Source organism: Aulonocara stuartgranti (assembly GCF_965226115.1).
Source record: "Aulonocara stuartgranti genome assembly, chromosome: 1".
In the NCBI taxonomy this organism is placed as follows: Eukaryota; Metazoa; Chordata; class Actinopteri; order Cichliformes; family Cichlidae; genus Aulonocara; species Aulonocara stuartgranti.
Window position 1 is genome coordinate 10,326,608 of NC_138939.1, and position 113,913 is coordinate 10,440,520.

Below are 113,913 nucleotides of genomic sequence, written 5' to 3' on the forward strand. Positions count from 1 at the left end.
TCTGGTTTCTTTCAGCTGTTTCTTCTCCCTTTTAGCTCACTGGTGGTGACTAAAGTTACTCTGTTAAACAGGATGTTGTTGCTGGGCCCTGCTGCATCTGTCACCCATGGAACTGCAGTGACCTCTAGAGACAGTTCCCACCACATACAGTGTGACGGCAACCTGAAGTGTTTTGGCAAAAATTAAGTGAGGTAGGAATGTGTTTCTGTGTACGTAGATGGGTGCAGGGGTATATGACAGAGCGAGAGAGCGAGATCACAGACCAGATGCAGACTGCTCGAGGGCCAAGTCTAGATGCGCTGTTAAATACACGTGCACAGGTTAAGACTAACATGCGTACACATTAAAAGTTCATTCGAGCACACACAGTTAAACAAACAGAAAATGACAAGAGCCTGGGCCACCCTGCAGATCATCCTGATCAGTGTGGGAGCCACGTCTTCTCTGATCTAATATGTTTAGCAAACATCCATTTATTCTCCCCAATCAATAACACAGAGCACCATGTGTTTATGACTCTGCTTTAACTCACTCAGTTCATCTGCAGTTCATCCAAGCTTAAACACTGCTCTGCTCTCTTGCCTGCTTCAGTCAATGATCAGTTTATCACTTTTCTTTCTCTCGCAGATTTTGGGGTATGCTGCTATGTTTTCAGAAGAAATGTGTCCGTATACATCTGTGAGTTAAAATCTTTGACACCACCACTGCGGTAGGAGAAAAGCAAAACTGCATTTTACGCTTCCTTTTAGCAAATAGAAAATGTTTTGATAAGGAAGCAGATGAAGACATACACATTTCCAAGCTCATTTTGATGTGCAAAAGCGCCACGCCAAGAGACAGAGTGTAACCTTCAGTTGCACTATGAAAGTAGAAGGACTCTAGCTTTAAAAAACAATTTTACGGCATCTTCAGACACGCTGAACGATTCGCTACGGAGACTTTACACCCCCCAAATTCCCAAGGTATAAAATTATCCTGAATAAAATGTTCCAAAACATGGATGTGAATCAATATCAGATGCAGGCTGACTTTCATTTGAGGAAAACCAGCGCTTACTTTAACTCTAGGCTGGTCAACATAGAGTATCTAGTACAGAATAGAACACATTCACACCACCAAGTGCAGTAAACATATTTTATATGGGTAGTTATTATTGTTATTATAATTATCATTCTGTGTGTACCATAAAACCGGATGATGGAGAATATATGGATGGTTGAGGCTGCAAATAACAGTTGTGGTGGAGGGCTGTAAAGCTGTCCCTTCTCTTCTGTGGTAGAATAAATAACATGCATGTGCTGCATGTGCATTTGCATTTATCAAAAATCTTCTTTCTTCTGTGAGGTCAATAGGTACGATGACACTAAGATATTTATTTGTCTTTACTGCAGCTTAAGAGTAATCAAGTCTCAATTTTTATATCAAAGAAAATCCTTATGTGACAGATGGAATATAAATTAACATAGTAGAAAGCTAGACAATATATATATCCCAGGTGTGATTGTGTTCAGTACTGTTCTTGTGTGTGTATTAACGGTGCAGTATGTGTTTCCCATTAGCAATGTACAGTATAGCAAGGGGCCGATGCACAGATGCCCTGAGTGGTGCCATACGGCCAATGGCTCATTAGAGCTCAGATGGAAGACATGAATCAAAGGAGGAGAGGAGAGGAAACAATCAATCTGCCTAATGGGAATCCCCTGTGAGGAGGCTGGACCAGCAGTCCCAGTGCAGCTGTAGCCGATTTTATATGTGACCTCCCAACTTAAACGACCCACCAAAATGTCCCCACTGCTGTCGTTGCCACCACCACTGAAGAGCACGGGACACACACCAAAAGGCACAAGGCCCCACAACAAGCTATTAGCAAAAGGGCCTCCCACAGAGTATGTGTGCGGTGATGTGGTTTTCCTAGACTTGATGTTTTCATTCATCTCCAATAGCCTCCTGCATGTGTTGTCCATATCCTTTCTAGCAGCGTATGACACCCAGCTTGATGTGGGGGAAGGAGTAATCAAAGAAGCAACAGGGACTGGATTTATAGCAAGGAGGTTGCTTGTGTCCTAGGAGATACACAAATAGAATGTTTACTGTCAACGTGTGAGGTTGTGGCCAAGATTAAGACATCATTGTTGTGGTACAATATAACTAGCACTTCATGGGGTCAAGGTTAGGTTTGGTGCCGTAGTTTACCTGAACTTCCCCCATTTGCTCTTAAGTCTTCAGGCAGCTTTCAGAAGCTTTGATCTGCCACACCACATGCTCTCTGCCTGCAGAAGACTACTTATCTATTCAGTGTAGAGTTGCCAGAAGCCCTTTAAGAATCGAGTTATGCTAAATAGAGGTTGATTTAAACCAGAGGTTGACCTCTGACCTTAGCTTAGAGGATAATGTCCCAGGCAAGGAGAGCAAAGTCCTGTTACCGTCCATGAATCAGGCCCCCACCGACATTATTTCAAAATTGCTTAGTTGCATGGAACTCCCTTTAGTGCTGAACGGACTTTCATAAAATTGATTTTCTGAGTACACCCTTTTAGCAGCTATAAGCTTGAAATATGAACCCTTCATTGCTGAAAGCATTTCATTTTTTTTGCCCCTGTGACTAATGATCCAGGGAAGAAGTGTGTTTGAAATTCTCCTCAGCAGCCATTTCCATAATTAAACACTGCTAATTATAGAGCTTTGGCAGACTTTAAACAAACAGGCCCAGTTGCCGAGCATGCTTTCACATCTTCCATTTGGAAATTTATGCAAATTGTAGCCATATCATGTGTTTTCCTAGAAGAAACTGACAACATAAAGACACATTGCTCACGCTCGCAAAGATCAGACAGAGAGTAATGGTGAGAAGGAACTGACAAGCAAGCCAGCAGCGGATTGAAGGAAATACCCTGCACAGGTATGATGTTCTGCACAATGAGGATCAAAGCTTCCAAAGTATCAGATGACTGAATATATTCGCATACATGTGTGCATACATGAATATGCATTCATTCATTACTATGACCACCCTATGGTAGTAAAACGCCCCTGTCTTGGGCAACAAACATTTCTGCATTGTTGATTCTAGTGCTATGATACTGCTTGTCAATTTATCAGCCTTTGACAGCAAGCCACTAGAAGCCATTATATCAAACAAATGAAAATTATATATGAAGATTAACATCAAGTCATTTGTTAGGGAGAAAATAATACCGCTGGAAATAAACAGGGCACAGAATTGAGAGCTATGCTGCCAGTAATTCACACATCAACAGCATTTAAATTATTAAAAAGATTGGAAATCATAATTGGCCATATATTTTTCGCATTCTTCTCCACACAAATGACTCGCCTGGGGTACTTGACATTCAACGGTGGTTTGTAATGTAAATGACAGAATGTATTTTCTCCATATCTTAACAGCGGATGGAATGATTGACTACTGAGTATAAGCAAGCTACAGGTGTGGGTCAATTATCATTTGAATAATCGAGCACCAGTGGCTGCCTGGTTTGACTGTGAAGTGTGACACATTTTTATCTCTATGCATTTCAATGAAGTCAGACTGGTACATAAAAGGTTATCACCTAGGAAACATATTTGCCTAGGCGCAAGTTAAACAGGCAAGTGAGATCAGCATAGATATTCAATTTAACCAGTCAACCCTGACCTATAAATATTTCAACAAAACCCAATGAGGACCCCTCCCTCCTCCCAACCCCCTACTTTCCTTCTTTGATCCAATTCCATTTCAGCAGCGGGAGATACGAGGGGAGAGAAAGAGGAAGGACGTGGGGGAAAGAGGAGAGAAATGAGAAAAGAAAGTCAAACATATTGTAGCTTATCTATTAAGTGAATTGTTTAATGCATCTGCCATCTTCTCACCCTAGGGAAGAGTGCAGAGTGAGAGGGGAGAGAGGGGACAGATTTACACTACAGGGCACTAGTGGCTCTAAAGCTGAGGAGGAGGCATAGACAAATCTATGGTTGTGAGCTGACAAATCTGGCCTGACACAGTGCTCTGTAGCGGGTAGACTCAGGAGATGGGCATTAATCACAGCGTGTGCTCTGCTGAGAGCACAGGCACACTGGGGACACCTCAAAGTGAGCTGGAGGTTATACAGGCGAGGGGATTAATCAATACAGCCCGAGCACTTAAAGCCCCAATGGTACCAAGGTACAACACAGTCACCCTGGCCGGCTTGTTCATACACTCGCTCACAGATACATGGAAGCAGAAGCACTCACGCACACCTGTATATTTCCCATCCAATAATGTGTAAAATGCATTCAAAGTTAGAGCTCTAAGCAGCTTCATGTGCATTCAAGAACATTTAGGCAACTCAACGCCATTTCTGACCACTTGTCAGGAAGTGTGCGATATATGTCCATATAGAGAACAAAAGTTAACGTAACTGACTTAACTATTACATACACCGCCTTAACATCTTTTCTGTAACTAAACTAAAACTGTTTGAGCGATAAGAAAATGGTTAATAGACTGGTTCTTATATAGTGATTTTCCACTCTCCCTGAGCACTCTATAAAACTTGCCTCATTCACACGTGCACTTTTATTTATGCTTTTTCTGCGTAAGTGTTTTCTATCTCACATTCTCACACATTCATTCTCCGATGGATGCATTGGAGAGCAACTTGGGGTTAGTATCTTGCCCAAGGACATTTGGCATGCAAAGTGGAGCAGCTAGAGAGCAAACCACCAATCTTCCAATTAGTCGATGACCTGCTCTACCTCCTGAGCTACAGCCACCCCTAAATGAAAACCTAACTGAAAATTCTTCATTGGAGCAGAAGCTACTTCACATACAGAATTTCATTTCATAACCTTACCTCATCTTAGGGGTGGGCACAAGACCTAGAATGCCACACTGTGCTGTAATTACACCATTTCCTTGCCACACCAAGCTGGAATAGTGGGGCAGGTTGCTAGATAACTGCAGTTACCAATGTGCAACGAACCCCTAAAACCGTCTCAAATGATGTGTCGATGGCTAGTGCCACCCCAATCCTCACTCTTTGTAGGAGTCTGCCACCCAAAGAGAACTTGATCAGCAGCTTTGGCCTGACAGCAGATCTGTTAGACCCCCCCTCCCCACTTCATACAGCTAGTAAGCAGACAGTGTAGCAGGAGGTGAAAACTCTAGCTATTTGTCAACGTGGCGCCTGTGTCAAAATGTCAGGCCCGGGGACATTCCCTGTGCAGCTGGGCTGTTAGCTAAGGAGACAGGCCGTATGGTCGGATCAGGAGCATGCTGTCAACGACCAGTCAAACTGCCTGAGACCAGCAATCAAGAAGCGTTTTCCCTTTCTCACTCCCCCTCTTTATCTATCTATCACAACTCTCCTCCATGTGCTCAGTGTGACTCTTATCTATCCGCATTTTTTTTCTGGCTCTCCCTCTGTCTTTTGTTGACTCTCAGCCATCATCCTCAGCCTCTCCATTTTTCAAATTTGAATATTTTGGTCCTCCACATTTTCATAACAACCCATTTCTCTATAAAAAGATACATAAAGGCGATAAAGCCAACCTTTTCTAGCTGTTGGTAGAATGCATTGATGTCAGTCATTTCATCTGTCTGTCAGTGGTACACCCTTTGCAGGGACTTGGTCTTTTTAGTTCGTTAACCTGTTCCTCATCACCGACTATCTTTGTCTGCTTCAGGCACTCTTGGAGCAGCTCATCTCAAGTGGAATCTTCCTGATGTATTCATGGATGTTCTGTATTTCTTCCTGACTCACTAATTCTTGCCCTGCGTCTTTCAGTTGCTTCAGGGTGTTGGACTTTGGGTGGAGACCTCCATGAACTGTGAGGAGTTTTCGTGTCTTGACAACAATGGGATCTATCACCTCCTGTGGCCAGCTGGGTATCCGATGACTAGTAGAATGTATGTATTGATAGCTCAGATTTTATTCCTAATGCTGAAATCTTCTCATCAGCTGGCTTACCTTTTCGAGGTATTTTCCTTGGCTGTCCAAGGGCCTTCCATCATCATCATGGTTTACATTTTCCTCTTGGAATCTCAGATACTAGGACACCAGACACTACTAGCTATCCTGTATGCCAGCTATCTTGCTTCTGACCTTCCTTCCTTTGTAACCATTTGTCTACACTTATTTGTCTACATCACAAATTCTGTTGATGTGGATCAGTAACACATTATCTTGCTTACTTCTGGCATACTGCTTGATGTTATCCATGTGCAGGAGAAGAATGATGGTCAATACACTCCTGAAATAAATACGCATCAGCTCTTAGTGATAGCTGGCTTGTGGCTTGAGGTCTATGCAGAACAGCATAGACTGTAATTGATTGTGACATGGAGTTGGCCCCTAGTGTTGTCCATCATAGTCTCACTGAGTTCCTGATGAATGTTATTCATATATTATTAGCTTTGTATAGTGCCAAATACTCAAGTATCCATTTATGGGGGACTGAGTTGCAGGCTTACTTATAGTCAATTCAGGTGGTGCCCAGGTTTATCTGACTGGTCTCAGAGTTTCGGTATACTGCTCTGTCAACCAAAAGCTGGTGCTTCCACTATCTGCCATTATTTTCAGTTGCAATTTGAACAGCTGTCATTTGTTTACACATGTGCCTAATCAGGCTGGTTGGTAGGTTATTATGTTTGCTAAGACAAGTTTCTGTATTTCTGAGAGGAAGATAATTGGCCAGTAGTAAGATGATGCCATAACCTTGTGGAGATCCCTCATGATCAGAATTATTTTGTCCTGTGTTAGCCAGTTAGCAGGTACGGTTAGCTTCTTTAGCCAGTAAGCATGGATTATATCAGGTGCTAGTGCTGTCCAGCTCTTCATTCTTGCGACTTATGTTATTATGATGTCTGCCTTTGTGATGTTAACGGGTTCTTGTTCTAGGAGGTTTCTGTAATCTACTTTTGGGTCCACCAGGCACTTGGTGTTGTGCAACACCTCTTTCTCCCAGATGTTTTCCGAGTATTGCCCAGTCTCACCTTTATGTGGGTCTGCTCTCATACTATTGTTCCCTAGCATCTGAGAGTACACTATGTATGGGCCATCGGAGAACAGGCCATTAGTTCTCTTCGCCTCCACTTCTCTGGTATATCACTTAAGCCTAATACTGTGAGCCTTTGTTTTGTAGTTTCTAGAGCCTCAATTATGAACATTATGTTGTACTTCTTATCCAACCAGGACTCGTCTCTCTCTCTGACATCGTTTTGTACCTGTTAGCCAAAAGTTTGTTTTTTTTATATGTGTATCTAAGATTACAGTGGCAGTGTCATTTATGGGCTCGTTGGTTTCAGTGATACTGAGGATTTTAGTGGTAGTGGTCTGATTATCAGCGAACTCCAGTTGTGTGACTATCTTGAGTCTGGCTGCAATCTTTATCCTCAGCTGAGTAGAGGGACCTGTTGTTGCAGGTGGTTGGGCATCATGTAGTTCAGTTACACTGCTCACGTCTAATACGGTCAGCTCATTATGTCAGTATTGCACACTATTGTCTTGATGCATGCTCAGTCATCCGGGTAAGGAAATCCCCAAAAGTTGATGCTGTTCATCTGAACAGCTTCAACTTTTTTGGGCTTGCTCACTATTGGTCTGGATCTCCCTGGATCCCCAGCTATTGAGATCGCTCATCTACGTAATGTTTTGTTTTTGTTTTTTTAATGAAATGGAGGTTTAGTAAATTGTTGAGTAGCTTTTCATTCAAGTTTCAAAATATTATTCATAGATAGTGAATTCTGTTTTGTCTTTTGGACGTTCATATGTTTTCGAAAACAACTAGAAGGGTTAAAATCTCACATAGCAAAATAGTAAACATATTTGTATTTGCTCAAAGAGACAAGTCTAGGGGTGATTTCATTGTCTATCAGCCTGGATGAGATGCACTCTCCCTGGAGAGTACCAATCTCAAAAGATTAAGTGCTGAAATAACAACAACAGAAAATCAAATCAAGTAACATATGAAACGTGAAAAAACAACATTAACTGTATTCATGAGCGACAAATTCATTACTCTATCTTTTCTTAAGCTTCTTTGACTTGGCTTTTACAAGGAGAGGGTGGAGGATTTACTGTGGCAAAATGCAAACAGGGTATTTATGGGTCAAACACAGCCTAGCTGGCTTTATGGCAGATTATACCCTTTTTTTCCCTAAAGGGAGCACAAATTCGGTTCGATAGTTGTTTGATAACACTTTACCGCATTTAATTCGTAATTATTTTAGGTCATATGGTCCAAATGCTTCAGGAGTCAGAATGGTGCAAGTCTGGGGGAGGTTGGGGATGACAATAATGACATGGTAGTAATTGTTTGTGTGTGGGTGTGAATGTGTGTTGTTTCTCTTACTCAGGCTTGCCTACCTCTCCCCTTTTCTGTCCATTTTGTTTTTCTTATCTTAACACCCCTCCCACAGTCCATCTGGTACCTTTTGCTCCCCCTAAGAACATGGGCCGGTGGAATTCCCTGGCCTAATTAATGAGCAGACACTCACAGACGGCCAAAGGCTCACATGTCTGTCTCTGTGCACCTCCTTGCCTCAGGAGGCCCTTTATTGAAAAGGGAAATAAATTAGATCAACTGGACAGAATGTACCAGCCAGCAGCATGAAATGTCACACACAGTTTTTGAAAGGCAATTATGCCCTTTTATACTGAAGTTGCTGACTGTCAATGGTTTGTGATTGTCTTTCAAACCTGAACAGATGAAGTGTTTCTTTGTTTACTCTAGAATTGCTTTCAATATCTGTAACACTGTAAAGATTTTTTTCTATATGCTTTGAAAGGCTAGAGTCTAGATCCTGGACAGAACATGTTTCTACCAAAGACTGATGGATAATTATATAAATTCTAATTTTGAAATGCTACAGTAGCTATGAGGCCACCCACACAGTCACACTGGGATCTAAAATTATGTCAATAATTTCATCACCCTCTCCCTTCCCCAGTGCCAAACAAGTAATCGAGAGCTCTCAAGAAAAGAAAGAGTTGCAGAAGAGTGACGGGCAGAGGGCTCTCTTGCAGTTTGTCTGGCAGAGTGAAAATGTACAAGAAAGTGTGTTTGAAAATATTTGCCTTTTTCTTGTCTCCTTTTGAGTTGTGACATTATTAGTCATGTGGTACATCAATCATGCAGTGAGTTAATGACACATCCAGCCCATGAATCTTTCAGCTCCTTTCCCCAACTTCAACAAGGCATGCTGGGGCTGTTCCTGCTCAGCAGCTGCTGGAGTGAGGCTGTGCCGGAGCCCGGGTGTATTTGCCAGCAACAACACTTTGATCTCAGCTTGTGGAACAGATAGCTGTGAGGCTGGGCCTGAATCTGGCTAGGCTGGAGTCTGGATGGTTTGCTGCACAGTGCATACACAGGAGGCCCTTTCCCATGAGCCCTCTTCCTTCCTTACTTACTACAACATGCACTCCATTTGACCAAAAACTGACCAAAAAAGTACAAATTAAAATACACAATATTTTCTTCAGTGTGGCACTTGTGATATCACATTTTCATATCTGTGCAAAAAGCTTGTGCTGGTGATTTTTATAACCTACACCGTAAGGTTGCTGCAATAATTAACCAATTGTAGAATCTGATATGTCCATGATTTTTGCAATGAACCCTCAGGCCCTACTTCCTATCAGTTTTCTGAAGAAGCCAGAATCTGGGAACAGCCGGCTCCATTCACACTCTCTGGGCAGTTCCACTGACATACTTTCCCTGCTAATGGGGCCACCTGCAGGTCTGCACAGGGCCCAGTCCGGACAGTGTCAGAGGGGAATGCAGACAGAGCAGGCGGTGACGTGGGCGGGTGGTGGTGCAGGGCATCTGTGACTGGCACCAGCATAAGAGCTCTTTCATTTCCCCCTGTTCTGATGAGTGCCATGGGCACACACACAAAGCCAGGCGCTGCTACAGGCCAGGGCACCAACACATGTCAGGAAATACTTTCTCTGTGATCTGAGTGAGCAGGGCCCAAGTTAATGCTCCCCTGACGTTTGGACAGCAGAGTAAAAGCTGCAGAAAATGTAAAAAAAAAAAGCAAAGGACCATGCAGAAAACACAATGGAAGGCCAATAATTTTACTCTTTTAAAACACTAACATCCATTGTAAATAAGTTGATTTTGAGTGCTAGATTCACTCAAGCATCAATTATTTGAATTAGTTGATTTGCACTTTATCTAAATCCAAGTTCCCTTTTCTGACATTAAAACACATTTTGAACTGCGTTTTAAGAAGCAAAATTAATTTTTTCCACTGTGTTTTTTCCATTATTCCCATTATGTCGATGTATATAATATGATTTGATGTGATACCGACAACCATGTTCTATACCCATACATGCACTATATCTATCATCATACAACACATGGTTAGGTTGACAACTACTTTGGACAGATGCAATTCAATTTTGCTGTTTACCCAAAATCATTTCATTTTTACGTTTTTTTTAACATAGTGATTCGCCAGAACCCTTTATTCCACTGTATCCCACCACCCTAACATCACCACCTGTCTACACATCCTCCTTTTATCCCTCACAATCACTGATGCTTTGTTACTGCATCATAAACATATCTTGCTGTTATTCTTCTTGGGAGATTTTGATGCTGTATCATTCATTATGATACAAAGAGAAGATATTGTGGTGTGCAGTAAATTAGTAAAACTACCAGCAGACATACTCTGATGATGCAATACATAATACAAAAGGAAATGGTATAACAAAATATCAATATCCAGTCAAATCTTGTCATCTAAATGTCTCCACATATTCTTTGCACTATAGTGACAGATCAGTGGATATTTGAGTAGTAGCGACATGAACATTATACTCAGGTTCTGTGGCACCAAGGTGTGAATGTTTGAACCTAATCTAAGTTAAACTCTACTGAATCTAAGAGCTATAATTTAAAACACTGGGTTGATACTATTTATTTCAGTCTGCTTGATTACAGACTGCTGTTACAATAATTTAGTGCTAAGTTGAATATTTAAAGCAATAATTACTAAAATAAAGTTCACAGTAGAAATCTTGCACATGGCAGCAATGAGGGGCTCTCAATTAACAAAGCCTGGGAACGCCTGCTGCCTGGGGTGTAATTTCCCTAAACACCATCTTTAGGAGTTAAAGAGGGATTGTAGGGAGAAGACCCTGCCCTGAAGCAGCCGGGAAAATTTATAGGTTTACTTTCCCCATTACATCAGAAAATAATTAGGTTTTGAAAGTAACCTTGTAATTTTATTGGCTGATGAAGTCCATATATCTGTTTTCACCCTTTTGTCATTTTGAACATTGCAAATTTTAGAAAAGTAAACCTCTCTGATTGTATATGTCCAATTAGATATTTACCTATGCAGATGGTGAGTGATGTTACAGCATATAAGGTCAGAAGGTCGGTGGTTCGATCCCAGGCTGCATCCTGGCTGCATGCCAAATATCCTTGGGCAAGATACTAACCCCGTGTTTGCCTACTGGTGGTGGTCAGAGGGCCCGGTGGCGCCTGTGTCCGGCAGCCTCGCCTCTGTCAGTGCGCCCCAGGGCAGCTGTGGCTACAATGTAGCTTGCTATCGCCAGTGTGTGAATGTGTGTGTGAATGGGTGGATGACTGAATGTAGTGTAAAGCGCTTTGGGGTCCTATGGACTAGAAAAGCGCTATACAAATGCAGGCCATTTACCATATAAGAGTTATAATAGAATAATCATTTTATTCTGTGTATTAGGAATATGAATATGGATGCAGTCTTTTAACTTAACTAAAAATAGAAGGCAGGTTTTTTGCATGTGATGCGTGCCTATGTTTTATCTTGCTGTCTGACATTTAGTCCCCCGTCACGTTCATAACCAACTTGAAAGAATATCATCTTTACAGTAACAATTTAAAATGATTAAATCTCTGAACTATAATTCTTGTTGACAGAGTACTAAGCACATATATGGCGATACACGGTTCACAAAACAGTGCATCAGAGTGGAAACCTGACTCTCCATTCAGAACAAAGTGGAAAAACACAGGCAGAGTTAAAAGGGATTCGAAAGGAGAACGATTTAGAAATTCAAGGGGATCAAATGTTAGCTTTATTAGGAGCTCGAGCAGCAGGGCTGGGCGTCATGAAAGCCTGGTCTGTGTTGGGCCCAACTGGCCAGGTCAGGCAAGACACGCACTGAGAGAGAGCACTCAGGCCTGGAGGAGCCTTCACACCATCGACCGAATCCTCAGGGATCATCCCACCCTCCTCAGCCTCAGTATACAGCTGAAGTAATGTCTTTTTCAACAGGTACAGTGAGTGGGAGGCAGCCAGGTAACTCAATGCTGATGGGATCGCTCAGCCTCTCTGCAGGCAGGGCGGTCATTTTTTGTGATCATCGTGTTAGCACGGTCACTTATGAGATGGCAGGCTTTTAAGTAAATGGGCTAAATGAACGGGAAAAGCATTGCTCTGAGCAGCAAATGCAGGTAACGACAATTCAGGTCAAAGATTATTTTGCATCATGCAGGTGTGTGGGGACCAAATTCAATTTTGACAGCAAGGACAGAGAGTAAACCAGGCCAAAGAGGATATCATTTATTATTACAAGGCTTAGCCAAAGCAAATGCTCCCCCACAGAGAACCGCAACAATGGCCTTAATTACATTTTTTCCTCCAACCCCACCTCAAAGTAAAAACATGGATGACAAATTTGGCATTGGGATTCTGGCTCATGGCTACTCTATGTGCCAATTTCACTTTTTTGCTTGTTGCCAAGACAAATCATATTAACACATTACTAAAGAATACTAAAACCTTTTGGCAAGCCACCAGCCTACCGATGCCAGTAAACTTAATTAAAGCGAAAAATGCTTTTAGGAAACATTTTCTCAGTTGCAATTATAAATAAGTTCCTTGAAGGAGCTCCCGTCATGGGTGGGCTAGCAGCCCAGGGGCCATTGGCTTCCAGACAACTGATCACTAGTCTGAATAGAAAGCAAGCCCAGAGAGCCAGCTCAAGTAACTGCTTTGTTACTGAATAAATGTTGCTAATATCAAAGTTCACAAAGGACCATTTGTCAACATGTTTCTGCAATAAAACTCTATAACTATGGTGATGACAGGCTAAAAGACTTTAAAAGAAAGTCAGCCCATTGGGGAGAGGAAGATAGTTGGCGTGACACTAAACAACCTTGGTGGAGACCGGTTGTGCTTGGATCGAGCAGCACAAAAGACTACTTGAGTGCTTAATTCAGTACCAATTTGTAAGGTAATATGGCTATTTGGGGGTTTTTGAGTAAAACAATCCATGTGAATCTCACATATTCCTATGAAAGTCGGACATGTCTACCTGACACCAAAAGCAATGAAAAAGACAATGTCCCAGAGTAGCTTTCTCTAATTAAATCTAACTAAAACACACTGAATATTCATTTAGGTGTCTGGCAATGCTTGTTTTTTTTTCCATTGTTGCCTCCTTATACACCCAAGGGGCATGGGCAGGCACAAAATAATACATTAATTTAGCTTTAAACGGCATTATTTATTTTTTCATTTATTTGCCAAAGGAGCACTCCCAAACCTGGAAAACTTTCACATTTTACCTCCTAATAAGCACTCTCCTGAGAACAGGATTTAAAAAAGAAAAAAGAAATAAGCTTGCAAATAAGTAAATTTGACAAGATTACAGTGGCCTACATAAGATGCATTATTACACTCCTAAATAAGGTAATAGTTTATGTTTCTAGTGTGACCTATCAGGAAGTTTAGAGTGTATACATCATGGATGTATATACCTTCAAATGTAAGAAAAAAGTATTTTCTTAATATTTTTCAGATTTTTCAAAACTAGCTTTGTTAAAAAAAAATGTTTTCTTCAATTAAAAAAGAACTTTTTTTCATATTCTCATTTGACAAAGAGAGCTACTGAGTGTTGAGACCCACAGATCCATCTACCAAGCTTTTTTCATCTGCAGCTGGCCTCTTGAGATGGCTATGAATGAGGGAGCTGTTGAAAGAGGCCAGCCAACGGGAGGTTGCCATTCTTGCCACTCCATCACGATGTGACCCCTGCATTGGACACACCAAACCAATCGGTGGAGCGCCCTTAAAAAAAATCACTCTACCTGTCCCAAACAATCAATCACCTGTCAGTTAGCAGTCTTCCCCCTGATAGGCAGGACTGAAGCAACTGGAAGAAGGCCTTCATTTAAGAGAGGCCATTAATCTTTCTTCCCTTCTCTTTTTGACACCTGAACCAGATCTACCCAGCAGCCAGCCACTTCACAACAGTCTCTGATCAGAGCCATGTGGCAAGCTGCCTACAGAAAACCAGCACCGTTATGCTACCTCCAAACACACACACACACACACACACCAAGTAATACCATATATACATGCACATATTTTTTTTTCAGCTCACCTACAGTAAACCCTGTGTGACTGACACTGACAGCAAGCTGATCCCCTCAGCTTGTATACACACAAAAACATCTTTACAAACTGAGACGAGTTGCAGAGGTTTTAGGAATGACTTTGGATGCTCACTGCAATCGAGGCACCTTAAAATGCCTTTGAGGATAGGGTTTTACCTAAAAGCACATTTGTTTGAACACACACAGTTGCAGTAAAACCCAAATGTTATTCGTCTGTGACTGACACGAAAATGATGTTTCTCTCTAAAAACCCTGATACCGACGCTTCCTCACGAACAGGGTGGATGATGCGATGACAGGCAGTTCAGAGGATGCTGATGATGTGCAATGATACGACAGCTTACAGCTGTGATACCTGTTTAGACAAACCCTCTGACAACAAGATGTGTCACTAAGTAAGGCTTTAGCACAGCCTATTCCCATATGCTTGCTTTAGAAGTATAGGGACTGTTCTCGAAGCCTCTCTTATGATGGTTAGCACTAAGCCGTAGTGTTTACACAGCCCCGGTGGGCTATTTCACTTTCCAGAACCAAAATAGCAGTAATCGCGCAAATCTTCTCGTGAGGAGAGAAAGTCTCATGGATGAGCCCAGGAGGGGAAAGGGACAAGACAAGCTTGGGGATTATTGCCCTAAACTCCTTCACAGCATACTCCACCGTCTGGTACTGTGCATTGAGCTGTCTTGACAGGAGGGAGCCTTATGGCAATTGAAGAGGTTAGACAGGGTCATGCAGCGTTGCTCAGCGGGGATTAGGAGGCGTGTGGCCCCCTTCACTTTTAATCAAACCCTTCCAATCAGGTCAGATTACAATAGGATAAGCAGGTTCAGCACATTGTGTGGTTAATACTGCTCTCTTGAAGGGTCTCCTTGCAACAAGAGAAGGTCTGCATCATGTAAAGAGAATGCATATTGTTTTTATAATTACTTTTTACAAAGTAGGTTAACCACGATGAAGCAACATCTAGAAATTCTGTTTTGGGGACTATGATTTATGTGTAGAACTGCCTTAAATCCTTTTTTGTGTTACATCTTTTTTTCAAAGGGCATACAGGAGCTTTCTCCAGTCTCTTTACACCCTTGCTCTTTTTTTTTTTTTACACTACTGTCCCTCAGGGCAAATACTCTGCCCTTTTATGCTGGTCTTGTGCAGCATGTTTGATTCAATTTGAAGTAACTTTATATCATTCAGGTTAGTCATGGCTAATTCTTATTTACTGCTTATAAATAACATCTGGCTATCAGGCAGGATCCGTTCCTTACAGGCTTTATTAATAAAGAGGAGAAAATTGGTGAACTTCTTAGTTGTGCACAGCTGATGGTTTGATTCGCTTGCACCTCTTTAAATCCTTGTCAAGCAGATCACAAAAGAGTTTTGTCACAACTGATTGTTTTACTAGTTGTTTCAACTTTGCACAGCTTTTCTGAAGAGTTAGGTAAACAGTGTTAACAAGGTAGAGGGTTTCATGGTCTGACTGAACAAAAGCCTGAGACGAGGCACTTTGCCTGTGCTACCATCCAGCACGATCATTATCCTTAATCTGGGAGTCAGGCTGCATACCTTCTGATTTCTCTGTTAGAACATGGATAGAAGAGCGGTCCACCAAACTTCAAAGGGGCAGGGGGAGGCACATGGCTGCTAATTTTTCAGACTGGGCATATGTGGCGGTGAGCGTGGATTTGAGGCTCTCCTCTCACTTCAAAGCCAGGCGCCTTAAAAGGTCTGGCTGTGTTTTGACGTGGATCTGCAGAGGTGAATGAGAATCAAGCACCCGCTGCAGACCCTTCAGAAGTCAGGCTCACTCTGTTTAACCCCCCTCCCCATTTCTCCCTGTGCACACATTCTCTCCTCCCTGCCTTGACAAAGAGAAGAAGAAAAACAAGAAAATTCAATAATGCCTTTGAGAGGCAGGATTACCTGAGGAGACGCCTGCGCTGCTATGCCGCGAGTGAAATCTCATGTGCCCTCCTCTCCTTCTGCTCTCACCACATCCCTTCCTCTTTTCCCTCCTCTCTCACTTCTACTCCCTAGCTTGGCTAAAGACAGGCCTCAAAAAGCACATCAAAACTCTCCTTTGATGCCATGGCAGGCAATTAACCCCTGGAGTCCAAAATTACAGATTGCTTGGGATGTGACACATTTTGGTTGGTTGGGGTGGCAAGTGTGCATGTGCCTAATTTTAGGGGCTGGGGCGGGCGGGTGTATTGTTTGTTTGTTTTAAATCAGGCTACTTCTTTAATGAAGTGATGCCATGGCAGATTTGAGACAACCCATTTCTGTCAGTTTGAAAAGTAAAGTAGGGTAAACCTCTAGAGAAAGGGCTAGCTTCACCGGAGGAAGTGTTTGCACTCGATTATTTGTACTCCTGCTCACTCCTGATGAACAATGCTGCAATACAGAGGGAACAAAGGAGCCAGGCTCCTTGCGAATTTTAATTAAGTCGTGGGCGCAGCCAAACAATGATGAGGTCTATCCCAATTTCAACTGTGTTTTTGTGTCACTCACTCCTCTTGTGTAGCTTTGCATATAAAATAATTAGGCTGGTTTGGAGCAGCAGTGTTAGATTGAGCTTGCAGATAAAGCCCAGCATTCCCTCGAATGATGTACTTGATGAAGTACATTATACGTCACTGGGTATTAACTCAGTATGAACGCCATGTTTGGTTTTGGCACAGCAAAACGGTTTACAAAATGACTCTATTTTGGAAGCTTGTCAGTTGCAGGGCAGGTGTGTAACAAGTTCTTCTTGCCAAGTAGTGCAATGGCACTGTAGCAGAAGTGTGACAAACACTACACGATGTGACAAAAATGTCCCAGTGAAAGACCAGTCATCCTGTGTGACTTGCTTGATGACCCCTGGCAACAGGGGCTGTCTGTCTGATAGAGTGCTATGGCTGTTACTCTCCTCACACCTGACGTTAGAAACACCAAAACACCTGAAATCATCAGTAAAGCATTCTTCCCCAAACGCCTGTACTCGAGCGATAACGTGTGACACAGACAAAGTAACACCCTTAAAGCAGGAAAAGGGTTCTGACGGAGATGTAGACACTAACACAGCAAAAAAGCAAGAACCTACCATTGCTTTTTCTCATGGTAAATATGATTTGTGGCATGCACCAGCTAGCACAAGATTTACTTGTGCTGTCAGTCTAAGTGGTTGCTGGAGTACTTTTCTATGCTGTGGTGTGCTGGGGGAGCAGCACAGCAAAGAAGGACTCATCCAGGCTGGAGAAACTGATCAGGAAGGCTAGCTCTGTGGTCGGCATGAAGCTGGACACTCTGGTGACAGTGGCAGAGAAAAGGACATTAAAGAAACTGCTGCTGCTGGACATTATGAACAATGCTGGGCATCCTCTGCACACGGCCATAAACAATCAGAAGAGTCTGTTCAGTGACAGGTTGCTTCTCCCCAAGACAAGAACTAACAGACTTAAAAACTCCTTTGTCCCACACGCCATCAGACTGTTTAACTCCTCTCTGGAGGGGAGAGGGAGGGGAAACAGGAGGACAAAGGAGGGGTAACTGTAACTTCGGTCGTTGCTGTGCTTTTTGGAAGTCGAATTTCCCAGAGGAACCCACCCGAGGGATTAATAAAGTTCTATCTTATCTTATCTTATCTTAAGTGGTCATCTTTATGTCTGTTCCATGCATGAGGTGGGAGATCCTTTCTTTGCATTGCCAAGAACACTCAGTTGCAGGTGCACAAACGTTTACAGTGTTGCATAAATTTAAGACACCATGCAGAAGTGTGATCTAAACATTTAGAAAAGTGTATAGCAAAGTGGTTTTGCCATAAAGCGACAGTTTTTCTCAGCTAAGGACAAGTGAGTCATCTTTTCTCCTTCACTGCAAACCCCTTGCCTCCACTGCCAGATACAAAAAAAGGCTTCTGATCTCCTCAAGATATTGTTTTATGGCAGGATTTTGCGCCGCCCTCCCTTGGCAGACAGTGAGATTACACAGTGATTATAAGCAGCTCAATATTGTATGACAGCCTCTTCTACGTGAGGGACTTACAATCATGTTTCATTAATTCAGCTTGAATGAAGCCTCATTTCAAGCACAGAGAAGCTTAAGATTTATGTGAAATTAATAACATAACAGATGTCTTCAGAATATCATATCCCTTGTAAAATAAAAATAAATAAATAATAACAATAATAATGATAATAATAATAATAATAATAATAATAATAATAATAATTAGGGAACATTATTTTTTTAGTCTTTTGCTATTAAATAAATAAATACAAACTTTAGATGTGGATACAGGCAGGATTACAAGGGTGGAATCTAAGTACTCAAGGACCCTTTACTTGAATCATGCATTGTAAGGTACCAGAGGGGGTGTCAACTGACAGATTTATATCAAATGGCCTTATTCAATGCTGCCTTTTGGCTTTAATGCTTGCAAGCCAAAACGAGCATCGTGTTGTTTTTTTTCCATGAGAGTGTAATCACCTTGGGAGCTTGCTGTAACACGGTATGTATCAGAGCTCTCCTTTTTTTAATTTTCATGACTTGCCATTACTTCTCATCTATTCTTTTCTTCTGTAACAAAATGCATCTGTGTTTCGAAAATGTCTCACGCACTTTGTTCGCGCTCAGGGAGCCCAACACAAGATAGCCTCAGGCCAAAACTGCTGTACTCCCTTTCCCTTTTGGATGTACTTTCTGTGCATAGACTAAATATGGGGACAAGAGCTTCACAGACTACTGTCTTGCATAGTGCTGCCCTCCCCAGGTACTCCACCAGCGCAACTCAAACAGAGGCAGTGGGGAGACAGCATTTCTCTGCTTCAAAGAGGGGGAAAAGATAAATCATTCAGGTTGGGCTTTTGTTCCAATATGCCACGGAGCTGCGATCACAATCCCTTTTTCCACTCTCTTTGTTTCCCAAACTAAAGTGTCTGGATGTGACAGTGAATCTAACTTCCTCTGCAGGTTGTTTATGCAGCTCAATCACTATAATTCTTCATATTCGAAATGACACAATTGACATGTTTGCTTTGAGAAAAGTGGAGCTGTGAGATCTTCATGTGCAAAGATTACCCACTTGTCATTTCAAAAAAAAACAAAAAACAACAAGCATGCATACATACAGTGTGTATTGCAAAATACTTTTACATATATTTAAACTCTCTATTTTTCACAATGCAGAAAAAAGGCAATACGGAGTGACAGCTCTGAGATGGAATGGTATTAAATATGATTAACAGAAAGTAAACTGACTATAATCTTCAGAATTGTTGAATCCATTTGCGCCAAGACAGATAGTGATCATCTCTGTAATTAATTTAATCACATTTATTCTGTTCTTCTAAGTCAGCTTAACCATGAATTCAACTTTTTGTTACCCTCACTGAAGAGAGCCAGCATTTATTAATGCTCTCAGTCAATGCTGTGAACTATGTGTATGTCTTTGGTAGGCAAAGCTGCACAGCTCCTGTCTGAGCCAGCCCGTCATCCAGTCTGGTTAAGTCACTTAAAGGAATACAATGCAAACAGAAAAAACAATAAAAGGAAATCAGAGTTATTAAATTGGATATCACAGTAATGCATAATCTAACTTCATCTCAATGGATCCGGTGGAAATTCTTTGTTTAGCCAGCGAGATGAGGCACTCCAATCACTGAAAAACTAATTCAAATTTATATGAGAGCCGGGTCTATGCAAAAATGGGCTAATGGAAGAATGAGGTGTAGAGGTGCATTAATCTTTATAACGTTATTATTTTTTCTTCATTTCTAGAATAACAATTGTCTGCAGTATAATAGGATCAAAGTGAATTTGCTAATAATGTCTGAAGACGCAGGGGCTTACTGTATGTCAGTCAAACACTTTCTAATGGTGTCTAATTCAGTGTGAACTCAACAACCCTTTGCACTGCTCATTCTGCTTTACACATCAATGGGCACAGTGCCCCTCCAGCTCCTGCCGAGAGCACAGTGGGGCAGAATAAAACACAGCATTGTGCTAAACTGTCTTTAATCAATTCACTATTAGGGCTCGGCTTATGTTCGCTGTGTCCGTTTTATAATTACATCCAGACAACAACTAGTACAACTCCTAACATTCATTGTACATTCTTGCTACATTGCACCATCGCTCCACGAAATCTATAGAAAGAAATCTCTTAAAATAAGCCTTTATGCATGTTTGAATGCATTCAGATTTTAATTTGACTGACATCCAGATACTTCAGGTCAAGAAGGTGAGGTTGGATATTTGAGACATGTGGTGGTAAGTATGAAGGTGTCAGTGTGACATGGTGTTCATTTACTAATAAATAGAGAAAGGAAGGGTGGCAGAAGGACGAGAAGAAGGAAATTCCTGATTATTGCCCCTGGGGTGATGAGTGGAGGGACATAGAGCCCAGAAGCTTTGGCCACTTGCCAATGTTAACTGTACTTGTCCTGCTCCTCCCTACTGAGGGAACATCCATCTCCCTCCTCAGCCTGACACTCCGTTTATTCCCACATTCATTTGTCATGTCCCCAATCAGCTGGATGAATAGAAATGCTGTGACCATGATAGATGGCGAGTCTCATTAAGCACCCTTCACCCCATCCCAAAAAAGAGAAGTCTGCCTCAGCTTAAAATGCTTCTTTCTTCTTTTTTGAACTATAATTCACAAAGTTTGTTTTTGGTTGCTTTTTTCCTTTATGGTTGGTCATCTGGAAACAGAGAGAGAGAGATAAGGAGATAGGAAGAGAGAGAGAGGTGGGATGGCGAATGGGAGGGCAGTTGAAGTAACTCTGGAGCCAGGACGCTTTTGTTTGTTTGTTTGCTTTGTTTAAAACAAAGAGCGCATGGCATTGAGAATTCCATCTGAGGGAACTCCCCTCAGAGATTAGTTATTCAAAGACATGCAAATGACATTGCCATGTGCTGATTTACAAGGGGGTTGTGTTCATTTTGGATGTGCTTAATTGCTTCATTTCTAAAATAACTTTTCTGTTGTTTACCAACGCACTACAGATACAGGCTGTGTATAGCGGGGCTGTACCACATTTGATGTGTCTTTTTTTTTTTGTTGGTATATTATTATGTGTATATTATTCCGATATTTGGTCTGCAATGGGTTTATCTAAAAATCACAGACCACATCTGAATAGAGTGTAATGTGGATTAGGGTATACTGGCAGAACCACTGGAAACAAAAATAAACACACATAAATTATTGCACATTAAAACATATTTGGAACCTTTTTTTCAAGTATTTCATGATTGCTATAGCAAAAGATTATATGTTATTTCTGCTTTGTTATACATTTGAAACACTCTGTTTGTTTTATGCAGTCCACAGATTTTGTATGCATTTTGTAACTGCCTGTCCATATGTAAAATTGAATTGAATCAAGACAAGCCAAAGTATAAAATCACGTGAAACTAAAATAAACGATATTATCTTGAAAATTTTTCAGTTTTATATACAGACAAGAGTTACATAGATATAACAGTGAAGTGAGTGCAGTCAGTGTGTCTGGAGCTTCATACAGAGTCAGAATGCAGTCATTCTTTATCTCCAGTTATTTTTTTATTCATAATTTTTTTATCAAATATTTATTTTTAATATTTAAAATATATTACAAATGACTTTTCTAACTGTAGGACAAACAAACAAAACCAAAACCAAAAAAAAAACCTTTCATATTTCAAAAGGTGAGAACGAGTATGTAGGTGGAGAAAGGCTGGATTGAATTGCAAGAAAGCAGCATATCTGTGGAAGGAAGTCATGCGTGACATGCCTGCACCCCTTTTAAACATGCAATGCCAGTAGGCACCACAGAATTTTAAAATCACTGAAAAGAATCAATTACCGAAAATGCAACATGGGCAGTCAGGCATGTAACACTTGACATATCTTTGGGGAGCCAGAAATAGCATTTGGACTATCTATTGTGAAATTCTGTAGGGGAGCCAACATTATTCTAAACTAATATCCATAATACATGGTACATACACCCCCTCAGCTATGTTGGATACTTCAAATACGCATTTTGAGAAAGACTAATACCCACTAACCAAAGGTTGTTTCACATTTGTTATATCAGATATGATGATGTGTTCAGCTGTTGTTAAATCATAGCGGGTTTTACTGAAATTCCAGATATCCTAAAATCATATTTATAAAGGCTAGCAGTTTATTTTCTTTGCATTTTTTATATATTGTAAGCAACAGTGATTATTTTCATTCTCCACCCTTGAATGCCAGACTGTTCGGAGTATGTCCACATCAAAGCTCCCAGTGAAAAGTAATGTGATTTCAGTGGCTTTTGGATTGCTGTTAGCAACTAAGCATTTCAAAATAACCCCAATATTGCCCAAATATTCTTGTTATGTACATCACATAACCTTCTTTGCTTCCAATCAGCGTTGAATCCTTCCTTCAGCTTTATTTCAGCAGTTACATGTCTAATCCCATGTTAAACGCGATGACACATAATAAACGGGAAAAAAAACATCAATCCATGGTCAAGCCCTAAATCTCTTTTCCATGTCCGTCCTGAGTGAACAAGCAATGTTATTTAGTGTGAAACAAGGCAGGGACAAGGATCAGAGCTCTTCTTTGAGCACCCATCTGAAGACTGAACCACTGTTTTCGCATCATATCCGAGTGTATACAAGCTGTAAACCCACGTTGCAATGGCCTAGGCCCTTTGTTAACACTTGTATATTGGTCCTTCTCTTGATCAGACATACAAATATTGATCGCTACAAATTTCTGACAATGTCCTCATTGCCAGAACAGCAACCTTGAAAAAAATAAGAGCTAATGTGGAAGAGCATTGCCTATCTAGCTCTGTTTGTGTTGTGGAATGACACCCCTCAACCCCCCTTTTTTTTGCTTAGTGCCTGTGGATACTTATAGTGGCTGTTCTTGTTTGAGGGGCATAGCTTGATCATTCATTATTAGCTCATGTCTGTCACACCAAACAATGAATAGACTGCTCAAAATTGATGACTATATAGAAGTGCATATGAGCAAAAAAGACTTTCATTTAGTGCCCTACTCTCCATGTACGATGTGACAGCAGTGATGGATATGACACTATACACCAGATTTATCTTGGAAATGGAATAATTATGCACTTAATGCATGGCTGGTGGTCTGCATTTATACTGATAGTTAACAGGGCAGGCAGCACTATAAGCAGGGTGGAAGGGGGGGTTGGACTGTAAAATCCCAGAGGCCTTATAGCCTCAGACCTCATTGGAAATCTTTAAATACTAGAAAATACATTTTCTTTGGTCAAGGTTAAGATACGAGTCTGCATTTGCCAGGTAACACCCTGACAGTGTCACCTCCACAGGGATAGCCAGCCCATCGCAAGGTGACCTTAGAACAGTTTATGGCGACTAATTATCCTGTAGAGGGAAGCTGAGGGTCATAACACCCAACAACACTGACAGGAGAACGATACAGAAACACAGCTAACACTGATCAATATGCTGCATTACAAAGTCCTCCATCTTTGTTTTCTCTTCTCTACAGGACAGCCATCAAGATACCTAATGTAGAAATAATGTAGATTTCCATCCAATCTCCTGTAAAGGCAGTGCATAAACACCTGGCATGCAAAGGCTCAGTGTTTCAAGAGAATGACTTTCCATTACAAGTTTTCAGTTTGACTGTTCTGCTCAGGGAACTGAGCAAACAGTTTTACATGCAGCGCTGCCTTTACAATTGAATGTGCATTTCGCAGACATCAAAAAGATCTCAATGGCGTGGTGGAAGGCTTTCTCTTCATTTTAACTCATTCTAGCTTCAGACAGTTTCTTGTCTTATACTGTAGGGGGAGGATGGAATCCTCAGTAGTGTCACTGAGTGTTTTGTAGAACTCTAGACAAATAATCCTCCCTTCTCCGAGGCGTGAATGTATTTTACAGGTATCCGTCATCCAAGTGTCAATCTTGCCTGCAGATTTCACACGCCACTGGCACCACCGCACCTCTGCCTGCTTGCTTCTTGATTGCATAAATACTCCCGGTGACACAGTGGGCTGCATCCAATTCCACACCTGCTCAGACTTCACAGGGAGAGTTTAAAGAGAAGCATTCGCTAATCAACACAAAGTGCACTATGAAGCTTTCGTATGCAAGACTGGCTTCTCAACTCCTGTGTGCTTCTTAAAAATATATCATCATGTGATGATGCACATCATCAGCATAGAAATGAGGGAAGCAAATTAATCATTTGGGAAAAGGGTCATCAGAGTGCCTAATAGCTCATACTAGCTAAATATTATCTGTATGCACACCTCAAAGACAGCAACTCTGTAATTAAAGTAATTGTCGTCATTAGCCTTGCATTTTTTTTAAATAATAAATTCCCTCAGGCTTAGTATGATTGCATTGTTGTGCTGAGGCAATTTGAAAAGCCACAAATCCACCCTGGTGCTAAGCTATGTACAACAAATGTTACAATGCCAAATTCCAGGTACAGGATGATGAACAGCAGCTGAATGGGAAAGTGGTTCAAATCCATCTGGCAGCTTCCTATTCATTTCTGTTCCTGTGGTTTTAGAAGTGTGCGGTGGCGGTGCATTGCCTTTGATCAGCTGATGGAAACAATGAACTCTCCTCAGCTCTGTGGCACGGGGGTTTACCTGCCGCTAAGCGAGGTATCACACCCAGGGACCCAGCACCTTAAAGAGGCTTTAACCCTGCTCTGGATCAGGCTGACATGATTCATGTAGGTTGGGTGTGGATTTGAGTCCCTGCTGTGGCACAGCGTCTTTCATGTCAGGCTGTTTATGAGAATATGGAGATGGGTTTTGCGTGCTCGTGGGTGTTCCTTAAAGCAGCGATACGACCTCAGGCTGGGCTTGATCCCTGACGAGTCAGAATCTACCTCTCGATGAATCTCTTGTAGCACACTTAATACCCGTAAGAACATGGTGCATGAGGCCCCTCATCTTGGTAACAGAAAGGAATTTGAGAGAAGATTAATATTATGAACAGTAATATTCCCCTGGCGGCATCTGCATGCGCCAGGGATTACAGGGCTCCAGGGTGATTACCGGCAGGGGAAGTGGGGTTACAAGTCCAAAAAAAGTTTTCATCTTTACCCAGGGCACAAGAGCACACACGCAGAAAGACATCTAAATATATAATAATATAGCCTGTGTACATGTGTGGTTAAATCTGTGCCTTGAGATGCCCTGTTATGTGCATTGTGGTATGGCTTTTTTCAAGTGTTAATGTGATCAGCATACATAATGGGGAAAAAATAATCTTAACACTAAGGTGAACGGCTGAAAACTGGACTGTCAGTGCAACTACTACTGTAAACCAGAAGGTCAGTCAGTAACACGTAAACCATACTAATCTACATCTGACCTATTGTGCATTCTTTCCACTAACTTTGCACTACATGGACACTTTGGTAACATTGGTTACTTATCATAACAGAGAAGGTTACTGCATTGGTTTTACACGACAATTAAGTGCCAAACCACTATACAATTTTATTTATTTTACTCAAAAAGGTGATATTTCAGTAAACATATCTATTATTTTATAAAATCTTAAACAACATTGGAAACAGTGACTAAAAAGTTTTGTCCTGTTTCTACTTTTTTAGCTTCTATTTCAAGGTGAAAGCCAAAACTCTGCATTCCTGTAAGTGTGAATTACCCCGCCACATGTAATCTTTACAGTAGCCAGTGTCTCAGAGTGTAATCTTGTTTTTTTTCTTCTCTCTCTCTCTGTGAGAATATTATTAGTTTAGTGAATTAAGAAAGGAAGCCTACAAGGCAAAGCTAATCTCCCATAGGATGGCATCAGAGATCCCTTGGGGTTACATTTCTGGCCCAATGTAGATATCGGTTTTCTGTTCGGCATGTGGACCTGCTAGGCTTAAGATCCTGCTCTATCTAAGCCCCATTATTCCCCACGCCACCGGTCTGACGCCAAGCCACGCGTACAAAGCAAGCCAAGGAAATCACCTTTAGGACCTGTCTCGTGACGGAAGACTCAGCAATTTCCTCAGCACCTCTTGCATGTGGATAACACACAGTCCACTTTGACCATGTGCAACCAATAAGGTGGCCTAATGAAGGCCAGGCTGCACAGGCAAAAGGGGCAAAACAGAGGGCTGAAATGGGCCTCTCATGTCTGAAATTATCCAGAGGAAAGTGGTCTGACATGCTGTTTTGCTGCTAGATGGTGGCGTGAAAGAAAAGAAACAACACTGTTTCCATTTAGTGTTAAGACTGAATCACAGTGTGCCAGAGATTGCGCACATTTGTGAGGAAAAACAGCAGGATATTTCCTTTCGTTAGATTCCAGTGTTGACTTTGTGTATTCCACAAGGTCTTAGAGATTGGATAGAGGAAGGAAGGTGAGGGGCGCTGTGCTACGCTGCCTTGCCGAGTCTAAGTTTGTCAGCATCTCTCAAGCTTGAAGTTCAAAGAGCAATTTGATAGAAAATCTGTCTTGGCAGTGGTTTCCTCTTGTGTATTTTCCAGCACACTATTTCCGTCAGACTGTACCCAGTGGTCATCAATTAGAAAACTGAAGGGTGCCATCCACACACTATAGTACAGCCACTGTTTGAGTGTTAGTAGAGTAGATAACTGTTCTGAAAATTCCAGGCCTCTAGTCACACAGGTCCAATAAAGAACAATATTCCATAATACCTTGTGCTGCATTATTCTCTTCTGTTTTGTTTGAAACCTCTGATAAAATAAATTCGTTCTCTTTTAAAGAGAATTAATCTAATTTCCCCACCAGCAGTAAAGAGGATGAAATAAACCTGACTTTAAGACATATACACATGTGCAACCTAAACTTTTCTATTGTTTGCAAGTTTTAGTTTTGTTTACACACATCTGTCATTTTTTAAATTAGTATTTAGTTGGAAAACTTTTGAAGAAGTTCCTAATAGCGATCAATTGTTACCCAACCCCATAACTGCTAAAGTGATTTAAGTTATTTGGCTGTTTTGGTTTTCTGGCAAGTTAAAATATTTTCGATTTATTGTCTTTGCAGTACTTTCAGCCACAGCAGGGCTCTATCTATCGGGTGATTTGTGACTTGGTGGCCAAAAAGCTATACACATGATTATAAATGAACTGCAGTGTTGCTGCATATCTGCTTGAGAGGCAAGCAAGCGTCCTTCTGCAAACAACTTTACCATATCAGACTAATGATAGTGATACTTATGGTAATATTCATGGGGTTTTTTGTTGGTTTTAGAAGGATTTAATATTTTTCCATATCTTATTAGAAAATTTTAAACAAGTTTTTAAAAGATTGTAAATTGCAATATGTAAACAAAAAACTCAAAGACCACATAAAAAACACAGCTGTTTAAGTTCACCATGTTTTATAAGAATGGCAGCTGCCAAGTCTACACTATACCTCTCTATGCCATGCAAAGCAAAGACTGAATTTCAAGTATACAACAACAGCATGTGGTAAATTTTAAAAGGGAAAATTATCCTTTGGTCTTTTACCTAAATATCATTCAAAGTCTAGTATGAGGAAACATCCCAATTCATAATTCTTGATATATATCATTAGTGGTATAATGTGTTGGATGAATTACTTTGCAAACACAAAGCGCCTGGAGCGTGACCTGTGAAAATTCCATACAATGCCTCTCCAGAGCTGAAGGAATTCATTTTCATTTCCCACCGGCTGTCCTAATCACCATGTCTCACTGTGACAGAGAGTTTACACAGGCTGATCACATATCAAGAATAAGACCTTAAATTGGTTTCAGTGCTGTCAAGCAGTAGTAACAGTAAAATGTAACCAAATTAAATTTTCTTGACCAAAACTGCATCATTAGCATTATTTGACTGTAATTGCATATTCTTTCTTTCTTTCTTTTTCATGATAAATTAGATATGTCAATGGATATTGTGATGGGACTGGCATATAGGACACATCATAGAAAAACCATCTGCTACAGCTCTGCATCCTCTTTAATCCCCTGATCTTCAATTGACATCTTTCAAATCTGCAATGAGATATACAGATTTAAAAGAAAAAAAAATCTGATTACGCACAAATGTTATATATTATAGAGATTGTTAGCTCATCATTCTTCCAGAATTAAAACGCAAAAAAAAAAGCAAATATCATCACATGCATTTAAAAAAAAAAAACATTAGGATAACAAACTGCCTTCAATAATAACAAGAAATCAGAAACATGGAAAAGTCCATCTTTGGTGTTCCAGGTCGTTTTAATGACAGCAGTCCAGGGATTAGAGATGTGAATGGAAACTGAGTAGCAGTAAAAGGAGTGATATAAGCATGAGAATAGGGATGCTGTAGAAATCAATATAGCATTGCATTTGCATTGCTTTGATCATGTACAGCAGGACCGCAAGATTAAGTAATACAGATTCTCCCTGACAGGCCGATCATTAACACTAGTTTGCAATCTGTGTGTGTATCCGCTCGTCCTGTCTAACGCCTTGGGAAAGACAAGTGTTCTACATAAGTGAATTTAGGAGGGCACATGTAAGACAGTGGCTGTAACAAGCTGAATGGTGAGCTAGGTGTAAATCATTGCCTGACTTCAAGCTAGTTTGGTCAAAAGCATATGAGTTGAAAAAAGAGGGTAAGTGAAATTAGCATCTTTGCCTATAAATCTAGAAGTTGCCTTAAACTTCCATCTTTCTGCTTTAAGTCATTACACTTAACTAATTTACAGTTTTTCTCAGTTGCTTTGATGCAGTTCTCACATCAGGAGCATCGTTCTCACCACTCTTAATGTAGTTAAGAGCACATTTCCCCATCCACATTAGCTCTTTTCAATTACCTTAATGCTGTCCAACACTGCATATGTGTTTTCAGTTAAATCATTTAAAACTGTTATCAAGTAGGTATGAAATAGTAAGGTCAGTCACACATGCTCCGTGGCAGTAGTGAAATGGCCACTTATTTGAAAGCAAATAGAAAAGTTCAGATGAAAGAAATAGAAACACATACTCCCAGCCTTGTATCGCACGTACATGTCATGGCACTGCTAATTACACATAATCATATATTGTACCGTGTTGTAAGTGTGCTGTACTATACAGGAGTCTAGGCTATGCTCTGAGGTTATATATATTTTTTGTTCTCTGTTTTTTGATACTACAAGGGTCATTTGCAATACAAGGATAACAGGAAGAGTGAAAGTAGTGAGACCTGCTGTAATTTATGCTTTGGAGACAGTGGCATTCACAAAAAGACAAAAGACCAAGCTGGAGAAGACAGAACTAAAGCTGCTTAGATTTTCACCAAGAGTGACCAGGAGGGATAGCATCAGAAATGAGAAAAACATTAGAAATCATATCAAAGTGACAGCTCAAGTTGAGCAGTTTGAAGACAAAGTTAGCGAGACAAGGCTGAGATGGTTTGGATATGTGCAGAGGAGGGATGTTGTACAAAGGCTGTTGAAGATGGAGCTGCCAGGGGGAAAAGAGCAAGACTACAGAAAAAGTTCACAGACGTAGTGATGGAAGACATGAAGAGTGTTGGTGTGACAGAAGAGTTAGGGATAGGGTGAGATGGAGGCTGACGCGCTGTAGCGACACCTAAAGGGAGCAGCTGAAAGAAAAAGGAGATAGTATCACATAGTTACACATGTATCATTTTGCTTTTCTGTATGAATTGTGGCCTCAGTTTCCTGTTCTTAGCTGACAGGAGCGATCCCCAGCAGGGTGGCTTTGTCTATTTTGTGCAGCAGTTTCACATGTATCATTGGCCTTTTCTGGATTCCAGCAATTTTGTATTGTTTCAAATAATCTTCCATTTCTGCGTCTGTACATGTTTTACCCTAAATTAGGCCTACATTTTTCAGTTCTCTTTCCAAATCAGAAAGGTTTTGATAAAACCTTATAACCACTTGGTGTCAAAGTCTTAAAACTGTGGTTAAAAGGTTTTTATTCATTGGTTCAGAGTTCAAGTGATTGACTGACTTTGAGTGTTTTGACATATGTGAATAAAGACTTTTGCACAAAGTCTTTTTTAGGAGCTTTTGTTAGGAAAAATATCTTAACTGTTTTGAGTATTCTGACTACTGAGTGATTAGAATGACATTAATGTGAGAATTGCATCAAAGGAATCAAGGAAAACTAAGTATACTGATCCAGGAACAGAAAGTACTAATTCATATTGCACTGATATTGACATATCAACTTTCTGGTCACAGTCTATCCATTTTTGCGTAGTCTCAATGCTCATATTCACATAAACAAATGAAATACAGAGAAGTGAAATAAGGTCTCACTATGCCCAGATGTGAACATTACTGTCTCTAAGAAATTGCAAATATCAGAAATATAATGTGTAATATATAATGTTGTGGATTATGTTTTTTATATATATATATATATCAGCTCTTACTTACTATTGTGCATTAGGGAAAAAAGAAGAAAGAAAAAAACCCACCTGCCCTCTATCACACTAGGATCAGCAGATTAATCTCGGTAAGATGTAACACACACAGATGGTCAGAAAGAAAAAATTAGAAAAATATGCCATATGAATACATTTGTCTTGTGTAATATCAAATAAGATTAATCTATATGGCTTGATGCATTGGTATACTTAGCATAGAGACAAAGTTAATTTCTTTATAGGCCAAATAATCCTACCAAGATTTCCTGTAATAAAAATCTTTTATGTGGGAGTATTATATAAATTGATTGCAAGCCATCTTTCTGGTTTGCATGATTAATTTGTACTTACATTTCATTGCTGCAAACACAATGCACTCAGGATATACTGAGGAATTACTGGATTTCTGCTGCTAATTTGTTGTTGTTGTTGTGAAAAAATAAATAAATAAATTGCCTGTGGAGATTTTAGTTATTACACTACTGAGTTTGTTGTTTAAGAGGATATAGACAGAAATATGATATGCCAGTTTAGAGAACCACGGTCACAGATCCCCAATGGTCAGTGGGGCTCCACTTCCTGTCAAAGGTCTTTTTCAATATCCTACAAACATGGTGCTTTGCATGCTATCCTGTAGTTAAAACACAGGGGGGCTGTGGGTTGCAGACGCAGTCCTAAAAGTGACTCAGATCACAGGTAGCAGCAATAGAAGGAGGCATGACTTCCACGGGTGGAACACTGACTCATACATCCACCCAAGTCTACAGCTACATCTCAGAACAAAGCTGTTTTCATGCAATACATGCTACACTCTGGCCTTATGGTAAAACAAGCCATCCCTGTTGATAGATATGGAATCTAATGTCAGGATAGAAAAGGCCTTTTGCAATACTCATAATAAATCCAAATTATGTCAAGGATAACATCAGAAACTGACTCACCTTATAACAGAAAACGCTCAGGCTTTCAACATCTTTTGCCTTTTAAAAATGAACGTATTGACCATCTATATCTACAGATATCTGTCAAAAGTGCACACACCTAAAACCATACATTTAAAAAAAGCTGTGTTTGTTAAACTGTGTTCATACAGGATACTCAGCATTTTTTGTACTTGCCAGAGGGGAAAAGAGTACTTCAACCTTTTCTTCCTAACAAGGTGAGAGAGGTCAAACTGGAAAAGCACAAAAAAACCTTAATCAAATCACGCACCCCCCTGACTTCAGAGGTGACATTGGGTTTGTTATTGACACAGAAAAGGAAATTCAGTTTTGTCTGGAATTTGCGATGGTACAGCCAAACAATAATAATGTATGACCCATTGAGCTTTAAAGGAATTACGCTTATCTTCCAGGAAGCAGGTTTGGTGAGTTAACTGTTCGGATTTATTTCGGCTTTACATGTGACTGATGACTGAATTTGGAGAAACAAAAAGCAAAAAAAAAAAAAAAAAGTTAAATTAAGTCCAGTTGTTGAAGCATGCTGCAAGATACACATCAAATTAAATTCACACACTCTGTTTTTGTGTGTGCCATCTAATTAGATTAAAGCTGCTTACCAGAGCATACTGCACTTTCTTGAAATAAAGGCCTGTCAACTTTCCTGTCAAATTTCCCCAGTAAAACAAAATATTAAACCGAATCTGTTCTTGTTTGGCAATTAATGATACAGTGTGACAATTCAATACACTAAAAAGATGCTCAGAAACCAGGAAAGATGTTGCCAGGCCTCGTGGCATTCTTTCTTTAATGAGTTAAAGGAAGTAATTGATTTCCCAAAGGGGCGATGTTGTTTTGGAAACACTATTTTCATTTTGTTCTAATGGACAATTACTTAACATAGGATTGTTTTTTTCTATTCCTAATTATACTCCAAGGGAAAGAAAAAAATCACCATTTGCATAAAAAGTGGTGTTCATCTATCAACTCGAATTATAGGCAGAAATATTCACAGGTAAATGGTTTCTGGAGGCTGGAATCCTGTAGTAAAGTTATAATTGTCTAAAGCGTTTACTAATTTATATGTTAAGAGAGGCAGAAGCTTCCAAAGCTGACATTTGCAAACTACATAATAGCTAATGTGCCGCACAGCTCTCAGAACTGTCAAGAGCACCAGACAGATGGCAGCATTTCAACACTCCTTTCAGTTACTTGCATCATGCACTATTTCATTTTCATCCAACAATCCAGGTAGCAATGTTCCTGACTTTTCAAGGCTATCCATTTACTGTGACGGCCAAATCAGATCCTTACTGAAAAATTCATCCCCAAATGTCAGCCTGTGCGCAACAAGCAATCGGCACGGCGCTCCAAAATACCACGGTGAATATTTTAGAATAACTAAAAGCAATCCAAGGTAGACATTTATATTTCATATGCATGTCCTTGTACCTCACGATATCTTTGAGAGTAATTTGTCTTTGATGTAGGCGAGGCATCAATATTTGAATTTCTTAAAAAATCACACTGGATCAAGGTCAAGCCCAAGAAACAAGTTTTTTAGTTGGTCTAAGGTTTGTTATTTGAACCTAAACTTTTATATATACTATAGATAGACATAATTTATATGTACTTGTTAACATATAGATATTAAGCTACAGAGATAGCTTTTCTGCTGCAAAAGAGAGAACAAATTGTGAAATGCTGTGGCACGGTCAGCCATCTCTTCACTTGCTTGTTTCCATCTGCTGTTGCCAGTTTCTGCCACAGAGTGGTGCAGACGCTGCTGTCTTGGAGTGAGGCAGGGCCAGCCCCGTGTCCCATAAACACACACAAATCATTTACATGCTGTACTCATCAAAGGCAACTCTTCCTCATCTCCGCAGAGATTTGCTGCTGATCTGAGTTTCCAATATTGCATCTCAGAGCGTTGCGGCTAACCTTTGCAACTGCCAAGAATGTGATTAATTTTTTAAATACAGCTGTTGACCTATTATTGAGATGGAGAAGAGCCACGCGAGACACTCATCTCCTCTCCGCTGTATAATGGAATGCATTATTGCATCAGTGTTTACAAGGCGTGCTAAAAGAGAGACAGAATGAGGGAGAAAGCATTAAATAAAGCAATTCAGCTAATGTCGCTTTGGGCCTTGTGCACACACAAAATGCCAATCAAAAGTCGCAATTCTTTGATTCATTGCAGTTTGCGCTGGCAGTTGCATCTGAGAGAAGAGCGGTGACACAATGTGGAACAATAATTACCCCGCAGTGTTAAAGTCCTCCAGTGTCTTGGTGCTTTCATAAATAAAATATGTTCAAGATAATGGATTTATGCTCAATAATTCATCATCAGAATGTTTCAAACCAAGTGATATGTGTCGCAGTATTCTGTAACACAGCGCTTAGCCAAATTAAGTTATCTTGAAACAGATTTATTGACAGGGCTACTGCTGTTTTCATTTACTCAGCAACCATTTCTTAATTACCCCTGCAAAACACATAAAACAAACAATGCCAATGGACTGATTCTAAACCACTCAGTGTCATTATTAACTACACACTGTGCATTCGAGTCCGGACCAAAAAGTACCAAACATTACAACTCGCTCAAACACTTTGAGTGGCTCTGAGTTAGAGTGAGAGGAGAGCAGTGGGACTGTGATATTTGTCATTCATGACCTTGGTGCTAGCCAGCCATACAGGCAGTTTGGTTTGATGACCCATCAGAGAATCTGTCTGGGTCCTTGCAAGAGCCAGAGGACCAGGGTGACATCCAGGTCTGCGGTCTGTTCAGCTGGACGGGGGTCAATCAGTGGGGCTGAAGATCCAAAGCCAGCTGGAGAGCCATGATTTGACTGGCCTTCATGTCCAGAGTGTCCCATTCCCAGAAGCAAGAGGAGGCCTCACTGGCACGTTGGAGAAGGCTGCTCATACTCATAATTAATTGCATGAGTTTGTATGGTGTAGGACCAGCACAAGCATATTGCGGTTTTGCATTAGATTGCTAGAAAGACAGAAAACACATGCATATATATAAACAATGAAGTACAAATCATCTGTGTTAGTGTAAAGCAAGCCCTACCAATGTGATTATGGTTAAATCAGTTGTCTCAGCCACAAACAAATACAAATGGGACAGATGCACTTGCAATCAACTGCAACAAGATACCCACTTTAAATAAAAACAACTCCATTTCATCAAAACACACATATGCGGTGCTTAAATCTAGAAAAGGCTTAAGCATCCAGCAGAGAATGAGGGAGAGAGAAAAACAATTTACATGCAAATCAAACCTTATCATCTCCATCTCTTTATGCCACTTTTGCTGACAAAATTGCATTCATATGCACAAAGGCATTCAATTACTGTAGCTGTGGCTCAACTTTTCACATACCAGCATTTTCTATTTGGAGAGGCAGGCCCATGTACATTTAATAGGTAGCCATTCTGTTCCCCGGCTCTGCGAGAGATCACTGCCAGTGTGTCAGTTAGAGGAGATGGCAGCATGTATCAGTGCATGAAATAAAGCTCATGCTCCAAAGTGACAGGTCCTGGATATTGTTGGCAAATGGATGTTAAATTCACTCTGCAACCACCAACAGCAGCCCTGGCTATGAAAAATTAACTGTACTCTGGCTAAAGGGAAGGGAAATTGCTTTGCTAGATATACCACAAAATCCTGTTTGTGAGCTATCCATCTGTCAGATCTCTTTGCAAAAAAAGTCCTTCAGCTCTCTCTATTAAAGAGTCTGCTCTCATATGCTGTTCAGAGTAATCCAGTATGAGAGCGGAAACAAAGAGATGTCAAAGAGAGTTAGAGTAAATCCTAAATCTGTGCTGTAGATTACAAATCAGGAAAGAACACTGGCTCCAAGGGCCACAAAACAGACCAGGTACTTGTTATATGTGAACCACTAGAGGGCACCAATCACCACTGTTACTATTCAATAGTTAAAGTAGGTTAGTTCACTTAGTGTACATTATAGTCTATAACTGTTGGCTTTGGGAAGCAAAGTGTTATACACCAAACTACATAAGAAACATTGTAAAGGATACATTTTCCACTGCACAAGAAATATTTTGTAAACCTTTATTTATCCAGGCGCGTGATTTCCAGGGGGTTTAGGGAGGTTATGACCCCCCCAATAATTAGACCCAACCAATATAATCCTCCCAATAAAATTTCAGGTATTACCAGCAAAACAGTATAATGTTTAATCATCTGGGAATTTACCCAGATTTATTTCAGCACAAAGTTACACTGATGTATATATACACAAGGCCTGGTATTATATACATGTTTTATCTGCAGATTGCTGTCGTTAAGTAAAATGTCTCATGAGGTTTGAAGTCCACTCATGGTAAGCAGCAGTGTATTTATTTATTGTTTTGTTTTTGTTTTTTTTGTTTGTTTTTTTACCGTGTATTTATTTTCTATAACATGTATACTGGGATAAGTCAGCATTAGCAAATCTCCCCCCGGCACACACACACACTCTCACCCTTATTAGTTTTCATGGGTACAATACATATGGTTCACTTGGCTCTTTCTAGCTTCCAAATATTGAGACCAGTTTCGCATCCTACCAGTAGATGTCAATCTACCACTTTGAATAACTTCTGGCCTTTCTGCAACTGGGTGTCGCTGTTTTTCTCTCCTGGCAAGGTAATATATTGTGTGGTGACGCTCAGCAGCTTTGCGTCAATGAATTCCAAATTAATCCAGTATAATGATTTCCTCCCTCTCCCCCTACCCACCGCATCGCGAATGATTATTTAGAAATTCATGAATAGGGATAGAAAATCGGTCGCTGGAAGTCAGAAAGTTAGAAGGGAGGTGTGGTGATGCTCTCAGACAGCAGTGAACAGTGCAAAAAAAGTACCAAAAAAGTCGCCCACTTCTACCAGTTATAAGGTTATTGGCTGAATTGGTTGGCAGAACTTACTTTAGTAAACAAATAGGTGATTTTAAGTCTGGAAAGAAAAATCATGAAGATCATTCCCAAACAAACAAAAAAGTCAAACAACATGCTGAAACCTCTTGGCATGCAGGTTATAGTTTATCTTGGAATCTGCACATATTAATTTAAGAAATGCACACTTAAAAAGCAGGTCTTCATTGGTTTAATTGGTCAGCTTGGCCCAAAATTGGTTAATTTCGCCTCTAGATGATTATCCTACTCTTTAAAAAAAAAAAGATAAAAGAAACAATTAAAAAAAAGAACATTTTTATTTGTTTGTAGACGTTTTCTGGTAAAAGCGAGTGACTAAGAACTGTAGTCGGTGAATCATTCAGCATTTGATTTGCTGGTTCGTCCCCATTTCTTTCCCAACCTGGAGACTGCGCAGAAGGCGTCGGGGGAAAAGTGCATGTGCAAGCAGAACTAAGAAAGTTCGCAGACCCGAGGTGCAGGATGTCCCGTTAAGGAGAAAAAAAAATCCTGCTGAGGAGCAGAAGCAACACAAGCTGACGGGCTGCAAGGACTGCGAACGGCACTTACCGCACAAGATATACTGTTAACCAGAGAAAATGGGCTTTCCGACGATATTCAGTTGTCGTCGGAGTCTTCTCAAATTGTTTTTGCTTCAGTTCATCGTGTTCCAAACAGTAAATGCTCGTCCTTCTCCTATTATCAGGTTTCCTGGAGACGATACCCCCAGAACAGACAAAGAAGTTGCTTTGGTAAGTTTCTGTCTTTTTTTTTTCTTCCTTCCTCAGGATATGTCTAAGTAGGTCAGGCAGCAATGAACTGTTTTTACCCCTGGAGTACCAGAAATGAACAGGAGTAGTTTTCACATTATTTATTTCTTATTGCTCTAATTTTATATAAAGATACCATAAGAACGCTAACCTATTATTTTATGTTTTTATCCAAACTTTAGCATTATCTAAACAAGTTTTATGGATGCCCACAAGACAGATGTAATCTTATGGTGCTCAAGGATACCCTGAAGAAAATGCAAAAGTTTTTTTCTCTGCAAGAAACTGGAGAGATTGATGCCAAAACTGTAGAGATCATGAAAAAACCCCGCTGCGGTGTCCCAGATGTGGCCAATTATAACTTCTTCCACAGAAAACCCAAATGGCAGAACAAGGACGTCACCTACAGGTCAGAGAATTAACAATAACACACATGATTAGAGAGGCTATGGATTATGCTATAATGGGAGTGAGTGCCAATCCACTGTGACTCCAAATTAGTTCTCAAACAATTGCGGAGGTTTTAATCAGCTTTGCCTGCAAAATGGTTATGGCATTACCACTGGGTGTGATCTAATAGTTTTTGAGTTACTTGGCATGCTGCACTTTAGGAAACCGTTTACTGCACAGCACTATTTTAAAAATCTGTTGCTTTAACAATTGCCCATAAATCAAAGTTGTTGTACTGAGACATATTTGCCCCTGTCTAACCCTCTAAAACCGACCCCACCCTCTCCACAGCCTCCATTCCACACTACCCCCATCCACACAGTCTTGAAGTGCTTGCATCTTTATGTCTCGCTAACACCAGCATTCCTACACAGTATGTGTCAGGTCCTTTGTTTTCATTCTGTTTGAGGTTTACTATGATGTGGATGTAGTTTATTTATATCAGCGGTTTTGCATGTTCTGATCATTCCAGCCTCTCTGTCTGTGTGTTTATAAGAAAGACTGGAAGCCAAAGACAATAACAACTATGAGATCTTAGACTGTTTTCAGGAAAAGGACTGTGTAGACAGGCATACAAATGGGTTTGCGGCTGAACATTGTTTCAGGAGGTGCTTTTACAGATTACTCATATTGGCCTCTTTATTTTCCATGATCTTTAGTAATGAAAGGAGAATTTGCAACACTCACAGATTGTCCTGATTGGACAATTCAAGTCATGCTTGTTTTTTTTGTTCTACTCAATTTGTAGAATCCTGGGTTACACTCCCGATCTGGATGAAGAAGTCATAAATGATGCTTTCTTCAGGGCCTTCAAAGTATGGAGTGATGTCACGCCACTCACTTTTACTCGCATCATGGATGGAGAAGCTGACATCATGATTAATTTTGGCCGCAATGGTATACTATGTGTATAAACATCACACTATATAGATATTCCATTTGTTATTTGAAAACTATTGTACATCTGTACTCAGGTGGGTTTACGAGAATCACAATTAATAAAGAAATGTATCAGTTTGTTTTATAATAATACAATTGTAAGCCCTCAAAATCCTCCTTTTATTGGATCTGCCACATCTTTGTAATAGAATAAAGAGATTGTACCACAGGATAAAATTCTAAGAATGTTCCTATAATAATTAGCACAAGTCAATATTTAAACAGAAGCTCACCGAGTTCTAGACTAATGCTGAAGGAGCAAAAACATACATCTTTTTAAAGTAACATTCTTTTCAAAGTGACTCTACATCCCGCCATCCTGTATTTTAGGAATTCTTTAAAGACAGTGGGGATTATGGTATTAACCCAGTTTATTCCAAACATTCCAGCTAAAATAACCACTTGATATTTACCCGCATTCTGTCTGGTCACAGCTGACTATATTCAGAAAGAATCTAGTAATTATAGGGAAACGCAACTGAAAATCGGCCGCTGAAGAAGACATGGAATTGTTGTTTCAGAAACAGAAATCTTTGAATACATGGACAAATGTCACATCATGTCTTAAGCAGTCAGTATACATGTTTTGATTGGTTAATGATGTCATCAATAGAGCATGGAGATGGTTACCCCTTTGATGGCAAGGATGGCCTCCTGGCTCATGCCTTTGCTCCAGGCCCAGGAATTGGTGGAGACTCTCACTTTGATGATGATGAGCAGTGGACACTTGGAGAGGGGCAAGGTAATGCAAGAATGCTAGTTACAAAAAGTGCATGCAGCAAAACCACCAGTGATGATTTCTTAAATTTATTTAGTTCTTCATTTTTTTGCTTAGACTGTTATGTAAAGTTAATTTAAAACTTTGTCAGGTGAGAATTTGAAATTGTAGAAACTAATATAACTTTCAGATGCTATTTTCCAAGCATCTTTTTCTGGCACCTGACATCATATCAAACTACAGCCATCTGGAAGCTAAATTAAAAAAAAAAATCTCTATTGCACACATTTGTATTCGCATCCATTGACCCAGATAGTTTTACTCCCAAGTACTTCCCCTTTTTAACATCCTTATGTCTGGATATTTAATTTGTGTGGAAATAATCTATAAACCTATTTTCCATTTCTCTTGGTGCTAGTCTTAAACAGATGAACAGATGAGGATCTCTTGGATGAATTTTTATTTTCTCAATATGTGTTTGTTGTTCATACTGTTACATACAAATCATTTGTACCCTGCATTATACAGTTTGGTTGGACATTTTTCAAAGCCTACTTTGAAACTGCTTTCCAAATTCTAGACAACAATATTTGCTTTAACTTCCAGGAAGTTGAAGCTTGCTATGTTATGTTAGCTTGCTTGCTATTATTGTAACAAAAGTTACCTTCTAAACATGTGTGAAACTAATGCTACAAAGTTTTATAGTGAATTGAGAAACCATCATATGAAATCAAATACCATAGAGCAAATATTCATATATCTTCACTCCTTTCTATGTATGCATTCTTTGTTTTACAGTGGTGAAGGTGAAATTTGGCAATGCTGATGGCGAGTTTTGTAAATTCCCTTTCCTGTTCATGGGCACTGAGTACAACAGCTGCACAGCTCAGGGTCGTGATGACGGTTTCCTATGGTGTTCCACCACTTACAACTTTGATGAAGATGGCAAATATGGCTTCTGCCCTCATGAATGTAAGCTTACCCAGTGGGTCCCTTTTTTGTTAAAGCATATACTATATGTTTGACATGCAGCTGTGATGTCTGTTTGGACATTTTGCTTTTGAAACTTGTGATTTTTGTGGCCCCACATGACCTTAGGCGTGATGTGCCCTACTTGGATCTTATTGAACCAGACAAAACATTTAATTAGTCTTTCAGTACTGGTAAAGCAATACTTAATATCACATCATAGCTATACTCAAAGCTGTTCTGTTGTTTTTGAACATGAAGAAAGTAGGTTGGCCAGGAAAATGCTTTTTTTTTTTCTTTAAATTTGTTTTATTTGGAGTGAATTATGGAACATTTCTTCTCCAAGTTACTGCCCCACTTTACAACATGAGGCTTTGTCAAACATTTTGTTTATCTCTGTTATGTTGCTGTCCATGGTACTAACATGATCAGATGCTATTACAACTAACTGCCAAAATACACATGTTCAAAGTCATTTTATGTGATAAAAACACGAGTAAGGCCTGTTTGCACTGGAGTTTTCTATTTTGTTAAACTTTAGTTTTGAAGTAAAAAAAAACCCAAACAGTTCCAATGTACCTATTTTGTTAATTCAAGTTTATTGTGTTCCCTTGTGTTATATCACTACTTAGTGATCAAGGGTTTTGTATTACAATTGAATTTCTTATTTTAGTTAGAAGAATGTAAAAACAAATACTGTTTTTAAATTTATTAGGCCATCTGTAACTTCATTTGGTTTGTGATTTGCAGTACTTTTCACCCTGGGTGGAAATGCAGAAGGGGCTCCATGTAAATTCCCCTTCAACTTTCAGGGGGAAAAGTATGATGGATGCACCACTCAGGGCAGAGATGATGGTTACCGCTGGTGTGCCACTACTGAGGATTATGACCGCGACAAAACGTATGGCTTTTGTCCTGAAACTGGTAAGTGGTGTGTCATGTGTTGTCTCTTATTCACATAACATATAGTAAAATGAAAGATAATCACATCAAGTTGATGTCCACTTAGGTGTGCATAGTGGTCACGGCCTTCATTATGCAATAACACTTAAATAAATAAATATTTCACTAGCGGTGCTTTTTTTGATGAGCAGTGCATAGTGCCTTGCCATATGTTGGGCTACAGGAATTCTGCAGCTGCGGTTTTTGGTTATGCTCGTGGTGGGCTGAATAGCTATAAAAGTATTTTAATGTGCAGTAGCAGGGCCTATTTTCCATTCTGTCAGTGGGGCTTGTTTTAGGGTTGAGGTACTGGGGTAGGGAGAAAGGCATACAGGGAGAGGTACTACCGTTGGTGCTTTCATCTGATTTTATTTGATTAGGGATGAAGCTTTGCTGTAGAGTCCTGTGTGAGAACTTGTACCGAATAAGAAATTATACTGTTTTTTTGTTTTACTCTTTCTTTCTTTCTTTCTTTCTTTCTTTCTTTCTTTCTTTCTTTCTTTCTTTCTTTCTTTCTTTCTTTCTTTCTTTCTTTCTTTCTTTCTTTCTTTCTTTCTTCCTTTCTTTCTTTCTTCCTTTCTTTCTTTCTTTCTTTCTTCCTTTCTTTCTTTCTTTTAACACAAAACCACTCTTGCCAGACTGAAAATGATCTCTCTTTGAAAGAAAATCAATTTGGATGGGTGCATTTTGGTTGTGTGCCTAATGGATTAGTTATTGATGTCGTGTGTGTTGTGCCAGCTGCTTTCATCGTGCTATTTCTGAACATCATCTGCACTCATTTCATAATAACCCAAACTTTTCCAGAAAGAAAAAAAAATCACTTTGCATAGTGAATTTATAAGATAATTAAGCAACTGAATTCAGTGCTTATTTTGCATTTACTGTTTTGCATTTTGTTGCTGTTACCAGCAATGTCAACAGTGGGAGGCAATGCAGATGGAAGCCCCTGTGCCTTCCCTTTCACCTTCCTGGGAGACACTTATGAATCTTGCACCACCTCTGGACGCAGCGATGGCAAAATGTGGTGCGCTACCACCAAGAGTTACGATGATGACCGCAAATGGGGTTTCTGTCCTGATCAAGGTAAAAGAATTTGCCAGTGGTATTTGGGGATATTTTTCCCAAGAGCCAGTGGATTGGAAGACACTGAATCTATCTTTTTCTTTTTTTTCTTTTTTTTACTGTGGAAAGATAATAGATATTTGTTTAAACTAACTTGTTTCTAGGCTACAGCCTTTTCCTGGTAGCAGCCCATGAATTTGGTCATGCTCTTGGTTTGGAGCACTCTCAGGACCCCGGTGCACTGATGGCCCCTGTTTACACTTTTACTAAAGACTTCAGGCTCTCCAATGATGACATCAAAGGCATCCAGGAGTTGTATGGTGAGAGAAAATGCCACATAGAGTTTAATACCAATAAGTGCCTGGGAAAATGATTGTGTTGTCAGTGGATAATTTGCAGACCCCTTTAAATAATAAATACTGTGGTAAATCTGACAACAGGTGTGCCAACAGACAAGCCTTTGCCTCCAACCCAGGGTCCTGTCACTCCAATGGATATCTGTAATGAGCCAGTGATCTTTGATGCTGTAGCACAGATCAGAGGAGAAACATTCTTCTTCAAAGACAGGTAATCATCTCAGTTAGCAACTTGATGTATCTTTAAAAAAAAAAAAAGACTTCAATGTAAGAAAAGTCTGAAGCCCAGGCAAAGTGTTCTAGATATGCAAGCTGTAATGTTCCCAGTTGCTCTTTTGAGTCTTAAATGTGATGTAAAGGCTGAGTTTGTGAACACTGAAAGCACTGCCAAAGTCCTGTTAAATTTCCTGTCTGTGATCTGTGCGTCTGTGGTTTCTCTTTTTACAGTCTTGTGCCACTTGAAGATTGTGAGCATATTGTTGTTTTGTGATATGACAATTAGTAAGAGTTGAAAACAAGCTATCCCTCTACTCACGCAGTGACAACCAAAGTAGTCATCATTCATAAACAGTCTACACTCCTCTTCTCCACCGGCGCCAGTGAATCCAAAGTCATGTAGCTTTACTATGTGTCTGCTGGCTGACTCTGTAGAAAAGAAGTTGCATAAAGTCCTGTGGTTCGGTCAACAGTCTTCGTGAGTCAGGGTACTTCCCGTAGAAAGATGAACAGTTTCATTGCAACAGCTGAAGTTTGTTACAAAGAGCTTACCCCAGTGGCATGTTACAAAAAGGAACTGTTAGGACAAACAAATGATGGGTTAGCTGTTGACATTGTTGACACAAACACTATAATTTCAACGTTAAGAGCTGCATATCCTGTCACAATCATTTGGAAATCAGCTAAGAGTAGATGCATCAGCAAAATGCTCAAGAGTCAGTTAGCTTGGCTTTTTTCACTGAGTTACAATATTTTTCACCTTGCTGTGGCTCTAGCAGAGAGTGTGCAGCGAACCATGAAACTTTGGATCAGTTGTTGGTCATCAAGTCAGCTGAAATGATCTTTTTCTTCCATCTGAAACATTATATATCTTATTTAACTGTTGGGACAATTTTTTTTTAAAGTGAAAATTTTATTTTCACTTTAAGCATTGTTGAAGTCTGAAAATGCACACAGTCACATTAATGTAAAGGCAAGAACAAGTTTCCGACATACCTCGGCTCTCAGGTCACCGTTGTTTAAATGAAGCCATGGAAAAATAATATCTTAAAAAAGAAATGACATTGTGTCTAAATGATAGGATGACAGCAGTGCTAAGCATCACCTACCTGGGTGGAATGTAACAGATGATTAAACTGTCATTTTGCAGAGAGATGGTATTCAGAGCAAACTGGTTCAGTTTAAGGTGGCTAAAAGTTCCATATACATATGTTACACTGAAATTTAGCTGAGCTGTAACATATTTAGACATTTTCCTGTTTGCCAGATTTTTTAGCACCATTGTGCACTAATCTAAGCTGTTGTGTGATGTTTTCAAACACATTTAATTCAATATGACGTGAATTTTAGGTTGCTATGTGAAAATTTAATCAAGCAAAGTTTAAAAGTTATTCTGAAGATCAGGGTGGGAAAATGAGGACATAGTATTATGAAGTTACTGTAGTGAACAAACAGTATATCTCACTGAAATCTGGGATCGGTAAAGTTTTAGTACAGGCCTGTTGGTCCAACTTCATAAGTTGCCTGAAGGGCATGTCAGAGTTGTATGCTGCAGAGTTCTGGTACATGCTAAGTTTTATAGCTTTACAGAAAGAGCTGTACCCTCTGGGCTCTGGGGCTAAGCTCACTTGACTCTCCCACTGTAAAAGTGGAATCTCTCATTCTGTTAGCTCAGCATATTTATGTTGTGAGACAAATCTTAACGTGATGCAATGAGTAATACTTGCAGCACTCCCTGAGCTCAGCATATAAGTGGGTCTGTCTGTCTCAAGGCTTAAGGAGAAGGTACTTAGAAAGTCTGACTTATAGAAAATGTTTGGCCAACCTGCTGGTTAGGTCTGTTCTGAAGCGTAAAACCAGTAGAGATTGTTGTGACTGTTGTGCAGAGGCTGGTGAAAAACTGTTAAGAAAGACTGCTGTTTTATAGAAGCACTTTTGTTGAATGGTAGTAGTTAAAGATAATGACAGTATAAAAATACAATAGGCCTCACAAACACTGCCAAATACCTGTGACTGAACTTTGCTTTTGAATGTTTCATTATTTTCTGACTTTTTTGGTGCACTTTAAACATATTTAGACTCAAAAATGATAAAGATCTGTTCTCCATCTACTTTATTCTTTTTCTTCTGGTTTGTGAATGTCGAATGTTTTCCTTTTTTATGTACACCACAATCCATGTCTGAGAGGATGTAGCGTTAAACCCCACAAACCAAACTTTTTGTTTTACCATCATAACTCTCAAAGAAATACTTTGGTGTACCTTTTCCAGCTTCCCTGACAGATACTATTGTTACTCTTTCTTCAGTTGTGAAATTCTTTCTATCTTCTTTTTTGTTTTTGCTCTGTTATACAATTTTAGTGCCTTTTCCACAATGCATTTTAGGCAAACTTATAATGTGGGTCAGTACATTGAGCCATTTAAATCAATGTGTTAAAAACTTATATTTCTCACAAAGCTCAGTTGCATTGTCATAATCATCAACCTGTATTTTTACACAGTTCAAACAGGACTTTGTTAAGAACAAATCCAAGATCAATGGATTATCTACTTCAGATGTTCGGGTTATTAGTAATTACCTGTATGAAAATACAGGTAAATAAAAAAAGAATAAAACAGACTCAGAGATCTAAAACAACAGGAGTGCTTTAGAAAAATCACTTGAATATTTTCTGTACACGTATTCCCCTTACCACCCCTAGGCAGATCTTGTTTTTCCTTTTATTGAGTGCATACTGGAAGAAAAGAGAGGGAGGAAAGGATAAAATTAAAGCTCTGCTACAGACTGAAAACCCTCTGGATATTGTTAGTGCACGAACAGCAAACTGATCTGCAAGAACACAAATAAAATAATGACATTCGTAGATGGTTGGTTCAGACTGGAATATGTCTCATCTTTCATCCTGACAAATGTAACTTTGGGCAAGTGTTATGTATGCACACTTCTATTTATGCTTGTTTGTAAAGTTTTATTCTCATCTTCACTTTATCATTATGACAACTGATCTTTGTTTTTGGCAAATCTTTGTCTGTCTAAAAAATAGGTCAGTGGAAAAGAGTATGGTAAGCTGCTATTGTTGCGCAGCTGTGTATTGGAAATCCGGGCAAGATGGGTCTTGTTCCGCTGGCGTCTGCAGCCTTAGTCCTAACGAGAACCAGATGCTCATGAATCAGACCATTGTGGCTGGCTCGGCCAGCGAAGCACTTGCACTAAAACCCCGATCTCTTATACACACAGACACACATGCTTTTTCTCTCTCTTTCTCTCCCCACCTCCTCATCAGCCCCCTCTGGTCCTTTCACTCTTACTTCTTCACTCTTATTTCTTCCCTAGCCTGTCTAACTCATGATTGCTCATCCACCCACTCTCTCTGCAGGTTCCTGTTCAGGTCAGTCAACTTTAGAAGCAAACCCAATGGGCCAATGCTAGTGGCCACCTACTGGCCTGACCTGCCCGCCAAGATAGATGCTGCCTATGAAAATCCAGAGGAAAAAACAGTCTTCTTTGCAGGTATTCTGAGGAAAGCAAGAGACTTTGAAAAATGCACATTTAGATCTGTTTTAATATTGACATAACCCCGCACTTATAAGGTGATGAAGGAAACAGATGCATTACTTTTAATGAGTAATGAAGATGTGTCTTCCCCATTTTACCACTTGGATGCATTTCCCCTAATGCCATTTCTATTACCTGAAACTTTAGGAGGCACCAGAATGTAGGCCAAACACTCTTAAGTGCAGTGTGGACTCTTCCAGCATACTTATTAGTGGTTTATGAAATATTCACAGCATTTTACAAATATGACAACTTTCCTGAATACTGATGAGACTTACATGATATATCCATCAACTCTAAAGACATTAAGATGGTTTGGTAAATGTTCGACTTATTATCTCACTGCAAAATTGGTTCATAGAGTTAACCCTTGTGTTGTCCTCGGGTCAAAATTGACCCCTAGGTGAATGGCAAACAAGTATATGGGAATCCCGAGGACAACACAAGAATAAATGATTAAATGTTGATTTAAAAGTTTAGTGATTTTCATTAGAATAACATATTGTATGTATCCTAAAAGTGAGTTCTCTTTTTATCTTACTCTTCTCTCCCAGGCAATGAAATTTGGATTTATAGAGCTGATCAGTTGGAGACAGGCTACCCGAAAAGGTTGTCCAGCCTTGGCCTCCCCACTGACCTGCAGCAAATCGATGCTGCCTTCAACTTTAGGAAGAACAGGAAGACTTACTTCTTTGCTGGAGACAAATTCTGGAGGTAAGGAGAGTTAAAGTTTGTGCAAAGATTTGCATTTAATGTAATTAAAAGCCCTGTGTGACTTGACCTAGCTCTTGCAATTGAGGTCATAAACTGTTGCAGTTGTGTGCTATATCTGAACTGAGTTAGTGTTTGGTGTGACCTAAACGGTACAGTAACTCAACAGCTTGTAGTTTTTGCACATATGAAGCCGTAGTGTTTGTTTTATCTGGGAAAGTGCCATCATATGTGTTTCTGATGCACTTTATCAGATGCAAACCAACGAATGTCATTCAACAACAGAGGGTCTTTAAAAAAAAAAAGTGAAATCATGGCTATCTCACTTCTATTGTGCATATTGCACTGGTCTGCAGGCTCTTTGGCCTAAACAAACAGGTACAGCATGCTGGCCATGTCCACAGTCCCTGTCCAATTGTAAATCGACTTTTTGGTGCATTTACAGCCACAAACCTTGAGTAACTGAGAGTAAATCATAATAACAATGCAGCCAGAACAGTTTGCCCTAACTAACGTCCTATGTTATTAAATAGCAATGATATTTATCATTATCTGGCTGATGTGCACACACCCAATTTTTAACAGGCTAAAACAGAGAGCAAAGCAAAGCAGCAACTGTACTTTGATAAAAGGACTGTGCATTATAAAAAAAACATTTTTTAAATTCTTTGGGTATGGGAGCGACCTAGTTAACAGTCTGGATTGTTACTCTACTTCTTTTACTTTTATTCTCTTCTCTAAATGATGCAAGAAAGGAACAACAGTTTATGAAACTGATGGTCAGATTAGCTACTAAAGCTCTGAAGGCATCCTCTGACAAAAATGTCAATACACTACATATTTTTGGCACAGCATAGAGTTGTTCGGTGCTAAATTAATGCTATTAATGTAATACATGTCATATGTAAAACCTCAGATGTGATTTCATTGTTGTGTGTTTACAGATATGATGAGACCAGCAAGACAATGGACTCTGGCTTCCCAAAACTTATTGCGGATTCCTGGAATGGCATCCCAGATGGCATTGACTCTGCCTTCAGTCTTAATGGCATTGGTAAAATAATACTTTTAACAAGTAAATTTGACCAAAATATGGCAGGAACAGTTATTAGTATGTGAATGAATTTGTTGCACGATTCATACCATTGTGCCATTGCTGTACTCTATTTTCCAAGAAAAAGTGATTTCAAGTTTTCAAGATATGGCAGTATTTAGGGAAAAGGATAAAAAGCTACACCTGCAACTTTGTTAGTTACAGAGCATTGTAGTTCTTTCCACTGAAAACAATATATGAGTATAAGGTTTCATAGGTATATCATTTTAGAACACTGTCATATTTTAATTAGTACTAAACAAAAAGAACAGCTCAAACTAAGCAGGAGAAGTTTGATTCCGCCACATTTCATGGCAGCCCATGCCAAAGGAATGTCAAGACATTTGACTGGAAAATATGAATCAACCTCACTATGGTAGGAAAAGTCACAGGTTCCCCAAAAGGTCTTATTTTCTGGGAATTGTGAATGTTTGTACCAGATAATATAGAAAGCCTTCAATAGCTGTTGAAATATTGGAGTCCTGAGCAAATGGGGAACTTCCTGACTCTACCGCTTCTAGAGCCATGGCTCCAATATGCCAAGAATATGCCACACAACTGTTGCTATGCTCTGATAACGACACTAGTGTTTTTATGTGTGTGTGATTACTGTCTGCACAGCAGCATTCCTTCTGGTAAAATTGCAGGAAAATCCAGTCAGCTCTATCAGTGAGTCTGGCACTCTGCCTTTGTCAGTAAAACTCCTCATATACCAGAATTGAGCAAACAGTGACGCCTTCTAGGCAAAAAAAAAAAGTGTTTAGAGGAGTTGGCTACACAAAGAATGTCAGGAAGGCAAATAGACCATAAGGAGTATTTCTGAAGTCAGGGAGTGATCAGTGGTTTTATAATGACAGAATTGTTGCATTTTTTGTGAGTGAATATCACAGGTTAGTTGACACTTACTTTTACTGCTGGTGCAAAGTGCATTGCAGCCACTGTAAGAAGTAAATGGTGAATTTTTAATGTGAGACCACCAGTAAATATCTTTTGAGATTCTCACTGTCAGCCATGTATACTTGAGGTCAGAGGTGGTTAGCAAATTTTTGCCTATGGCAAGCAACCAGGGACTTTTTCATTGCTTCTCTCCTAACATACAGACAGTGCTGTAAGTGTCACATAGCCCCTTCCCCACACCGTAAACAAACATATTTATATAAAGAAGGTCTTTCACCCTCTACAGAGGCGCCTCTGTGTACCTCCTCCTTAGCATAATTCAGAGAACGCGAGGCTTGACTTTGGCTTCTGATTGGGTATTTTAATTCTTGTACGCTTGTACAGAAGCTTGTTTATTTCACTGTTATTGCGTGGTAGTTTGTTTGACTCGAGCAAATTTAATAAAGAAAATTCTCAGCTTAGTAAATGTTTTAAACACAATGTGTATTCTGCTTGTCTTTCACAGACTACAGCTACTTCTTCAAAGGCAACCACTATTTCAAACTAGAAGACAGCAGCTTGAAGATCGTGAAGTTGGGTGAAATCACAAAGGACTGGCTCGGATGTTGAACATTTCCAAAATGTCTCACAACTAACTTGTGTAATGGTGACCTCTTGAGCCTCATGAGGACATTATTGTAGTATTGAACACAACTTAAGGTCGCTGCAGTGAAAACTGTTGTAATTTTTCTATCATGGCAACTCTGCACGCTTTCCTGCAGCCTGTATAACCGGTCTCCAGATTTGTAGAACGCCACCCCTGAACCTTCTTCGTAGGCTGAACATATGCAACTGGATATTTGCTACATTTCTGTGTGACTTTGACATTTTATTTGTTATGCTGTTATGCAGATTTATTACAATATGCACCCCATCTTTTATTATTTTATAGATTTTTTTTCCCAAGTCAGACATCAGGTATGTCCACACTGCTTTAAAATGCAGTGCTATACTGTGCTGGTCAATATTGCCTTTTTATACAAATTTGATTTCTTTAACACCATAAGAGGAAATCATGTTGGCTTAGAATTATTTCAGTGTAATAAGTGCAGTTTAATAATTGTATCTGTTTAATTACGTTTTTCATTGTTGTGCGCTACATTTGAAAGAATGAATTTGCACAATGTGACCGAAAATGGTGCTTTTAGAGATCGCTTTTTGCATATAGTCATATATATACATTATATTCTGTATAACTATGTCTGATCGGACTACTTAGTATCCTCTGGATGTATAAAAGTAGTATTCCCAGACACATTATCCTTCATTTGATTAGCACTTTGTTTAGGACTATACAAGGGAGTGGCACAATAGGAAGACCAAATTATTTCCGTGTCAACTCCATGTTACATTTCCCTACACTAATGGTACAGAAAGATTAATGGCACAGGTTGCCTCTAGAGGCTGTATAGGTTTCATGCATAATGGAACCATGACAAGAGTACCGCAGTAGTATTGCTTAATTATCTTTTTTTACATGTTTTTTCCTTGTGATGGTTTGTTTATGCTTTTTGCACTGTCATCAATAAAGATGGTCAATATAATAAATCTACAAAATTGTGAATGATTAGCCATGATATGTGAGCCTTATCCGCTAGGTACCAAAAAAAAAGTGGGAGATCATATACCTTAGTGCACTGTATACATACTCTTGCAACACATTAGTGGTAAAAGTAGATCTATAATGCTTGTGTTATGAACTTACACCAGTGTTGCTTTGTCATAGAGTTCATCTTTATGATATATAGTAATGCTGGCACTTCTTTAAATTTTAAGGTTCTATAAGTAACAAGCGGGCTAACTTTAAAATAATCAGATATAAAATTCATTGAATAGAGCAAACGGACTTTATCTAAACCCCTGCAAAGACTATAATTTGTTATGAAACTGTGCCATCTTGTGGACATTTATGATAAATGTGTAGCCTTTGCATAAAATCAGTTATTTGCTCGTGACACCGCGATCGTCCTAACTTTCTTTAGCATTTACTCCCCCGGGAGTCCTAACCAGTGTTATTTTATCAAAGCACACAACCTACGAGACAATTTTAATCTTTTCCTATCTGAACCAATTTTTTTCGAGGCATCTAAATGGGATACCACTATATTTTAGATACTGTCGAAAGGGTACTGTCTAAAGTCAGTACCTTGAAAAATTTAGTGACAGTGTACAAACATTCACTTAACAGTCTTAATTCCCCACTGCACAGCGGAGGTGGAGCTTGAAGCTACCGGTTTTGCTCTCGCGTGCTTGAGTTTTGTACTCGTAACTCGCGCTTGATACCGTTTGGCTCAGCAACAAATGAGAACAGGTTCTCTGTTGAGGAAGTGAGATGGTAACATCACGGGGCTACAAATTAGAACTTCAGCCGTCATTTCGCTCACTGGACTACGATGCCACCGCAGCGAGTAGGTGCCTTGCCGAGGCAACAATCTCTGCTTTTGCCTGCGGTCGTCAACCCGTTTGTCCAAGACACCAAACTAAGCAACGCTGCTATAATTAAAGTGAGTATTTCTTCTTCTTTTTCTTTTTCTTCTTCTTCTGCTTTTTTAAGAGATTGCACAAAGGCAGGATTTTGAAGAATGCTCGTTTGGTAACAGTGTTTCATAGTGTGACATAGTGCACTCAGGCTGCTGTATCCAGGGCCTGTAATCTTCTCCAACACGGCTTTGACAATCAGCTTGTAAAGCCTCCTATGCAGCACAACAGACTGAGCCATTGGGAGCTTTCTAGAAAGCTTTCCAGCAATGTGGATTTCTAGGCTCGTGCATATTTCTGCTAGGTGGGAGGTCAGTTTTCAGCCAGGCAGCAAGTGACTTGAACACCAGGGAGGTTTGGGCCTGTAATTAATATGCATAAATGTACTCCTCTGCCTGCAGTGTGTCTTGTTGGGAATTTTCTTGGTCCCTCTTCGAGCTATCTTTATAACCCTGGTTCTGATGGTGTTATGGCCAGTGTCTGTCATTGTCACCTTCAAGCTGCCTCTGAAAGGAGCTGTGGAGCCAAGCACAGGATGGAGAAGGTAACTATGGATACCAGTAACATCCAGTCTTTCTCAGAGTTGGCCACGACTTTATCACACCTAAAGCAAAACAATAATAATATATTTAGCTTATTCTTGACATCAGTTTTGTTTACTTGCAAATGATCTTTTGCTTATTTCTTTTTTCAAAACTTGGTTGCCCAGAAAAACTGTTTGGCTAATCTGGGACATCAATAACCCATTTGCCTTTTTTACTGCAGACATTTTGTTTGCTAAGCAACTGCATTCACCTTGCACGCCATCTTATCACCATCTGTCAAAGTGAATTGAACTACTACTACTAAACGCTTTGAACATATCTATCAAACAATAAACATATTGAACTTTAAGTTTTGCAAAAGTAATGAATTGTACTGAGGTGAGAAGAAGGATAAAAAGTCAGTTTTCGCTCATATGCTTTACAGAAGCAAAACATGCCAAAAAAATAATAGTTCCTGTAATAATGAATTAGCAGCTACTTGTGTTCATGTCGACTCATGCTTTTCTAGATCATATCCTCTTCACAAGCAATACCTCACCTCAGTTTCCTTCAGAAAGGAACTAGTCGGTGGGGGGTTAAGGGGAACTGGAAATGATGTTTTAGCCACTTTGTTCACCTCTGATGTCCAAAAGTAATAACAGACATTATAATTATAATAATTTTCTATATCTGTTTATATCTTGTATGAAAAGGACTCATTCCACTGGACTTATTAAACAGTATGTCTGTACATATAGTCTGAAAATGACAATTAGTTTTGTAGTCTATATTTTACTTGGGTGTGTGTTGGCTTCTTCACACTTGTTCACAGTGTAAACAGTTCTTGTGATCTTAGACTACAACATTTTTCATACATTTTGCAGATGACTGACAGAAAAAAAAATATAAGTTTAAACTATTGAAATCTTGTAATCTTGTGTCTTGTCTTTTTTTGACAGACAGGTTAGGCTGTTACTACAAAGCTTTATATCAATGAATTTGTGTTGTATTGCAGATACCAGTGAAAATCGCCACCCTGCTTTGTCGAACCACAGGTTTTTTTAACCTTGATAGTTTGTTTGCATTAGTAAAATGATGAACCATCCTTCAGCTTAAAGGCTGTATACTATTTTCAGAGCCTGTGACAAATTGCTCAGAAGCACAGAAAGTGTGACATGATAGTTTAAAGCAGGGCATAAGCCCACACTGCATAATGAAGGAAGTGAAACTTAACCATAATAACTTGACTGATAGCATACGTTAAAACGTTTTACTGTAAGAGCCGATTGATTAATGTATCTTTAAATATTCATGTTTGTATTCTCTTTAATTTGTTTCATATTAAGTATGTGAAACTAAGTTCATAATGTCATTCATCATTTTGTATCTCTGACTCCATAGCAACACCCCTTCCTTCCTTTCTACAGTTTTTGAGGAAGCAATTGGCAACAGTAACATACTTTGCGCTTTAAGGTTAAAGAAAAGCACGAAATTGTGAAACGCATCCTGTTACCACAACACATCAGTCAATATACTGAACCGATAAACAAAGAAGGTCTAAATAGACCCATTAAAAATATTATACCAGCCCTTTTTATGTAAAGAATTTAGGATTTTCTCATGCAAAGCTTCTTGCACTGTTGTGTAGAATAGACAGTCACTTCCCATTCACATTTTTTTTCATTCACAAAAATTCAGCAATTTAAAAAAATTTTTTTTTATCTCCAGATTTTTGTGTCAAAGAGTGATGGCTGCCTTGGGGAGGGCTTACTTCTTCAGCATGGGTTTTCGAGTGGTGGTCAAGGGTAAGCAGGCCAGCAGCCATGACGCACCCATCCTGGCTGTGGCCCCCCACTCCACCTTTTTTGATGGGATTGTCTGCGTTGTAGCTGGCCTGCCCTCCACTGTCTCCCGTGTCGAGAACCTCGCCACACCCATCTTTGGCAGTAAGATACTTTTTGCATGATTGTTTCGAACAGGAAAGTAGGGACAAACTGTGTTTGTTATAGTCCATTTCCATCTGCCTTCACCTGAATGCACAGTTTCCCACTCTCTATGAAACGTGGGAGAGCTTGTAATATATATACAATGGAATGTCATTACTTGCTGCCTGTACTGGGTATCAATTAGTCCAGTACTTTGGAGTTGTCATTGACATAAATCCTTGTTATAGTAAGTAAAATTTACAAATGCACTCTATGAAGTAAACACGAGCTAAGACATTGATTAATATAAGCCTTTTCATCCATCTTTTTAAAAGTAATAACAACACATAACTCATTTCATATCTGTCACATGTGATTTGTTAAACAGTGATATCACTCTGTCTTATTTAACACTTACAAACGAATGCAAATAACTAAAGCCTGTGCACCAGATTAGTGGAAAATATGATCAAGATTACTATATTCTTTTGTATGTTCATTACCATTAATCTTTTGTTCTCTCTTTAGGGTTCCTTCGGAGTCTCCAGCCAGTGCTGGTATCTAGAACAGACCCAGACTCCCGGAAGAACACAATCAACGAGATTAACAAGAGAGCCAAGTCAGGAGGCCAGTGGCCACAGGTCTGGCACTGCAGTCATTCTCAATAAAAATGACTTTTATATGAATTTATTCGTTGTTTCCAAAGGAGCAAAACTGTATTCAGTGTTGACTCAGATTATTTTAAAAGCAATCTTTGCAATTTTGAGGGGTATTATTTTACCATTCAGCAAGGATGCTTTTTTTTTCAGGTTCTTATATTTCCAGAAGGAACATGTACAAATCGCTCATGTCTTATCACGTTCAAACAAGGTAAGATATAAAATGTACATTTTGTGTAGTGTAATCATTAGTTTAATTTCTATCAGCATGTCAAATGCAAATAAAAAAGATAACATTTTACTATACAAAACTTAGATCTACTACTGTATTATAGAACATTTAGTATTTTCTCTTAACATAAATCAAATCCATTTAATACATCGATTTCATAACAGAGAGTGCTTCTTCGTACGTTATTCCATTTAATCAATATTTGATGTGGTTTGTGTTTTAACTTTTGGTTAACTGATGCCTATAAGAGTGGTTCTGTATGTGGTGAGAGAATGGAGAAGTCAGAGTAAAATCATATAGTTTTACAGCTATGCACTTCATGTTTAACTACACGCTGTGTGGTTTTTTTTTTTAATTTTAATACCTATTGTTCCCCACGCCACTTTTAGGTGCCTTCATTCCTGGTGTTCCTGTGCAGCCTGTGCTTCTGAGGTATCCTAACAAACTGGTAAGTAGGGTTGTGACAGTAATAGATTTTCATTTTTCGTACATATACATACACAGCCAGTAATATCTGTTCAGTTATGTAGTGCAAAACTATAGGAATAGTGTATATATTGGATTCCCTGTTGGATTTGTAGATTTGCTCACAAACAAATGAACAGTCGTATTTTTTATGATAGTTTCATTTTATTGGAGAACGACTTACTTTCTAAATCTTTTACCTTTTTTTGGTTGTGGCTCGGCAGTTCAAAGCTTCAATTCCCTCCAGATTTTCGTGAGGATTGTGGGCTTGTCTCATCATTGTGTTCACTAGGAAATCTAAAAGCATGACATTCCTATATATTTGTAAATGATTTTAAAATTTATACCAGTGTTGTAGTGGATAATATAATATGACACAGTCCTATGTGCAGACTGTCTTATACCAATGTTAAAGATTCAGGAATGAATGAATAATATACTTGTGTTTTTTCTCTGTAGGATACAGTGACTTGGACATGGCAAGGATTCAAGTCGTGAGTATGCTTTATAGAGTTTTGCCTCGTCCAGTATACATCACTCGATCTATAAGTATGCATGTCTAAATATGCATATTTATAAATTGCATGCATTTGTAAACTGTCACTTTTTCCCAGAAAATAAACATAATTATTGCACAATTATATGGCTGCCTTATTTTTACAACACTGTAGTTCTAATGAATGAGAATGTATAACAGTTTTTTTGATTATGCAGGAAAACACTTCTGCTTTTGACACTGTGCCAGCTCTACACAACAGTAGAAATTGAGGTAAGAGATTTTCTGATTTCTCGTAGTGTTTGTATAATAACATTATCTCATGAAGTCGTTTAAAGAGTTTTAGTTGTTTTGGATATATGATGTACTCAAAAGGACTCTTTTAAACTAAGGCTAGCAGAAGTTTTTATTTTCCTTTTTGGTTTAAGTGTACTTTTTGTTTGACTGTTCTCATACACTTCTCATCTGTTTACATGCTTCCCAGTTCCTCCCACCTCATATCCCCACAGAGGAAGAGAAGAAAAGCCCCGCTCTGTTTGCCAGCAGAGTACGAGAAACTATGGCCAAGTAAGTGTTCATTAGTCTTAAGCGTATAATGTATTATGTAAAGCAATTTATGTTGCCTTTTCGTAAAGAGGTTCTGTGCAAAACCACATTGCACTGCATATTGCTCAAATGCAAAGTGGAACAATTTGCTATAGAAAGTAAGAGTACTGTATAAATGTTTAAATAAGTCATAAATATAGTGTTATGCACATGCAAGGCTACTAAGCTGATAAGAAAATAAACAAGTGGTCAGTATTGGAGAGTGAGTGCAATTTGTCAAACTAAATTTGCATTTTTTACTGTCTTTAGGTCTATATCCATGCACAGTGAATCTGGCTATTGCTTTGCTATAATCTTTGTGTGCCTCCTTTGACTACTATAGTGAGTTGATTAAATGTCTGCAAACCTTCTATTTTTAGGGCTTTGGGCGTTCCTGTGACAGACCACACATATGAAGATTGCCGCTTAATGATCTCAGCTGGTGAACTCACACTTCCGATGGAGGCTGGCTTGGTTGAGTTCACTAAAATTAGTCGCAAACTCAAGTAAGAACATGTAATATGAGCGTTACCAAAAATTGCAGTTAGTACTGACCAATGCAGCTTCAAAGGGTTCTTATTGTTGTTAATGTTGATTATGATATAACCTGTCACCATTATGTTTGGCTCAACTAGTCTGAAGTGGGACAATATAAGGAAGGAACTTGACGGTTTTGCAACCATGGCCAGCACCTGTAAGGGGGGACGCATAACTATTGAGGAATTTGCCAGTTTCTTAAAGCTTCCTGTCAGCCCAGTCCTCGAGGATCTGTTTAGACTGTTTGACAGGGTGAGAAACTTGTATGTTAAATATTTGTTAAACATTATATGTTGAAATCAACTGAACATTACCCTTTTCAAATATCGCCGTGGCGTGGCACCACTTCACAAGGTTTTAAAACAGCCAGTATTTGGCCTGGCCAAGCGAATGACATTTATTAGATGGACACATTTGAATGTGAATGATCAGTAAAATAGTGAAGTTCATTTTACTGATAGCTGTAGTATTTATGTAAGTTTAGGCACTTTAGAAAAACTTCGCTTGCAAACCCTTAAAAAATAAAACACCTTTTATATTTATTTTTATAAAGCTCTAATAGGGTATGTGAAATGAAGTGAAAATCCAATACATTTCTGTGTCACAGTGCTGCACCAGTTGGAGGGGGAAAGCTACTGAGTTTCATACTTTCTGTTCTCTTATCTGTGTTCATCACTTTCAACATGAGTCAGAGAGCATGTGTTTACTAAAAACTGAATGTTACCTTGTATCATGTGCATTTCATAAACTTGTTATCAAATCACTATAGTAGTAAAGACTTAATCAAATAGTATTATCACTATTACCAGACACCGAATAACAGCAGACAACAAGCGCTTGCACCATAAATGATTAAATGCTGTCGATCATAATAATCTTTACATTTAACAGCTCATCTGTTCTAATTGACCTCTCTCTCTAGAATGGAGATGGCACTATAGACTTCAGAGAATATGTTATCGGTGTGAATATCCTGTGTAGGCCATCTAACACTGAGGATGTTCTCAAAATGGCTTTCCAGGTGAGACCATACATTTCTCATACTGATGTGTTCATATTGGGGGCTGAATATTATGCAAATCTCTTGGAGTGAAGCAAGAAAAATTACAACAGCTCCTTTATTGACTCGCCCAAGGTAGCACTACTATGGTTTTTGCAAGGCAAATGACCTTCAAGGGTATTTATACATTTCTGTATAAATACCCTTCTGTACACCTAATATGTTACTTCTATTGCATCATGCATTTCCTGCTGATAGTAGTTTTATCACTCTATCATGATAAACTAGTAGCTATGAAGGATATATCTGAGATGCTTAAACTGTAATCTGTGACAATTTGTGAGAAGTATAAACAGTGCAACTGTTTATATATGAAATATATACCCCAAAATATAAAAAGCATATACACTTTGCAAAAGGAATAAGTTAAATGCAAAAAATGACCAATGTTAAGATAAAATCAACCAGCCCAGCCCTTACTGTCTGTGCACAGCAGCAGCTTTAGTATAGCAAGAACAAAGGCAGCATACAATTCACAGAAGGTTGCATAATGTCAGGCTAACAATGTGTGTCTGCTGTGAACATTTTGCTGGCCATAAAGTCAGATGCAATTTGAACTTACTAATCAAAACTTACTTTCTCCTGCTTCGTGCAACGTCCAAGATCATTTTGAAACCTTTTTCTTGAAAGTCGTTACTCATTTCTCACTTTTTATTATCTTTCATGCAGCTTTTTGACACAGATGAAGATGAGAAAGTCACCCATGACGAGTTTACTGCTCTGCTGTGCTCTGCTTTGGGTGTGTCAGATGTAGACATGACCAAACTTTTTGAAGCGATTGATGCCGACGGCTCTGGTTTCATTACCTTCAGTAAGTAGAATCTAATTGAAGAGAAAAGCCTAATGCAAAGCTCCCGTTATGTCTTGTGGCCTCTTATTTGATTCCTGGTGATATTTTGTCAAGAAAATGTTAAATAAATAAAATAATAATAACAATAATAATGGATTGCATTTATATAGCGCTTTTCGAGACCCTCAAAGCGCTTTACAATTCCACTATTCATTCACTCTCACATTCACACACTGGTGGAGGCAAGCTACAGTTGTAGCCACAGCTGCCCTGGGTCAGACTGACTAAATTGTTCAAAAAATAGTTCATTATTATTGTGTGTACAGCACTCTGTAGTTTTTCTCTGTTCTGATTCTTTAGATGAATTTCAAGAATTTGCTGCAACCCATCCTGAGTATGCCAAGCTCTTCACCACCTATCTGGAACTTCAGAGATATCAAGCTATCCAAGAAGCAAACCCAGGTGATCTGGAACTTGCTGGTCAGCCCAGTTCAGGGGAAGAACCAGAGGAGAGCACATCTGACAAAAAAGATGACTAAGACAGACCATAACTGTGACTTTTATTTGACTTCACTGAAAAGAGAAATGAATACAAGGCTGTTGCAGTCTTGTCAGCATATTCAAGTCACTGCAGCAGAAATGGTCATATATGGTGAAGCGCTTGCATTTTTATAGTTTTAGAAAGCTTTGATTTTCGATTTTAGTGCCTTATAGATAAAAAGCAACTTACCCCCAAATTTTTTCTGTCAGTGTATTTTTGTGTATGCTTTGCTATGACACGAAACACAGATGGGGTGCGTCATAGCAGGACAATATGTCTGAAAACTGGTCATTGTTTTAAATAAGGTTTACACCTATTCTTCAGTCATCACTGTGGTTTTTGCTGGGTTGTTACTGACGGAGATGAGCACAGCCTTGTGCACCTTATCCTTTGTCTTTGTAATTTTTCTTTAACAGAGTGGGAAATCTTGCCAAATCAACACAAATTTTAAATGTAAGCAAAGAGTCCTTGTGCTTCTTTATTACAGTATAATTAAAGTACTGTGAGCAACCCAGATATGTTCTGTTTTAAAATTTTGTCTACAGTGAGCATAGATGCTGTGCATTACACTTTTCCCACCCTCGGTGCTCAGGGACACAGAACTTGTAACTCAGCTGTATAATTAGCCAGAAGTTTGCTTTGCATGTGTATCTATTTGCATTTCTACTGAAGATTGTTGTTGCTGAGACAGCACCACGTCTGTGCAGCTTTAAGTTTACTAAAGCAAATCAACCACTGAAAATAGGGCAATTTGTGAGCAAAAAGGCAACGGTGCTTCTACACAACAGCATATTCCAGTGGGGTATGCTTTCAGACCCGATTAACTAGAGGCATTGTTATTTATTTAGTGGGTTGTATTGCAATTATGTTTTGCTTTTTGTTAACACTGCAAAATGTTATTTTTAAAATAAAACAAGAACACAATCCTCTTTGCCATTTTTTTTTATTCATCACAGAGGAAACTTGTAATGACTTTCATAGACTTTGTTTCTATTAAGGCATAAGTGCAATAAACAGGCTACAGCTGAACTGCTGTTTTTCCAAAATCACCACAAGGTGTCAGTAGTTACCCATTGCAGTTCTGTTGTGTGTGCCTTTTTTCTTCACCCACTTGCCAATGTGAGTTAAAATACCTTGTGTCTATTTTGACTGTACCTTACTTTGATGTTGGCGCTAGACAATGAGGTTTAAACTGGGGGAGGAATTAAAGGCAGGCATGTACTGATAAAATTGGATAAATGTTGTTGTGCATGTTTGTAAGATTTACCTCATTACTGGCCAACATGGATGATTTTTTTTAAGCTATGGATATCTATAGCATGATTCAGGGGTTTTTTCTGATTACACTTGCTATGGATTTAAATGTTAAAATTATTTGAATCAGAGAAATATTTATGCAAATAAAATAACATCCTTGCATGTCTTGAAAGAATGTGTCCACTTTTATCATTTAAGAATTTGTGGAATTTTCAATTTCTAAAAAAAAAAAGATTATAATCACCTATCATTTGGTACATATTGATCTGTCAACTGATTGGTGAAACTGTTGCTTTTACGTTTACCTTACGTTTTAGCACAACTGTGTGATCCTCCTCACCTGATCTCAGCAGAGAACAACCACTAAATGCAACTTTAGTCTTAATACAATTTTGGTTACTTTGTTCTCACATCTACAGAAACACAAAAACGCACAGTCTTGCTTTATATGCACAGACAAGGCAGAAATGAGCGATGGAGAGCGGCCTCTTCATTGAAAGCCCGCTGTTACACAAACTGTGATTACCAGCTGTGATTTCCACCTTCAATTTGTTTTAACCTTTTCAAACATACAGACGCTCATTTAATTTTAATCAAAATTGATGAGGTGGCATGGAATCAATTAAATCACATTGTCGCCGCGCTTACAACAGTGTGACTCCCTCCCTACCCCCAGCTTCTGCTCTTCTCTTTGGCCACATCTCCCTCCATCCTCACACTTTCCTCTGGATGGTTCTTGTATATTGCTGTATCCATTTGAGCCATGCCTGCAGGGCAATCCTGTCGCAGTAGATTGTGGGAGAGATGTGTTGGTAATCTGATTTGGTCTCCTCAGGACCTGAGTGAGTGATCAGCCTCTGTGGATGCGAGCTGGACACAGGCCTCATACGGATTGGGGACTCACCGTGCCAAGCTGGAAGGAAAGGTCAAACCCGACAGGCCTCACTCCTAAATTAATGTGACTCAACTTTGGGCCTCAATTTAACCGAGCTGCCTTCTCAGGCAAAATCAGAACCAGGAATCAGTCTTGGCGGAGTTCCACTCTGCAAACTGAAATCCATCTGAAATCCATTTAGTGTATTTCAAAAAGTTTAAGGATGATTTTTATGTTGCGCTGACAGGTTTGACTTTCAGTATACAAGGCAAACACTCTAGTCCAAGCAATCCCAAATATCATGTTTTAACATCTACAAATGCTCACCATATCCAAATCCACATTTTGCTCATGTAACTCCAGAAACAACAGAATAGTCTAATTCATCTGCTTTTATGTAATATTAATAAAAAAAATATGTCTGTGAAGGTTCTCAGTCATCCAGGTCATCGTAGTCAAAGGAGCTTGCAAAGAAAAGCGTCTGGACTTCTTTAAGAAGTCTTAATAAAAAAAAACAAACGAACATGAAAAGTCCCCAGCTTTGTTATTGCAAGGATGTTTTAGGAATCTTACATAAGAGGAAGAAATCAAAATAACTTCATGTTCCTATAGAATCGACTTTCCTGATTATAAAAACAGGATACCTGGGTGTGTGTATACATAGTCGTCTGACCCTCCTTCCTATGAGTGACGAACATGGACATAAGGTTTCAAAAACACAGTATTAACGTTAGCTTACAGGTCAGAGGAGTGCACAAAAGTTCTGGCAAGAAGAGGTTGGCAAGCTGAAATGCTGGAAATGTTTGGATGAAAGTACGTAAAAGGTATTAACGCTTTTACCCCACCCAAGCTTGAAATTAGGCCTTAAAAAGATAACATGTAAGAAAAATGATAAAGGCTTTGATCTCTGGTCCACTACAAATGCTTTGTTCTTCCTGGTTGTATCAATTGTAAAGTGGAGATCTTTTCCACTGATTTGGCATGACATAATGGGCTTTCACTTTGAGATGTGCTGCATAGTTTACAAAAAAAAAAAAAACAGTCTATGAATGTTTGGCAGCATTATGGCCCTCTGTAAAGATGAACCCACTGTTTAATCTGCTGTCAGTTCAGCTGTACTAAAGCCAGCTGGAAAGGCTGAACGTGATACAGGTGCTGGGTTCAACTGTAGCTCAGTGTAAATGTTTAATTTAATTCTTTTGGATGGTTTCCTCTCTAGACGCTGGTATTTTGATTTAATACATTTTTACTGCGATCGGTGCACTCATTAGTACACACCTTCACAGCTCACATGTTGGACCACCCTTGACTTTTGCTAGCTTAAGCTTAGCAGTCTTTCTCCTACAGCTCTTCAGGGAGTTCCTCCAAATTTCATTGTTACATTTCCTTATCACACCAGATGACACCTTGTTGATTTTCATTCTCCTATTATTCTCTCAGAAAAGTGATTGCGCCTCATTTCCTGTGTAGTGGTTTATAGAAACAGTGAAGGGCTCGGTGAGGGCAAGGTTCGGGGAACCTTATAAAACATCAGTTATCCAGCGCCAGTATCTGCAGTGAAAGTTTATTTTCTTGCTCAGTGTTTAGGGTGTTTTACATCTCTGTCTGATTTCCAGATGGTTCTGTGAATGAAGGGCAACAACTTTTCCTGCGTAATAGTCGAGGATGGGTCAGCATGAGGTTGAAATAAAGAAATGTGTCTTTTATTTGCCAGTGAGACTGGCCAACAAAGGTGTGAAAGTGTTTCTATTTTTCAAACAAACCCCAAATAATGCCTAGATCAGTGGTTCTTAACCCGGGTTCGATCGAACCCTAGGGGTTCAGTGAGTCAGTCTCAGGGGTTCAGCAGAGCCTCCACCGTGACATGCACGGCTCATTTTGTGCACCAATAAAAAAACATATCTATGTCTTGAATTTGAAAAAAATCATTTTTTTATTTTTCACTAAAGAGGGGTTCAGTGAATGCGCATATGAAACTGGTGGGGTTCGGTGCCTCCAACAAGGTTAAGAACCACTGGCCTAGACACTCATTTTCTTCCTCTTTTTCCTACTTGATTCCTATTGCCAACAAAACTTGATCATGCGTTACAGTGTTTACAACAGTTTCACAATATGTATTTATGGTTACATCATAGAAAAGTAGAAGTTGGAGGATGGAAATTGAAATGTGTCTCTTAGAGGAGATGTTAGTGCAGTCTGATTCTAATCTATAATTTGAAATTTTATGTAAGACTTCCTGATCAACTGTAGCCTTTTTTCAAACCATAATCATGTCAATCAGCATGCTATTAGGCTTCCCCTTTCAGGCCAATGATTACTACCCACAACTGAAGGGTTGAAAGGATGTGACCAACTGAAAGATAAAAGTCTTTTTGATATACTGATGAGGACTGATGGAGGACTTTTTAGAGACAATGGCATTCTTACAGATTTTCTTTTGTGTGTACGTGTTGGCTGAAGCTCTCTTTACTAGTCTGCAAGTTTGGATTGTCTTAGGCATATTTTAAGGATGTGCTGTGTGCTGCTCGGAACATGGCTCTCTGTCCCCAGACATCTGACTCAAACTGCTGTTTCACTCACCAAATGTATACAGCAAGAAGGAAAAAGACTTAACATTGCTGAAGTAGTTAAATCTTTGCAGATACTACTAAAGCCTAGAGGGGAAAATTTAATGACACTCCTCCCTTAGTGAGGCCTGGAGAGATTTAAAACAGAGAGCTTTAAAGGGGCAGCAGAACAAAACAAACCCACTCAGTACTAATACCATGAACTGATTGCCATGTAGTAAAGACCTGGTAAGTTAAGTCTGCGGAATGACCACGTAAGAATTGCATTTTTGTTTTTATGTGTAAGGGCAAAGGTCCTTTACGTTAAAATTGTGGCCTATGGATTTACAGAATAGCCTGAAAGTCTCATTTAAGCTGTGTCATATGTGTCTGTTTTGAACTTAATTATAAGGTAAGACAGAAAGGTATATATTTGTCATTATATTTATAATATTACCAAGACTGAAACTATTAAGTAGAATAGGTGCATATGGCATTGTATGGAAAGAAATGTTTGTGTGGTTTTAAAGGGCATTAGAAGGGAAAAGTCTTTGCTTTGCCCCTAACTAAATGTTCAGGTTAATTCTAGAGGGTCATGCTGTGGCAGCTGAGAGATTGCCTCTCCGTTTATTACAGTTTAAGCCTAAGGTCAATCAGGAAGAATCCAAATCTTAAGAGAAAAAGAAGACTGAGGAAAAAGTGGAGGATAGAAGAGGACTTAAAAACTCCATGGATACAGCATGATTAGGGTTATAGACTGATTTGCCCATTCCCAGTATTTGACCTGCATTATGCACCTGCACAGCAAAAAACTGTGAGGACTATTACCTTTAAAATAAATGTGCTATTGTATAATATTTAAGATGACTGAAAATTTGAAGGAACACACTTGTTGAAGGTACATCATAACAAAACGCAGTACATGCAATTTAGCTGATTATGGTCAATTTTATTCTTACCTAGAGATGTCATTTTCAAATGTAACTGGCACTGCAAAATAAAGTGCAAAAGAATAGAAGTAATTCAGAAGAAAAGGGCAGTAATAACACATTATCCTACCTTGTTACCTGGTCCTTTGTCTTACCATCACTGCAGTTATTCAATCTTCACAAACAAAACGCCTCCAACCAGCCCTGTTAGGGTTTTTTAAAACAAGCACTGGAGAGCAAAGAGGACATTCATTGACTTTAATGGGATGAACTGATCAACCATATCTAATAGAAATCATTGCCCCTGGCAAAAGCTGCTTTAGAATTGAATTACACATGGGACACAATGCTTTTATGGCTTCTTAGAAAACTGTAATTCAATCTGTTTAGTGCAGAGAAGAAACAGATAAAGTCCAAATGAAAACATTAAAAAAAGTTTTGGTGTATGTGAAATTTACGTGCTATAAAAACATGAAGGTAAAGCGATCATATGTCTCTTGGACAACGTTAAATCCAAACACCAAGTAGAAATGCACATAGGCCTACATGCGCTATCGTTTTACCCCATTCTTGACACGGAAAACTTAAACATCAAATAAATCAACATATTCTAACAAGTTTGTGCTGTGTACGTTTTGTGTGTTTGTTTTTCTCACATACTTGATTTATAGAAAAAGCAATGCTTCGTATAAGTTCGTACAAGTTTCGTTCCAGGTGGAACAATCTTACCACGACTGTACAGTCGGATGTAGGCGTGCAGATTTATGGAAACTTGAGCTATGACAAGCCAAAAAAAAAAAAAAAAAAAGTCGACATCAAACTGGAGAGAAAGCGTTCAATTATGAAATATCACGTGGAAGGGAGAGGGGAAAGCGATTTAAAAGCTCGCATTTTATATCGTCTCTGCTGGAGAAGGCGAGCCTTAAAGTTCCTTCAGAATGGGCAGTCTTCCCTCAGAAGCATCTGGACAACAACAGTATCGGGTCATAGAGTCGTGTCCTTAACTTTACCAAGTATGGGGGGAAGCCTTTTATTTGCAGGACTTTAAATTGCGTTAGCAACAATGGCATTCAACCATTTATCTTTTTTTAAATTATCCTTATGATTAATGTTTTAGGTAATTGTTAAGTAGATTGTTCAGCGCACAATGCGCTCAGTGCGCGCTGTGACGTAGAGAGGATTTTACTCTGAAGTATGCTTCACTTGTCGCCTCGTATTCCTCACTACATCAGATTCCACAGGCATTTTCCTTAATGGTTTACTAATAATAGTAACTCGGATTCAGTAGGTCTGTTTCCTACAGGACGAATAACGTCGCTTTTTCCATCTTCGCAGTTCTAAGAAGTTTCCCGCTGTGCGTAACTGAAACTTTACGCACAAACACCAAATCTCTCTAAACTCTTTTTTTTCTTTTCCCTTCTTTTCAGCCCATGTACACGGGAGTATCACCTGTAGTGTCGGCGGAGAACACTTGCGTATCCGCTTTTTGCCGGCGGGATAGCGGTCCTTATTCAAGCGCACCGACCCAGACCGTTAACTCCACCAGAACCCGCAGGGGGCCGTGAGAGCGCCGCGCCAGCGTGTGCTTCGTACTCACTGCAGAGAAGATGAATATCCAGGTTATGCCAGAGCACAAGCTCTCATCGGTTGCCCCAATGAAACAGTGCAATGTGGAGAAAAAAGAGGTAGAACTGATTCTAGTGAAGGATCAGAACGGCGTCCAGTACACAAATTCCTCGATCATTCCCACCAATGGTTGTCGCGTAGGTCCACCCGGATCCTCCTCCGAGGACAACCGAGAAACTTGGGGCAAGAAAATAGACTTTCTCCTGTCGGTTATTGGCTTCGCGGTGGACCTGGCTAATGTCTGGAGATTTCCTTACTTGTGCTACAAAAATGGAGGGGGTGAGTATGTGGCCTCTGTTTCTAATACGAGTGTATATAAAGATGCTTATTTATTTTTTTAATTACCAGACTGATTCTGTCACTAAATAGTCGTAATGTAACGGCAAAGATAGCGGACAGCGAAAATGAACTACAAATTACCCTAGGTGCCCTTAGTAAAATTTTCTTCTGTACTGGTGTTCCTTTATTGATGAGGATGAGGATGATGATGAGACGTGTGTGTAAAGTGTGTGTAAATCTGTTTTTATTTTATTTTATTTTATTATTTATAAAAATAAATTTATGTTTATTTCCTAAGCAAATAAAGTAAATATCCTTTAATTAACTAAATGAGCTGATGACAAGACATGAAATTAATGATTTGAAACTGTCAGATAAATAATGGAAAGTGACGAAAAATTAAAGTGGCTTGTGGCTCCTCATAAATTCTGGGGACAAGATAATCAACTTAAAATATATATTTTTTCAAATGTACTTAATAGCTTTAGCCAATGTATGTAAACTGGACTTTAATGGACTATGGATTGTTAACAAAACTACCAAACACTGCATTGATGCTATACAGCAGTGAGAGAAAAAAAGTACAGTGTGTGGTTAAATAAACAAAGGAATTTAAAACAAAGTGGTGTTTTACTTTCAACACTAATGACAACAGAGTGCTCACTAGAAGGTGCGCCCTATATGTTTGTCTGCATATGCATTCACAAAAACATGTTGTGGTCTGTGTTCACAGTGGTCACCTCTACCGCCAACCTGTCAATCATATAGGCCCTCAGCAAAATGTATTCATTACTGTGAATAATGTGTCAGTTGTGATGGACAATGTCAAGAACAATTCAATTGTGAGAGGTTGTTTCCATTTTGGTGGGTGTGCTACTGAGGCACAGCATGAAAATAGCCATGAGCCATCCCACTTCTATGTTATAGTGTGCTGCTTTTACAAGTATGTTATGGTTTGTGGCCCCTACCACTTCCTTTCTCCTTTTCTTTTTGAATATTGTGTTTTGTTTGGCACTTATTTCACTATCAGGCACCCTTGTTAGTTTTTTTTTTTTAATATTTAATTGATATTATTTCTCTCCTTCCAGGTGCCTTTTTGATTCCCTATATTCTTTTCCTGTTCATTGCCGGGATGCCATTGTTCTACATGGAGCTTGCCTTAGGCCAATATAACAGAGAAGGAGCAGCTACGGTTTGGAAAATATGCCCCGTCTTTAAAGGTGAACTGTGACACACCCAAACACAGAGACACTCTACATTTACCTGCACAGCCATGTATGTCTATATACTTCACCCTTCACTGATCTCCTAATCTGTGTACCTGCTTTGGTCATGTTGTTTTTGCTTCTGTTCAGTGTCTTGCCCTTTAATTTTGTCCATCTGTTCTTGTCCTTTCGCCCTCAGAGGTGCATAGTGTCACTTTAAACTAGTGTCTGTCACATTGGCTCTTTCATCTCTCTGTATTTTCTTTAATCCCTCACCTATTGTACTTCCAACCTTGCAGCCTTCTGCAAATGTCAACTTTCCACGAGTGAAACAAAACCACACTAGGCCAATGTTAACAGTACGCTAAGGAAAATAGATGATTACAATTTAATCACTCATATTCGACAGAAGAACACTGAAACAACTCCAATAAAACCCAGTCTATTTTAGATTTACAGAAAAGGACAGTGACCTCACTGGAGTTTACAGCTAGCTTAAAACCTTTAATTTATTACCACCAAAATGACAAGTGCTTTTCATATTATGTAAACCAACTGTAGCCGCTCAGAATATTTAGATATTTTGTCAGAATAAGAGTGAATTGTTTTTCTCTCCTTGTATTTTTTTTCCCAAAGTCTTGCCCTCCATATTTTCGCTGGCACTGATTCCCTACTGTTATCTTCATGAGGATAACTGACTGCCAATATGTGCCAAAATCTTCAGATGCTGATTTCAACAGCTCTTTGCAAAGCAAAATTCTGCAATGGTATTACAACACAGTTAAAAAAAATCAGCAGGAGTGCAGAAAACATGTGGATAGTTACTAGAGCTGGGCGATATATCGAGTTTTTAAAACATATCGATATATTTTTATACGAGATATAAGATGTGACAATATCCTTTATATCGATATAGTCTATGTTACGTTATAATTATAGTTGTGGAGCCGCAAGTTTGCCTCTCTTTCGTCCACTTTTGTCTCTACGCAACGTTACTCCGCCTCGCCTTCACTGAAGACAACTCCCCCTCCTCCCCCATCGCTTCACGTGCAGGCAGCGACAAGACGGACACGGCAAATCTCCGTTAACGAGTTACTGCGCATCGCCCCATGCGTGGGGCTGGACGGCGTCAACGTGCTAACGAGCTAAACATGCTAACGAGCTAACAGCGCTAACCCTAAAATCCTTTCATTCTCTCAAAAGTTGATAGCGCGCCTTATGTATGAATTCTGGTTGTGCTTGATGGCCGCGAACCGATTTTATGTAGTACACGGCGCTCAGCAATCTGTCAAAAATGTTTGAGTACGACTTTGGTAAGCTACGGAGCTGCACCGCTTGATAGATTGTCGGCGCATTACGGCTACCGAAGAGCTTCGCGGAGTGATATGTACTGTGCATCAACGTAATATTACCGTATTGTGTGTGTATAAGGACCATAAATGGCACCTGTAAGAGACGTGGTTATGAAGCGGATTTCAAACTCCAGGCTATCAGTCACACAGTAAAACTTGGGAACAGAGCAGCTGTGAAATCTGTCTTTGTTATTACGCTCAGCGTCTTTTAGTTTACATTTTGACTGCACAATTGTGAGCTCTTTGTTTAGCACAAAAACAACCTTGTTTTCTTTTATTTATGGAGCATTATTATTTAATGAATTCTCATAATTTAATTTTGAGTAATTTTTCATGTACATCTGTGCTGTATGTTAATAAAAGTGCCTGTGTGACATCTGGGACACAGCTTTGACTAAGAACTCTCTTTTTGTTCTTACTTTATGGCTTAAAAAAAAAAATCGAGATATATATCTTATATCGCCATCCAGCTAAAAAATATCGAGATATGAATTTTGGGTCATATCGCCCAGCCCTAATAGTTACTACCTAAAAACAAAACAGATCTACAGCGTGCAATAGAATGTTATAGTCTGAATAGCTAGTGGACACTGTTTGGCCACACATTTTCATAGATTATAGGCCTTGTACTAAAGTTTGTATGCTCTCTTTTGCAATCTAACAGTGAAAGAACCACTGTTAGGCTAAGTCCATCACTATTACCTGCATCAATAAATTATCTTCTGCATCTTCATAGCAACAACTCAGGGTAGCAACATGTTGCTACTCTGCCACATGTTATTATGTATCTTACTGTTCAGTGAGGTAGGTTGTTGCTTTCATATAATGTTTATACAAGCTACTCCATGTTCATATATTGTTGTAACTCTAGTGTCAGAAGCTTTAGAACTTTGTTTTACAATACTCATACACATGACTTACACTTGTGCTCCTGGCAGACTTTAAATATTAGTAGACTAGTGTGCACCTGATGACTTAGACCAGGGGTCCCCAATCCCAGTCCACAAGGGCCGGTGTCCCTGCAGCTTTTAGATGTGTCCTTGATCCATCACAGCTGATTTAAATGGATAAATTACCTCCTCAACATGTCTTGAAGTTCTCCAGAGGCCTGGTAATGAGCTAATCATGTGATTCAGGTGTGTTGACCCAGGGTGAGATCTAAAACCTGCAGGGACACCGGCCCTCGTGGACTGAGATTGGGGACCCCTGACTTAGACAATGAAATATGTAGGAGAATAAAACTAATCAACTGAGAAGAAACCTAATCTTTTTTTAATCACGACTTATGCAACCAATAACTGTTTAAACTTCATTTGACAAAATGTACAAAAAAAGTTAGTATAAAAACTTGAAAAGTTTAACAATAAAGGAGGTATTACAACGTGTATCTTAAAAAAACGCCAGAGAAGTCCCTCTGTCTCCACTGTTAAAACAGCACCAGTCACTGCTTTTGTTGGCTTTTGTGCTAAGGCGGATTTGTTTTTTTTCCTGCGTAGAATGAGTGGGTGATGGGTTTATGGGCTTCTCTGCTTCATGCAAGGACATTACATTCCAGAGTAGGCAAAATAACCCACCCAGAATCCATGAAAATATAGTGGATATATTTGTGTGTGTGTGTGTGTGTGTGTGTGTGTGTGTGTGTGTGTGTGTGTGTGTGTGTGTGTGTGTGTGTGTGTGTGGACAGTATTTCTGTTTTCAAAATACTGGTAAATTTTCAGATATGTGTATTTACCATTTACTACAGTCCCAATGAAAAAATATAGGTGCAGGTCATGGTAATGGCGAAACGATAAAACAAAAACTTGTTCCCATGTCTGCAACCTCTAGTGCTTATTTGCCTGTGTTACCCATTGTTTGTTGATTATATCGCTTTCTCTTGAGTAATGGGTGAACTCCACCTCATTTTCCATAGTTTATTTATTATACCTCCAGCTTTATACACTTATTTTTACAAATTATCTTGAAAAAAACCACATTGGAGTGTTTTTTAAAAAGAACTTGACAACTGCATGAATTCCATATTGTGAGAATAAGCCGTAATTTCTTTCTCATTAATAACCCAATGTTCCTTAGGTGTGGGCTACACTGTGATTCTCATAGCCCTGTATGTTGGCTTCTACTACAATGTCATCATTGCTTGGTCACTCCACTACCTGTTCTCCTCCATGACTACTGAGCTGCCATGGCTCAAATGTGGGAACAGCTGGAATAGTGTGAACTGCACTGAATTCAATGGATCTCTTCCTGATAATAGCACATCATACGCCAAGAACAAGAATACACCGGCAGCAGAATACTATGAGTAAGTGATTTCTGAAATTAATTTGTCAGACAATAAACTATTTAGAGTACTGGATTTTAACAAAAATGAAAACTGGCAGATTTTTTAAATTCAAAGCAAAGGAACATCCTAGCATCTAGCTTTTTTGATGAGTGACAAAATCATTAGATTAAAAACCAGAAGCATGTCTACATCTGTTTTTTAGTAAAACTCTTATGAAAATCTGAAGGCTAAATGTATATTGAGTATATCGTGTAAATGAAATAGTAAATCAGTAAATAGTAAACGTAAAAAATGTAGTGATCTTCATCACAGTATTGTATATAAATGGGTTTTTTTTTAATTGATGACAGTGCTTTGACCTGCTTAAACAGGAACTTGCTGTCTTCATAAGACAGTGTTTAAATGTTTTGTTCATTCAAAACTCAAGTATTTGTTTTTTTTGTATTGTTACTTTATTAGATGCAATTAGCCTGAGTCAGTAAACTGAATACAGTATAATAATTTACATTTTAACTATGACATACTGAAGTGAAGCATTCTAGTTTTGAAGTTGTTCTCACAATAACATTAGAATAACATATGCACCTGGCTAAAATAACCCAAGTAATACTTCTAGAGGGAAACTACCAGTTATGGAAACAGAAGTAGAAGACTTCAAAATTGTCCAGCTATAAATGTTTCCACTGTAAAAGGCTTAAACATAAAAAGTTGAAATGCACTCTTTGAAGTGAATGAAAACACTCCATCTGTTTATACTTCAAAGACAGCCAGTTCTTCCCCAGCTTCTGTGAAGACTGACTGTGCAGTCCAGAGGAAGTCTGTGAAATGATTTGGACAATACAAGGGACACATGCTAAGCATGACGCACAGAATACATTGACAGTGCACCACAGCCAATGAGCTTTTCAAGATTTTTCACTCCCATTCGGCTGAGCATGTATGTTTATTTAATCAGTATATATAGTTATCTTTCAAACTTCAGGAACCCTTAAACTTGATTTGTTTTAGGTACCAAATACTTTTTATTTAACACAAAGAGGTCAGTATTCACATGCAGGCTCTAACCTTTTGGATTACGTCAGATCCTCAAAGAAGTGATGCAATATTACTTAAAGCATAGACAGGATCCATAAAACCACATCTCAGAATATATATTCCTCATGTATTATTGAGCTTCATTCACAGACAACAATGGGGTACTTTAAGACAGATCTCGCACTGCAGGGGACAATAAATCCTCCTGCTTACAGCTAGCTTTGAACACAGGAGCAATGCCAAAGCACAGCATGAGGAAGGCCAACTGAGTCAACAGTTCTCTTGCTTCACCTTTTGAGCTTAGTTTGTAACACGAAGTTAGTGTGTATCAAAGTTCAACAGTAAAACAAACTGTAAAATATAATGCCTTCAAAAAACGGGTTGTACTTTACATGGTTTACCAACCTAAGTGCCAAATACAGCATTTCAGTGCAGTACATTATAGGCAGAAGACAGCAAGCGTGTACACATATTGTCAACCAATTAAACTGATATGACAAATATTTTAGGAAGTAGCTGTCAGTTGATTATTCTTTGGTGTAGGGTCTAATGATCCTATACCAGCTTGTTTATTGGTTGTTTTCAACCAAAATTTAAAAAAGCCTGATTATTGATACAGCCTTTGTACCCTCAGAGTAACACTAAAATATCTGACAAAGACCTAAAAAGTGTTTAATAATAACTCATTTGAGGTTTTTCACCTCACTGTTACCTTTCCTGCAAACATCTGATGGGATTTTATTATAGCATAAAATAATGATTTCTAACTATTGTTAATTTTGAATAAAATTCAATGGAATTTTATTCAATGGAAGTTTATTCCACTGAATTCTTCTAGAACCAAGTCTTTCCATTTGACAGCTATCTTGCCAATGGCTCAAATCAGATTGTGGACACAATTAAACTATCTGGCTTATGAGATCATTGAACCAAGACCATGTGATTCATGTTATGTTACTAAAGCAAAAAAAGGAGAAAAGAAAGTATACTTGCGTACATTCTTAGTATGTTAAAAAATAGAGCTAGGTTTCTGTAACTACATAAGTGAAAATGTGGTGAACCTCTATTGCATCAGTCGATCAACAAGAATTTCCTCTTTTGGCTTTTGACTGGCTCTTTATAGATAGAGGTGAGACAACCAATTCTGTTGCATGGATTGCAGTTTTCTCATAGATTTGTATTATTTTGAATGATGTCCCTGATGATGTCCTTTTTAAAAAAAAATCTTTTTCCACTTCTTTTATATCAAGTCAGTTGAGAGGAAGAGCTTTTACATTACATATACAGCAAACATACACTATGGCTGACCTGGCCTTATATAGGTGATATCAAAGTAAATTTTAAATCATGTAAAAGGGTTTAGCTTGGAAGACGTCAGCTGCAGGAGTCACGTAAGGACAGCCAAAAACATGATCTCTGCCAAAAAATCTGACCTGGGGAAAAGAGATTTGCTGGGCACTCCTCTGTGATTAATATGATAACTTTTACAGTATCAGATCAAAGAAACCTTCCAAACGTTAAATACCCAGATCACTGAATCATTTCAATTACCATGAAACATAGTATCTTTGCTGTCTCATTGCTTAAAGCCATACATGTCAAAAAACCACCGGCTTTCACTTAATATTTAGTCTAATAGTTTGCTTCAAAGTACTTTTGAAATGGCTAAACTGCTTTGGGAAACCTTACACAATTCTAAATTGTATTTCTGTAATTTCTTAATAAAATAACATAATGACTAGGCTTTGTTTACAAAAAACAAACTTGTAAGAAATATAAAACTCTTTTCCATCTGGTCTGTGCTGTAATTTGGTTTTTTAAGCTTTCAGTAATATTACAGTATGATTCCTCTTATAACAACAATTTCCGGTCTCTACCAACTCCTGAAACAAATATCTGACACATTAGATGTGATTCTATACTTTTTTGCTAGCTATATAATACTAACTGTGAAAAGTGAACCAAAGTAATAAAATGAAACAGAGCTGAAAAATTAGTGGATTCTTTCAGTTGATTTAAAATAAGAGCCAGCATCCAATGATACATTGTATGTTGTGTGTCTACACTACTTCACACAATCCAGTTTTCTTCTTAATTCACTTTTGTTTTTTTGTCTTATATTTGTTGTTCCCAGGTACTAAAGCTTTGGGCACACACTAGGCTCCATCCTTAAGTCTCCCTGATGACAAGTGTAATCAGACATGATTCATTAGATCTGATTAAAGACAGATTCTGTAAAAAAACATGTTCCATGTTTTCCTCCTGTCAGAGTATATTATTAACATAAATGATGAGCTTATCAACCAAAGTTACAACTAGAAATATTTTTTTAAGTCAGCAACACTAACTCCTTTCATTATCGTACACAATATCTATTCTCTACGGATCTAGCCTGAAAGCAATCACATCTGATGTTATGTCAAGGATAACTAGACTTGATAAATAGCTCTCATTTGAACTAAAATATCTAATTTCACAGACACTTGAAGAAACTGTCTTTGCTTCTGCCGCACACATGAATTTAACATTTGTTGAAATAATTGTTCCAATCACATGTAATTTATTAAATAAAGCAGATTAAAATTACATAGAGGTGTAACTTGACACTCAGGACTTTGGTCCTGAGTATACAGAGATGAGTAATGGTAACAGTGAGTGTTGGGATAGCAGAACAACTGGCTTAGTGAGTGACGATTAGACTAAATGTGTTTAGAGTAACTCGGCCAAAGGGGCCTGGATTTATGTTATAGTGCGCATGTACTGGCAGTGCTTTAGCAATGCTATCAGATGAGCAAGGAGGCTCTGGGGCATTACAGCATAACACTAAGACGAGGCCTACAGGCCAGAGCAGAGACTCTCAGCTCCTCTCCTCAAATAAACTGATGTCTTCACACGAGCATCTTCTTCCCCAAAGACCATATAGCTTTGAATACATTATCTGAAAAAGATCAGCAAATGTCTGTCTCTGAACAGTCTTCAGTTTGCATGTCCTTGAGGATACTTGTGTCGGGCTGTTGTGTAAGCAACCTGAATATCAGATCCAAATCCAGTTCCACTGCTTATCAGCCCATAACATTGCATGCCAATTGAATTTTATCTTTCTTGAGGAAAGTCTTAGGGCAAATGTGAAAGGAACAAAAGTGCTTTTAAATGTTTAACTGCACGATAATGATATCCAATTAAAATCAAACCAACTCCCAGTACTTATCAGCTCTGGAGCAACATCTAACAATTTATAATATCATGACCTGGCTTGTTTTTGGGTTGTTGCCCATCACAAGCGCTCATTGGGACAGGCTGATCTCTTGGGGTCCATGGATGCAGAATCCTAAATTGATGCTTTGGAAAGCATTTTTCATGCATTCCAACAACCGCCTCCTTTCACAGTGCTTTTGAGTAGATCTAAACATTTTATTATTATCCATCCATCCATTCTCTTCCGCTTATCCTTTTCAGGGTCGCGGGGGGCGCTGGAGCCTATCCCAGCTGTCATAGGGCGAGAGGCAGGGTACACCCTGGACAGGTCGCCAGTCTGTCGCAGGGCTAACACACAGGGACAGACAACCATTCGCACTCACATTCACTCTCACATTCACACCTAGTGGCAATTTGGATTATCCAATTAACCTATCCCCACAAGTTGCATGTCTTTGGACGGTGGGAGGAAGCCGGAGTACCCGGAGAGAACCCACGCAAACACGGGGAGAACATGCAAACTCCACACAGAAAGACCCCGGCCTGATGGTGGAATTGAACTCAGGACCTTCTTGCTGTGCGGCAACAGTGCTAACCACCGTGCCACCGTGCTGCCCATTTTATTATTATTATTTTATAATTATTATTATTATTATTACTATTATTTTAAATAAATTCCAGATGTTGCAACCACACCTAAAAACAGCAAAACCAGCATTTCATTTATCTGTTATCTTAATCTAAAGAGAAAATCATACTATTTTCTATACTCTTCAGCCAAACTGTAGATATTTCTTAGTAATAGTAATGAATAACTGTATAAAAACAGATATTCATTATGTCTGTGTTGGTTCTCATTCATTCAGGTCATGGTAGTCTAAGGAGCTTGGAAGAAAGCGACTGGACTTCTTTACCTAAAGATCTTTAAAAAAAAATTCACTCACTTTCTTTTCAAGCTCCTTAGAAGACATTCATAATCAATCCAACATTATGTGGCACTTTGAAACTTTTAAAAGTAAAAATTTCTATTTGGTTAACAATAAAAGAAAGATCTCATGAGTTTATCCATCTATGACCAGTGTGTAGTCTTATAATCTTTGCCCAAAATTAATTTGATCATCAAGAAAAGTCACTGTAAAGATTCAGAAGAAAATGCACTCATGAAGACATTGTTATCTCATTTAATTCCTCTATAACTTAAATTTGCCAATTTTGTATTGCTTCTAAATGTGTTATGAAAGAAAAGTGATTTTTTGATGTGCTGGAAGACATGCTAATATTTTAGGATGACATATTAAGTAACCTGAAAGATGAACTTTTCACCATACAATATGTGTACAGGTTTTTCTAAGCATTGGACGCTGTGAACTTCCTTCCCATTACTCTAGAGCAAACATTCAAAGAATGGCCTAGCAGATGAAAACAATATTTACTGTAGATAGGGAAGGAAGAGATACCATTTGTCTGTCTTTGTTTCATTATGTCATAACACTGCACTTGAATCTTTGAACCACGACCTTTAATCTTACAGTAGCATTTTGCTTGAGGAATAGCCTTATAAAAGTAGAACAATGCCATAGGTCTTTATTGACAGTTTCAAAGCATTTGTGTGCAGTTGGGTGACAAAGGAAAGCAGTTAATTCACTTCGAAAGCCTGGAAGCTAGATGCGTTTTCATCCAATTTCAAACAACTTTCATCCCTTAAATTTACTGTCAGAGCCGGGCAGGCCGAAGTGTTTGAGGTGTGGACCCAAAAGCAGACACTGGAGAGAAAAACTAAGTATAACAAAAAGCAAGCTGTTTTTTAATGCTGATATCAAAACAAAAAACAAGGCAAAGAGAGCTTAGAAAAAATTAAACTAAAACCTAAACTGGGATAAACTAGGTTTAACAATGAAAACCATGACAAGAAAACATTAACATTAAACTGAACAGAAGCATAAAATAATCCTGGGACCTGATGTGACATGATCTAAGGCGAACAGACGAAACAACGCTGAACAGAGGGAGACAGAGGACTTAAATACACAGAAGGGTAATGAGGGAAGTGGAAACACCTGGGAAAACGCAGCTGACACAAATGAATCTGAATCAAAAATACAAAATAAACTCAAAATGCTGGGACACAGATCAAGCCCCCTTACATTTACAAGCCAACAATGTTAAGTGACAAACTAAGGAAACCATCAGCTACTAGTTGGAAATGTTGGGACACATTTGTCCCACAAGTTGTTTTTACCCAGGACACTTGTTAACTTACTATTTTTAAGACTACCCGAACTGTTGTAGAAAATGAATGAGCTTATTCATCAAAAAGCATGTCTGGTAAGATATAGCTTCAGTGTAAAATAAATACATAAATGAATTTAAGATGCTTTATCTGTGACAACCTATGCTAAAAGCAGTGTTACACGACAGTTTAAATTGATATATAGCACTTGTTTTTTGTATAATTTTTAATAGATATATGATTTATGGCTTTGTTATTTACCAACAATGCTGTGTAATTCTTCAAAAATAGCTTGTGAAATACTAAAAATTGTTTGAATGGAAGTATACACTGCATGAAAAGGGCAAGATAAACCCTCTTGGTGTCATGATATAATGCTATTTATCATCTTTTGCAGACGGGGTGTGTTGAATCTTCATGAAAGTAGTGGTATCGAGGACCTGGGCTGGCCTCGCTGGCAGTTGGTTTTGTGCCTGGTCGTGGTAGTCTTCATCCTGTACTTCAGCCTGTGGAAAGGTGTCAAGTCGTCCGGCAAGGTACAGCCATGGATCAACAAACAGTTTTCTTAGTTTTTTCTCAATCGTTTTATACCAAGTGGGATGATTGTTCATATCCACAGTTCATTGTATTGCACGTTTTCACTGAAAAAACGGTTCACTGAAAAAAAAGGAAAGTATGATTTCCTTTTTGTTTTCTGTTTGTTCCCTACTCAGGTGGTGTACATTACAGCTACAATGCCCTATGTGGTCCTTTTTGTGCTGCTGATCCGAGGCATAACTTTAGATGGGTCTATGGATGGCATCAAAGCTTACCTCTCTATTGACTTCAAGCGACTAAAAACTTTAGAGGTCAGAGACAGACTATGAAATTCCCTGTTTCAGTGCTATGCAGATTTACACTTTTGTGCTTTTTTCAGATGCTGAGTTGTTATTGAGTTGTTGTTAGGAGTTAGGTCATGAAACCCTCAGGTGCATTACTTAACCTGCTGCAAAAAAAAACAGTCATGTCAGTGTCTAAGTCGATTTACACAGCCCACTTTCTGAGTTACTGTTATGTAGTGGGTGGAGTATGTCATGCTTAGGGTTAAATGCTAAATTTCATTAGTGCCTCCCAGACTGAATGAATGTACAGTATATGAATGAATGTGCTCTATACACACAATCTTGAGACACAGTCTTCCACTGTCTGAGCTCATGTATGTGTGTAAGGGTTGATATTCATGTTTTGCAAAACATTTGCACAACATCCATAAATAATATACCTGACATGTTTTGTAAAATAGAGCCTGGTGTTCCTGGCTGATTAAAAAAAGGTGCAGGTAGACAATGATTTGTTTTCTCAAAGATGATATTCAGGGAAGTAATGAAAGTTAGTGTATTCACGTCAGCCTATGGCTGTGTGGCATTTTAGGTGGGAACCCTCTCTTTAGGAATTGATACATTTTCTTGTTACTTTTGGCATAGGTGTGGACTGATGCTGCAACACAGATATTCTACTCGCTGGGTGCAGGATTTGGTGTGCTCATTGCATTTTCTAGTTACAACAAATTTGACAACAACTGTTACAGGTAAAAGTTTGCATTATATTTGTGATAATCTGAAATAAGCCCACTGCAAAATTTATCCTGCTGCTTTTAAGCTGCCCTGTTTTTTCAGCTTTTAATTGGATTATGCTGCAGAGGTGATCTTAATCTGTCTAACTTACCCCAATGAACAGGTGTTAGCAGAGCAGATAAAGTACAGGCCAGGAAGAGCTGCCAAATAATAGCCAAAGGCTGTATGTTCACCGGTCTGTTTAAATGCTGCTTTTCCTCAGGAAACGTAGGAAATGTGGTTGGAGACTTGACTAATCTTTTCCACATAATTAGGTTGCAGTTGTCCTCTTACAGGGAAATGTTGTTGGCAAAACACTTTGAGTTTGACCTATGGTATATATATGTATATATATGTATATACATATATATATATATGTATATACATATATATATGTATATACATATATATATGTATATATATATATGTACATATATATATGAGACGCCCTCTAGGATGGTAGAGAATGTGAGTGTGTGTGTGTGTGTGTGTGTGTGTGTGTGTGTGTGTGTGTGTGTGTGTGTGTGTGTGTGTAGAGTGAGAAAGAGAGAAAGTTGTCTGCTTTGTGCAACAGGCAGACAACGCTTGCTTAAAAATAGCTTAAATAAGTGAATATTATTATTAACTGCTTATATTGTCAAATAAGTAGATAATAAATAATAGTCATAACAGAGGCCTCCAAGCTAAATCTTAACTACACTCTGATATATGCATTATGGAACCTGCTGTCCTGTCCTCTCTCTTTTATTCACGTTTGCTAAACCCCAAACTAGGCCTCTTTTGCCTTCCTCCTCTCATGTCCCATTTAGAAATGTGAGTGGACTGCTGGCAGGTGGAATTTGCATTATGCCCTTAGTGGCAAATGAGCAGATTTGAACTATTTGAAAGGCAGCAGCCTGGAAGAACAAGCAAAGTTGGAAAGAGTTTTGTTTGAATACCAACAGAGACAGAACACCAGCTAAATAGTGAAAATAATGATAATTAAATAATGAAATAAAAGTCCTACTAATTAAAACTTAGCCTAATAATTTTCAATTAACAAATGGAAAAGGAAGTTATTATGACAAAGAAAAACAGCTTAAAATAACAGGAAGTCTAATATCAAAACACACCAGATTCCAGTTAAAATCTAATCATGTTTGTGTAATCATTAAACTATTAATAAACTATGTTAATTCGTCTTATTAAATGAAAATTGTAGGGGATCACATACAGAGACCTGTTTAACGAGACAGATGTAAATGATTTCCCCGGGATTGTGATAAGAGAGGACCCAAATGCGGGCACTGACTTTGATGAGATGAGTGAGCTTTTCTTTATAAGTAGAGATACTACAGACAAAAGTGGAGGTGTTGAGGACAGGAACTAAGAAATAACCTAAACTGGAAAAACCTAACAAATGAAACTGAAGCCAAAACTCACAGGATGACATGCAGAGGAACACAGGGAGACTCAGGGAGACAACACAGACAAACCAGCAACAAGCACGAGAAAACACAGGGCTTACATAGTCACAGGAGATATCAGGCAATGGGGGACAGGAGGGGAACAAAGCTTGGAGAAATCAGTGCTGACAAGACAAAGAAGCAAAGCAGAATACACTAACATGAGACACAGACCTTCAAATTAAAACAGGAAGCATACAGAGACAGCCTGGAGGAAGAAAGAGAACATGAAGAAGCACATGACGGGATAAGGAAACAGAACACAAGGAGTGGGAACACGGCACCAGAACTAACATCACAATGTAAACACAGATACACAGAGGGCAAGTACACGAGGGGAACCTACTGAATACACAGGGAACTAAACAGAGAATACAGCACAGGTGTCGAACTCCAGGCCTCGAGAGCCGGTGTCCTGCTAGTTTTAGATGTGTCCTTGATCCAGCACAGCTGATTTAAATGCCTAAATTACCTCCTCAACATGTCTTGAAGTTCTCCAGAGGCCTGGTAATAAACTAATCATTTGATTCAGGTATGGTAAATGTATAGCGCTTTACTAGTCCCTAAGGACCCCAAAGCGCTTTACATAATCAGTCACCCACCCATTCAGACACTGGTGACGGCAAGCTACATTGTAGCCACAGCTGCCCTGGGGCGCACTGACAGAGGCGAGGCTGCCGAATACTGGCGCCACCGGGCCCTCTGACCACCACCAGTAGGCAACGGGTGAAGTGTCTTGCCCAAGGACACAACAACCGAGACTGTCCGAGCCAGGGCTCGAACCGGCAACCTTCCGACTACAAGACGAACTGCCAACTCTTGAGCCACAATCGCCCAATGTTCACCCAGGGTGATATCTAAAACCTGCAACCTAAACTAGAACACTGGACACTATGGAATAAACTAAGATTAACAAAAATAACCTGAAACATTAATCATAATGCAAAATCACAAAGACACAAACAACTCAAAATGCTGGGTCGAGAGACCCAGGATCCTGACATTAAATACATTTACAGAAGTGAAATGAATACAAATAATTGAATAAAAATACATTTTTCACAGCCTATAAACTAAAAATAGATGTCGAAAGGGGTGGTGTTAGGGGGTAGAAATTTTTTTGTTGTTGAGATGAGTCACTCACTAAACCAATAAAGATGTCAAGGTCAAGTTGGATTTGTTCTTTTGGTCTAACAGCAGCAAGTTAGTGACCAAGCACCATAATCGCCTTTCCAACCACCTACTAGAAGCAAGGGACAAAAGTTTCTCATTATGTATTATATGTAAATCAATCCATGAAACATTTGAAAGATAACAAGTAACATTCGGCTTCATTTTAGCTTTGCCTTCTTGACCCAGTACAAACTGTGATGCAGATTACCATAAAAGAGAAGCACTTATATTAGCAGTGATTTAACAATGTTTGATGCCATAGAATGTGAACGAATGATACTAGCTCATTGGAACTATTGTGTACTATAAAGATCGAAAAGGTCGGATAGTTGGCACTTTTAAAAATAGAAGGTATACCGAAAAAAAGAAAACTGTTCCTTCTTAACTTTTTATTTTTGCATGTGCTTTCTTAATCTAGGGATGCTCTCTTGACCAGCACTGTGAACTGCGTTACCAGTTTCTTCTCAGGGTTTGCCATCTTCTCTGTGCTCGGATATATGGCTAAAAAACATGGGGTGAAAGTAGAAAATGTGGCAACAGAGGGTAAGTTTTCACATAGCAGCAAAAGCATTCGTAAGACTGACATCACTCACTAACCTATGTTGCTGTAATGCATTTTATATGTGATTTTTAACTTTGGAACGATTGATACAGTATTCGATCATCTGTACTTAATACTGAATACACATAGATACATACAGGAACGCTGAATTGTTCATTGTATATACAGGTGCAGGTCTGGTGTTTATAATCTACCCTGAAGCAATTTCAACACTTCCGGGCTCAACATTTTGGGCCATTGTGTTCTTCATCATGTTGCTGACTTTAGGCATTGACAGTGCAGTAAGTACTACAGACTATTACAGCAGCTCCTTAAACTAAACTCATATCCTTACAACTGAAAGTGGACCGCTTATTTATAAACAGTTATTTTCCAATTATCTCTATATTTTATATATAAATATATAATTACTCACACACACTGTTGGGGAGTAACGGAATACATGTACCGCCATTACGTATTTAAAATACAAAATATGAGTAACTGTATTCTGTTACAGTTACCATTTAAAAAGGTGGTATTCATAATATAGTTACTTTGCTGAAATAAAGGGATTACATGGCGGTCTTTTCCTGTTTCATATGTTAGACTATGCCCTCTCTATTTTTGGTTTCAACGCCCAGACAAAACACGCATTAAGAGGCTCTATTGCCTGTGTCTCAATCTCACGGCCCATGTCACCTCTACTTGCAGCCCGCATAATGACGTGAAGAAATATTATTAAAAATTATTGTTCAAAAAATTATTTAATATGAAGGCAATAGGCAGAGTGTTTACAATCATAGCTCTAAAGAATGTAGCCTCATGGGCAGTGTAGTCCAGTTGTAAGTAAGCTATTAAGACTGGACTGTACACTGTGTTCGTGTTTTCTTCCGAAACAATAAGTTCCTTTGGAGCAGCCTTTCAACGCTTCTCTCTGTCTCTCGTTAGCAAAGTTGACCCAGACAACAAACTAAAGCTAGTTTTCGGCTACGAGCCCGACACGAACCCGATGTATTAGCCAGAGGTCCCTTTATTACGGTTCGGAGCCGCGGACCTGTTTTATATACGTGCGGAATAGTTTTCTATAGATCGCTGCAAAAAGTGCAGCCTTACCTAATGTCCACCCTACTGTTACTCATTTTATATTAAGATTTAAAAATCTAGTTGTTAAGTAATCCAAGGTATTCAGAATACGTTACTCTCATTGAGTAACGTAACGGAATACGTTACAAAATACATTTTGGGGCATGTATTCTGTAATCTGTAGTGGAATACATTTTAAAAGTAACCTTCCCAACACTGCTCACACATTATGCAAGTGGAAAATAAATATGTTAAGTTGTAAAAATATATAAAAGCCCAAAGACAAAAATAAGGCAGCAGTTGTGTGGTGAATGTTACAGCTGAAATACATTATTATGTATGCACAACAAGAAATAATTTTATTAAGAGAGAAAAAAGTGTAAATAATAATGTGCACTCTGAGAAAAATGTGTTACTGTGGTTCACAAATGATGCAACAAAAGTAGACACCTCCAAGCACAGTTGTAAATGCAGCAAAAAGACATTGAGGAGCAATAGAGCTCCACTCACACCATACTCAGAGGTCACATATGGCCAAGTTCCTTTAGCACTGTCTACACAAAAGTGTCCACAATGGTTTGACCTTAATGTGTACACAATTCTCTTTCAGTGTGACATGTCGTATGTTGCTTGGCAGTATTGTCGACTTGACAGTTAAGTTAACATTGTCAAGTTAAACTACAACAACAGGATAGATAAGATAGATAGATAAAAAATTAACTTATCGATCCAATCACTTATTGCATAGAACAGATTGGGGTGTGTAATAAAAATATTAAACAGTATAACGGTATTTATTTCATTAGACTCTTTATTGGCACAAAACATGAAAAATGTTGGTACATTTAAACAAAAGGAAACTAGCATAATGTATGTGTGGCTTCAGGTGTCATCAAATGATTAGCGAACAACATGCCAGTAAAAGAACAGAAATATAATAATAATAAAATGAATGAATAAAATAAACAGATAATTGACAACTACAAACATAAATATTAATAGAAATATTGTTACACTATAACCAAATGAATTTTTGCATGAAAAAGCTCTTATATCATAAGTCATCTAGACTGTCAGTCATGCCAAATACCTAAAGTTTGTATTTTGGATATTATTAACATATTTAAAGATGATCTGCATCCCTGTATCCCACTCTAATCTTAGGACAGAGTAATAACTATTTCACAATTATTATTATTTCATAAAATATTGTACAGATTTGAGGATTTCCAATTATTTTATAATATACCATATCTATCGCCATTTTGTGTGATATGTAGATATTTCACTAAGGTTTTTCTCCTCTGAAGCCACCTCTTGTAGCTAAAACACTGCCATAACAGTATTGACTGAAATTGCAAAGTTGCAGTTGTATGATTGCCATTGGAGTTCACTTATGGCTCAGATTCAGTTCTGAGTGTCTTGTGTCTTTTTGTGTGTCCCCTCCCAGATGGGTGGCATGGAGGCAGTCATCACAGGCCTGTCAGATGACTTTAAGATTCTCAAAAGAAACCGAAAGCTTTTCACCTTCGCTACAGCTTTTGGAACCTTCCTGTTTGCTCTGCTCTGCGTTACCAACGTCAGTATGACTGGATGTTTATCTGCTTATTTACTTATTCATGAATATCTAATTAGTAAATATTGTTTTAAATATTTTACTTTTGTAATATACTTTTGCTTTGTAAAACACAGCTGACATTTAAAATGCAAGGGACTCAGTCTCATGACTTGATGCCATCACGAAACAAACTCTTTCAAAGAAAAAGACCAGCTCTGATAACAAATCATAATTTAATTAAAGCCAATATTCAGTTTTCATTCACATGGTATCACCAGCAAGGTAAAATTCATGCTGACTGTGGAAATATAAACTTTGGAGACAGGATGAAATTGTGTTAGTGAATCACATGGTTTATTCCCTTTATCAGATCAGTAAAATTATTAGTAAAGTGAATGATGCCTTTCTTTTGGCGTATTCTTGAGAAAGGAAACAGAGCAAATCAAAGATTTACTTACGTCAAATGTGCATGGCATATCATCCTGAGATGCCAACTCCACAAACTCAATTTTAAATAATCTTTTAGAACAAAATTTGTATATGACGTCTATTAGTTCATTTACGTTGAGAGAGACTTGTTGGTTGATTTCACCAGCTGCATTATCTTCAAAGTAAAACAGTTATATATGGCACACACACTAAATGATGGTTCTTTCCTGCTTTGTAGGGTGGAATGTATGTCCTGACCTTGTTAGATAGGCATGCAGCAGGGACTTCAATACTCTTTGGTGTGTTGATCGAGGCCATTGGAGTGTCGTGGTTTTATGGTAGGTATGCCCATGGTGTTCTTTATTATTTAATATTCTGTTAAGTTATTTATCTGTATATCTGTATATGTATCTATATTATACAGATAGGTATCCAATTAAAGTGAGAGGATGAACATTTATCCCATTAAAATCCTGTTAGGATTTTACTGGTATGGAATTGGTCCACCTGTCTCCTTTGAGGGAAAGATCTCTGCAAATCAGTGCAAAACTTAGTTGTTCTCTGTCCTGTGAACCTGAATTGGATTAGCAGAAGAAAATGGATAGATAAGACAGAAATTTAAATGGTGGAAAAAAGCAGACAGTCTGTCATAGGTTAAGCAAGGGAAGACCAACAAGCAGAAAATTAAGTTTAGTGATGAGTTTTGCCTTAGTGGAACACATATCCAGTTTGCATTTGTTTGTATTTTGCACTATTGCAGCACAGGGATGAACAAGATAACATACTTGACTTAAAAGTGTCATTAAGAGAGTTGTACAGAGGCAGAGAGAGAGAGAGAGAGAGAGAGAGAAAAGTGAATAAACCAAGTCCAAGACAGAATACTTTTTGGCACATCACACCTATCTAATCTTTTAAGTCATCTGTAGACAAGCAAAACTGGATAGATATAGATAGATTAAAATATCTAGGAGGCAGAAAGAAATGTTGATAACAACATGGTCATTTCTTTGAAATAATGATATGAATAAGATGCTTGATGGGTTATGTCAGGTTTAGATTATCTCAGGTCACTCATGAAAAATAATAGTGGACTATGAGGGTGTAAACCATGTTGCATTTTCTCCTTGTGTCCAGTGAGACTACATGCTTGGCACAAAGAGCTGGCTGAAGCCTACACTGATTAGTAACCTTCGCTGTTTAACTTTTTATGCTCGCCCCAGGTGTGGATCGCTTCAGTGAAGATATTGAGCGAATGATGGGCTTCAAGCCAGGACTCTACTGGAGGCTGTGCTGGAAATATGTCAGCCCTGCTTTTCTGTTGGTGAGAGCGGCAACAACAAGAAAGATTGTAGTCCGATACTCTGGGACAGGCATAGTATCTGAGCTCAGACCAAGACACAAACTCAGCAAGGCCAGATAAAACTAAAATGTTTCAAGAATCAGTGACTGGATTTCTTGGAATTATTATTTACTTTATGTATTTATTTATTTAATTTATTTGAATATCTTGCATTCTTAATGTTTGAAAGCTGCATTGAGGTCCAGTTCAATTCAATTTAATTAAATTCAGTTTTATTTATTTAGATGGCCTGTATTTGTATAGCGCTTTTACTAGTCCCTAAGGACCCCAAAGCGCTTTACACAACCAGTCATCCACCCATTCACGCACACATTCACACACTGGTGATGGCAAGCTACATTGTAGCTACAGCTGCCCTGGGGCGCACTGACAGAGGCGAGGCTGCCATATAGCACCAAAGCACAACAATAGCTGCCTCAAGGTGCTTTATATTGCTAGGTAAAGACCCTACGATAATCCAGCAGGTCCATTTCATTCCAGCATTAAGTTTCCTTCTCAGTGATACAGTACTGGTTAGCTCATGCAAGATGTAACATGAGAAATAATAAAAAACAGAGAAAGAATAGAGAACTTAAAAAAAACAAAAACATTTACTACACCAGAGAGAGCACATATGCACATAAGCACAGAAGGAGGGTGGGATAAGGGAGAATTGTTTGAACCTTAGCGTGCCTCCTGGCGAGTTCCTCACTGGCAGGTGGATTTAGCAGTGCGCTATTCCACGTGCATTAGAGGAAGCGCATTGCTCGATTCACTGTTATGCAAAAGTGGGTGTAGACAGCCATGTGCTTCCTTTAATATATATGCGTGGTGGTTTGCAGAAATTAGTAAAATTACATATTGTAATGAATAATAACAAGTTACCATTGTTTATGTATACATTTTCGTATACAGGGAATTCCCCGGGTTACATGCTTTTGTACACCAACAGAATACATATCCTTCCTGAAAACTAAAAAGTTTAATTTGTTAGTAAGCTAGGAGATAAGTAATATGGCAGCGATATGGCAGTGAATTCAGTGTTTACTTTTTAAGTCAGTGAATACACTTAAGTGTCCATGTGTTTCTCTGTGTGAAGTAATAATTTGTTCTGGACTATAACTTAGATTTACAGGCAAAAATGTCTTACAAGGCAACAAACTCTTGTGGCCATTAGAAGCATTGCTGTTTTTTTTACAGCCAACTTCATTAAAGAATCTGAATGCATTCATTCATTCACAAGACTTGGGAAAATACTGTCTCAATGAATGCTGAAAGAATTTGGGATCAATCACATGCCTTCCTCTCATATATTAGTACACGAGAGATGGAGAACAGTTTATTGAAGCATAAACAGTTAAACAGATTAAATTAGTTTCATAAATATCATTTTTCAATCATGTTCTGCACATGTGTGTTGCTTGTTAGGGATAAGAATTGATAAGGAGTTAGTGATTCCAATTCTATTATCAATGTCTTATTGCTTTAATTCCTTACTGATTTTCTTTTTGTTTTTCACTGGGTTGTTATTGGCTCTGTTGGTGTCACCACCATCACTAGGCAACATTTCAAAGGCATTCCATTAATGCAAATTAATTGCCTATTGTGTGGGCAAATGTTTGTGCATGTGGGAGAACTTTACTGTTTTTACTGTAATCAGTATTGGGGTTGTTACTCAAAAAAAGTTATTTATTACACAAATTACAAATTTGTGTAATATGTGCAATATGTGTAATGGAGTATTTTGCATAATTAATTTGAGGAGAAAGTAATTCATTATATTACTTGTTACATTACTTTTGCATTTCTCTGTAAAATGACCCAAAACACATTGTCTTAAATTACAATTTAACAATGTAAATCTATGGGCTATAGTCCCATACACCAACACAAATCTCTATCCTAATGACACATACAGTATATGATCTTTATCGTAGTATTGAGATATGACCACAAACCCAACAACACAAAGCAAAGATGGAGACAAAGAGACTTTAAAGTGATCGCTGCAGTGATTCTACTTTAGAAACATGGACAGGTATAAGTGGAGGCTGCAGCCTGATTGCTCATCTGTTTGCTACCTTTTGAAATTTTGGGTCTGGCTGCTGGGCTGCCAGCTTTGAGCACTCAGCTTTAACATCAGTCTGGGTTTTTGGCTAGCTTAGCATTAGCACAGTGTCTGTGCAGATGGTTGCAAAAAGCTAGGGTTAACAACATAATGCAGTTGTTTCTGTCCTGGTTTTCACTTTACCATCGTGCTCTCGTCCTTTTAAAAGTAATGGTCATATCCACACTCTACACTCCACAAGAAATGAAATCAGCTGATTGTAGCAGTGCAAGTGCTAAGTGGAAATGAAAAGGGGAATCAACAGGCAAGCAATTTAACAATTTTGAAGAACTGATCAGATCAATTCTCAATTCCCATCCCTATTGGTGATTTAAATGTAGTACTCAGTTTCTGATCATCTAATTATGCTTCTCACTGGTTCTCTAAATTGTCTAGAAACCTTTAATTTTACCATACCTAAATTATTAAAACACAAACGAAATCATAGACCCCTTGTATAGCTTTTTGCTTTTATGAACATGAGCACAATTCTATAATGAGCAACAACCTGCAATATGTACCAAAAATCTTCATGGTTACACCTGCAATTAAAGACCAGATGCATTTTATATCCGTTTTAATTCTTCCTTATCTAAAACCTCCTCAGTTTCAGGTTAGTTTTAATTAGTCTCAATTAATAGTTCTAGTTGTATTTGCAATCTCCCTACTGCAAACTGCACAAGAACCTTACACATCCTCTCCAAAACACTCTCCCGCCAAGCTGTAACCCTGTGTAAAAACATTAGTCAGCAGTTACATGTTAAGCTCCTTCAACTCCCCATTCACCTGGCTGAGCTTTTATTTCACTCTTCTGTTTACATTCCTGCCTTTTATTCTTTTCCTTTTTTTTTTGCCTTTGTTGCCTGTTTTACAATTCTATGCATGTTTTATTTCAGACATTAAGACCATTATCACTCCAAATAGATCTTACCTTTATATTGTGTCTATTATTCTCTTTTTCTTCTCTTTTCTGTTCTATTTTCAACAGTTTGTGGTAATAGCCAGTCTGACATCATCAGACCTGAGCTATGATAACTACGTCTTCCCTGAATGGGCCAACCAAATCGGCTGGGGTGTGGCATTGTCCTCCATGCTGATGGTTCCTTCTTATGCGATGTATAAGTTCTGCAGTCTATCAGGAACCTTCCGAGAGGTTTGTATCAGGATATGTTCAGCACACAACGTTTAAAAGTAACTGTATTAATTTCGTGACTCATCCAAGTGACTTCTTCAGTTTGTCTCTCCCACTGAAAACACAATTTCCAGATAAACAGGTTCAACTTTCTTGAATTTCCTTACCTGGATGATTAAGTGTGTATCAAGACATATATATATATATTGACTAAGGTTTTCAGCAGGCTGATCATTGAAAAGAAGCAAATATAAAAGACGTTTTCACTGTAGGAAGCACTTTGTTAGAAACATTTTAAAACAAAAATCTAATTTATCTATATTCTTTGATGGATATTTTCTCATGGGTCTCATCTGTCACTGGAAAAAAAAACATTCATTCTGATCATTTGCTAGTCCAATATTTCACCATGGACTTCAATCTCGCACCCAAAGCAAACATCATTTTTTGCTTAGATTAACCTGTTTTTGATTTGAAGGATCATCGCTCAGAATTATTATTTCTTTTTTAGTGCAAAGAGCAACTAGAAGTATAAATAAGTAGTTGGTGAAAAAAGCATCACTCTTCATACGTATACAATACACATAAAATAGAGCATCAAACACAGTGAAAATTAATCTTACATAAGAGTAGCTAGATTCAGTCACTTCCATTGGTGTACACTAATGCTGTGTGAATTTGCTTTTGTTAAACTCTTGAGACCTATATTGAACACTTAGCAGTTAACTATTGTTAACGCCACTCCATTGTAACAATTCCTTCATCCTTCTGGCATTTCCCATTGATCCTCAGTGATAAATATTATTCTCAGGTTTCTCAGGGCATGTGCTGAAAACTATTATGATGCCTATTCATTTTTTTGGCTGAAGTTTCCTCATGATAAAGTATTTTGCATGTTCTTTAGAAGAACTCATTCAAAAAATCTATCTATCTATCTATCTATCTATCTATCTATCTATCTATCTATCTATCTATCTATCTATCTATCTATCTATCTATCTATCTATCTATCTGTGTGTGTGTACTTAATAGAGGACATGCTTCTGTTAGAACTGATTTGTCGTAATTACTTGTTTTGCAGAGGATAGCTTACTGCATCACTCCAGAACATGAACATCACATGGTTGCTGAAGGAAAAGTCCGGCAGTTCAAAGTAAGGCTCACATTTTTTTGTTTAAATATGAACTGGCTAAATGGCTGTAATTAATTTGGATTTGAACACAGGTGTGTCTACTAACTATTGACTATTGACTATTGTCTCAAAGTGTGCATGAGAGGCAAACAAAATGTATGGTAGACTTACAAATGTAATGTAATGTCATTTTACTGAACAGAGAACAATATCAAAATATAATAAGGTACTTTTAGCATGTTGATAAAACAGACCCTTGTGAGTAAGCAATGAAGTATGGATGAGTATATCTATTGTGTTACAGCTCAGACACTGGTTGGCCATCTGATCACAAATACAGTACCCAGAATGCTATCATCCATCCTCACATCTGGTGTCTGAAGTTCCTGTGTGCCACCTGTGGTCAGACAGACAAGAAGAACAGTAGGCTCCAACCTCTCTCAGCAGCCTCCCTCTTCTCTCTGCATTTACCACCCAAGGCCTTTGTTGTCAACAGTGGCTTCAAGCATTTTGATTCAAGAGCCTGCCTGCTAACATTTGGAAATCATTCTACAGCTTCCACTACCAAGGGAGGATCACACTGTGGGAAAAATTTACAGTTATTTGCTCATGATTTTTATACACCTTAGTTTTCATTTTGTACACTTTTCATTATCTCTTGGAAGGTATAAAACTTAAAACAGAAGCAATCCCATTTCCCTGTATACTACTAAACAGGGGACTAAAAATGTTATAATTTTGAAACTTGTTTTAAAGATTCTTTATTATTGCGTTGTTATTGGAAGAAAGTCTTTATTCTTACCATTCTGTGTGCACAGTGACTTATCAATGTCAGTGCCTTATCAAGCAAGACACTCTATGTTTCTTACAGTTCACAGACAAAGAAATAAAATACACTGTGTCGACTCAGGAACCCACTACAATCCAACCGCTTTGTGGATGGCAATCTCCTAGTCCTTTGACACAAATTTCAAAGAGCTGGGAGTCAACAGTGCATCAAGGTCAAGCTCTTTATCAAATGAAAAACCAAGAAGAAACAATCCTTTTGTGTCACACTGTGTTATAGTAAAGGGAATAATGCATGTATTACTCCAAAGCTTCAAAGAACAGTGGCAGGCTTCGTTCAGCTCTTACGCTTTCAGAAGCATAAGGAAAACTTATAATTAAATCTTAGCCTCAAAGAATGGCTAATTTATAACCTGGTTAGTCTCTGGCTGCTCACTTAAGGTGCAGGGGAAAAAATTCACCAAAACAAATGGCGTATCTGTTACAAACAGCTTTGTATTTGTGTTGTGTGACTTTTATCTTCCATTTTTTTGTCTGTTTAGTGCTTCTAAAGAATCTCTGTAGCTTTTCCTTCAAGGAGACAATGAGAGAAAGGACAGTGAGAGCATGTGTGTGTGTGTGTGTGTGTGTGAGGGTGTGTGTGTGTGAGTTGTGTATTGGGATTATGTTGCAAACCATGCTATATGCTGTTAGCGCACATTACACAGAATACAACAATCAAATGCTTCGTTTTCTTGTGCTGTATATTAATGATTATGTTATTTGATTATAACACTTATATTTTCATTTGAAACACGACTTGTAGTGTTCCTGTTTTCATCATCATAGAAGTGCCAACAATTTGTATTAGTGATATTTTTTATCTTCTCCTGTTTTTTGTTTTTTTTTTGTTTGTTTTTTTTATTGGGATGAAGTTGAAGGAGTCTAACCTTGAATCATAACAGAAAAAGGAATAAAGCCACAAAGAAAAAAACAAATATATGTGGAATATATAAGAAGATATAGAAATATATGAATATATTCTTTTGTTATAGCTAATATTGTATTTATCAACTTGTTTATAGCAAACCGTGAATGTAAAGTATTTTAAACGTAACTGTCCATAGTCATAATATAGTGTTTGATGTATAGCTAAGAAAAAAAATTATATTCCATGTAACCTTGGGCTACTTTGTCACATATGAATGTGAAAAAAAAACCCACCCTGGCTTTACTGGACTACGTTTAGAGTAATGCTATGTACAACACCAATGTCCTATTGATCGTGAGTGACAAATGTCTATGAAGAATTCTGAAGTATCAACACGATGATAATAAAGAATTTCTTCTATACAGTTTAACATTGCTTTTTCTTTCTTTATTTCCTTTTGTTTTAGTTTTTAAGCATTCAGCTATTGCTAACTTTATCTGTTTGTCATAGACATTATGAACACAGTTAGTTTTACTGTTGGATAAGCACTTCTAATACTGGTTCACTGTGCCTTTGTACTCATGCTACTAACTCTGTTTTTTAGTTAATGCTTACTAAAGTTCAGTATCCTTAAGGTGGTATCATTTTCATGTTCATCAGTTACTCTAAAAGAAACTCTGAAACTATAATACAAAGTTAGTAAATTTCAGTGATAATCTGCAATACACACCAGGTTTTTTTTTCAACATGATGAGTTTAAAAAGAACACTTCCCTCTGCTATCTCTGTGGTTTCATTGAAAAAAAGATACTTCTAAATACTATTTTAGAATGGATCAGGCATCGCTTTCTAGGCTTCCTGAGCACTGCCCAGGATGATTATGAGTGGTTTAAGTAAAATCAACCAGAGTATTTATAGGATAATATTACATCCAGCAGTACGACAGTACTCTAGAGGTTTGTTTCCAATACTAGCACAATCATACTGCAAATGACAAGGTCTACATTTAACCTTATTTAATTTGATGGAAAGGTGATGCTAAAGCTTAAGAAAGATTCCAGTGAGTAAGCAAGCCATCACTTCCATAACTACTATTTTCAGTATTTCATTGCCCACCAAACATACACCATGTATGAATAAGGATGCTCTAATAAGTCTGATACTGGTCTAATTGTGTCTGCACAGGAGGTATCAGGTCAGTAATCTTTTTCAGGTCACTAAAAATACCTGAATAAATAATAGTACATAGTACACAGAGGTACATACAGGTAAATTTAAAAAAACCCTCTTTGGCCATTGTGTCACACACATAACTGGGCTGAATAGTACATACCCTTTCAATCAGCTGCACAAGATAATTAGCAGAAATACATGGCTGATTTTTTTTTTATTTGTAGACATGAATAAGGCACAGTTACCTTTACCTTTACTCGTGTGTTTGGACTGCAACGCCATAGAGTCCATAGCTGTAATTGGTTCTGTCTATACATTAACCCTGTGACTGGCACCCACTTGTTCAAAAGTTGATATGGAAACAGACATAAAGATATCTTACTTTTAAGGAACTCCTTAGCTTGACCAGTTTCAATTCATAGGTAAAAGCATGGCTGGAGGACATCCAGCACCCTTACCCTATTATCTTGCAGGCCACTAAGATAATTCACAGGCTCAGTAGCACATAGGTTAATGAGAATCACGGTGAAACAGAAGGTTCTAATATTGTTTAGCTCTTAATTGCTGTATAGAGCTTGGGGGGCAGCATGTATTGGCAGATACGGTAATAGTCGCCTTTTTTTGTCTTAAGGAGTACTATTTGAATGTCACATGAGGTCTCCAAACAATTTAGAATCAACCAAAAGGACCTGGGTGATAGGCCTGGGGTGATGTAAGGAGAGTCTACATGATTTAGTCAGTCACAGTGATTCATAGCCAGATGGATGGAAGAATTGTATATATTTTCATGTGAATCCATTCAGGCTTATAAATCCTTATGTATATACTATATATATATATATATATATATATATATATATATATATATATATATATATATATATATATACCCAATGTATATACTATACTATATATATATCTATATATATATATATATATATTTTTTTTTTTTTTTTTTTTGCACATGTCGAGGAGCGTGTCAGGCTACATTTCACTGTGTGTTATACTTGTATAACTATGCATGTGACAAATAAAGAACCTTGAACCTTTAAGGAAAATGTTTTACATCTCCTAACATGAAATATGCAAAGGAAAACTAATGTTATTATTATATAGACAATAAACAAATATTAAATAAAATAAATGGTTAAATAAATGGAGTGGTTATTGTGTTATTCATTTATGAATATCCAACATCAGCTCTGACTTGACAGGAATGCTATCAGTCATAATATAAAATGTAAATGAAGCAGACAAAATGAATAAAAACACTTTTATTTAAAGAATGTATGCAATGTGCCAAGAGGCAGTAATCTAGAGTATGACCTAGTCTCAAGGTGCAAGGTTCACATATTGCAGCAAAGCTAAAGGAAACTGCAGTTCATTACTTAAAGAAGCTACCACTTACATGTGCAGGTCCAATCACAAAGAACCAAAGTATACCAAACAAACGATTGCCAATTTTACAAACACAAGACTTGTTACAAACTATTAACAACACTGATAAGTAAACGCAGAACAAATAGAAACAGTGCTAAGTGTTCAATATATGACAAAATAACCACTATGTGTTTATAGCAGGTACAGTGATGGCATCTGGATTAGATTTTCTCTGTTTTCTATATTGCAGGGTCTTTACCTTACAATATAAATAGCCTTGAAGCAACTGTTGCGGTGATTTGGCACTATAAATATAAAAATGATCTGAATTAAATTTAAGTTTAATTGAACTGGATCACAGCACTGGGGTGCCACTGTTCCAACTAGTCATGGAGGCAGGTGGCAAATGTAGGTACCGTCCTAAATAGTGCATTTTCAATAAAAGCAAAGAAACCAAAACCTTCAAAGGGCAATTTATGATCCCAAATTAATATCCATTACATAATATCCATGGTGAGTTTGTTTATATTGTTTGGTTTGATTTGTGTGTTATCAAGAGAAAAGATGATACTAACCTCACTCTCCATTTTGAAGTGACTGTTATTCATCAAACAGTGATTCATCTTTTCACTAGCTTGAATATATTGCTCTTCAGGAGATCATCAGCTACATTGAGATTTTAAAAGGCGTAGCTTCATTGTGTGAATGAGTTGTGTAAAAAGTGCTCATAGAAAAGTTCTAGTAGAATGCAGATTTTTAAAATAAAAATTGGAACTTTTTCTTTAAGTATTATTTTAAACAAGCGACACAGCACTGTGCGTAAGCTGGAACTCATAACCATTAACATCAGGCTGAAAAGCAGTCTTTCACTGATCTCTCTGGCTAAGAACTGCAAGAGTCTGTTCTACCTTCCATTTGCATGAAGTCTGAATGCAACCCATCTGTTGTCTGCACAGCGTACTGACATGCCCTGGGATACATTTCTATATTTCCATAACCAGACGAGACATTAAACATCTAGAATAAAAAGATTAAAGGAACATCAAAAGGTTAAAATGGAGTTGCAAAATATTTTATTTCATTTGATGGATCTTTAAAGTCCTTAATGCTTTTCTTTGACATGCTGTCTGATTATATGTTATAAAGGCCTTTTCAGTAACAAAACTATGCAAAAGCTGCTTTGGCTCGGTCACAGAGAAAAGATCACTATTTTGTTTTCTTATTATTATTTCAATGATATGAAAAAAAAATGGAAAGGACATTTTTTAATAGATGAATGAATTTGGGGGTGTAGTAAAAAAAAACAACCCCCTCCCCCAACAAGAACAACAACAAAAGGCTTACTTTTGCATACTTAGGCTAACAGTGATAATTCAATAAATGGCATCAACAGTATGGCAATGTTTATGTTAACAAAAATTACTTCACAAACACATTTAGAAGGTGCATACAATTTCTGGATTTGTTTGACTGTAGTGATGAATGGAAAACATACTTGCAAAATGGAAATTACATAATTTCACTGACTAAGAAAATACTGTTTTCTGCTTCAGAATGACATAATTTAATGATTAACATTTTATAATTGATCATTTTTTGATGATGGGCTTGAATAGTTTTAGTTCTACCTTAATGCAGCAAAAAGGTCAAAACCACAAACTTTCATCAAATTTGTTAAGCTAATAAAAGTCAGGCCAGACCAACATAGACTGCTTCTTAATTGTCAGCTGTGTACAGCACTAATAGGATTTGAGCAAAGGAGGGTCATTTTTTAATCCAGCTCTTCAAACAGAGGACTTGTTCTATGTTCACAATCCAATTGTCTTGAAATAATCCATATGACTGAGCAGTAAAATCCTTTTTTGGTTGGAGGGAAAGTGTTCTGTTTCCTGGAGACAACTCAAAAAAGGAGACACAAGTAGAGCATTGACTGTGCTGCTACAAAAACACTATAAGATCATCGGTTCAGATTAGAAAACCTTTGTTTTCTACAGCTAAGAAGTGCTAATATTAAATTAATAATAATACAGAAACAGTAATATGTCTGACTTCAGATAGTGTTAATAATGTCAACCCTTTTTTGTGTCACATTAGCTTGGCAATCATGCAGAAACCTATTTAAAGTTAAGAGTTCTTATTTGTTCACACATGTTTGATGCATACAGTTTGAAGAAAACCTTATTTGTGTTGATGGATAAAGTCTTAGGTTAACAGTTACTGTGGACGTTGAAGGTTAAACAGAATGCCAGACATCAGTTCCTCCCCTTAGTGCAGCAAAAATGCCTTGTTTTTCTTGGAAATAAAGGAAACTCACCAAGCAATGAACTTTTCCATCATGACCTCCAGCTGTGAGAAAAATAATCTTTTACTGTTTGAGCTTTAACAACATTTCCCGGTTCTTTAGCATGTGGCATTTTTTTTTAATGAAAAGAATGCCCCATTAGGTATTTTCCATTATTGGGTGCCAAATTTGATTATTACATTAATTTAAACCTTTTTTATTTTTTTAGTTCTGTCCAACACTTGTAATATTGTGTCTGTAACAAAAATGACAGACAGTAATAGTCACTTAAGTGCTTGGAAGTCTTTAATCACACAGCTGAATTGGAGATTCAGAAATCACAGAGCAAGCATGGGCATAGCACAATGGACAGCATACCTCAGGAAACTCCTCTCCTCCCAAGGGCACACTTCTCTGGATGATGTATTTCCTGTTTATTTCTTGGGGCCCCCCATCAGCTTTGTACCAAAAAACCCCCCAAAACCCTGGACTATATCGAAATTGCTTTCCAAAGAATGAGATAACTCTAAAATTTATGTGACCCTCTCCTCCACTTTTGTAGTTTAAGCCCATCCATTTTTATTATTCTTAGAAGCAAAATTTTCCATTAAAATGAGTAGTGCCTGTTTCCTGTCTTCCAAGAAAAAGGAGACATAAATCTAATAGACGTCAAAATCTGATTCCCACTTAAGATATGGTTACATATAGTTACTTTTCCAAATTCCTGGTACAGTAAACATTTCTGATAGTCCAGGTTTAAAACCAACAAAAGAGTAAATGTTCAATAGAATATATATTCTATCTAATAGAATGTTAATTCATAACTGATCTGTGGCCTTCCGGCTGTGTGATAAACCAGTTATCAAATAGAAGACAAATAGCTTTCAGCTTAAAATTAGGTTTTTGGGTTGTTTTGCCTTGGGTTAAGTAGCTCTTAAAGTCATCCGTACTTTCTGTATACCTTGAGAACAAGAAATTAGTTTTCTTAATTTCTTTACTTTCTTAAGTATATGTCTTGTTTTAATTTTTAAAAAATCTCAAGAGCAAAGAAACATACACATACTGTACACAAGCAGACAAGCATGTGCACATACTTCCAGACATGCAGACCATAAAAATCTGATATAAATCCTTCTGGGAGTTCATGTTTAAAAATAGGCACAGTGTTGGTCTACACATGAAGTAACTTTTGAACATAAGCTGGAAAATCACTTAAACTGAGGTACACTGGTCTGCACCTATGGGACAGGACAACAATTCTTTCCATTCGGTATATTTCTATGTCTGTATTTTATGACATTTACATGCAATTTAGCCAACATTTGTTCTTTGTTTGTTCTTAAATTTTCACCAAAGGTGTGTGCACTCCTATCACTGTTCCTAAATTCACATTAATGTTATAGACATACAGAAAACATAGTGAGCAAAGTGAGTTTGAAGTCTGAGCTCAGTAATACTGAGCTCAAATGTCAGTTTATATTCTTACTACATTCACACTGATGCTATGAGTATTTCACAAAGTATCTGCATTCGCTTTACAAAGAAATGTAAGTGAATCAAACCAGGAACAAAAGACCAGAGAGGAGGCCTTTTACAAGACTGATGAAGTAACTCAAAATGTATTAATGATCCAAACAGCAAAGATTAGGCCAAGGCATTTCCTGCAACCATGTGGTGGTTTTAAGGCCTGGACCTTATTTGACATCTGGCACATCTATTTGGCACAAACAAGTTACATCACCTCATGTGTCCTGATATGTGGAATGTGGTTGCAAAAATCTTATATTTCAGCTTCACTGAATTCAGTGATTTGTAAGCCTGAGTTGATGTAAATTCATGATGTTCATGATTTTCAAAGCAGCATCAAAATCAATTAAGACCGTCCTTAACACATTTTAGATGGCTATGGTCAATCAGCCTGCACATGCTCATCAGGTAATAATATTGGGATTGAGATGTGTTCAGATATGAACGTATATCAAAACATTCAAGCCTAAAATATCATGGCTAAATAAAGAAAACATGGAAACATAGGAAACCTAAGCTTTGCAATTTAACATCAACAAGATTTTTGGCAAAGACTCCTCACACATGACATTGATTTAAATCCAAAACTGAATCAAATGATGTCTCAAGATGAAATTCTTCGACTCAGGTTGGACTGGGTTTAGGACATGGCTTCAAGAGGCTCTTTTGTCTTGTCTTGAAATTTAACTGGGTGTATCTAATTTCACATATGAGCCAGAAACATAGAAGTGGGGCAAGACCCATAAAATGTTTCTCCCACTTGAGTTTTTCATGATTTTGCCTTTGAAAAGATTAACTGGTGTAAATAATAATAAAAGGAGTGATTCCAATATACCCTTTGCATGTGACTTATAATATAGTATGAGGTTCTCCTCAAGGGGTAACAGTGCAGCTCTGTTTGTTTGTGTGAATATTTACGTTGGATGTAAATGTGGCAGGAGTGTACACAAATGGATTCATTCAGGCATGTGAGTGTGTAAGTATGTTTGTACAATATAGTTTACATTTGCTAAGGACTTTTACACCAGTGACTGGCATTTTATGCCAATCTAAACTCGACTAGCCCCAGATGGTTTTTTTTAAAGGAACCGAATTAACACTGAAAGCAAGTTATAAACTTAAACAGACATATTTCGGGTAAAGTTACATTTACTTATCTTTGCAGCATTATGTATGTTGTGTAAGTAACTGCATGTGAATTGGTCTAGGACCACTACACTGAAAACTTAACGTTTTCAGCAAATTTCTGCAATACTTAATAGTTCAGAACCTTAGTAAATCCACAAAACACTCTGTAAGATAGAGAGAAAGTACTTAAGAAAGTATTTAAGTAACTTAAGTAATACCTAAGTAACTGATGGACTGGTGTTCTTTGTAACACATGAATGCCATGATGCTCTTCTGTATCTTAGTTAACCAGCTAACATCCTTCCAGGATTCCCTGATCTTGTTGTTTAGGCTTCTTCTCTGTGGTGGCCTTCTTCTGCATGCATCCTTGAAATTATACCCAAGTGATTCTAGTATTACTGTGGTAGTGTTGTATATGCACTCACTGAATTCAGCGATATGGGTTGTGGGGATTGTGCACAGAGCAGTGTTCACATTTGCAAGCATCTTCGCTGATGGGACTTTGTCAGTGAGCTGAGGGAGTTTGGTTAGAATCTCCATCATCAGCTCAGTAGATGCATCTGTGATTGGAGGTGGCTGAGCATGATCTAGTTCAGTTACATTGCTCTTTTCTACCAGGGTTGGGTCATTATGTCCATACTTTTCAGTATTGTTCCCACGATGCTGTAGCCTCTGGATCTCCAGCTTCGATAGTAGCTGTCTTCTATTAAAGTTATTGTAATACGCTACCAGGTGCTTCTTGGTCAGGGTAGATGTTGGCTTTCTGCTCATTCATAATTCCCACATGTGTTCCATAATTCTCTCCTTGGGTTGGGTTGGTCAGGACAGTACTATTCCATCAATTGTTAGTCCTTGTCTATGTATAGCTTGCTCCATTAGATTATTTCTCATTAGTATATCCTGGTTCCCTACACTTGACATGGACCTTGTTAAGCCAGCTGGTGTAGATTTGGTTATCCAAAAGTCTTACTGTACTTAAGTAGTCAAAAATAGCTCAATTGCTATCAAAAAACTGATATCTGGCTTAATACTTACTGGAAAATTAAATGTTGCAAAGACATAGTAAGTTACCTAGGGAAGGCTGCATCTAATGGAGTGGTAAATTGTTATGTAATTTGCCAAGAGTTAAACTCTTCAAAGCAGAACAAAGTGTAACAATGTGTATTCGTGGAAAGGAATGCTGTGTAAATAGATGGAAGGGTAATTTGGTAAAAATAAGTGCATGAAAGAAGAAGAAGAAGGAGAAGAATTCCAAACCTACAAGCAGCTTGAGAAGCTCTGGCAGCCTTTGCTGCTCAATGTTCTTTATCATTACACAGTGTTAAGCAGTTCAGAAACTGGATGACGTGCAAAGGATATGTACTATGACAAAGCAGAAAAGAAGAGGACAAACAAAAACGTCCTGTTGTGATTGAGAACAGAATGTTTGTTTTCACCTAACCCTGGCTTAATGTCTCTATCACTCCAGATCTCCAGTCCATGGCTCTTTTTCAGTTTTCTTTCTTTCTCTCTTCTACATTCTATTTTCTGCTTCTTTATGTTCTCCATTTTATCTCTCCTCCTCACTGTGTCTCCTTTATTCTCTCATTTGAAATCCTGTTTGAGTTGATTCCTAGTCTGCAATCTGTCAAAGAAGGAATATGGTCCTCATGTTATCATACCCATCAGCAATACATTTCCTGGGAGGATGGTGTCTGTTATGGTGTATGTGTGGGTGTGTATCTGTCCTGGACAAAAATTTAAGCGTTAAGCCCCAATCTTTCGTAAGATACGTAAACTATATAAACTAAACAGAATTATCATGTAAAACAAGAATAACAAGCTGTTAAAACGCCCCGTATGCATGGATACAACTGTTAACTTTTTTAAAAGGTGAAAAGTACATTTATTTCTACTTACAGTGGCTTGCAAAAGTATTCGGCCCCCTTGAACTTTCCCACATTTTGTCACATTACAGCCACAAATATGAATCAATTTTATTGGAATTCCACGTGAAAGACCGATACAAAGTGGTGTACACGTGAGAAGTGGAACGAAAATCATACATGATTCCAAACATTATTTTTTTTACAAATAAATAACTGAAAAGTGGGGTGTGCGTAATTATTCAGCCCCCTGAGTCAATACTTTGTAGAACCACCTTTTTCTGCAATTACAGCTGCCAGTCTTTTAAGGGTATGTCTCTACCAGCTCTACCAGCTACCAGCCCCCTTTGGTCTGAGTGCAGTCAGTTGCCCATAGACATTGCCTGATCTGTGCCAATGACTAAATATAGTGCACCTGTGTGTAATCTAATGTCAGTACAAATACAGCTGCTCTGTGACGGCCTCAGAGGTTGTCTAGGAGCTTATTGGGAGCAACAACACCATGAAGCCCAAAGAACACACCAGCCAGGTCAGGGATAAAGTTATTGAGAAATTTAAAGCAGGCTTAGGCTACAAAAAGATTTCCCAAGCCCTGAACATCCTGAGGAGCACTGTTCAAGCGATCATTCAGAAATGGAAGGAGTATGGCACAACTGTAAACCTACCAAGACAAGGCCGTCCACCTAAACTCACAGGCCGAACAAGGAGAGCGCTGATCAGAAATGCAGCCAAGAGGCCATGGTGACTCTGGACAAGCTGCATAGATCTACAGCTCAGGTGGGGGAATCTGTCCATAGGACAACTATTAGCTGTGCACTGCACAAAGTTCAAATTCAAATTTTTATTTGTCACGTACACAGTCATACACAGTACGATATGTAGTGAAATGCTTGGACAACTGCTCGTGACCTAAAGAAAACAAAAAAGGAAAAGGCTATGAATAAGATAGGAAATAAATATGAAAAATTAAAAAGGGTAAATTTAACTAGGAAGGAATAGAATATAAATTAAGGTTAAAAATGAAATAACTGTACAACACAAATTAGAATGAAGGGTAAATTTAACTGGGAAGAATAAGATAAAGATAAATATATAAATTAAAGTTGAAAATAAAATAACTGTACAACAAAATACACAATACACAATATAGAACTATATAAGAATGTATGAAGAAATCTAAATATAAATAAATATATACACAATAACAGCAGCTGTACAAGTATTAACCGGAAATGAAGAATATAGTGACCAGTGTTGTGCAAAACCAAAGTCCAGAAAGTCCAGTGTGTGTGTAAGAACCATATGTGTGGGTCAGTACTGTGTGGTGGTGTGATTGAGAGACCGTATCGCCTGCGGGAAGAAGCTCCTCCTCAGTCTCTGTGTTGGTCTTCAGGGAGCGGAATCGCTTTCCTGACCTCAACAGAGAGAACAGTCTGTTGTTGGGATGGCTGAGGTCCTTCACGATCTTCCTGGCCTTGGTCCAGCACCGCCTGCTGTAGATTGAGTGCAGGTCAGGGAGCTCGGAGCGGATGGTGCGCTCAGCTGACCGCACAACCCTCTGTAGAGCTCGTCTGTCCTGCATGGTGCTGTTCCCGAACCAGGTTAAGATGTTTCCCGCCAGGATGCTCTCTATGGTGCACGAGTAAGTTGGCCTTTATGGAAGAGTGGCAAGAAGAAAGCCATTGTTAACAGAAAACCATAAGAAGTCCCATTTGCAGTTTGCCACAAGCCATGTGGGGGACACAGCAAACATGTGGAAGAAGGTGCTCTGGTCAGATGAGACCAAAATGGAACTTTTTGGCCAAAATGCAAAACGCTATGTGTGGCGGAAAACTAACACTGCACATCACTCTGAACACACCATCCCCACTGTCAAATATGGTGGTGGCAGCATCATGCTCTGGGGGTGCTTCTCTTCAGCGGGGACAGGGAAGCTGGTCAGAGTTGAGGGGAAGATGGATGGAGCCAAATACAGGGCAGTCTTGGAAGAAAACCTCTTGGAGTCTGCTAAAGACTTGAGACTGGGTTGGAGGTTCACCTTCCAGCAGGACAACGACCCTAAACATAAAGCCAGGGCAACAATGGAATGGTTTAAAACAAAACACATCCATGTGTTAGAATGGCCCAGTCAAAGTCCAGATCTAAATCCAATCGAGAATCTGTGGCAAGATCTGAAAACTGCTGTTTACAAACGCTGTCCATCTAATCTGACTGAGCTGGAGATGTTTTGCAAACAAGAATGGGCAAGAATTTCAGTCGCTAGATGTGCAAAGCTGGTAGAGACATACCCTAAAAGACTGGCAGCTGTAATTGCAGCAAAAGGTGGTTCTACAAAGTATTGACTCAGGGGGCTGAATAATTATGCACACCCCACTTTTCAGTTATTTCTTTGTAAAAAAAATAAAATAAAATAAATGTTTGGAATCATGTATGATTTTCGTTCCACTTCTCACGTGTGCACCACTTTGTGTTGGTCCTTCACGTGGAATTCCAATAAAATTGATTCATATTTGTGGCTGTAATGTGACAAAATGTGGAAAAGTTCAAATACTTTTGCGAGCCACTGTATATGAAACTTTTGCAATAACTTATATCTGGCACTAAAATCTCCTTTACAAATTTGATTGGGCACTGTCTATAATATGTGTGTGGTATCCTGCTTTGCCACCCTTTCCTTGCGATAAGACTAAGCATGTGCATGTGTGAGATGAGACATTTGACTATATTATCTGAGATGTTTTCTCATCAGACACATTTGTAGTCTCATCCAGGGCATGTGGAAGATGCAATCCACAGAAATTACAAAGAAACAAGGTGGCACATAAAGGGAAATACAAATATCCTGGAACATATAAAGGTGTTTAAAATGTGTATATGACTCGGGGGAAGGGAACACTGGTTCTTTCCCCTATTTTCTTTGTGTCCTCTGACCTCTTCATCACTCTATCAGGAATGTGGCTGGAGCTCTTTTCCAGGTACTCCAGCAATCTTGAAACCAATATTCAAATAGAACTAGTGTCATGTCACTGAGACAGTTATTCTAATTTTGTGTCGTATCACCCCATAGTGAAATTGTAAAAAAGTGTAGACTTTACTTCAAGTGGTATTTAAAAAAAAAAAAAAAAAAAAAAAAAAAAAGCATTGCAATAACTGTTCTGGAATGAAAGACATTTATATTGCCTCATTTCAGAGGCTCAAAAGGTACAAACGAACAAATTTAAATAAAAGGATTATAATTTTTGAAACTCCATTTGAAAATTATTTTCAGTCATTGATTCCCATGCTTGTTTGAGGGTTTTTCTGCAAGCTGTTTTGCATTTAACAACTGAAAGCATGTTCTGTTTTGTTGAGATCAGGTGAAAATGAAGAACATTCAGTTTATTTGTCTTGAGAAACTCCTGGTTTGCTTTTGCAATATGCTTTGAATCATTATACACCGGCACTGGGGAGCACTGCCAGATCATTTTTGTAACCAGTATTTTGCAGCTTGTTATATAATCTGTGTATTTAAATTTATACGGGTGCCTCTAGATTGTAGATGTTAACAATGCTACCTGACTGAGTGTTCATGAAGTGCATAGCTGTTTTTTTTTTGTTTTTGTTTTTGTTTTGGGTTTTTTGTTTTTTTTGTTTTTCCTCAACACTTAACACTTTACATGATCATTCACCAACAGGGATTCTTTGCTCCCCTTATTGAGAGCACCAATGAAGAGCTTCCATATGTTATTTTAATGCTCAAAGTCAACTAAGAGATTTTCTGCTTGACTTGTCCTTAGACAGGGCATGAAACTGCTTATCAGTAGTCTAGCTATGTTTGAGCTTGAATACAGAGGGTGTTTAAAAATGGCTGTACTTTCTAAACATTTAATGTGGACTTGCATTTAATGCCATATTATGTGTTACGGAAGTAACATTAGGTAGTTTTGCTCTGTCATCTAATAAACATTTGAGTTGTTTAATATGAACATTTAATTCCTACATAATTTACCAGAAACTGTATATGATAACTGAACCAGACAAAGAAGTGTCAGTGTCATACTAATGGAAATGAGTGTTTGATACCAGGGCCCTGTTTCAGGAAGCCGGTTTAGAAAACTCAGAGTTAAAAATGATACTCAGGGTTGAGTAACCCCGAACTGTCCAACTCGGAATATTCGGTTTCAGAAAGGCTGATAACAATTAGTTCAATCAACGCGGAGTTGCTTTAACCCCAAGTGAAGCGCGCGGACGAGGATACATAAAGCCCTGATAAGCGGAGCACAGATTAAGCGAGTCACCATGGAGACGGAGGGAAAGAAGGCGCGGTCAATGTATTTCACAGCGCTTGAGGCCGAAATTCTGATGGCAGCATATGCCGATAACATGCAAATTTCTCAGAAAAAAAGTAACACAGCCTCAGCTGCAAAACAAAGGGAGCATGCATGGCAAAACATAGCCGACAGAGTCAATGCGTGAGTGTTAATATAAACATTGATCTAGGGATTTCCACCCATTTAACACGTTATTTTATCATATGTTATTTTATTTGTTATTTTATACATTTTATTTTGTGATGTGATGTGAGCGCAGGTGCAACCCAACAGGCCCCAAACGTTCCTGGCAGCAAGTAAAAATGAAATATAAAAATATAGTCCAAACAGGTGAGGTGTAATTGTATTATGAGCCATAGTGCTTGGTCTGTTTGTCCGATGTAAATCAATTGCAGTTAGAGGCTACATTAATTTTCTTTCTGTAAGCACTTATTGAAATTATCTGAGCACATTACAAGTACATATTTGCTTACTCTGTATGCTCAAATGTGGCCCGTTATAGCCAACAGAAAAAAAGCGGAGGCCCGAAAAACAGGTGGGGGTCCTCCACCACCACCACTCACAGAGGCTGAGCAGTTGGCCCTCAGCCAAAACAGTGGGCGCCCTGTGGCCGAAGGCATCTCTGCAGGGACATCCTCTGAGTCAATAACCCCGCAAGACACAAGTGCCTACATAGGGGGTAAATTCAAAATAATACATGATGTGCATACATCCTTTCTTCACAGTCACCTTTGCAGTGCTACTCATTCATTTGATAAACTCTTTACCATAATGGATTATTTTGTAGTGAAGTTATTTTCCTACTGATTTTGCCTTCCCTCAGTCTTGGTTGTCTTTGAGAGCATAATGACAATGAAGTGTAAGGTGATTGGTATGTTTGTTAATTGCCATTTGGTCCCTTGTAAGTTATAAGTGACCTGTATAAACCTCATATTCTATCAGTTGATGGTGGTGGTGTACTGCATCTGGTGCAGCCTCCTGTTGAGCCAGACCAACATGCAGTTGTGAGTAATACTCCACAGATTATATGAGTTTACAGTAGAACAGCAATGTTGTTAACTTCTTTACTACAGGAAAATAATGAAGAAACATTGACAGCTGTTACAGAGGAGGAAGCAACAGAGACACTTTGAGGTTTACATCTTTTAATACTTTGTGTACAGGAAACACAGGCGACCAATAAAGCCAGTTGAACAAAAAATCTGTTTATTCTTCTTTCAACATGTTGAGGTGATGGGTCAAAGGAAATGATTGTGACATATGGTGTCTCTGACTGCTCTTCCATCTTGTATGTCCGTGGGAGGGTCAGGATGTTCATGGTTTGGATCACTGCTGATGTTTGGTTCAGAAGGACAGTGTTCTCCTCTAATTGTGGCAATGTTGTGAAGAATCACACATGCCACAATAATGTCACATGCCCTTTCTGGGGTGACCCTGAGTCTTTGCAGGCACTGGAACCGGGCCTTAAGCATTCCGATAGTCATTTCAATTCTGGCTCTTGTCCTGCAATTAGCCAGATTATATCGCTGCTGTGGGCCCGGGTCAGGGTAAGGGGTAAGCAAATAGGGTAAACATGGATACCCCCTATCACCAAGCAAGTAGCCAGTGAACTCTCCTAAGACAGAAGGATACACTTCAGTTCAAATGTCCCTGAAGCAATTGGTCTTTATATATTTTAAAGTATTCTCAACTCACCATGTCCAAATTTTGTGCTCAGTGTACATTCACGGAATATTTGTGAGTCATGGACAGAGCCTGGCCACTTGGCTTCCACATTTGTGATAATGTTGGCAGCATCACATATGATCTTCACAGTGCAGAGAACACAAATTAGCATCCATTACTATGATGAAATAATTTGTTAGTTTGAAATGCTACAGGGAACTATGTACCTGTACATTAATGCTGTGGAAAGACTTCCTGTTCACATAGTCTCCTTCATTTACTGAAGGAGCAATGATTGGAATGTGAGTGCCATCTGTACAGCCAATCACGCCTGGGAACCCTGAAAATAAATGTAAAATTTAAGTAGTAGTCCAAGTAGCACCACATCATAAATTAAGTTTTGGTCATCCTGATACCTGCAATTTTGTGGCATCCCTCTTTGATAAATCTTGTGGGTCTATGACCGGGGAACACAAACGAGTACAGGAGACGTTTCAGTGCAACTGTAACATTCCTGACTGCCCGACAGACGGTAGCCTTGGAAACGTGCTCAGCATCACCAATATTATACAGAAAGCTCCCGTTTGCAAAAAACCGAAGTGCAATACAAATAATATGTACAGAACTGAGAGGATGTCCACGATGTGTCACATGCGTAATATATGGCCTGAGGATGTTATCCAAATAACTTATAGATTGTGCTGAGAAACGGTAACGTTCACACAGAAAATCATCAGGAAATGATAAAATGTCCAAACGCGCTCTGATCACTCTCTCCCGGCGGAGAGCTCTGCGGAGAATTTGGGCTTCACGATCTACTGGCTCTTCAAGGAAGGGGCACGCCATGTCCAACACTTCCTACTGTCAGGTTTCCGACAAAGGGGCGGAGACAGTCAGGGTTAGTTGTAGTAAACCTGCTAGGGGGCAGGTTAGCTTCACGGAGTGTGTCGTCATAGTGACTCACTGAGGCTTCATCTGAACTCGCTTTGTGAAACCGAAAACCCAGAGTTTTCGTTAACTCAGGGTATACTTACTCAGTTTTTCCACTAAACCGGCTTCCTGAAACAGGGCCCAGGAGGCAGAGCGGGTTGTCTACCAAGGTTTGGGAATCAGGCCCCTGCTCCTCCACTCTGTATGTCAAAGTGTCATTAAGCATAATGCTGAACTTGTGATAGCTGGAAAACAGAATAAAAGTGCTGTACAGATATGTATATGTATATGATTGTGGCTGTAGCCAAAACAAACAAAAAAAAATAGTTGATTGTTTTTTACATGTTTGTTTTTGTAACAGACAAACTTGCTCTTTTAGTAATAATCCCCCAGAATTGTGCTGTTGGGAATTCTTCACTTTATTGAACAGACAAAAAAGCAACAACAACAAAAATAGCCCACATCATGCTCATACAGTAGTAACCAATCAAAAGCAGTCACATTGTAAAACATACCAATTGTTATGCTCTTTTTGACTCCATATGACCCCGTCATTCATAAAAAATAGAATGTTGTATTAAACAAGAATGAATATTGACAATTTAAAAGAATAATACATGTTGCAAGCCTAATATGACAATTACAATGGCAATTTTTGTGCATATTTCATTACATAAAAACTCAATGTGCTTAACACAAAACATAGAAATATAACAACACATGTTTGTACAAAATGCCTTAAGTCTGTGAAGGTTCTCAGGTTTGAAAGAGGAGTGAAAGAAGCCATCTATGTCCACTGTGAGCGACCATCGTTGAACAGAGGCGGGGGTTTACGACACCAACTCTCTGCCATCTATAATCCAGTTTTGAGATCCCTTCCCAGACGCCTTAACGCCCACTCACATCCTGGGCCATCTGATCTCAGGAATTCGCATGATAAGGTGGGGCCAGGTTTCACAATGAACACACCCGAAACTCTGACTGATTGGGACCCACACCCAGTTTCACACCTTGGCTCAGGCGATTAGAGGATCATCAGGGGGTCCTTTTGTCCCTCTGTGGGGGGTCACTCCCACTAGGTTTATATCTGGGACTCTCCACCATTTGACCTTAGAACTGAAGAAGCTTCTTGGATGAGAGGTGAAACGTCTTCAAGCAACTTAAAGAAGTCCAGACGCTTTTCTTTGCAAGCTCCTTTGACTAAAATGCCTTAAGGCAATGGCAATTTAAACAATTATAATATTAAAGTAATGGCATCATATTATATCAAAATATTACAAAACAACAAAATAAAACAATAATAAACACCTAGTGTAGACTTGAGTACAAAAGGTTTTGAGTCTATTTTTAGCAGGCAGCTAAATGCATGGTGTTCCTGACCAAGTTACTTGTACTTATATTATTATTATCACTATTATTATTGTTGTTGTTGTTGTTGTTGTAGGCATTTCCCCTTTCATATGAAAAGAAAACAAGCTGTGATTCGATGGGTGGCTTCTCCTCCTCTAAACCCAGTGAGTTTTGAACCAAATACTTTACTTTTGTTATTTTGTTGTTGTTGTTTTTTTGTTACAATTTTATTTCCACATAAGAGCAGGATCTTCTGCAGAGCCAAACTGACTGAAATCATCACAAATTGCTGTCAATTAGAAGACAGGCATATGTGCTTTGAAGATTATGCCAGTATTTAGTCACAATCCCAGCCAGGCCTCATGACATTCATTGTCCGCAGATCCAGATTTTCAGTGCTGGAGACAAAGTGGAAGGACCCTGCAGCCACGTCAAGCTAATCATGGCAGCCAAAGGTAATTGGATTGACTTAAGTCCCAACAGGCCCAGTATTAGAAAATTGTAATCAGTGTCATTGGTAGAAAGACAAGGGGTGCTTTGCTTTCAAAATCAATTACAGTTAGCCAGTAAAGAGTCATTTGTTAAAAATGCAGAGAAATCACTTTGTTCAGACATTTAGCTTTAAAATGCTCTCTTTTTCTCAAGAAATGTTGGAAGGTAGAATCATGGGAACAACTGGCTGTGATAAAACCTGACAAGTAAACCTAAAGGTTTCCAATATTTGACATCATTCCTGAACCTTTTGCATGACTGATTCCTGCATTGCTGAGAAAAAGGATTTAATACTAATATTCCAGTAGAGACTGTTACACCAATTGTTCTGTAATTTAAAATCCCTGACATAATTTGCATGTTTGGACTACTCTTAGGTTTCTAGAACTTATTACTCTCACAATGTAAACAAAAAGGTAACTCCAACACTATATTTCAAAATAATCAGTACTTGCTGTCATTTTTCTCTGTTGTATGGATTATTGAATTGAGTTGAGACTGTGTTTCTTATTGTGTCGGTTTTGCTTTTTTATCCCATCTCTTGGAAAGATAAATGCTGAGAGAAAATCTTGAAATAAATATAAATTGATGTGTATTAAATGTATGACAGCTATAGGTTAACCATTTACATTTAGATCTGTGCTATAGCCTGAAAAGACCAGAATGAATAAGTGTTCAAACGCTGCCATCTAGCGGATGATAACCATAATCACAACTTGGTTAATGTACATGTACTGCAACAGGAAGAAAGGTCAAAAGATGGAATGTGAGTTATGATCATATCATTCTGGTAATATATAACTTAACATCATATGGTATCACACATGCTCATGTACAAAGCTGTTGCATTATAGGAGAAAGGGTGTTAGGAAACAGAAGTTAATTCTACTTTGCAAACTGATTGTCGAAGTACACTTGATATTAAGGATATTTAAGCAAAGTTATCTACATACCTCTCCTAATTCTGACCTCAGTAAAGCATTGTTCCTTCAAGGATGAGATACTGTACTGGACAGACTCAGTACACTGAGTCTACTGGTATGCCTTAGGGCAGTGAAAAATATAATAAATTATATTTTAGAAAGTTTTATCACTGTACTTTCAGTTGCAGTAACTCACAGTACCAATTCCCAAGTTATCTTCTATGCTGTAAACAAGCTGGCTCTCACGTTTCATGGAACCTAGCAATCCTGCTAAGACATCTTTCCACAAGAATGAGTAATCATTCTTGTGTCAGTGCCCATTGCTCACTGACCTTTACTTGTACACAGCACTGCATGAGTTAGGAAATAACCTTATATGGACAAAGTCTTGTGTGTATTACTTTTTCAAGCCAGAAAACTGGTCAGGAAGACGAAGAAGAACAAGAAGAAGAAGAAGCTATAAACAATTACTACTATGGGCTGAGGAGAAATTTGATCTCATATATAATTTGGGGGTTGATGATGTGCATAAGATGACTAACAAACCTTCTTATAGGAGTATGATATTGATTGCAAAGTATTGCTTGCAAGGTGAAGCACTATGTGTTCCCAGGTTGATTTGAATGTAAATCAGATATATTGAAAACATCTTTAAAGGAGGCCATCTTCAGTATTCTTATAATCATGACAGTTACGTCATATGAGCTAAGAGGTATAGATTCAGATTAGATTTTTTTTAATACACTTTCATATTCTAAACCTTTATATTAATTGATTTGGAGTTACATTAATTGAGATACAATGTATGGCATGTGGGAACTGACTGCTCCTAATTAAACTATAAACCTTTTTAAAAAAAGATTTTTTTGTAGTATATCATAAAGCATTATATTTACTGTATACTCTATTTTTAGTTTCAAAAAATAGACACTATAGTCTTGACAAGGGTTAAGTAATGTACATCTTTTGCACTGGGTCAGATGCCTTTTACGTCATATAAACAATGCCATTGAACAAAAACTTGTGTCTAACTGTACAGTACACAAATCCATAGATGCAATAAATATTTTCCCCTTTTGTATGAGGTATGTGATTGTCATTCATCAAAACTTTAGCTCATTTGCATAAAATTGTCTTATAATCTTTAATAGTTTTTATAACAAAGAAAATGAAAAGTATGAGAGAAAAGAAATAACAAAGCTTCAGCAATCAAAGCCTGTGCTGCAGTAGCAGCA

At 38.4% G+C, this 113,913-nt stretch overlaps 3 protein-coding genes and 2 long non-coding RNA genes across 7 annotated transcripts; 3 read left to right on the forward strand and 2 right to left on the reverse strand.

Moving 5' to 3' along the window:
* Nucleotides 1–37,010: 37,010 nt before the first annotated feature.
* Nucleotides 37,011–50,885, forward strand: mmp2 (matrix metallopeptidase 2). Its single transcript, XM_082554683.1, has 13 exons — nt 37,011–37,356; nt 37,557–37,783; nt 38,573–38,721; nt 39,377–39,505; nt 40,280–40,453; nt 41,201–41,374; nt 42,302–42,475; nt 42,619–42,774; nt 42,895–43,021; nt 46,403–46,536; nt 47,136–47,295; nt 48,237–48,346; nt 49,788–50,885. Exons 1-13 carry the CDS (start codon nt 37,204–37,206, stop codon nt 49,889–49,891), a joined length of 1,971 nt encoding a protein of 656 aa, XP_082410809.1. The 5' UTR covers nt 37,011–37,203; the 3' UTR covers nt 49,892–50,885.
* Nucleotides 43,276–66,682, reverse strand: LOC309719248. The gene is made up of 3 exons (XR_014280173.1): nt 66,669–66,682; nt 65,250–65,280; nt 43,276–45,760 (listed from the first exon to the last, which is right to left on the reverse strand). It is a non-coding gene; the product is annotated as an uncharacterized lncRNA (long non-coding RNA).
* lpcat2 (lysophosphatidylcholine acyltransferase 2) lies at nt 51,313–61,045 on the forward strand. Its single transcript, XM_082555109.1, has 14 exons — nt 51,313–51,825; nt 52,201–52,343; nt 54,052–54,269; nt 54,777–54,889; nt 55,058–55,118; nt 55,529–55,587; nt 56,064–56,098; nt 56,319–56,373; nt 56,585–56,667; nt 57,066–57,191; nt 57,321–57,474; nt 58,145–58,243; nt 58,952–59,093; nt 59,433–61,045. Exons 1-14 carry the CDS (start codon nt 51,715–51,717, stop codon nt 59,609–59,611), a joined length of 1,578 nt encoding a protein of 525 aa, XP_082411235.1. The 5' UTR covers nt 51,313–51,714; the 3' UTR covers nt 59,612–61,045.
* slc6a2 (solute carrier family 6 member 2) lies at nt 65,501–94,085 on the forward strand. 3 transcript variants are annotated; one of them, XM_082554810.1, is made up of 15 exons: nt 65,501–66,232; nt 66,647–67,124; nt 68,213–68,344; nt 71,755–71,983; nt 78,823–78,961; nt 79,139–79,273; nt 79,889–79,992; nt 83,054–83,178; nt 83,366–83,478; nt 85,713–85,841; nt 86,488–86,587; nt 87,470–87,570; nt 90,684–90,848; nt 91,909–91,980; nt 92,264–94,085. In XM_082554810.1, the coding sequence occupies exons 2-15, from the start codon at nt 66,827–66,829 to the stop codon at nt 92,285–92,287; spliced, it is 1,866 nt and encodes a 621-aa protein (XP_082410936.1). In that variant the 5' UTR covers nt 65,501–66,232; nt 66,647–66,826; the 3' UTR covers nt 92,288–94,085. The 3 variants fall into 3 exon arrangements, with proteins under 3 accessions (XP_082410936.1, XP_082410937.1, XP_082410938.1); XM_082554811.1 differs by lacking the exon at nt 65,501–66,232 and adding an exon at nt 66,240–66,507; XM_082554812.1 differs by lacking the exon at nt 65,501–66,232 and adding an exon at nt 66,240–66,503.
* Nucleotides 94,086–108,446: 14,361 nt separating this feature from the next.
* On the reverse strand, nt 108,447–109,821 carry LOC309712714. Its single transcript, XR_014278366.1, has 2 exons — nt 109,014–109,821; nt 108,447–108,933 (listed from the first exon to the last, which is right to left on the reverse strand). It is a non-coding gene; the product is annotated as an uncharacterized lncRNA (long non-coding RNA).
* Nucleotides 109,822–113,913: the final 4,092 nt, after the last annotated feature.

What these genes read in the sequence shown, in the direction of transcription:
- mmp2 (XM_082554683.1), top strand. Translation starts at nt 37,204, where the DNA reads ATGGGCTTTCCGACGATATTCAGTTGTCGTCGGAGTCTTCTCAAATTG. An exon ending in GGGTTTCTGTCCTGATCAAG is followed by an intron (nt 42,476 to 42,618) that starts GTAAAAGAATTT and finishes ACTTGTTTCTAG; the next exon opens with GCTACAGCCTTTTCCTGGTA. An exon ending in GCTGGAGACAAATTCTGGAG is followed by an intron (nt 47,296 to 48,236) that starts GTAAGGAGAGTT and finishes GTGTGTTTACAG; the next exon opens with ATATGATGAGACCAGCAAGA.
- lpcat2 (XM_082555109.1), top strand. Translation starts at nt 51,715, where the DNA reads ATGCCACCGCAGCGAGTAGGTGCCTTGCCGAGGCAACAATCTCTGCTT. An exon ending in CAGGAGGCCAGTGGCCACAG is followed by an intron (nt 54,890 to 55,057) that starts GTCTGGCACTGC and finishes TTTTTTTTTCAG; the next exon opens with GTTCTTATATTTCCAGAAGG. An exon ending in ACATGGCAAGGATTCAAGTC is followed by an intron (nt 56,099 to 56,318) that starts GTGAGTATGCTT and finishes TTGATTATGCAG; the next exon opens with GAAAACACTTCTGCTTTTGA.
- slc6a2 (XM_082554810.1), top strand. Translation starts at nt 66,827, where the DNA reads ATGAATATCCAGGTTATGCCAGAGCACAAGCTCTCATCGGTTGCCCCA. An exon ending in CTCTGCTCTGCGTTACCAAC is followed by an intron (nt 85,842 to 86,487) that starts GTCAGTATGACT and finishes CCTGCTTTGTAG; the next exon opens with GGTGGAATGTATGTCCTGAC. An exon ending in TGGAGTGTCGTGGTTTTATG is followed by an intron (nt 86,588 to 87,469) that starts GTAGGTATGCCC and finishes TGCTCGCCCCAG; the next exon opens with GTGTGGATCGCTTCAGTGAA.